At 40.8% G+C, this 116,107-nt stretch overlaps 5 protein-coding genes across 6 annotated transcripts; 2 read left to right on the top strand and 3 right to left on the bottom strand.

The window, feature by feature from the left end:
* The first annotated feature begins 4,577 nt into the window (after window positions 1-4,577).
* Window positions 4,578-6,829, top strand: rcvrna (recoverin a). The gene is made up of 3 exons (XM_084925139.1): window positions 4,578-5,866; window positions 6,138-6,249; window positions 6,345-6,829. The coding sequence occupies exons 1-3, from the start codon at window positions 5,486-5,488 to the stop codon at window positions 6,461-6,463; spliced, it is 612 nt and encodes a 203-aa protein (XP_084781265.1). The 5' UTR covers window positions 4,578-5,485; the 3' UTR covers window positions 6,464-6,829.
* A 6,876-nt stretch (window positions 6,830-13,705) lies between these two features.
* gas7a (growth arrest-specific 7a) lies at window positions 13,706-46,564 on the bottom strand. 2 transcript variants are annotated; one of them, XM_084925138.1, is made up of 11 exons: window positions 46,339-46,564; window positions 45,237-45,299; window positions 36,972-37,061; window positions 34,223-34,338; window positions 31,519-31,593; window positions 27,873-27,951; window positions 25,478-25,609; window positions 23,186-23,309; window positions 19,820-19,899; window positions 18,979-19,077; window positions 13,706-15,352 (listed from the first exon to the last, which is right to left on the bottom strand). In XM_084925138.1, exons 1-11 carry the CDS (start codon window positions 46,354-46,356, stop codon window positions 15,239-15,241), a joined length of 990 nt encoding a protein of 329 aa, XP_084781264.1. In that variant the 5' UTR covers window positions 46,357-46,564; the 3' UTR covers window positions 13,706-15,238. The 2 variants fall into 2 exon arrangements, with proteins under 2 accessions (XP_084781264.1, XP_084781263.1); XM_084925137.1 differs by lacking the exon at window positions 46,339-46,564 and having other exon boundaries at window positions 45,237-45,956.
* An 11,718-nt stretch (window positions 46,565-58,282) lies between these two features.
* On the bottom strand, window positions 58,283-62,931 carry LOC146388045 (uncharacterized). Its single transcript, XM_084925136.1, has 3 exons — window positions 59,952-62,931; window positions 59,418-59,700; window positions 58,283-59,182 (listed from the first exon to the last, which is right to left on the bottom strand). The coding sequence occupies exons 1-3, from the start codon at window positions 60,440-60,442 to the stop codon at window positions 58,730-58,732; spliced, it is 1,227 nt and encodes a 408-aa protein (XP_084781262.1). The 5' UTR covers window positions 60,443-62,931; the 3' UTR covers window positions 58,283-58,729.
* Window positions 62,932-77,639: 14,708 nt separating this feature from the next.
* Window positions 77,640-91,753, top strand: LOC146388044 (myosin-4-like). The gene is made up of 39 exons (XM_084925133.1): window positions 77,640-77,843; window positions 78,230-78,373; window positions 79,532-79,688; window positions 79,777-79,804; window positions 79,900-80,008; window positions 80,090-80,182; window positions 80,270-80,333; window positions 80,418-80,516; window positions 80,595-80,698; window positions 80,793-80,931; window positions 81,017-81,135; window positions 81,794-81,943; window positions 82,030-82,200; window positions 82,295-82,601; window positions 82,688-82,764; window positions 83,147-83,234; window positions 83,316-83,433; window positions 83,505-83,628; window positions 83,713-83,849; window positions 84,011-84,266; window positions 84,346-84,588; window positions 84,665-84,841; window positions 84,916-85,061; window positions 85,667-85,757; window positions 86,677-87,066; window positions 87,155-87,281; window positions 87,364-87,482; window positions 87,560-87,756; window positions 87,838-88,021; window positions 88,443-88,608; window positions 88,693-88,817; window positions 88,888-89,196; window positions 89,279-89,482; window positions 90,100-90,225; window positions 90,298-90,468; window positions 90,567-90,671; window positions 90,762-90,857; window positions 90,944-91,075; window positions 91,156-91,753. Exons 1-39 carry the CDS (start codon window positions 77,640-77,642, stop codon window positions 91,174-91,176), a joined length of 5,817 nt encoding a protein of 1,938 aa, XP_084781259.1. The 3' UTR covers window positions 91,177-91,753.
* Window positions 91,754-91,768: 15 nt separating this feature from the next.
* On the bottom strand, window positions 91,769-111,980 carry LOC146388043 (myosin heavy chain, fast skeletal muscle-like). The gene is made up of 38 exons (XM_084925135.1): window positions 111,775-111,980; window positions 109,542-109,685; window positions 109,313-109,469; window positions 109,142-109,169; window positions 108,921-109,032; window positions 108,739-108,831; window positions 108,533-108,596; window positions 108,128-108,226; window positions 107,946-108,049; window positions 107,727-107,865; window positions 107,530-107,648; window positions 105,367-105,516; window positions 105,127-105,297; window positions 104,735-105,044; window positions 104,535-104,626; window positions 103,904-103,991; window positions 103,698-103,815; window positions 103,484-103,607; window positions 103,269-103,405; window positions 102,935-103,190; window positions 102,609-102,851; window positions 101,526-101,702; window positions 101,304-101,449; window positions 101,138-101,228; window positions 100,652-101,041; window positions 99,297-99,423; window positions 99,098-99,216; window positions 98,817-99,013; window positions 97,384-97,567; window positions 97,138-97,303; window positions 96,923-97,047; window positions 96,528-96,836; window positions 95,469-95,672; window positions 95,261-95,386; window positions 95,002-95,172; window positions 93,578-93,682; window positions 93,380-93,475; window positions 91,769-93,293 (listed from the first exon to the last, which is right to left on the bottom strand). The coding sequence occupies exons 1-38, from the start codon at window positions 111,976-111,978 to the stop codon at window positions 93,141-93,143; spliced, it is 5,838 nt and encodes a 1,945-aa protein (XP_084781261.1). The 5' UTR covers window positions 111,979-111,980; the 3' UTR covers window positions 91,769-93,140.
* Between the last annotated feature and the right edge of the window lie 4,127 nt (window positions 111,981-116,107).

Genomic DNA, 116,107 nt, shown 5'->3' with positions numbered 1-116,107 from the left:
GTCCCGGATGAGCTTCGGAGAACCGAACGATCCAAGATCACGCGAAATCGTCAACAATCAAATCCAGCTAACTTACTTTGCGAGGTACGAAGAACGGACCCCAGGTTACCTGTATCTTAGTTGCTAACCTTATCCTTGCAAGTTTGCTAGATTACTGTAGATTACTTTGATAACTAAAGTAATTCCAACTTACTTAACTGATTTAGCCATCAACAAATCATGTAAAGGCATGAAACAAACATATATTGTCACGGTTTGGCAGGGCAAACCGTGGGGATGTAGGGGAGGAGGACCCAGGCGCGGAGCTCTGTGTGTAAACAGTGCGTTTATTTAAGATAAGATAAGATAACCTTTATTAGTCCCACACGTGGGAAATTTGTTTTGTCACAGCAGGAAGTGGACAGTCCAAAAGTTATGAGGCAAAAATTAGGATACAATAAGAATAAATACAGTACACAACTGTACAGAATAGAATAAAAATAAAATACTATATACAGTAGAATAAAATAAAAATAAATATACAATAAGATAAAAATAGAATACAAATACAAATGCTATATACAACTGAGTAAAAATACAACGATGACAGAAAAGATTATTGCACTTAGTGTTATTGCACATGTGTGGATGTGTGTGTTTGATCAGTTAAAGTCTTTATTGTGGAGTCTGACAGCAGTGGGGAGGAAAGACCTGCGAAATCTCTCCGTCCCACACCGTGGGTGCCGCAGTCTCCCACTGAAGGAGCTGCTCAGTGCTGTCACAGTCTGCTGCATGGTGTATGGAAAAAACAACAATAAATCCCCGTGCTCTCCCCTGACTCCCGGGTCGTGTCTCTCCGTGAAAAGTCCGTGTCTTAGTGCTCTCCGCTGTCTGGCGCTCCACACTTCTCCTGGGGACACAATAGAAGCAGCCGTCAGGACACATACAACCGCGGGCATACACACACTAACTAAGCTCAACTGGCTGACTAACGTGGAGTCTCACGCAATGATCCCACGCCGGTGGGAGCTCCAAGACTCTCCTAAGTAGCTCCCCCGACGAGCCCTGATCAGCACCAGGTGTGTGGCAGGAGCTTCGGGTGTGGCCAGTCCCCTAGCAGGGCCACACCTACCAGGCCTGCAGGTGCTTGACATCCATCCTACAGCCAAACACATATATACACACACCCACACATACCTGCCTATACAGAAATGTGGACACAGAACAGCAGCACAGTATCACCTATACATATAACAATATAATTCATAACTGCTCAGGGAGCGACCCAGGACCCTGACATATATAACTAACAGCGTGGGGCAGTTAGCCAGTTAGCTGTAACCTAACTATGCAGCATGTATTTGACATTTTGCCCAAGTCGTTATAAGTACTGAAACTCAGGTATACAGTATATGCACTGGTCTCTCAGTTTTTGTTTACACTGCACTGTGTACAGTAGTGTGAGCACTGGCAGCTGTACAGATCATTTAACTGCCCTGGATTTGTAAACTCCTTTAAAGTATCCGAGATGTCGAATTTTCCCTCTCATCATCCTCATCATGTTTTTGGAGTCAAATCGAGTCAAATCCAGAACACACACAAACGATTCATATAAACTAAAACACAAAAGCTTAAAAAGAAACTGTACTCCGGGATTAGTGTGATGAAAATCCACAGTAATGACCACGATAAACTCATGTAGGGACAATTTGACTTAACCGTGTTACACAATGTCCACTACAGTCATAAGATTTAAAAGACAAGGCCATATTAAAATGGGTTTCATCTGGAGTAGACACTGATAGAAAATAAACAATAACAAATAATATAAGGGGGATTTTTGACCGTCTGTATGTTTGCCTCATTGCTGGCATTTATATGGTAAGTAGGCATAGACTTTTAGTGATTCCTCTGAATGCACATAGATTATACTGAACATTAGCTTCCATGTAATAAATTACAACCACAGGATACTTAAGTCCAGCGTTACACTTGATGAAGTGGTAAGCCGGTTGGTACAATGAACAGTTCCCAGGCTCATTGCTTTTTACATAATAATACCTGCCAGTTTACGAATGACAGATGTGAGGTTTGAGCGAATGCCTTTTCCCCTGATGTACAGATGCTCAACATTTTGTGCAATTTTGAACTAAACCTAAACGATTATGTAAAAGTATGTGATGGTATTTTAAATGTGAAATGAATGACCTGGACTTTACCTAATCTGATTTTGCAAAGGTAGATGCAGATTTACACAGAGACTCTCCCGGATTATGTTTATGCATAAAGGAAAATTTAGGATTGCTTTGTCCAACTTTAACTTCAATTAAAATACAGAAAAATCCAAATAAATGTGCACTGGCTTTCACTTCATTCACCAAAGCTGGTACACCTTGCACAGGATGAAACAGGATTATAATCAGCTGTTATGTGTGTCAGCAGTGACCTCTTGGTCCCTGACGCGTGAGAGCTGCTGATAGATTATTGTAGATTAATTCTGATGCTGATCACAGTATAGCACAAATACTCTCCCTATGTACATATCAACAGTTGTGGTTAGAAGTTTACATACACTCATCATGGGCATGAATGTTGTCATTTTGGGCTTTTCTTTCTTTTCTTTGAATTGTTCTTTTTCAGTGTGTAATCATCGTACAACATAAATCTTTAATCACTTTTAAAAAACATGAATCGGATACACCAGTTTTCATTTATTTTTGATTTTCTCGAATCCACACAGATTAAAAAGTATACGTTCAGGATCAAGTATATACATAGACCCTCTTGAAACTTTTAATAAGTGGTACTGAAGGTTTAACAATGTCTTTAATCTTGATAAAACCCTCAATTGGATTGACCAGTGCTGAGGACAATGGGAAACTCAGGGACCTAAGAAGGAAACATGGCGATATACACAAGTTGGAAGGTCTCTGTAGATTTGAAAATTACCAGATAACTGTATTGAAGTACAAATTATTCAATGTGTGTGCCAATGTCTGGAAGGAGACCGAAACTGTCTTTATTTGTCAAATTGTTTGACATCACAGATTGATTGTTATTGTATTGTTTCTTAATGGTTTCTTTAATGGTTAATACACCAGTACACATAAGCTTTCAATATGATGTCTTTAATGCTAAAACATAACTGTTGTTATCTATGATTTTTCAAATTTACTGTTTTACAAATACTGTTATATTAATACTACTTTAAATATTAGTACCTTATAACATACAGTTGATTAATTGTTTTCCTAAAATTCAAAATGCAATAATTTGCTTTTTAAGTCTTCCGATTTCTCTTAAAATCAGAGACATTTTTTTATTTTGCTCCTGGTCAGTTTCATTAATTTTATTCTTTTTGATTATTTTTTAAAAATGGGGCTTTTCTTCCTCATTGGGCTGCAAAGTTATGTTCGCACTTAATTCGGAAAAGGCGTATCATCGGGCGTAAGCATGTTTGCGGCTGTTTGTCCCCAGATAAGATTATCTGTGTCTCCACTATAATAGTCTTGGACTAGATTACAGCACAATCTGCTGCAGTGGTGGGAAACCTGCTGTGACTGAAGGTAATTACAAATGGACAGTTTCTGGTGTTTAAGCCTCTGCAGCTCTCTTTAGGGCAACCAAGCTCAAACACTTGGCGACAAATGGCCCAAACCACCCAGTAACATATGATTAATTAACCTCATGTGGTGGCTGGATCATCTCTGACACCCCCTTCATTGCACTTTTAGCTGTTTCTTTGTCTTTTTCCTGTCACATCACTTTCAGGCATTTGACCTAACTGACCCACATCGTGAAAACAATTTAATATTCAACCTAAGACACTGCTGTTCTTGATGCGCGCTCAATCATGCAGGTAAGTAAATCCCAAAAAATTGATTCTGTTCATCTGGACGTAGCGTTTTCAGTGGGCGAAACATTTCGTCACTCATCCAAGTGACTTCTTCAGTCTCAGCTGACTGCATGTTTATCCAAACTTATAAACAGTACCTTTTCACAGTGACTGAACTTAGCACACTGAACAACCAATGGGCTGTGAGATCAGTTCCTTGATCATAAATATGGAAAATATCATGACCACTGATCAACAACCACTGATCAAAAACCACTGATCAAAGACCACGAGTACCATTCACGGAGAGCTGGGGAATGGCTGCAATCACAGCATTGTAAGATGGTTAAAGATTTACCCTTAGGCCCCCTCCTCGATTCAGAGATGGTCTTTTTCTTCTCAGGTAAATGGTCATCCTCATCATTGAAAGAGTGTCCACTGGCTTGTAGGTGTAAATAGACTGTGGAGTCCTGGCCTCCGCTTAGCCAGAGGTTTTTGGTTTCCTCGATGTCTGCCACTTTTCATATCCTCCCCGTTGAATTAGATGTTTTGGTCCCCCCCGAGTTAATGTGATCCATGAATTGTGGTCCTGAGATGTATCATCAATGAACTGACCTCACAGCCCGTTATTCGCTCACTGGGTTAATTTCAGTCATTGTGCAAAGGTACTGTTTATAAGGTTGGCAGTCAGCTGAGACTGAACAAATCACTTGGATGAATAACTAAACATTTCTCCTACTGAAAAAGTTTCAGATGAACAGAATCAACTTTTTGGGCTAACATTGCAGAAACAGTGATTAGCACGGTTACCAGCAAGAAGATCCTGTAGTCCAGGGTTTTCTGTGTGGCGTTTGCATGTTCTACCCATGTTTGCATGGCTTCTCTCCAGGTACTCCGGTTTCCTCCCATGGTCCAAAGACATGCAGTTAGTGTGGTTAGGTTACCAGAGGATTCTAAGTTGCCCATAAGTGTGAATGGTTGTCCATCTCTTTGTTAGCCCTGCGACAGACTGGCAACCTGTCCAGGGTGCACTCTGCCTATCGCCCTAAGACAGCTGGGATAGGCTCCAGCCTCCCCTTGACCCTCAGTTGGATAAGCAGAAGAGAATGGATGGATGTATTAACATAAAGATGATTTTGGAAATGACCAAAACTGTTAATTTAGGACAGCTGTAGAATAAACCTTACATTCGGTGGTGGTCTAATACATTTGTTTAACACTGTCTGGTTTAGTGTAAGCAAATTCCTCCCTAGTGGCAATGATAAAAGATGGCACCAGTCTAAGCTCGTCTTTCTTTGGCCCCAAAGTCAGTATTATTATACTTCAACCCTGTAACTAAATATTAGAGTGTATTTACACAAATTCTGCTTAAAAAGGCAAATATCCTCCCAGATGTTGAGCTTCTAAGTAACGGCCACCTGCTGCCTTTAATCCGCTGCGCTTGCCTCCTGTATTTAACTCTGTCTTCAATAAAAAGGTGTCATAGCAGTGTGACGCAGTTATCCCCCTTAATCTTCAAGACAGCTGTCTGGATTTAGGCAGTGATGATCATAATCCCATTTGGCACCTTGAGGGGCTCGACAGAGCGAACACAAGACAGAGCGCACAAACTCCACAGAAGTTTAACGGCCAATCGCAGGAGATACAAGAATTTAACCTTTCTTGATCAGGATGGGGAATACTAAGAGCAGCGCTTTGTCGAAGGAGCTCCTGGAAGAGCTGAAGTCCAACACCAAATACACAGAGGCTGAACTGTGCACCTGGTATCAGTCCTTCCTCAAGGAGTGTCCCAGCGGGAGGATCAGCAAGCAGCAGTTCGAGGGCATCTATGCCAGCTTCTTCCCAGACGCGGACCCCACGGCGTATGCGCGGCACGTTTTCAGGAGTTTCGACACTAATGCAGACGGAACTTTGGACTTTAAGGAGTACATCGTCGCTCTGCACCTCACCTCCGGGGGAAAGACTCTGCAGAAGCTGGAGTGGGCCTTTGGCCTCTATGATGTGGATGGAAATGGAACCATCAGCAAAAATGAAATCCAAGAGATTGTTAGGGTACCTATACTTCATAGTAATTTTATCTGTTCTGAATACACTAAAATTACATGACTAAACTGAATTCGCGTTACATTCATCTATTGAATAATCACGATCACTTCTGTGAATGTGTAAATGGACCTTTGATGATTTCAATTTTAAGCCACAGCCTCTTCCAAATTATTCCACTTACAATTACTCAAAGAAAATGTAATATTCCGACGAATATTTGATAAAATTCATCATGAATCATTGGTTACACCTATAAAATGTGTTTACTCTCCTGCAGTCAATATTCAACATGATTCCTGCTGACGCACAGAAGAAGCTCCCTGAGGATGAAAACACGCCGGAGAAAAGGGCTGAAAAGATCTGGACATTTTTCGGAAAGAAGGAGAACGGTAAACCACACTTTACTAACTCTCATCTCGTTATCTACTGCACCTTCACAAGGCACAAGCATTTTGTTGACGCTTCTTTTTTTGGTTCTTTGCAGATAAAATCTCAGAGGGAGAGTTCATTCAGGGCGTGATGGACAACAAGGATATCCTACGCTTGATACAATATGATGAACCTCAGAAAATCAAAGACAAGCTGAAAGAGAAGAAGCAGTAGAGTACAGGCTAAAAACAGAGCAGAAAAAAACCTCACGTGGTTTTAAGACTGATTTTTGTGGCTATATTTTAACCACTTAAACCACATTTCTCGTTTTTTATTGTAATTAATCATGTTCATGTTCTTTCTGGTAAACTAGTTAAACAGTGTTTAATTTTTTGTCATTGCAAGTAATAAGTAAATAGGGAGATTAGGCACATTTGATAAAATAAAATAAAATAGAAGCTGAACAACTGTGCAATGGATCAATTTTAAACAGTGTAACCGCTCAGGCTAGAACAGGGATGTTCAGTGGTCACGTTTAATTAACCAGAATCAATTTCTTCACATTTTTACTTGTGTTGCAATAAATTTTATTAATAACTCCTTTGTGGATCCATATTCCCACTTTACAAAGTCATCCATAGGCTGGACTGGACGTTTTTGGCGCGTCCGTTTTGTTTAGCCTCCTTGGTTTAGATGTTGTACTTTGTGTAAACGAGCTGATTTCATGCAGTTAAATCTTTAAATCACACAATTTACAATGGACAGCGCACAAGTTTGTTCGTTATTTTAGTTTGTTAAATTTTGTTCAAATATGTTTTGTACGTTTTTTGTGTAGTTGTGGCAGTGAACACGTTAACTCATTATTTGTTTAAATGTTCTCTTTTGTGTACGTGAACATGAAAACCTGTCTGTAAAGGTGTATGTGTGTTATGTGTTGTGCTTTTTAAGTGTCGTTGTATAACATGGTAACATCCACCAAGGACACTTCAGCCATGTCCTCGACTCTTTTAAAAAGCAGTGTGTCTGAAACATGCATTTTGAACACACTTCCTTTACACTTGGAATTTGTTTTAACTGATATATTTGTAGTGTTTGCACTGTTTCACAGAGTGACTCATCCTAACTGTAGTTTGTATGCAACTTTATTTTGGATTATCTTTACACATATATTTACTCTGGTTTGGTTTCCAATGAAACTTAGTTTAGTTTCTGTATTTTAATCCTTAAATGTTTATATTTTAATTACATTTATATTATCTGGATTGTTTATAGGACTATTTATTAAACAGGAGACCACGAGGACAATAAGAAAGTCGACTATTTGATCAAAAATAAATCCAGATTATAACACTGGCATAAAATAGAATCATATTTTAATAGGGGTCTCTTCCACCCCTTGCCCCCAGCCACTAGACACACCACTGATTTTTATATTAAACAGGTGGAAAATACAAATGAGGACAGAATTATTTGCCCCCTTGTGAAAATTCCTATTTTTAAGGGTAATTTGGAGAGGCAAGGAATTTGCAAAAGCTTTCCCAAACATCCTACTGTTATTTTGGATGCTTACATTTCTTTACTTTGTATACAGAAACAATATTATTTCACATTATGACGATAACAGTCACTGTGTATCGTTTTTCCTTTTCTGCAGTCTGTTGTTTTAGTCGGTTGATCTGATGGTCTTCTGTAATGGACTTTGGACTTCAGTTCACCCCACAGATTTTCAGTGGGATTCAAGTCAGGGCTTTGTGACATAATCAGCGTCACTCTGAGAACGGGGTATAGTTTCATTCAATCTTTCTCCAGGTTGTCCTCAGCATGCCTCAGTCTGGCTTGAATGTGCCTCTTCTGCAGAGTTTTTCTTGGTCCACAGCCGCAGAGTGCATTTCTGTGCAGGCTTCTAGTGATTGTCTTTTCTGTGAATACACATCCCTACTTGGCTAACTCCTTCACTATCGTCTTGGCAGTTGTCCTGGGGTCAGTAGACACATCTCTCACTAGTTTTGTTCACTTCTTACCTCCGCCAGGCTTGTTCTGTACTGTATGGCTCTCTTTAAATATCTTAATACTTCTCACTCCAGTTCTTGAAATGCTGTGATAACTTTAGATCTCCTGCTTCGTCTAAACTGATTTCTTTTGTTTTTAGAATGATACTTTCTCAAGTGACAGCTCAAACCCTTGCGGAAGTTTTTATACTATGTAAATTGGAAGATAACACCTAGTTTTAGCTTGTTTTACAAGCACAGCAATAAAAAGGTCAGTTTGTCTGGGCGCTAATATTATTGACCTTTAAGGTTTTTTATTTTTTCTGGAATAATTCAATTGTTGTTTCCAAATAGAAGTCATTTATTCGTTCCAAGGAAAACAAGTATGATTAAAAATGGAGAAATCCCTTGCTCTGTTAACAAGCACTTGGGGAAAAGAGATGACAGGAATATCCAGCCTGGTGATAAGTCACCTCCTCTAACATGTATACCTAAAGACTCAGTTTCCTGACTCTGCAGTGTTATGAGCCGTCCTGACACTCAGTGGTTGCATGCCAGCCTTTTATTGACAGCCAATTTACTCTCTAATACATCTGGCAGCTCTCCAGCATGTTTTTTTCACACTTGGATTCATTCATTAGATTGAAAGCAAGAAAATCGGGATGAGAGCTCCTTATGAAGGGAATTAGGCTCAGGTTAACAATCCTTCTGTATCAGCCAATCCTATTAGGAGCTGAAGGTCAGTTGAGACACACAGCCAACTCACAGTTAGGATAATGTGGGCTTGGCACAGAGAACGATACACTGCTCCTACATGCTCCTCCGCATAGATCATTTGCTTCCCGCAGTCCAACTTGAATCCATTAGTATATTTTACTTTTAGTTTAACTTTTCTTTGTTAAGCTTAGGCTACGTCCACACTAGCCCGGATAGATTTGAAAACAGCGTTTTAGACTGAAAACGCTCCGCGTCCACACTAGCGTTTTTCAGTCGTTTTCAAAGAGTCCACACTAAGGCTACGTCCACACGTACCCGGGTATTTTTGAAAACGCAGATTTTTCTATGCGTTTGCACCTTTCGTCCACACGTAAACGGCGTTTTTGGTCACTGAAAACTGAGATTTTTAAAAACTCCGGCCAGGGTGGAGATTTTTGAAAACTCAGTTTTTGCATTTACGTGTGGACGAGAAAAACGCAGAAAACGCAGCGTCAAAGGTGTGCGCCTTTTTTGACGTCACACTGTGCGCCACGTTATTGTTTCGGTGAAATGAATTTCTACAATACTGTTACTTGTAGTCTCTGCAGTGTTTACATATACACACACAGTTACTGTCCCTCCTCACATACGACTCGGTTCTGTATGGAAGCCCGTTTCCGCCACTAAAAAAAAAAAAAAAAGATCCATAACTCAAAATTTCGAGTTATTTTCTCGAAATTCCGTGTTATTTTCTCAAAATTCCGAGTTATTTTCTCGAAATTTCGAGTTACTTTCTCGAAATTTCGAGTTATGGATACTAGCTTTTTTGTTTTTATTTAGTGGCGGAAACGGGCTTCCATAGTTCTGCTTCTATGCCCCAGCTTTGTTTACTTTTTCCCACCGAGTCTTCTAGACTTCTGATTGGCCAACATTTCTACACGGTTAGGAATATATCGCCACCTGTTGCTTTGGCATGTTCCTAGCAGCGTTTTCCTTAATTTCTGCGTTTACGTGTGGACGGGATTATTTTTTAAAATGAAAATGGAAAATCTCAGTTTTCAAAAGTGTGGATGTAGCCTAAAACGACCGAAAACGCTGACGTTGCAGTTCTGTGCATGCGTGAAACGTAAGACGACTCGACCTGCATCATTTCCCTCTGCCGTTTATTTACATTCCGGCTCTTTGAAACGTGGTGGCGAAATGGCAAGACAAAGCAACGAATTTTTCAAGTGGACCGATAATGAGGTGGAGTTGTTGCTCCGAGTCACCAACGAGTACAAGGTTTCCAAAGCAAACAAGAACATCGACTGAGAGACGGACCAGAACAAATACGCAAAATATTGGACCGCCTCAAAGAACAGTATCACATGACTAAGTGGTCACATGACTGCATCATATGACCAACATGCGTCATCGTTTTAGAAAGTCTGCGTTTTCAAGTGTCCACACTGCGACGGGACAGCTCCGTTTTGAAATGTATGCGTTTTCGAGAGCGTTTTCAAAACGCCGTCTCAGTGTGGACGGGAGGCCAAAACGGAGAGAAAATGATGCGTTTAAAAACGAAAACGCTTTAGTGTGGATGTGAAAGTATCAGTGATAAACAAGAAGACAGTTTGTGTTTAAAGTGACACACAATCCCTTTTTTATGCTAATTAAGAAAGATTCAGGTACCTTTTAGGCATATATTTCAATTTGTGATTAATGCTTAAACCTCCCTTGTTGTTGGCTGCCATCTATCTTTTATGGTACTCTGTCACAAAGATACCCAGTGATCTCTAAACACAACACACAGAGCTCTGAAACTCCCAAACTAAATTTAAAGGAAAGTATAGTTAGTTCTAGGGCTGCCACGATTAGTCGACTAGTCACGATTACGTCGACTATCAAAATCGTCGACGATTGATTTAATAGCCGACGCGTCGTTTGAAGTTTTGTAAGATAACAAAAGACGCAGGAATAAGTAGTAGGATTTAAGAGTGTAATAACGGACTGAAACAGAAGATGGCAGCACTGCATGTACAAGGATGCCAGCTGCCGTTAAACCCCGAAGAAGAAGAAGAAGCTGTGTCCCAGAATTCATAGCTCAGCGCACCTCAGTTTCCAACAATGGCGGCAGCTAGTTAGTTTTAATATTACTGTTATTATTCTTTCTGGGTCACAAAATAAACGTTTAACATATTTTTAGGCGAGAATGTAGCTGTGTAAACCTCAAATATCTGCTCAGTTTATCAAGACACCACATATTTTCAAAAGCGCTCCGACGTTTTCGGTGACGTCTGTTACCCACTAGCTCGATAGCTAGCCGGGGGCACGGCTCACCAGAGCCCGTGAGAACACCGGACACCCGGCAAATAGTTTTCAAACCCACCGCTGTCTTTCTCAGGTTAAATATATATAAGCCACTTAGTTAGTCAAAATGTTATTGTTTGGCTTTTTTTTAGTATTTTATTTGTTCCTGAGTAAATCGGTTTGGCTGAGATTAAAGTTATAGTTTTTACACAGCTGAATAAACGTCAAGCAGACAACTGATTATCAGAAGTGTGAGATGCTCGAGAATATACTCCAGTGTCCCGTTATATTTTAGATAGCAAGGAGTTTATTAAACTTCACCGAAACAATCTGCAAATTTCATTAAAATTTAATAAACTATCATCTTGTCTTTATTTTTAGTTAGCACATACCGTAAACACTTAAAGCTGTAAGCTAATGATAGTTATATAAGAGCAGATGCTGCTGGTGCAATAAGCTGTACGCTGTACGTCCAATGGATGCATGATCTGATTAGTCGACTAATCGCAAAAATAATCGTTTGTGGCAGCCCTAGTTAGTTCTCCCTGTTTTCTCTGTATTATTGTATAATAATATAGAATCTAGCTGTTATTTCCTAAAGTGGGATGAGCTATGACTATATAGACAGCGTTTACCTTTCAGTCTGCCTTTGGTAGCTTTTGGGCCAGGATCTAAGGTTGGGACAGCGGGCACAGGAATGTGATCAGCTCTCCTGCTCTGAGGAACACTGGCTGGTCTTGTCCATGCCACAAAGCTGACACACCAAGTCTTTGTGTGTCATGGGGTGCACCTGCTTGGCACTGCTCATCTCACGGTGCAAAATGAAGGCATTTGTTGTTGCAGTGTCCAGGAAGTGCAGCAAGATGATCGTCTACCAGGGAGCAGTGTTTCTGTGGGTGGAGTAGTGCAGAATGAGCTGATCTGACAGGTCTGCTCCACCCATATCTTTGTTGTAGGCCATGATTGGTGGCCTCACTTGCAGTTTTAATCTTGCTAGTGTTTATCTTGAAGCTAATAGTGTAGCCACTGCTTGATTCAGCCAATAAAAAATGTCATCCGTGATTTAGTTGGCTTGGCCTTCATATATTGTGTCAAACCAGTTTTTGCCTCTTTTTTTCTTTTTTTACCCCCATCCTTTTATCCGTCCTCAGGTCTTCTACCTTGCCTTTTATGCAAACTTCATAGTGTCAGTGGAATAGCTGAGTACTCACCTGTAAGCTTGTTTAACTTAACTATTTAATGTTTAAATCCAATCTGTATGTTGTACCAGTCTGATCAGGTCTCATATTTGCCATCATTTGGCAATTATTGGCATTATTTGAGGAAACTTGCAAAATGCGAGTATCTGGGGGCTTGTTAATTTAGCCTAAGTCGAATAAAATCACTGGTTCGTGTGTCCATGGGTTCTAGACGTTGGTACTTCAGCCTAACAGCGGCCTCCTTCACTTGTGTGACCATCTGGGCCTTATATTCATTCTTCCAGTGAACAAGTACTGAATGCAAGTTCAACACCTGGAATCAACTCCAGATCGTGTATCAGTTTAATTCAGAATAATGAGGGAACAGATCTCATATGCTCGTCAAACTTGTCAGCTGTTCAGTTTAGTTAGAGCAGAGGTGTGAAACATAAGGTCGGAGGGCCTCCAGTTTGGAAACTTTTGGGGCTTATAAAGTATTTTTTAATAAGTATTCCAGCGTTTTCTTAATGATAAAGACATTCATTTTCATTTTTCATAGTCATTCATGTTACAAAACACAGATAAGCAATTAAATGACAGAAAATTTCCTGTTTTGTCACTACTATAATTTTTTTTTCTTTTTTTTTTTTTACAATGGGTCCACAGTACTTAAAAAAGGACAATTTCTGTAAATTAACAAACAAAAATCATTTTTTGTAGTTACAGGACAGCCTCGGCAATGAGCTACCAGAACATTCTCTGTAATTTTACACATTTAATTGTTGTAATTTATGACCAAAGACTTGTGGCAGCATTTCTTGGTTATGCAGAAAAAACGAAATGTACTGCTGAAAATACACTTTCTAATATACGTCAGGGTTAAGAGTGTAGTTTACATATTTACATTGATATAAAGGGGAGTTTCCCTGATCCGGTCCACAGACGGCTATATAACTTTCACATTGCTGCTTTTTATAAAAAGCATCTATAATTCCCAAACAGTTCACGCTAGATGTCTGGAAAACCTCGTGAATTAAAGCTGATATTGATTGTGCATTGTTCAAAAATGTAATTCAGGTGTAAAATGTATAAAAAAACAAAACATAATAATCATATTTGGATTCATTATATGAAAATCTGTAAGAAACACTTGAGCAGTGTTATGAGCTGCAGGTTTAACATAAAACATGTTCACCAGGTTTATGAGTTTAAATTTTTTTTATTCACATCAATCAGATCTTAAATGAAACATCTTGCAGATGTAACTGCCCATTTCTAAACCCCCAGCCCCCCCTGGCAGAGTTACATAACGACACGCTGTGGCATTTAATTTTCAAAGAGGAGATTTATTTTGGACACTGCATTCCTCACTACACCGTCGGGACAGAGGTCACCTGTGATCCAACATTCTTAAAAACATTGGGAAAATCGGATTAAACTCACGTTAATGAAAACAGTCACCACAGAAGGGCAGTTAACTCAACCGTTATGTCATTGTGGATTCAGGTCAAGAACATTTAGTTGGAACATAATAACTCGTCACACTTAGTGCACAACATTGAGACGCACTGATAAAAACCTCTACAACAAATACACTATTTCAAACCTACACATAAAGCCGTTTGGGGGGGGGGGGCAAAGCAAAGTCTGAATGTGCTGCAGGGGACGAACGGTCAGTGTTTTTCATAAGGCAGCTAAGCATTTCTTTACTTTTTCACAACTTTTTTTGAGTGCCTGGCAGCTGGATTAAAATCTTTATTATTTAACTTTGTCCTTCTGGGAACATAGAAAAGATTATTATTCCAAAACAAACAACAAAATGTAAAGACAGCGACAGACAAACACATATATGTAAACACGGACACGTAGTCTACATGCAGTCTCTGATATCTCTATCACCTCGCACTTCCCGCTGCATGTCGACCCTTAAAGATCTTCTCTTTAAGGGTCGACAAAAAGTGAAACAGACGACGTTGAACAGTGCAAACATCGAACCAGTATGTACAAATGTACACCGATGCAGAGAAGAATAAATCAAGGACATTCCAGGTATATAACCGTTAGGCACTAAAAGGTGTTTCAGTGTAATTTGGACCACCTTTTCCTCCTTCGCGCTGATTCAAAATAGACCCTGGCCTAAATCTTGGGACTCCATCTTGGGACTTGTGCTGAGTGTAATCAAATCCCGATTGCAAAATGCTTGGAAAAGTTGAGGTTTCTGGATATTTATGCTGTACACTTTCCTTTTTTTAAGTGGGACAAAGCTCCAAAATTATGGACAAGATAGAGAAAACTTTGTTTAACTTCCATAAACTACACCGAAACAGCCATCATGGTTCCACAGAGTGTGCAGCTCTCCACGTACAGTGAAAACAATATATTCAAAACATGCATTTCCACCAAAATGGACCAGCAAATTATGAAAATATATCATTCCAAGATCTCATTATGCTTCAGTATCCAAAATAATATCAATAATCAGACTTTTTTTTTGTTTGGTTTACTCAGACTGGAAAAGTGTTGGTTGACGCTAAACTGAACAATTCAAAATACGTACATTTTTTTAATAATCTCAACTTTACAACAGGTAAACAGCAGAATATGTTAAATGGCATTCAGTAAGCTAATGTGGATTATGATGGGGTTTAAATTTAGAAGGAACATGCTGGTACTTGGGTCCGTTACTGTTAGCTGGACTGTTTTCCTCCTCACTGTTCCACTCAGAGAGAGGATGAGCAGACCTCAGGGGTCTGAACATGCACCGTCCCCGAATCAGTGTCATCAAGTGTTCCTGGATTCTGTGGATGTGTTTTAATACTGAAGACAGGACAGCTGATCCCAGGTCAGGCCGGGACGAGCTATATGTCCATATCCACGGGCCGAACATCGCCGGTTTTGTTCTCCTTCACCCACAGCTCTCTGTCTTTGGCGGGATCCACATTCTGCAGCAGCTGGTCGACGGGCTCAACCATCTGAAAAGATATTAACAGTAATGTGACCCCATAAAACTTCAGTCTTCATTCAGAGTTAAACACCTAAAGGTCAGGTGCACAGGAGGTGCTGGGCGGTCAGTTGATTGGGTAATCTGCCCAAAAAGCCCAAAAGAGTTTGGTAACAAACTAAACCACAAACTTTAGTGACAATTTTTATATAACAACATGTTTCATTACGTGCAAAATCAATCACTTTGACCCAAATGACTTCTTCACAATCAGCTGATTTTTTTCAGGCCCCCAAACTGCACCGGAGGTCAGGACTGAAAATCAGGAAGCTCATCACCCAGTGTCACAAATATTAACACATTTTTGGATGTCATAACGCAGGTAAAAAGGAGACCTTATTTTGAGCAGCTACCTGTCCCACCTGGTGACATGAGGCTTTTAACTTTACCCAACATGCACCTTTTTAGGTTTTCTCTTGCAAATGATCAGAAAACAATTTAAACATTCAGGAGAACAGTGCTTCTTTTCCTGTTTCTCTAATTCTCTTTATAAGGAGCTCTTATTCTCAGAGACGTTAACCAGTGCAGTTTATTCAAACTGTGATCCCAAAAATGATTCTAGAAGCAAATCATGCTGTACATAGATGAGATTGTGGACATTTGGAGCAACTCAAAAATGCAAGAACAAGTCCAAGAGGGGAATCCACCTTTTTCCAGATGGGATTCATGTCCTCGGACTTCACACTCGGCTGCACAAAGCAAAGAATGTAAGCCTCAATCAAGCCAATGGAAATGCAACATGAGGCCGAGACCATTGTCGGGAGTTTTGTTCATATGTGTGATTAAAGGATGTCTGAATGAGAGGGAGGCAGGTGGGAAGGTGAACATCCAAGGAGCAGAGGTAGTAAAAGCAATATATTAACTAACTTGGATCAACCATCCAAAGCAACAGAGGTGAAGAGGAGAGTGCAGGCAGGGTGAAGCAGGTGGAGATGAGTGTTAGGGGTGAGTTATGACAGAAGGATAGCAGCAAGAGTGAAAACGAAAGTGGAACGGCTATGGTGTATGGATTAGAGATGATGGCACTGGCAAAAAGACAGGAGGTGGAGCTGAAGATATTAAGATCTAAACTGGGAGTGACCAGGACAAAGGATGATGAATATGGAGGATAAGAAAAAGAAGAAGAACTAATGATGTGAACCAGAGATTTTAACTCAGAATACTGTGAGTCTTCCATAAAGTCTGTGTGCTAACAGAGGCTAAACCAGATCATGAGATTACCGTGGCGTACGGCTGCAACTCCCATCTGTATTCATTAGTCGGGTTCATTGAGCTTCAGTGTTGCTGCACATTTAAAATCTTCCTCTATACAGACGAAAACAAAAAGTGAGCAATCCAAACGTAAAAGCTGTGTGACTTGAACTGTCCTATATTTCGCTTGCAGATGATTGTATTGGTTTCATCTCTGGTGCGTCTGTCACCTCTGCGGTATTCATGTTGTCAGCTTTCACGCAGAGAGGCGCCCTCGTTCTGGAAGCTTCCTACAGCGCTGACAGAAAACGTCTCATCACAGTCAAAGGCCTTTGGCCCTAAATGAGCAGAACGTCTGGGCGGGTTTCTCTGAGGATCTGAGAGATCTCAGCCGGCGCGCTGCATCAAAGGCTGACGCGGGATCGCCCAGGGCTCGCTCTGTCACAGCACCTACGCTCGCCAGCTCAAGAAGCACGAAGCACGAAGTCGCATCACAGCAGTGAAACCACTGCTGATGGTTTACTCGGACCCTTAATGCACCGATTAGCTGATTATTCAGTCTGTTGTTCAGTAAAGGTGAGAATCACCAGACGGTCCACGATATGATGTTATCACAAAACTTCTTATTGCGATTTTTATAATATTCTGCGATATGCTCAGTATTGCAATTACAATTATCGTGACTTAAAACCTTTTTTAAACGAAAAAATCTCAAAGTTAAACTTTGTTAAAATCTGTTTTAGCCAATAAAAAGGTGTCACTTCAGTTACTTATTTTCTGCAAAATGAAATTGTCAAGCATACCAAAGCTGTCACTGTCTGACATCAGACTGCCACTGAATGGGGTCAAGTCGGCAATTACATGTAATCTGTTACTAATAACACAGCAATTAACTGTGATGTTGACATAGGCAGAAATCCACATTTAACTACTAAATGCGAGCTCAGCAAACTTCCTGGTCTATAGGAATGTAACCAGAATAAAACCAGCTCACTGGCAAAGACTGATTCACTGATAGTAACATGTTGGTTATCTGTCTGCATTTATACACTAAACTCAATTATTTGCAAAGCTACAACAATCTCTGAGTGTGACTGCAGTCAGTCCAAGTCAGACTGAGACTGTTTGCAGAACGGTTGCCTTGCATCAGGAGACCTGTGCCTGGTGATCTAAAGATGTTGTGAGCTCCGGGAAACCATTAAACTAGGACGTAGCATTGTCATGGTGTTCAGTGTTGGTTTCTCGTTGAGCTGATTTAAGTTTGCTTTGCTAACGTTATTCCAGGACGGCGGTGCATGAGATGAGCCCTCTGGTTTATACTGTTCCCATATCACCACACACATCGCGATGCTATGCTGTGTCGATTTTTTCCCACACCTCAATCATTTGGTTCAGAAAATGTACGTTGCCAGGCGGCCTCTTCACATTTTATAATTTATCATACATGACAAAAAAAAAGGAACACGTCCCTTTGGATTTTTCCCCTACTTTTGTCACAGAAATTATTTATATATCATATTAGTACTACTTTTGATACTTACACCCTCGTTAAGGCACTGGCTTGGTGTAGGTGAGAGGTGTGGCATGGGTTACCCCAAATACTTCCATCAGACTAAGCCCGAATGTGGCCCAAAGAAAACTGCAATGTGTGACCTGTTTTAGGTGGATTAACTAGCCAATAGTTTAACTCTGGCTCTAAATACAAAAAAAGTTATGATATACAGTGATGTGAGTCTATAAGAAGCAAATCAACTCCATTCAGTATTAAAACCAACTGTTTTAAGGATAATGCGGAACTACAAATTAATAGAATGTAGCTAAAAAGCAGGGATTTAAAAGATGTTTTTCCAAAGTCTGACACTGAAGCCTCTCGCCGACAGTCTCTGCTTGGATCTGGAAAAAAGGGAACTGCAGTGTTACTGTGGAATCAATTAGGGACGCTAGCTTCTGGCTCCGAAGTGTGTGGGTACATCCATCATTACAAGCCATCTACAATCTTAAGGGTGAGATTTCTGTTTTCATCTGTGAATATGAAATGAGTACACACCATCAGTGGCTTTGGAGACGGATTTAGAGTTCTTGTGATCAAAAAACAGCAGGAAACACAGAATTACAGCTACCAGGAAAACTGAGCGAGAAACTGAAGTGATTAAGTAAAAAATAAGGTGAGAAAAAGGCTCTGCAGATTACACAAAGATAGAAACCTGCAAAGACAGAAGCAGAAACTACTACTAAGACAAAACCATTACAAAAAAAGAACAAAAACAGGACACAAAATGACAACAGAAGCCAAAATAATACCACAAAAAAGTGCTAAAACTGCCACAAACACACAAAACAATCCGAGAGCTCTCAGCTGGGGAGCCCATTTTTCAACACAGCAAAGTACAGGAGACACAAACTCACACTCTGGTTGAACATGTCTGTTTCATGCCGTAGGGTCGTATACTGTCGTAAATGCTGCTGAATCCACTCGATCCGCTCCACCTCCAGTTTCTCCAGCTCCTACACGGAAAAGGGAAGACAAATGTCCTACTTAGTAAGACAGACAGCCGATAACCGCTATACTACTGACATCACGCAGATTATCAGTCCGTCATTAATGAGCGGAGATCCCACCACTGAATATGTTGAAATAAAAATCCAGCTTTTGCTCTTTTCTCTGACCTCATATATAAAACTGCCGAGGTTCTTTCAACACAAGCTTAACTTTTACATTTGAATATAATATTAACAGTATTTAGGAAATATTATATCTTTCAGAGGTTATAAATATGATTTAAAACCAGATAAATAATATTTTCTAGACAAATACCTGCACACTATGCTATCCTAATAAAGGAAACTTTGTGATAGCACACATTAAAAACCATAACACCTTTAGTTCATTGGTGTAAATGTTTAATACTCAGTAATGTGTGGTTATAAAGGTGAAACTGATGTTTATAATATTTCTCACTGGGCTGGAGGGGAGTCTTTAGTTTATTTCGTTTTGCTGTAATCAATAACAAGATAATAAAAATATCCCTGAAGAGATAAGGACATAAAACCTACGATGAACTTACAGGATAGTGTTGTTGTTTTTTAATTAAAGTCTAATTACAGAACCTAATTGTACTTATTTGTGATTTTCCTGTACGGTATACATTACACAGTATAAAGTGTCACAGCTCAGACCTAGAAGAGAAGACATGCATCATATTTTGTTTCGGTCATTTTGGCTCATGAATCACACACAGCTGTTTACCATGCTGGTTGTCACCATTTCTTCAAACCACTTGGACTGGGTTTGGTTGTAGAGGTCCACACAGCGCATCAGGTCATCACCTGGAAAAAACACAGAGCAACACGATGAGAAGAACAGCTGATGGTATTTTATTTTGTTTCAGCTCTGAGTGCAAGATCGTAGATCTGCTGGTTAACACGTGCTGCAAGGCCTGTAACGATCAGCAGAGGGCGCTCAGGAATCAGCATTCAGCGAGCGCAGCGCCATCACAGATGAATCCCAGCTTCTCGTCGACCTGTACTATAAATGTTTAGCACCTTTCAAGACGATAGAAGCGTTTAATGAACGCACTGCACACTGCACTTCAGCTATAAGCAGATGTAAGGACTTTTCACGTGTTGAGAGGCAGCTTTGTTTTACTGTGAGTGGAACGTCTAATTGTGGGTGTCCACAGAAGAAATCCTAAATTTCAGCAGATATTTTGTTATTGTATCTGTATATTCAGGCTGTGGACAGCTTTTTGCCTTTATGGTACTTGTTAAAGTTTTTTCCTTGAGTAAATAATACGATAGTGAAGCAACTTGTTCAGATTTTTGTTTATTCGCTGTCTCATTTATGTAGACCACAATGACCGTGACTAAGTTTTATGGGGCATACAACAATATTAATCAGCATGCTTCATCCCTGCAGTAATGCGTTATATAAACAGTTACTTTAATAATAAAAATCTTCTTACAAATCATGACCGAAGGGTACTGAATGACCAAAGTAAGATATATTTTTTTCCCCTTTTAAATTTGTGTTTAATAAATAATCAAACTGTAAATAACAGTATAGTATTAAATTATAATTACATGGACATTCAACATAATCTAATAAAAGATGAATTGACCCAGAAGGAATCACGGCTAAATGATGAGCCTGGATGTCAAACAGTACGTAAAAGCAACTCCTTTTATATGGTACAATTCGAGCAGCCACCTCTCCATCATGTGATACGATCCCTTTACAGTTTAACCAAAATGTAGTTTTCTGCTGTGACGTATCAGGAAGAGATATTCAGGTATTCAGATATTCATGGCTGTTTCTGTTCCTCTACGCAGCCGACATTAAACTGATGGTTGTGTTTTTTTAACAGAGCTTAAATGTGTTTTTCATCCCTGAAAACAAAATGTGAATATCTTCTGTAGATATGTGCTGGAACAAAGGGCCATACTTCAACCTGCCCTCGAGTACCTTGAGGTCCTGTAACTGTGAAATATTCACAGGATGAAGGTAAAGTTTTACATGACTTTTTCATTTCCTCCCCTCAGATGATTCAAGTGAAGAATTGAAAGAAACTGAACATTTTATTTGTTTTATATTATAGAAATACTGTATTTTTATAGTAAATTGATAAAACTGCTTTGATGTAGCTATGTTTGTGATTTGTTTGTGTTATATTGTATTTCATCAGCACTGTGGTTTTTATTAGTTCAAGCTCAGTTCTTAGACAGTTACCTTTATATGAGGCTGTAAACAGGATTTCCAATACAGGCTAAACGTCAACAGTTAAAACAGATGCACGTAGCTTCTGGCTCTGAAAAATGAAGAAGACACACAAGTGCCTCTAACCTGTATTCTATTTAATAGCCACTAGGGGGCAAAGCCTGTGAACACAAAAGGATTTCTGGTCCTCTTGAAGTGTACAGGACCTCTCTAAACACTTTCCCGATGATATTATGGGCTCAGTCACTCGTTTCATTGGGTAAAGACTTGTGACTGAAAAGTCATTAGCCATTGAGCATGCAGTCTGTCCCTCGCTCATCACATTGAGTTTGAAAGATGTTGAAAATGCTCTTCTAAGGCTTCAAAACCAGACGACATCACTGTAGCTACTGTCTATGATCCTAAACATCCTTTTGATGTAGTCTCTCCTTCCAGTTTCTTTACTCCTGACCAAAGACGGCAGGAAGTTTCAGCTCTTTGCATCCTTACACTGAGCTTGGAAAAGAGGAAAACCATAGATGCTTATTAAAATTCCTTCAGTGCAGGTAAAATGGGTAAAACACCTCCCTGTGTTTAGCAGCGAGTAGTATTTGGCCCAACTTTAAGGTAGCAGCAGCACAAAGCCGACATCAATCACCTGAGCCTCGTGAAAGTTATTGATTAGTGTTGTGAACCGTGACTAATCTACTGAGGGGCGGACAGAAAGATTAGTTCCTGCAGAGCGTTTCCTCTCCAGAGGAGAAATATGGAGGGAAACTATTACAACAGGATCTTTTCTCATTGGGATGCCAAACACAGAGTTTCTTCTCTTTGGCGAGAAAACCCCCACATCATAATAACAATGCATCCACACAGTCTGCAGAATATTGAACATATGGCTGATATTTTAGTTTAAGCCTTCCATGCTGCAGATAGATATGGAGGATGAAAAATGCATAAAAATATCACAAATCAATATTTATTTATTAATGTACTTTACAGTAACAGTTCTGCACATATTTAACTTTTAATTTGAATTTCTACATTTAATTCTGTACTTCTTTATGTATTTATTAATGTAAAGTAACCAATTAATTTTTTAAGTAATGTATTTGTTTTACTTAAGCGATAGAACCCTAACTGTAAAGTTGACCAACTAGAAGCTTAGAAAGTTATTATGCAAACAATAACATGACAATGACGTCTAAAAAGGATATAAAGGCACACACTGTTGTGATGTTAGAGGACCAAATATTCGACTTCCTGTCCACACGCAAGTGCAGAACTTAAGTTTTTGAAAACTTTAGTCTTCAGTGACATAAACAGATGTTTACATGTGTGAGCGAAATGTCAAAAGGCATAAAAAAAGGTAAGTTTTCTAAAATACTCAAGTAGGTTTGGGCAGGATCATCCTGATGTGCTCAGCAAGCAGCTGCTAAGTACAGCTGATAATGATAATAACAGCAAGTGGTTCTCCAGTAATACTGACACTACATGTTGTAAAGTAATCAGTTTTATGCAACAGTAGCTACACAAACGTGTGAGTGTGCAAACTTTAGACTGCTACTGTAAGTTTGACTTCCCTGTGCAGTACAAAGCTACAGCCAGGTGAGCTTAGCTTAGCTTAGCATAAACGGTAGAAAAAGTGGTACGGTAACAATAAGGCTGGTTTCCATCTTCTCCTTTCTTTAAACAAAAACAGGTTTACTGTCCAAAATGTCAAACTACTCCTTTACCCCAGGAACAAGGGGAACTAAAACCACTTACAAACCTCTTTTATCGTTTCCAGCTGCTCACAGATGTGCTTGAAAACTTCATTATCCTGTTCTTTTGTCCAGCTGTTTCAGATTCCTGTAAAATTCCCTGAATTTTCCATTTATTATTTGACGACTGTACTTTTGTGAAACTTTGACCTCTGACCTGCTTGTGTGGATTTCCGCCGGGCCTTCTTTATGTCCTCCTCCGTCTTATTGCTGAGTTTAATTTCCAGCTGCTGGGTCTTCACCTCCAGATCCTTCTGCCTGTCTGCCAGGGCTTTACGTGCCTGCGGCGCACACAGAAACAATGAGTCATTCGTGGTAATCCTCAGATTTCCTGCACCTACATCTATTACTACAGTCATTACAGCCTTTTCATGCTGGCTTCTGACATCCGTGCTGCGATCCTGGTCTCATCCTTTAATCTTCTTCTAATCCATACCATTGAGTCTTTCCTCTTATTCTGTACATAGGCAACTCTCCAAGGTTGTGCTGTGATTGTGTTTGAAATGTAAACACAGAATAATATAATAAAGGCGATGTGAGCCAAAACAGCCCATTTTAAACCTGAGACATTGAGCAGCAGATATTTCTTTTCAGTTTTATCAGAGTTAAGACAGAAAAACCAAAAATGCAGATATTAAAAAGTGGTATAGTATAGTACACAGTAAATCTGAAGACTGTTTAAGAGCTTAAGGTAAAAATCTAAAGGAAACTGAAAACAGAAACGTATGTAAAAAGTTGAATATAATTCATTAAAGTGTCTACAGGACAAGAACTTAATAAGTCCATCCATGAATCCATCCATCGCAGTCCAGATCACAAGGATGGCTGTCTAAGTAGTAATGCCCAGACCTCCATCTCCACGGATCCTCTAGCTCTTCTGGGGGATACCAAAGTGTTCCCAGGCCAACCAAGAAATCTCTGGGTCTGCCCCAGGGCCTCCTCCTGATAGGACAAGTCTGGAACATCCCACCCAGGAGGCGCCCAGAAGGCATCCTAATAATCGCTCATTTCAATGTGGAGGAAGAGTAGCGGCTCTACTCTGAGGCTGTCCTGAATGACTGCACTTTCACGCTCTCTCTTCACCACGATGGACCAGTGCAACGTCTGCATCACTGCAAATACAGCGGGTAATGAAAATGACCCTTTTCATAACGAAAACCACGGCCTCAGACTGAGATGCAATTCTCTTTCCAGCTGCTTCACACTGGTCTGCAAACAGCCCAATGTGAGCAGGAGGTCAACGCTCGACGATCTGCAAAAGCAGCGACGAGATCCCGAGGCCATCAACCCGCCACCCTCCATCCATCTGCTGCTACAAATCCTGCCCACAAAAATTCTGAACAGCATCAGGACAGCCATGGTCGCAGAGTCCAACACCCAATGAGATGAATCTGACTTACAGCTGGCAATAAAAGGGCCAAGCAATTATAGTGGTTGCACAGGAGGACTTCAATACCCTATACTTCTAAAATCCAGATGCTCTGAGTACACAACACACATGTAGACTGGTTAGGCAAACTCCCACACATCCTCGCATAGCATTGAGAGTATAAAGAGCTGGTCCAGTGTTTCAGGACGACTGGCACATCGTTCTTCTTGAATCCAAAGTGTGACTAATGGGTCCTCTCCAGCACCCTGGCATAAGCCTTCATGACTTCCACACAGTATTGCTGAGGTGTCGACCACAACAGCCCCACATCATCCAGAGCTTTCAGAAACTCAGGGCATCAGAGTGAACTTCATCCACCCTGCCACTGCCACCAGACTCTGCCTCCACCATAGAAGGAGTGTCACAGGGACTAAAGAGAAGCATTCTTTCCAAGGCCTGACTATGTCCTAAGCTAAGGTCAGCTGAACGCCTTCCCCAATGTACACAGTGTGGACAGGAAGCTGCTTAACCCTCCTGAGTCGCCTCCTGGACCAACCGACACAGCGTTATCTTATTTTGCTGAATAACTACGATGCAGCAAAATAAAAACAGAATAAAAATGGCTTTCTACAAGTAGGAAATGATTTCCACCTATGTTATGTGTGGCACTAATGAGACTAACAATCTTAATGGAAACAGCAAAAGGCTCCCTAGATCTCTAGTAGAAATGACGGTGCATGAACAACTGCCAACAAAGCGAGGTTGTTGGCTCTGCTTCTAGCTCTTCTGGCAGTGAAAACACAGTGTTCACATATTGCTGCCACCCACCACAACATGCCACAAAAATAAAAGTGAAAAGCAGAAAAAAAATGATCTGTGCAAGACAGAATCCGCATCCATTCATGAGCTGATGCAGCAGGTGGGAAGCAGCAACAAAACACCGACTGCCATGAAGGGCCGAGCGTAGGAGGTACCGGAGCTGCTATCATTATGTCATCACTCTGATCCAAACAAACACTCGTCTGCGTGAAGCTTTACTGCATGTTTTGTGTGCATGTCAGCGACGGCATCACCACGCACCTTCTCCACGCTGGCGTAGCGGCTGGCCAGCTGCTTCCTGAGGTCGGCGATGTGATGGTCGTACTTCTTCAGATCCTTCTTGAAGTTGTCGCCCCTGAAGGTCAGCAAGGGCTTCTCTACCTCCGTGTGGAGCTGTGAAAACAAAGCAGTCAGATATCAGTAATGTGCAGCGTGCTTTAAGAGCTTTCTGGTGTTCCTAATGCTTTGCTCTCTCATTTTCAGTATAATGCAGTCAAATACAAAACCACCCACCCATGCACAAAATCAGAAATAAATCTAAAGAATGACTTTAAGCTTTACTCAGCTATTCAGCAATTATGGCAGAGCTGCTTTAGGTGCCCCTCCCTGAGCCCGGTTCTGCTTCAGGTTTCTTCCTGTTAAAAGAGAGTTTCTCCTTCCCTCTGTCACCAAGTGCTTGCTCAAAGAGGGTCATTTGATTGCTGGGTTTTCTTTCTTTACCTTACAGTCCTTGAGGAACTGCTGAATTTAACTGAATTAAATTGAAGTTAAATTAAAGCTTGAGTCCACGTTTAAACTGAGCTTAAAGTAGAAAAAAGTGGATATACAAGAACTAGAATCTTCAATCTACCAACAGCACTCATAGGTGTGGTTAATTTTACCTGTGATGTAAATCTGAATACAATGAATTATTCCAAAGAGTGGTCCTTGGCTTTACTTCATCTATATGAGTAAGATCCACTCCTGATCCTCACAGGTTGGCAGATGGTGTCAGTAATGTAGGTGTTCTGCATGACACCCCTAACCTATGGGCACGAGTTGTAAGTGACCGAAATAATAAAACCGTGGATACAAACAGCAGAAACTAGTTTCCATTGGGTGGCTAGGCTCTGTGTTGAAAAGAGCTAGCTGAGGTCCTCTGGGCATCTGATCACGATGCCTCCTTCGTGTCTTTCTTTGGAGGTTTTTGGTCAAAGCGAGCTGAAAGGAGAATCTCTGGTTCAGCCACAACTAGCTGGAGAGACTATATATATCATCTGGAGCACATCGTGCAAAAGCATCTGGAATACACTGCTTAGCCTGCTGCCACTATAACCTAACTTTGGACAAGTGGAAGAAAATAGATGGATTTTATCAGTCTAGAAGAAAGTATTTAGTCTCCAAGAGCGGCTCTAGAGGTGTAAAGCTAACCCGATGTTTACAATTGTTACCATGTCTTTTATACTGTGTTTTTTTCTGAAGAACACCTGCCCTTTTACTGCATCAGCCACTGGTATTCTGTAGCTTTAGGTAATTTTCAAAGTTTACTGGTAGCGGCTAACTCCCTGGTGCCCGGCAGCAGAGTTATGGGGTTGTATCAGAGACCTCACGCACCATTCAAATGTTTCTGGGATTTGCATGTTTGTGGATTTTGATTGTATTTTGCTTAATTTTGACAGGGGGATGTAGCATGGAGCGTTTCAGCCCACAGTTTGGTTAGTAATGTCACTTCACAGCCTACCTGGATCAAAACTTACTCCCATTTATGTTTATTGGATCCATATCTTAAAGTGTGAACAGCACAATTTACAGTTTTTAGGCACCTTAAAATCAATACATACATTGGCAGTGCATTTAACTTGGATCTTTATTAAACTGTGGAAAAGTGCAGCTAAATGGGTGTCAACATTAGTAAAGCCTGCTTCCTGTTCTGACCCATAAAGAGAAACAGTTACCGTCAGAGTGTCTGTTTCTCTGTCTCTCAGCAAAAGTTTGTCCAATATTACGATTTGGTTTTTTTAAATGACATTTCAATGGACTGCGAGGTGCCTTTCAGCACTGATGGCTCTGCATGCTGAATACTAATCTGGTGCAAATGGCAAAGCTTGAAGCTACTGATGAACTGTAGCTTATTTAAAACTCGAAGAGCAAAACAAGTTGCGGCTTCTGCAGGCTTGATAAGACTCCTCATTCCTCCGCCTTCTTATACTTTACCTCCACCCACGATAACAAAGCATGGAGCCCTGCTGGAGCTGGGAAAGGCCTGCATAGCCTTCGGCGTGGGGCTTGTCAGAATACGTAGCTAATTAATTAGACAACAGAGAGCTACGAAAAGCTCAGAGGCTGCCTTTGCTTTATTTAAGGCTGCCTCTGAAGCCACTATGCTGTTTCTGCATCGCCGGTAATCGGACTCACAGACGGGTCATTTTCTGTGGTCAACACAGGCGAGGCTGAAGTAAACAAAACCCGTCACCTCAGGATGTGGTCGGATCAAGTATCCGTTTCCACAGCTGACTGAAAACATTCAACACTTGACCTGAAGGTGCACAAAACTGAAGATTCAAGGCAGAAGAAAAAACCTTCATGATTCTGTCTGCAGGATAGAATAATAATGCTAAAGTAGAGCTGATCAACTAATTGAATCCTGGTGTTTAATCTGTATATGAGTAGATTTTACCTTGTTGGAGAACTTGAGGTGAACTTCAGCCTCATCATGGAGACTCTTCTTAAGCTGAGTCCACGCTTCTCCGAGAGTCCTGAGAGAACATCGACGTGAAAGAAGTTAAACTCCCAGATCAAAAGCATTGAACGGTTGGGTCAAAGTGTACAAACGAAGCAGATACAAGATGCATAATTATTACCTTAACAGCATAAAAAGCAAAAGCAGATTCTGTGCAGCAAAACAAATAATCCATACGTACAGAACCCGAGCAAAGTTTCAAATAATGGTCTCAGCTTATATATAACAAAACAAAGAAAGTCCTCAAAGGACTCTGTGCAGACCTCAACAAAAAAACAAAAAATAAATTTGCTCGTTTAAGTTTAGGTTTTATTCTTTTCATTAGTAGTTTCTTCTTTTCAGTGTTAGCGACAGCTGTAAAAGGCTGATGGAGTATTGTCGTCACCCGCTGGGCAGAGTGGAAACCCAAGTTTGAGAACAAAGTCGCTTAGGATGTCAAATTGATACCACAGGTGGACTGGCAGCTGCCAGTACTTTTTATAAATGATACCAAAGGATCATATTTGTCAAGGCCATGGATCAAAATGTCATGTATTGTGCTGTGAGCGGCAGGAGGAAGGAGCCCAATTGCAGGACTCATAAAGGGCAAAAATGAAACTTAAAGCAGCAGCTTTATTTGCTGGGAAAACTCAAACATGAATATAAGGAAACTAAAACCAGAAACGCGAAACACGAAGCACTAACTAGAAATCTGGGGAAACTAGAAAACAGAACTGAACAGCTAACTAGAAAGCTACCACAAACACAGAGGAGAAAACACAGCGTGGAGAGGATACGATGTGACGCCTGACAAAGAGAAACACAGGACTTAAACACACCAGCAGGACAACGAGAGGATGGGGAACAGGTGGTAACACAGCTGGGACAAATCAGACCTAATGAGACAAAGGAAGCAAAGCAGAATACATGGACAAAGGACACAGACTGTCAAAGTAAAACAGGAAGTACAACACAGATGCGGATTTGACACTGAGACTGAGAAACGACTGACTGGGAAGGAGGAGGAATATGCAGACGAGCGACACAAGACGAGGAACATGAGAAAGACAAAATAACAGAAACCAAAATCCTAGGACTAAAAATATAACACAAGCAGAACCAAAACCCATGAATTACAATAATCAAAGAATATAACTAAAACCCACACAAAGACACTGCGTCACAGACCCAGTACTGTGACACAAAAAGCTCAGAACATCAATACAAACATGTGACTGACAGTTTGCAAAAATCCAAAGCTTCTTCAGCCTGGTTGTGTTGGAAAATTTCACCAAACTGACAAAAGGTAGAACACACTTTTCTTTTTTTGAGTTACTTTCATAAGAATGCAGGATTGTTTCTGGTTCTGAACTCTCCTTTTAGTGGCAGCAGTTTGATCCCTGGCTCCTCCAGCTTGTACGTCGAAGTACCCTTGGGCGGGATACTGAACCCTGAGTTGATCCTGAGGCATCTTTTGGACTGTGTGTTAGATTAAAAGTGCTTAGGCATAAAAAAAGCGAATGCGTGTGTTTGAATGGGTGAATGTAGCAAGAAAGCACTGAGAAAGCTCAAATTGAGCAGAAAAACATTTTAAAAGTACCAGCCCGTTCCTTTTTTTAGTCTTAGCTTTATACTGTCACTGAGAACAGATGTCAGAAGAAATTTGGTTTAAATATAGAGCGGCCACAAAAGTAGAGGAGGTCAAATGAATTATTTTGTTCAAGTAGCTACACCAAGCCCCAGTTTAAGATAAACATGGATTATTTTAAACTATGAGTCATGCAAAGCTACTCTAGTCCCAGAATGAAAACATGAAGCTGGAAATGAGCAGAATTTGTTACCATGTCTTTTAAGATGATCTCGAGATTGTACAAACAAAAATAATTATTTATATTCTATGTATATGTTTGACCTGATGCTTTATGTTTGAATGTGGGGGAAATAAATAACGATCTGAGTGTGTTTGAAGAATTGGTTTGACCTCCTGCTGCCCTGTGAACATCCTACGACCAAACTGATCAATACAAGCAAAGGTCAGTCCAGAGCAAAGCGGTACATACTGATCAATCATGACATCAAAGCAGAGAAGCAGTGTGGGGAATGTTTATGGACTTACCTGATAATGCGACATAGTCTGCATATAGGTTTTAATGAATACTAGTAGTAGAATACTTATTGAATGAGTACTTCAGTCTGTTAGCACTAATTAGCAGGTATCAGTTTCTGTGTTATGGTACCTTTAGCATTAGCTTGTAACTTAGCACTCTGTCTGAATAGTGTCACTTCTGGCTACAAAACCCCAACATGAAGGTCAAAATGTTAAAGTTGATGCTTCACGATAACACAAACCAGTGGGTGACAACTGGTTTCATATAGAGCACTTGTAGCTCAGTCACATCCGAATAAAAAATGGACAGCAACCTCCACGCCACTGTCATCTCAACAAGAATAAATTAAGTTGTTGAATTTCATACAGATCCTACATGATTTAATTACGCTCACCACAGAAACATGAAATTATTTTGTTCACATTACAAGTTTGAATTTTGTAAATGTAATAACCACCCAATTTAATTTTTTTGAGCGTACCTAACGTGCCTGGCTGTCGTCATAGCAACGCGTCTGGTTGTCGTCATAGCAACGTCATTAATATGCAACACGAACGCTTTAAAAAAAAGGTGGACGTCGACGCAAGAATATACCCGCTACTCGGTCTGTGGCTTGAGAGATGCTCTCATGACTCATCAAGTGATGCTACTGACCAGCCAATCGGTGGAATGCAGTCTGATGATGTCACATTTTAGTCAAGCTGAGTAGGTACTAATGGAAAAGGGCCTCATGTGCATCTTCTACATACAGTGTGTGGTTTAGCTGCATACACCCCACAAAGAAAAGAGAAACACAAACCATTGGTAATGTAAATTTCTTAGGCCAACACCAAATGCAGCAAATGCAAAGGCTATAAAATCAGTTTGTTTGCACACTTGATTTAAATATTCTCTTTATAGTTCACGTCTTGAGAAAGGAAATACACATGTAACAGGATCAGTCACACAAATCTCAGAGTTCCCACCTCTCACATCTAATCTTGTCTCTAGTTAGTAAATATGGCCCCATGTCATTAATGCTGTGTTTTTCAATCATTTCAAATAATATTATAAATATTAAATATTATAATTATAATATTATAAATATCATAATATTTATGGTCACCTAAACTTTTTTACTGGACATTTTTTTTATATATCTCATTGAATTCTTTGATATTTGATCTTCAGGTTGCATCTAATTTAATGTAATACAGTTTTTATGAGTGTTGGGAAAGCAGTTAAGTCCACCGTTCCCCTTGCCAAGCCTTTCCCTTTCTACCAACTGCTTCTGGGATTGACTCATAGGCCGTCGTGTTATTTTGCCGACAGACAAACACGATGACAGGAGTCATCTCTGAAAGCAGCATCAAACACAAACAGGATGAATCTATTTTAAAATCGTCCTATCTTTAGAAGCGGTTCTGGTGATTATTGAAACTGTCTCCTGTTTCAAGAGGAAGCTTTTTGAGCTGCACTCACTGATTCATCTCACAGCTTCTGTTTACTGCACTCACCCTTCCTCCTGCGCTGCCAGGGGGCTGAGAGACAGCTTGGAGAGGTTCTTGGCATATTCCTCCTCAATCTTTATCCTGAAACACAAACAACAAGATGAGGAACTGTCAGCTGCCTGGCTCAAGGGAGGACAGACAGAAACAGCTTCAGTGGTTGGAAGAAAATACTTTAACACAAATACTTTTCTGACTGGAATCTTAAAAAATCCAACACCGGGCATAGCTCTGTCCCTCGTACATCGGCAGCCCAGCCGAGCCCCTGCTTTGCTTTACAGCAGTTCATTTTCAGAGCAGCTCTTCACGCCTTCATTGTGAGATTTACTAATTTTCGCCCCGGGCTGCGTTCAGCCCCGGTAGCCGTGTTTGTGCCCTCTGTGACATTCACTACCTCACATTTACCGGCCACACCTGAGTAAATCTGTCACCCAAAGAAGGTCACCAGGCCCGTTCCTTTACTTAATGCCTTGACTTAATTCTCACAGGCACCGAGCAACCCAGAGAAATGGGAAAAGGTCAGCTCCGAGTGGAAATCTTCCCAAAGGAACTGGGAATCTTGAGTCAATTCTAAGTATATTCACAGGAGATTCCTCATTCACTTCCCACGACGTGAATGGAGCTTTTGTTGGATAAGGTGGAGCTAATTCTATAGGGAGGCGTGAGATCGGATGTAAAAGTTATTTGTGGTGTTTGTGACGTCCTGGTTCTGATTCAGTAGGAGGATTTTTCCCGCATACGAGAAGATTTGGCACACCCTCGCGTACTCAACCAAGGCATTTTGTTTGTCAAATACCCAGAAATAACAGGAAAAAGCTCAGACTTCTCTTAAGGAAGTTAACACTGACTCTTTGTCTTAATGAAGATGTGGATCAGTCGTGCTAATGTGTAACGGTGACCTCCCAAAGGCTCATTTTGAGCCCAGAAATATCCTGCTGAGATCTACAGCTCTCTAATAACAGAGTGAAACCACACAGGGGAATGTCTGGGATCATTTAACCTGCAACTTTACTGTATGTGGATTTAATGTGCTGCACATAATAAAATCATTTTAGGTATGCTTTCGTCGAAAAGCTTTCATACACATCAACCAGGCTAAGAGGCTTTCCATTTCTTACAGAGAGCGAAAAAAATGAATGCTTTATTACAGAGTTTTACTTCAGTTTCAGTTTTTAAGGTTTACTTTACTTTAGTTTCACTTCATTTTTTGTTCAGTTTCACTTTTAAGGAGGTTTAGTTTCAGTTTATTTTACTTGAGTTTCACTTTTTAAGAGGCGTAGTTTAGTTTGGTTTAATTTCAGTTTATTTTTTGTTCAGTTTCAGTTTTTAAAAGGTTTAGTTTCGTTTTACTTCTAGCTTTTAAAAAATATTAAGTAGCTGATACGCTCATGCGATACCTCTTTGAACAGAGACTCATTATAGTGTCAAACTTGGTTTAGTTAACTCTTAGTTACTTTATTAACTTGACTTACTTAGCTACTTAGCTGAACACAACAACATTACACGACAGGTGTGTTGAAATATGAAATGATTGACTGAATAGGAGTGTGAATCCGCTTGTTCCCCAGTGTTTGTTCTTGGTTTAAACCTGGACCGAGGGACCTGTAACAGCAGTGCGTAATAACCCTGAGCCACACTACGTGAAGATTTTAAAGTAATTAATAAAATCCTACATTTGTTTCTGTAGCGAGTGTGAAGCTGAAGTGTAAATTCTGATGTGTTGCCTACATCCAGCATTTGTCAGGAGTCTTTCTGCCACGTTTTATACTAACTCTAGATGTTATAACGCTGCATCATTCAGACAAGTGCAAAACTCTTATTGGGAGGAAACGAGGGTGTGTATAAAGTGTCCAGTTACATTACTGGAAAGCACTGTTCTGTCCTCGGGTGTATTTCTAATCTGTACACAGCAAAACTGAAGAAGACTCCATGCTTTGAAACTGAAATGTTGATCAGACACAAAGAACTCAGTGTTAGAGATCTGAACTTTCTCCAGCCTCAGTGATGCTGATTTTTACCGCCTAATAACCTGTAATCAGCACCTACAGCATGCATTCACAGGGTGGAACGACCCCTGCTTACTCAGTTTATTTCAATGTAATTTAATTTATTGAGCACAAAATCACAACAGCAGTCGCCTTAGAGCGTTTTATATGGTAAGATAAAGACAGCAACGATCCAGAAAAAAACACAAAATCAGACAACCCTCTTTGAAAAAGCTCTTGGCGATAGTGGGAAGGACAAACTCCCTTTTAACAGGAAGAAACTGGTAGAAACAGGGTAAGGGAGGGGTGAGGGCAGGAAGACGCACTGTGGAGCAGAGGAAAAACACACAGTGAGTGTTTATTAGGGTGATAAGGACCTACTGGTAGGAAAAAGAGACCAATGAGTGTGGAATTAATAAAAACAAACGCAATGACTCAGTGGGTGGATAAGAGTGGGGTCAGATGATCAGACTTTAGATGGATAAAAAATACTAATAAAGTCAGTGCAGACTACAAGACAATCGAGACTATGACCAGACTTTTCCATTAATAGCCTTGGTAATCCTTCCATTCATGAGCTTGGTTCATGACACACAATGTGGTTTTCCAGCTCCAGCTCTGGGATTATTTCTGACTCCAGACCAGCTGTGTGTCTCAAACTCTTGTTAGTTAATTAATTTAATCTGCTGACACCAAACTGCTTATTTGCAGCGGAGCCGAGTCGTTACCTCTCGTGGATAAACTCGGCCATCTCCTTCTGCAGCTGTTTGCCCTTCAGCTGCTTCTGCAGGAGAACCTCGAAGCCCGTCACCAACGTGGTGCCCTGGGGGTCTTTCCTGTCGGTCTGAGGAAGAGGAGCGCATCATTCAGTCACAGCAACAATGAGTTCACGGACAGACCGTCCACTAACACCTCCTAGTTGTTTACATCTGAGAGCGTGTGGAGGACCGAGCGGTGTTGTGAGGATGAGCTCCCGGTGTTGAGTCACAAGCCGTGCTCATGAAAGCGTGACTCACACTTGCATGTCAAGGAGGGCATGCGTTGGTGTGCGTGCGTCAGTCACCGGTGGGTGGGTGTGTGTTACATGTGTGTGTTCTTTTTTTTTTCTGAGCACATGAATGTCACACGAACGGTCGGGCCGGGATGTGTGGCGCTCGGCATCATTTGTGACGGCAAAAGAGGAACAGAAGTGTCAGATTCATGTCGCACAGCAGGTCCGAGCAGCAGGTCAGCTGACAAACAAGACAAAACGTCGCAACACGACATGACAGGCCGCAAACGAGGAGCCAAACAGCAGCAGAAGAGGCGGCAGGGGGACGAGGATTGGATTTCAGTCACTTAGACAGGCTGAAGGGTTTTTGTGTACAAATCTAATTAAGGATGGTAATGTTTGGAAAATTGCAGGAGCCACGAGAGAGACGTCATTTGCGTTTGCATGAAAACCGATAACAGGCTTTGTTAAATGAGAAGGAGAGTGCTGGATCGACATATTGACCGTTTTCTGTCAGCGCACATAATTTAATGTGAGCGTTTTGCTTTTATCTGCTTTTAGCGGCAAAGATTTGCTCAAATGGTCAACAAAAGGTGCTGACTGGAATAAAACAAATCCTTTGTGTAATGCTTGAAAAGGCTAGTTTATGTGCTGGGTAAGAAAAATGGAAGATCCAACGTCACATTTGCAAAGAAAACATGAAGAGCTGCATGGCTTCTCATGTCTGTATTTTCACCACAAAATAGGACTTTTAGGACTTCCTGTCTTTTATTAAGCTTATCCACGTTTTCAGATTTAATGATGATTAGATACCAAAATATTCTAGTTCTGGATTCAGAACATTGAACATTGATCGGTCAAGAAAAGATTCATGTTCTGTGGCTGGTTTTTCTTCATTAGTGAAAGGTTCTTTTATTTGCTGGTTCAGTCTACACTTAGGTAAAGTCAGCACCCAATGGGCAAAGAAAAACACTGTCACATGGCAGGAAGAAGACACCAAAGATGGGTCAGAGAACATCTAAGGCTACGTTCACACTGCAGGTCTTAATGCTCAATTCCGATTTTTTTATCAAATCCGATTTTTTTGTCTGCTTGTTCACACTACAAATAAAATGGGACAGCAAACGCGCTCTAGTGTGAACGCTCAAAGCGGCCGCATGCGCAAAAGAAGACTTCACACACAACGCGCTCTGTTTAGACCCAGACCAAACAGTATTGTTTGACTGATGGCCCTTAATATAAAGACTTCGGACTTTACGTTTCCCAATTTTTGCTTTAAGTTATTTTGTTATTTACATAATAATGTAAATAACCTAATAATGATCCTTGTTGCTGTTTAAGAGAGGAGCGGTTCTTCAAAGGATAGTTGCAGATTTCTGTCAGAATCTGCAGATTATGCAGTACAAATAAAATGTTCACGTTTCTCCAACGTTGTCTTTCCAACGGTTTCACTGACATCTACACTGGATGGCCAGGAAACGTTCGCGATGTCTTCTCGGGCGCTTCTCCGGAGCTGATAATTGGCGTCTGTCTTGTGTCGGTGACGTAAAAGACGGATTTAATGCAACATGACCGTTCACACAGCAGTCGCTTTCTAAAACATCGGATATGTATCGGATTCAGTACCACATACAAAAGTGACCCAGATCGGATTTGAAAATATCGGATTTGTGCCGTTCACACTGTCATACCATGATCGGATATGGGTCGCATAGGGTCAAAAAAAATCGGATTTGATGCGCTTTCGCCTGCAGTGTGAACGTAGCCTTAGATGATCCATCCACAACACGAGATTAGTCATTAATATCTCACTGTTTATAGCACCTGGTGTATGAGCGTCTACCAGAAGTCTTTAATTTAGGCACCAGAAATCTTTCTAGTCCGCCTACAGGACAAGATCATGTGTTATGTGAGTGTTTCACCATCACCCTGTTGGTGTTTTTCAAATGAGACGTAATGAGTGAAGTGTGGATCTGACAGTGAAACCTCAAGTGATGACTTGTAAGTGAATATCTCAGATAATCCTACTCTCTGACGCTCACGATGACCATAATTTATAGAATGAGCTTCACTTGTTGTTCAGTATGACATGCAACTCATCGGGAAAGTGTTTACTGAGGTCGCAGAGAATCGAAATCGAGGGCTGTTTTCCTGAAGACTTTTGTGCAACCAGAAGAAGAGGAGCTGCCCCCATGCTGTTTTAAGGCACTTCTACCTTGGCTTCATTCTTGGTACCTTTCTTGTATATAACTAGATACATTTACGCTTAAACATTTGTTAAAATGGATTTCTAAAATTAAACGTTGTTTACATTTTAATCTATGAAGCCAAAGCTAAAGAGAGTAATCTACAAAGCTAAAAACAGCTGCTGCACTTCACAAAGGTTTCTGCCTCTAAGACTGCTGATGCTGTCACAGGAGATGCAAAAATAAAGCCCGGGAGCGAGTCAGGACTCTGCTGCGTCTCTGTGCTTTTGAGGAACTCACCCAGAAGTAATCGCAGTAGCTCCATTCGTCGGGCTTGAGGAGCTGCTGCTCCGGACCTTCTCCAGGCAGAGGAAAAGTCACACAGTTTATCTGAAGTAAGAAACGAGAGGAGACAGAAAGGTGACGAGTTATGACCCAACTGAAACAGAGCTGCTGAAGTGCTGCGGGAAGGAAACTAAATGTGGAAGCAAGCAAGGTTAGAGTTTTATCTGGATCATGCGCATGGCAGGAAAAAGGTCAGGCGTGAGTAAACGTATGTGGCGATGAGGAAGGTGACCCATGGAGGCTTCAGGGAGGAGAGAGAGACAGACTATCACCGAAAACAAAGAGAAAGCATTTCTTCTGTATAGCTCAAATCGAACAAATTAACTTTGTAAACTTGACAATATGTAGTGTGAGAGATAAACACACCCAGCACTCAGCCTGAATACAGACTCCATGGTCCACAGCGTCTTCAATTACTCTCTGAGTTGCAATTATGTAATGTTCACCATCTGCGAGTCCTCCCTCCTGGCACTGCAAGATACCCTCTGTGCCATGTCAACCGCTGCTGCAAACTGCATGGGCATCCAGGCAGGCTGCTTCATCCACAAACGCACAAAAACACACACTGACTCACACTGTTTACAGCATGAGTTCGCCACTGTACTGCTGTCACACAGGCTGGAGAGAAACAACATCTACCAGCTGCTTCTTTCTTTTCACTCCAGCATGTGAAATAAAGAGCAGGACAGGGCTCGTTTTAAGCAACACAATATCAGTCATGTGCATCCAGGTTTACCTCTCCAGCTTGTCAGCGATGCTTCAGGATTAAAGTTTGGGGTAGATTCAAAGCCAGGGAAGATTTATTCACAGCATACTCTGTGTGGTACCCATCAAACTAAATATAAAGCATCGAGCAGCATGCTCAAAAACAAAGCGGTACTTTTGCTATTATTGTGTGGGTGGAGCTCCTGCTTTGCTATCAGATCTGCAGAAGCCGGTAAACATGGATCTCACACGCTGCTGTTCGGGAATTGATTTATCTTTCACAGTGTTTTTCATATATTCAATGCTTCTCTAGTGCCAGTGTTTTAATGAAGCCATTCTCAGGGTCTGGAGTGCTGCGGCTCACTTAAATAAGAGAAAATACCATGAGGCCAACATCACCTTAAGCCTTCACTCTACTCAAAATGCAAGAGAAAGTGATGTATGTCCTTGAAATTGTTATTCAAAAAACATAAGCAACACAGGTAGTTGGTTATAAACTGCTAATGCTACACAACCATAAGACACAAGAAAGAGTAATGAGTAATATTACAACCAACCAAAATCTTTAATTTACTTATTAAAGTAAATTTGGAGGAGTTCAAGTATCTCGGGGTCTTGTTCGCGAGTGATGGGAGAAGGGAGCCGAAGATCGACAGACGGATTGGGGCTGCATCTGCAGTAATGCGGACGCTGCACCGGTCCGTCGTGGTGAAGAGAGAGCTGAGTGTAAAAGCGAAGCTCTCAATTTACCGGTCGAGCTACGTCCCTACCCTCACCTATGGCCACGAGCTGTGGGTAGTGACCGAAAGAACGAGATCGCGGATACAAGCGGCGGAAATGAGCTTCCTTCGAAGGGTGGCTGGCCTCTCCCTTAGAGATAGGGTGAGAAGTTCGGCCATCCGGGAGGGGCTCAGAGTAGAGCCGCTGCTGCTCCACATCGAAAGGAGCCAGCTGAGGTGGTTTGGGCATCTGACAAGGATGCCTCCTGGGTGCCTCTTGGGTGAGGTGTTCCAGGCATGTCCCACCGGGAGGAGGCCCCGGGGCAGACCCAGGACACGCTGGAGAGATTATATCGCTCGGCTGGCCTGGGAACGCCTTGGTGTTCCCCCGGATAAGCTGGAGGAGGTGGCTGGGGAGAGGGAGGTCTGGGCCTCTCTGCTTAGGCTGCTGCCCCCACGACCCGGCCTCGGATAAAGCGGATGAAGATGGATGGATGGATGGAAGTAAATTTATTTAATAAATTCTTTTAAAGTAAACTACGGCCCACCTGCAGGACCTTCATGGCCGAAGAGGGTCCCAGCCCACACTTTGGGAATCCCTGTTTTAATGGGTTGACATGTAAGTTAAAAGATGGTTGGATCTAAGAGCATCCACAGTATAATAGATGGCCAGTTTAGCATACCTTGGATAATAAGAAAGAGTAACCTTTGTCCTTTAGATGCAGATGGACAGCTGAGTCTTGTCCCGTGGAGGTGGCTCTTCTATGTTGTGCCATGCACTTGTGAAGTGGCTGTTTGGTCTCTCCAATGTAGAGGTCTGAGCGATGTAAAGGTCACTCTTTCGAGGATTCCAATGTTCTCATTTTGGACAGAGAGGACAGATGGTTTGAAAGAGGAGTGAAAGAAGCCATCTATGTCCACTGTGAGCGACCATCTTTGAACAGAGGCGGTGGTTTACGGCACCAACTGTCTGCCATCTATAATCCAGTTTTGAGATCCCTTCCCAGACGCCTTAACGCCCACTCACACCCTGGGCCATCTGACCTCAGGAAATCACATGATAGGGTGGGGCCAGGTTTCACAATGAGCTCACCCAAAACCCTGGCTGATTGTGACCCACACCCGTTTTCACACCTTGCCTCATGTGATTAGGTAGAGGATCATCAGGGGGTCCTTTTGTCCCTCTTTTGGGGGGAAACTCCCACTGGGTTTAAATCTGGGACTCTCCACCATTTGACCCTCGAACTGAAGAAGCTTCTCGGATGAGAGGTGAAACGTCTTCAAGCAACTTAAAGAAGTCCAGATGCTTTTCTTTCCAAGCTCCTTAGACTACGATGACCTGGATGACTGAGAACCTTCACAGACAATTGGAACAGTACTTGGTCTGCGACACACAAGTACGCATATTGAGAAAGGGCCACAGTCTCCAACCAAATAAAAACTTACTTGCTAGCAGAGAAGCGAGCTAAGAGAAGCGAGCTAAGATTAGCCAGCTAACCGTTACAGTAAACAGTCATTCATTTCAGTTGGCTGTTCAGGTAACATTAACCACATTATTGGGTATTCAGTTTATGTATCTTGTCTCAAACTCAGTTTTGACACCTAAAACCAAGAAGTATTTCTAGCCAATGTTAGCAAACACCAGGCTACTGGCATGACCAAATTGCTAAGATGGCTAAGAAATTTCTTTTTAATACAGTCACAGAATCATTGAAAAGGATTTAAAGTTTTTAAGTGTAAATGCTCTATATTGCTATATAAATATAGTCTATATTTATTTATACCAGGGATTATAAAGTGTAATATGTACCCATTTTTAAAGCAGCTTTGTTTCTGGCCCCTACCATTTCTATCTTTCATTTGAAAATGGTTGCTCTTTAGCAACAATAATATATATATATATATATATATATATATATATATATATATATTCCCCACTCGCCCCTGTGGGTGGTCAATCCTTCAAGCTCAGGTCCTCTACCAGAGGCCTGGGAGCTTGAGGGTCCTGCGCAGTATCTTAGCTGTTCCTAGGACTGCGCTCTTCTGGACAGAGATCTCCGCTGTTGTTCCCGGGATCTGCTGGAGCCACTCGCCTAGCTTGGGAGTCACCGCACCTAGTGCTCCGATTACCACGGGGACCACCGTCACCTTCACCCTCCACATCTTCTCGAGCTCTTCTCTGAGCCCTTGGTATTTCTCGAGCTTCTCGTGTTCCTTCTTCCTGATGTTGCCGTCATTCAGAACCGCTACATCGATCACTACGGCCGTCTTCTTCTGTTTGTCTGCCACCACTGTGTCCGGTTGGTTAGCCACCACCATTTTGTCCGTCTGTATCTGGAAGTCCCACAGGATCTTAGCTCGGTCATTCTCCATCACCCTTGGGGGCGTCTCCCATTTTGACCTCGGAACTTCCAGGTTATACTCGGCACAGATGTTCCTGTACACTATGCCGGCCACTTGGTTATGGCGTTCCATGTATGCCTTGCCTGCTAGCATCTTACACCCTGCTGTTATGTGCTAGATTGTCTCTGGAGCATCTTTACACAGCCTGCACCTGGGGTCTTGCCTGGTGTGATAGACCCCAGCCTCAATGGATCTTGTGATCAGAGCTTGTTCTTGTGCTGCCATGATTAGTGTTTCCGTGCTGTCTTTCAGTCCAGCTTTGTCCAGCCACTGGTAGGATTTCTGGATATCAGCCACCTCCTCTATCTGCCGGTGGTACATACCGTGCAGGGGCCTGTCCTTCCATGATGGTTCCTCGCCTTCCTCCACTTTCTGCTGCCTGAGGTATTCACTGAGCACGCTGTCAGTTGGGGCCATCTTCGTGATGTATTCGTGGATGTTCCTTGTCATATATATATATATATATATATACTGTCTTTAACGATTGCCTCTTGCTGTTTTCTGCACTGTAGCTGTGGCCAAACACAATACCATAAGAGCAAACCACAACAGTAAAGCCTTGGAGGCTGGAAAAATACACAATGAAATAAAATTCACAATGAAGCTACGCTAAGCTGATAATTATCTATTTTAGAGGCAGATGACGCCTGATTTTTAATGGTAAAATATAAGTGCCATACTTGTGTATATTACAAGCTCTCCTGTACAAGCCATGCAGTAGATTTATGACGCAAACATCTTTATGTTGGAGGGCTCAACAGAGAAGGCAAGAAAGAAGTACAGAACAGTTAATTTTTTTAGATTTTCAGTATTTGTGACAGAGGAGTGTGAATATTTCCATATACAGGTGTATTTCCACATAAAACCTTGATTATTTTGCACTTAAAACTTCACCAACCCCAGCATTAATATGTAGTGGGCTTCCTCACTCTCCTCTCTTTGCCACCACAAACAAAGCATCATAACAACTTCCAAAAAACAGAACGTAAAATAGATGAGTAATGCTCTTCTTCTCTTTGTTATATAATCGCTAAAATCCAGAGGACACGTTAATATGGCAAACTGCCAGTGAAACTCACGGACATGGTAGCAAGCTAATAAACAACATTAACTCACAGTAGCACATTGTAATGTAAAGGAGCAGCGGTGTGATTTACTCTGTGTGCAGACCAGTCACTTTGTTCATTTTCTGCCTCAGAGACCATACTGATTGTCATGGGCACCAGATTTTCCATTACACTGGCTCCACATTTATCATGACTGTTGTTTATCTGCCTCTCACATCCAGCAAAAAATGAGACCATTCATCTAAGGGAAGCCTGTCTGGCTAACTTACTTCTCCCTGATGGCTGCTTAGTGAGGTACTCTGGGGCTGAGAATAAAATATTAATATAGATTACCTTTATGCCCCAGCGTGTGATAAATCAGACCGAGGCCAGTCTTGGGGGGGTGTTTGAAGTCCAGCCATTGGACTTGACTGTTTGAATTTAGCACAAAACAAAGCTGCAAGCTGTATATGAGTGTAGATTTGCTGAGTGAACTGGCACATTTAGTCCTCAGTCAGCATTCATAAGCATTCGCCCTCATGAGAGTTTAGTATCCAAGCTACAGGCAATGCTTATTTCATTACATATTTTTGTGTTTATTTATTTTGCTGACGAGAGTCGGGGGGGGGAATCAAGTCAAAGAACAAATGGTCCGTGAGAGACGTAAACCTGGCAGATGAACAAACAACTGAAACGCTCTCTTGCGAATGTTCGTTTTCGAGCAGCATATAGCACATTTCCTGCAAGACTCCACCTTCACAGCCGTACACAGGTTCACCTTACTATAAACCCCCACTCAGTTTTCTTCTTTATTGTCTGTTAATATTGTTTCCAAGCCTGGGAGCACCAGGAATGTTCTTAGTTTATTAGCTGATAAAACAGGAGACAAAACGAGGTTAATCATTGTTAATACAAATACTAAATGTAAGATACATTTAAAGCCATTAATCACATATACAGGTTTAATATTTAAAACATGTTTTAGATTGAAGGTAGCTGAAATATATGGTGCCATTTACACCATTTGCACACACAGATGTTAGGCAGCATTGACACCGATTAATTTCAGGCTTCAATGCTCTTGCTTCTCATTCACATGCATTGGATGATGTCACATGTTGCTGAACTGAATTATGGCTCCGACGCTTCACTTTGCTCATGAGAATGATGCGGTGGCGTGCACAGGCATCAAAAAATAGGAGCTAATACTAACTTTTAATTGTAGCTTGGCTAGCTTGCTTTTGATAAAGGCTGGTTGCTAGCATAATGCTGCAGTCACAGCCTGAATGCAAATCACAGACTTGTCTATGAACACTATCCCGCTCTTGGCCATACAGTAGTGATACTGAGCAAAGAGCAACACAAACCAGAAATGGAGAAGGTTTATTTTACTTTCAAGGTGAAAATTTCCATTTTGTTACATTTTTCAAGTTTTACTAGCAGTTAGCGCGTTTGTGTACTGCTAGTGACCAAAGCAATCGATTTCATCCAGTAACCTCCAAGAACGAATGATGCAGAACAGAAGCGTTTCCCTAGCAACCAGTACTTAAGTCACATCCATTTTGGCTCTTGATCAATGTTCACACGATGCCACATGAAATATGAGCGTAATGATACCTAGCCACTTTATGAGAGATCATATGTTAATTAGCTGAACTTTTCTGGCATTTACTTTTTCACCAGCAGCCCAGATATGTTTTTTTATTTTACTTTTCAGAAATACTTAACATCTTCTGATAGTGAGCTAGCTTGGTAGCTAACTCTAATGAACCCTGTGAATCCTTTTCACGGTAACATGGCAAAAAATCTGGACCGTGTTTTAACTATTCTTTCCATTTGTTCGGACCCAGATTGCCGTTTCTTCACTGAAACCTCCTCTGCAAAGATGCCAGCTGACGTGGTACCGAGCAAGTGCAGCCCAGCAACAAGTCAAACCACAGGTGCATGAATGTTTCATTAAAAACTTCAAGTCTCAAAAATTATTAAATCTGATCCGATCGGTCAGATGTGGTGAAGGTGAAAACAAGGTTGCAAGGCGGCTGCTTCTCGTGTGTGACGCCTCGGCGCCCCGCGAGGGTCCATTTTGCCAACAGTCATGGATGTGAGCGTCTCCATGACAACTGTGGAGGGGTTGTGTAACGTGAGGTGCACCACGACGAACAAAAAGACACCTCTGAGGGCCGACGTCACTGATTTAGTTGTTATCACCTGTATTTTTTTTCCAGCTGCTGCAGAGACATTTAGCATGCATGATTGTTTTTTTTTCTTCCCAAGCATCAAGACCTCCCAGAAATTCCTCTTTTTTTTAGTGGAGAAGGAAAAAAATCTCTCCATGAGAACTCTTTGGATGAAGCCAAAGAACAACAATAGATCTACGAGCTGTGAAAGGCTTTGGAAAAGCAAACAAAGGGGAGGAAGAAATAATCTTCAAAACAGTATGTCTTCAGTGAATATCTGAATGGTTCCCCCCTCCCTCTCAAACCACCACCACCACCACCACTTTCTCCTATGGCGGTGTTTTCCATTTCAACACCCATTAATCAGTGCTATTGCCTTTGTCACCATGGAAACTGGACTTGCTGCATCTCTCTCAGGTCTGGTGGTGTTTTTCACAATAGCCAGACTGACGGCTCCCGTGGCTGCAGCAGGTCAGTGAGCCCACCGAGTGCAAAATCAGCCCCTCGCGAGACACAAAACCCACCTCTGTCTGCTTCTCCATCAACGCACGACCGCCTAACTGCTGCCCCCCACCACCCCCTCACCACAGCCGTCATTATGGACTGAGAGATTACATAACTGCAACTACTGTCTGGGTATCTTCACACAAAGCTACTGTGTACATTATAGAAAAAAATCCCTGCACCGTGGTGAAGACCTCAGTTTCTACTCCGAGTGTGACCTGCAGAGGGTGATAACAACTGGAGGAGACAAACACACACTTAATCTGACATATCATAAAAATACCAACAGGATTCTGCAGGCTCCTCACTTATCAGTCATTAAAAACACATCAGAGAGTCTCCAAAGTGTGAATTAATCTTTGACAGACATAAAATCAATATTATAGACTGAGGCCGCTCAAGTCAATGAGACCGATATGAGTGCGAGACTCCCGCACAGCTTCTTCATTCAGATGATTGAGGTATCCAGTATTGCAGGGAACCCCCTCACATTACTCCACAAGGACATGTAATGCATTATGATTTGAGTTTAACGTCAACAGATGGTAAAAGAGAAAAAACAAGTGATTTGAACTTAATTGACGTGCATGAGGAGCTTCAGCAGAGGATGCACAGATAGAGGCACAAAGAAGGAGAAGAGGAAGGATTAAGTTTCTCAGTACTCACAGTGATCTTGGTCTCCTTGACCTCCTTGATCTGCCTCTTGGCCGGCGAAACAGAGCCGGGGGGCTGCGGGGCGAGACAGGAGGGATCGTCAAAACTCTCCTCAGTGTCAAAGCTGGCTTCCATCATCATCCCTCTCACCTCCTCCTGCTTCTCTATTCTGGGAAAGCCTCACTCTCTCCTCTCTCCTTTCTCTTTCCCTCCACGCACCAAGGCTGCCAACGGTCTCACAAGCCGCGGAGTGAGCGGAGAGGAGTTGCGTTGCAGGAGGGGGAGGGAGGGAGGTGTGTGTAACTGCGGTGAGAAGGTAGCATGAGGGAGGAGGAGGAGGGAGGCAGTAAGGGGAATTGGTGGCGGCTGTGGGAGCGTGACAAAGTCTTGCCTCCGGTTAATCTGCTGTCACATGAGTTTTAAGGTTGTAGCCCAATCACCACCTCACCTCCACACCTGCCTTCCCCTTTCATCTCACCCAACAATGTCCATGCAGGAGGAGAGATAAAAGATGAAGAAACATTACTGAGCTAGTTCAGGGATGGAGGCACTGGAGGATGGGAAGAGGGGAAATTTGCGAGGAAAGAAGAAAAAAGAGAGAGGACAAGGAGGCAGATGAGGAGGAGGGGGGGTATTTACATGATCCTTGCCCCACCTCCCTCCCCAGAGACCCATATAGTGAGGGAGGAGGGAGGAGGGAGCAGCGAGGCGTAGGTGTTGGTGATGGGGGTTAGCTTGATGGAAATGGCTGAATGATGATATTTAAGAGACAAATTACAACTGGGAGGAAGGGGGAGAGAGAGAGCAGGAGGGAAAACAAGCAGCCAATGAGAAGCAGCGTCTCTGATTGTGTGTGTGTGTTTGGGAATGAGACGCATGCACATTTCAGGGTTAAGCAAGTGTTCAGATTCAGCTGTGTGTAAACAGTGTGTTTACACCGGCAGCTACATCGCTATCGTCTTCCTCACGTGATGCCGCTTCACCCGAGGCATTGAACGTAAAAGCTGCGCACGGAGCAGCTTCCTCGCCACACCTTCGTACAACACCCACCTGGTCCAACAACAACACCATCAAACGAGAACGACACCGAGGAGCGCGACAAACATGTTCTCACCTTGGTCGTGCAAAACATGGCGGCTGGCAGCTCTGACCGCAACAACCACAGTCCAGGTTTGGCGGGATCCGTGGGCCCGGCGCTCCCAGAGCTCCCAGTGTGAGCTTTGATTATTTGTTATTATTTTTTGGCTGGCCTCCTTCTTCACAAACTCTAACATTTGTCCAAATCTCAGACGCCCATATGGCCCAACTGTCCGTCCACCTATACTCTCCTGTGTGATCATGACACTGTATGCCCTCATCTGACTCGTAATTAGTCACGTGGGTTGGCATGTAATCGAAGTTGGCCCGGGTCCATCGGAGCTGCGGGAGCGGCCCTGCTTTCAGTGGAAAGAGAGCGCCAGCTTCCTTTGAAGTGGAATCTTTTACAGGAAAACTGTGGCTGTGGTGATATGGGTGATTGTGACCACAGAACAGCCTGACCAAACTAAAGAGCGTGCTGTGAGTGCTGCTCGCTTTTTACAGAATGGAGGACGCGAAAAGACACGATGCACAAACAAAAACATGCGACTTTTTGGCAGTTCAGAGTTTTAGCAGCAAATCTGGGCGATGTCTCACTGAGCTGAAGTGTCTAGTATCCAATCCTGACAATCATTGCTAAAGAGTAAGACAGCCAACAGGGCATCATACAGTAATTCTTTGGGGAACAGGCAGTGATTCAAGACTGCATGGAGGTTCTAGAAAAAGCATAAAAGCTTCTAAATACTGAACTCTGAAGGTGAGCTTTTCCATTTTTATTTAAACAGATGTTTTAGCTATTTCTTGCCAAATGTGCACCAAATGAGCGAGCTATCAGCTATTCTTAGTAAATATATCTTCAGAGAAATGAATTCCAAGTGCTCAGATACCAAGGTTACATTCTCAGACTGTGTTGTTATTATCGTAAAGCAATTTCAAACAGTTTTAACCTGAGAACAGCTGCAGTTTGTCATTTCTGAGAAACCTTCAAACCTAAACTTTGCCAAAATGACTGTGATCACCTCATGTTTCAGTTTAAAGTAATAAAGAGAGGGAATTTTAGGTTAATTTCTTCCTGGTTTTGGAGTCCGTTTCCTGCTCTGTACCTTTCCAAACTATGCTATAAAAGAAGATGAGACTGGAATAATTACATTTATCAGCATTAATGAGGGTGAAAACCTTTGTTACTGTAACAGCAAATTATTTTTGACAGCTAAGGAAAATCTACATGTAAGTGATCTTAAATAGACACGTGGTGCACTCAGTAAGAAAACTGTCAGAGTGGAGGATGCTTTTAGTAAATAGAAAGCAGTCTTAGCACTTCTGATTTAATCTATTCATAGCTTATGAGTTGCTATTAATTTAGAAACCTTACATAAAGGTGATTTGTATGAAATCAAACTTAATTTTGGTTAATGATTGTCCAGTTTTATCAACCAATCATCAGTGACGGGGTATCAGATGCTCAAATTTGAGATACTTGTTGGTTAAAAGACAAATGCATTGACCCTGTGAGACTGTGATGGTGATGGTAGGTAACTCTGATGTTAGGTTTGGCGAAAAAACGGATGTAAGCCAACTCCTAAGAAATGGATGTTTTGATTGGACGAGAAAGTGGAAAGTGGAGAGGAGACTTGCTTTGATAAAAATGTGATCACACCATAAAGGTAATCATCATCATCTGCTGTTACTTCAGACTCAACATCATTGCGCGCCTCTTTCGGCTTACCTGCTTGTGCATCGCAGGCTTCCTCAGAGAAACATTAGCGACCTCTGCAGGCTGACCTTTCTTTGTGCTGCTGTGGCATCCATTGGCTGAAGAAAAGCAGATAATTACTCACGTTAGAGTTTAAAGTATTTTTCAGCACTGAGTTGACAAAAGCGAGCAGATGGTAAGTGAACGAGTTACATCCTGATATGCAGAATTTCAGAACAAGAAAGAACTAGCGCTGTCAGCGTTAATCTCGTTAAACTGACGTTAACGCGACAAATCGCCGTTAACGAGTTACTGCGGATCGCCCACGTGCGTGAGGCTGGATGGCGTCAACGTGTTAACGAGCTAACGGCATTGACGCCGTCCAGCCCCACGCACGGGTGTGTTAACAATAAGGTGTTAACATCACCTTATTGTGTCAGAGAAATTAAGCTGCAGCTGTGTTTCAATCCTTCAACATTAGCAGGGATTCATATTGTGATCCAGAGGACAGGGAACACCTGGGAAAGATGCATCAGTTAGGGATTCTCTTTTCACCATAGTGCCCCCTTGTGGAATAAGTAAAACAAAGCAATATTGTTTATGGCATCATTTGATTTAATTTAGTTGGATTTGGTCGCCATCCATCCAAACATTTTTAGCCAGTCACAATAAAACCATAGATGATATCTCAAATTAAACACAAAAGCAGTGAACGGGGTCATCCAGTCATGGTGACGGGAAAAGTGTCATAATGTAAATGGGCGGGGCTTCTACCGTTCAGCTGCTAAATCTGTAGAAGTGTAGAATTCATAAAATATGAATCTACATATTTTACAGTGTTTATCTACTAATTTTACCCTTGTTGGTTTATACATGAGAGAAATAGTAAAAACTGGCTAACTGATGTTTAGCCACAAATACCTTTTATAAGTAGTGACACTAGAAAAACTACAGCTACGTTTTTAAATTAAAAAGTAAACTTCTATAATAAAGGCACACATCCTTGAAACATTTTCTTTACAGGCTACGTCCAACTAAAATAACTTGTTTCAACTCTAGAAACAACCCAAAATATCATGTTAACTAGCTGCTGATTCAGTAATTCATTGAATAATTCAGCAATCAGTGTTTAGCTGTTAGACCCTTTGGAGGACACCGAGTATTTTTTACTACTACAGTGTTCTAATTTCACATTGGTACAGTGTGGTTCTGTCCTCAGACTCACACAGAAAAGCATATTGAGATATTCATAATCTGGGCCCTCGGGGTTCACAGCTCTGTAGAGTGTCCCTGGTTTCATCCTGGCCCATGATGGTTCCTCATTTCTTTGTGATTCATGAGCTGTCGGCTCGTTGTATATCAAACCAACCCATCTCCAGCTCAAGGTAAACACGTGATCCCGGCAGAGTGTGACCCCCGAGGCCACGCGTCACAGCCGGGGACGCTGATCGGATCAGGGCCCCTCCAGGACACTGAGGCCTCTCCAGAAATAGGGATGAACGTCACTTTACTCAGAAGGGCTCTAAAGAATCCACAACCCTCAGTGACCTTTGTCAGTGACCATAAAACTGAGTATTGGCAGGTTTCTGATCCATGTGGTTTGGACACAAAAGAGAGCAGAAAGGACCCTGTGAGGCCTTCTGTTAAGACGACAGCTTCAGGGTGAAAATGGGACTCTTGAGGATTTAAACAGAGACAGGAAATGTGAAACAGCTAGCCTGGCTCTTTCTGAAAATACAACAGATCGACTAGTTACTTAAGCTCATTAATAAACTAATTTTCTCGACTTTCAATGTCGAGAAAATTAGTTTATGTTGACTATTTCTCACCGACTGACCTCACAAGAACAGCATGAAGAGATCAGAGATTAAAAATAAGCAACAATTAAATGCAGAGAGGTGAGAGAAAAAGGCAAATGAAAAACACTCAATGCATCATGGGAATCCCCAGCAGCCTAGACCTATTGGAGTGTATCTAAGGGAGGATTCAGAGTCCCCTGATCCAGCCCTAACTATATGCTTTATAGAAAAAAAATAAAGTTTTAAGCCTAATCTTAAAAGCAGAAAGGGTGTCTGTCTCCAAAGTCCAAGCTGGGAGCAGGTTCCACAGAAGAGGGACCTGAGAGCTGAAGACTCTGCCTCCTATTCTAGTTTTAAACACTCTAGGAACAACAAGTAAACCTGCAGTGTGAGAGCGAAGTGCTCTAATGGGGTGATATGGTACTACGAGGTCTTTAAGATAGGATAAGGAGCTTTTATGACAACACACCTGGTACAAAAATCTGATTTTTTAAAGTCACAGTGAAGAGAAACAGAATATGTGAGCAGGAGTGATGTTAAAATGCAATAAGCATAATGCAGCATGACTGCCTAATGTAGCTAATAGTCCAGTATGGTTTAATATGATATGCTACATTTAGGTAACCACACATCGGCCAACTACCTTGCAGAGATGACAGTCCACAAACATGGGCTCTTAGACTGTTTTCTCATTTGATCTAAAGCAAAATAAGGAGTTCAGAACATGAAAGGGTTCCAACTGAGAACCATAAAACATCAGGACCTGAAGCAAGAACAAGTTATCAGACATATTTTTTCACAGATACGGCCCCAGTACCAATTTCTGTTTCCATGTAGCTCTTTCATAAAAAGTCACGCAAAATTCCTGCCACCAAAGTTGGAAGCAGGAACATCAGCATCTACGGAAAGGTGATGGTTTTCAGTGACTGCCTCGTGCAGCTGTGGGAGAAACAGCATCTGCACACCTGCTTACCAGGAAACATCTCTGATTCTAGCTGATCAGCACAGTCTCTTTATTAACTAAGGAGACAGACTCAGAAGGTGCATGTTTATGTATCCGTTGTCCTTAAACGCGTGTTAGGCAACTCCGTCTTATCTTCTTCCCGTTGGATGCCGTGCCGTTATTTCTCCCTGCCTCCTCGGACCAGCTGCTCAGATCCCCGGTTTCCTGTCCAGAGGTCAAAGTCAACATTTGTGCGGTTCAGATCTGAACCGGGCCTTCACTAAACGTCTTTCTCTCCGAGGAGGGATCGCGCTTGCCTGGTTAAACGCTGACAAACTCCCCTGCAGCTGACTGCCTCCCCGGTTGTTCTTCCTCTAAGTGTGTTTGGGCCACATGCCAGCACAAAGAAGCAAACCATCTGCTATGTGCAAAGATGTCGTTAGCGAGGATGCTGGCAGCGATGGAACATAATAAGCCACTCATTAAGAAAGTGCAGGATTTCCTCTCGTAGTGTTGGATGAGCTTCACGATAATGTAGCAGAGAAATGTATTACGAGAGATTTGTCAAAGGTTCCTTAAGAGCCTTTTGGAAAAACGTTACAGAGTCTCTGGAAAAATGATTAGTATTGTGTCACATTTAGCTGAAGGAACATGGTCTTAGCATAATAAGCAGATTAGCACTGATGATGAATGATTGCCAAAAGGCTTAATATGTCTGACTGGATAAATGTTGAAAAATTAAGTTATAACCTGTAGCTCCAAATGCAAATAACCCCAGTGATGGAAGGAGTTTACGCACCGAGATGACACTCATCAGCTTGTTTTTGTCTCTCTTGGTCATTCCTAACCACACAAACCTCCTTTCTCATTCCTTCAGCGCCTATTTTCTGCTCTAGGTGCTCTTATTTTGTTTTCCGTGTGATTGTGCCTTTTGCAATGCTGTCTAAAAATGGATGACTAGGATGATGAAGGCCAAGTTTTACCATATGGTGAGGAGTTCTGTCGTGCCAGCGGTCTCTGTGGGGCTTCAGCTGACGAGGACGGACGTCGCCATGTTGTTTCTGGAACGATATAAACAACAGGAAGGAGGACAGCGTGGAACGAAGTCAAAACAAAGACAAAAACAGAGCTTGCTTTAACGTGAATGTGCGGGGCAGCTTCTCAGTCACTGTTTTGCACTTGTTCAAGATTAAGGACGGAAACAGCTTTATAGAGACTTCAGGTGTATAAATATGAAGCACAATAGAGCACAGAAAGTCGATAACCCAAACCTCCTTATGCCTTAATTTGTTGGTTTCAAATTCACTAACGGTAACTCTGGAAAATCTAGACAGTCAGAAGATGCCTTGTGAGACAGTGGGAAGGAAAAACTCTTTTTTTAACAGGAGGAGACCTCCAACAGGCTCAGAGAGAGGAAGCCATCTACTGAGAGCAGCTGGAAGAAGAAGGGAAGAGAGAAAAGAGCAGCACAGAAAGCCAAGGACAACACAAACTGTGGGAGAGAGTAGAAAGTGAAAAGAAGTCCTGCAGCATGACTGAGGGATAGTTCAGGGTCACATGATCCAATCCTAACTATCAGCTTTACCAAAAAAGGAAGTTTGTAGCCTCATAATAAAAGTAGACAGGGTGTCTGCCTCCCACTTTTAGAAACTCCATGAACCACAAGCCTGCAGTCTGAGAGCGAGGTGCTCTGTTACAATAATATGATTCTGTGAGAGATGATGGAGGCTGATCAGGATGTTGTACGAGGAAAGCAGGGTTTTATTAAATTTAAATTCTGCATTTAAGAGGCAGCCAATGAAGAATCATCCACCGATGTGCTAGCACAAAAGATTTTTCTAATGTCATGGTGACTTTGTCAGCAGAAGTTGAATTAATCCACAGTTTCTTCTGTTGCAGGAGTGCATGAAGACTCCACCAAGCAGCAGGTTATATGATTGGCTTTTCTGTTTGTTAGCAGGATTAGTAGAAACGCTGTGGAGTTACGGCTTACAAGTAATTAACTCTCAAAACATTTTTTCATTCTTTTCTACAGCGACAGAGGACAAAATTAGATGTTCATGCAGCATCTTCACAAATATAAAACTGAAACAGGGCGACATTGTTATGAATTTCTCCAAAGAATTTCGCAAACTAATTCAGATCTTTCTGCATCCAGAACTTGATTCATGCAGAGGGAAGTTTCTCTCTTGGCTGAGTCGCTGACTGATTTTGTTTTTGCTCTTGTGGCAGCAAAACAGTAGGAGTCAGACTGCTGGTCTGTGTGACCAAAGCAGCCCAACGGCCAATAAAAATGTATGTACAGAGGGTATGTTTGTGTACATGTTGGTGTAGAAATAATTTGGTAAAATTTAAATATTAAAATTTTATTTGAAAATGTGGATTCCTGTTTATTTGATTGTTTTTGTGACATTTTATCTGGATTTTTCCCTTTTTGATTTTCAGACCTCATCTCAGCACAGAAAAGCTGTTTAGTACTCTAAATGTTTTTTTTTTCAGACATTGGAGAAGTGACTGCAGATAAGGGCAAGAGGATAAAGGAGAAGTTTTCATATCCTGAAAAATGCTATAAAAAAATTAGACTGTACTCATCCATGTATGCAATCCTTTTAGGTGCAAAATGCCATTCTGGATAAATTTCAACTGGCTTCCTGTAGTTTAGCCGTTTAGCATCAATCATTCCACTTAGCAGAGCAGGAAGTCCTTTACGCTGCAGTAACTGTGGGTGAATTAGTGTCGGTCCTTATGTGCAATCAAACAGCTTCTAAGAGAAACACTAAAGTGTGGATTAGGAGTGATATTCAGCAGCAATGTTACTGTTGTGGCAAGAAAGCTACACACAAATGTCCAAATAGGCATGAAAAGCATAAAGTCAAGAACTTCTAAGATCTGTTATTGCAATGAGGACACTTTAACTTATAAGTCACTGGATATCACATTGCATACTTTATTAATTAATTAATACTTAAATTAGACCTACTAATTTAGGTAGACACTGAAGAGCAATATTTTGGTTTTGTCCGTGTTTTGATGGTGATTTGTTAGAGCAATGCTCCTGCTATTTCTAATCTGAGTGACTGAATTACTGAGGCCCAAGAGTGAAATTATGGGGAACTCCACAAGTGTAGTGAATGTTTTTTTTTTTTACACCAGTGGTTATTAAATAATTATGTGTGATCAAAGGTCTTAGTAAATGCAATTTTGTGTCTTCCTGCAAAGTTCTTGATATGTAGGTGAAGGGTGGCAGTGATATAGGCTGTAGTTTTAAGCTGGTTAAGTTTAAATACTATGTGAGGTTTGGGCACTAAGAAGTAGATGGTTAGGTTTAGGTTCTGAAAGCTCCTTGGTTAGTTTTAGGCAATAAAACCTTCTCAGTTACACAGAACAAGAGACTGGTCAACAACCTCCTTCCGGTTGCCTCTTGAAATCGTATCCCCCAAACGGTTGGTGAGTGGTTGTTTGAGTTTGCTGGGTGAAATCAGCCGCAAAGAGGGTGCTGCATCAAAAACCTCACTGTGATTGTTTGGTTGCTAGCAGATTGCCGCAGTTGCTCGTAGTTTGCGTAGAAGACACCAACTTGTCTACAAACACTTGCAGGTGTGTTTGCAAAGTTGGCTGCAGCAGTACCCTCTCTGTGCTAGCACAAGTTTACCTTGTACTAGCAACTTCCAGCAACCACTCACCAACTGGTGAATACGCATTTTCCCAAGTGACCCTTGGTTTCCAGTTGGTTGCTGACCTAGCAATCCATTTCACAACTGCCACCAACCTTCAGCAACTGTTTACCAACTGGTGGGAGAATGCTCAGCTTTCCCTCTGAACAACACAAATCGTAACATTTGTGTTTCTTTGAACATTCAAGTTTCATTCCAAAGGTCGTTTGTCACTGGTGCAGCCAACATGTTTCAAAAGGCTTTTACTTTGAAGGCAACCATTCTTTGTTTACAATTAGTTGGCAAATGTTTGCTGACAGGTTGGAATCTTTCATGTAAATTATGGGTGAGTGCAACTGGATGGTCGCCAACCAATCTCTAGGCCAGAGTGACTGAAGCCTAAGGTTTATGCATTAAACACTTCTCGGTTAGGTTTAGGAATAAAAAGCATTTTGGTGAGGTTAACACACTATAAACTAATTGGTTAAATTTAAGCACTGAAAAACATCTGGATTTAGGAATATGTTGTTTGGGTAAAACACATCCCTTCAAATCTGTAACTTTAAGAAATGCCGTATTCCAGCAATCCAAACTCAGCCATCAAACAACACCTTTGGTGTAACTGAGCCTTGTCTTTCCAACAAAATGGTAAAATTGATGCCTTGGCCTCGTGCTGTTTATTAATATCAGCCCATGAAGACATGCACCTGCCACTCTGAGCTCTCTGTTAACATGTTAATCTTACCTGGTATTTCCCTCTCTCCCACATAAACATGGCAAGAGGTAATTTACATAAATGCTTTTATTGTAAGAAGCTGGAAACACAAAACAATTCTCCTGTATCATTAAATATCTTTAACTGTTAGCACTGGAAGTCCCAAGCTTTTCTAACCCTCTGTCAGCCAAGTGGAAGCTAAATTGGCTAGTCTTTTAGCATCAATTCATATGTAAATTAGATCGTTACCTGAGAAGTGGGGGAGTGGGGGTGTGTGAATGATTGCTGATTTCTAACTGCCAACTCTTTGTTTGTGTGTGGGGGTGGGGAGCTGCTAAAGCTGTGAACCTCAACCTTTTGTGTTGAGGTGGATGCAATTGTCATCTTGCGGGGGGTTACTAGGGTTCCATCACTACATGACTGCTGGTCAGCAAACCTGGGAAACCCACAGATCATTGGAACTATGCCGCGAAACCGCTTCCAAGACATCATGCAACACCTACGCTTTGATGACAGGTCCCCCCGCAGTGATCGAGCAAAGACTGATAAGTTCGCTGCAATTTCCAGTGTGTGGGGATCATTTGTCACCAACTGCATCACGTGCTACAACCCTGGTCTACATATCACCGTTGATGAACAGCTTTTCCCATCAAAGACTCGGTGCTGTTTCCTGCAGTATATTGCAAGTAAACCTGACAAGTTTGGGATCAAGTTTTGGGTGGCTTGCGACCTAAAATCCAAGTACATTTGCAATGTCTTCCCATATCTTGGCAAGGACCCCAATCGTCCCAGTGGGGAGAGACTGTCTGAAAATGTAGTGATGAGGCTGATGGAACCATTCCTAGACAAGGGCAGAAATGTTACAACGGACAATTTCTTCACATCGCTTTCACTTGCGCAAAAACTTCTTAGACGGAAAACCACCATCCTTGGCACAGTCAACAAGAGTCGCCGGGAAATGCGATGTGTTCACTGCTACAGATACACGTGGTAAATGCAGACTACAGATACCATGGCAGTGCCAGGATTGTGAGTGATTGCTGAAAATGTTGAAATGTACTCACTCACTTTTTATTATTATTTGTAAATATGTGTACAAATAGTTGGGTTTTTTTGTACTGTTTTTATCAATAAATCTCAGCAACAAAGGAAATACACCCATGTGTGTTGATTTCTCCCTAAGATGGCAAACTGAAACACAAGTTTCCTTGTGGCTCAGGAAACTAACCACTCCAAGTTGGTGACTTTTGGAGATTTATTTTCCTGGATGATTGAGAATGCATCAAGACGAACACAAAAGGAAGTTCACAGCTTTTAACAGCTCCCCCGACAAACAAAGAGGCAGTTGGCAGTTAGAATTCTCAGGTAACAACCTAATTTTTACATATAAATTGATGACTAGCCAATTTAGCTTCCACTTGGCTGAAGCTAAAGCCTAGCTAAAAGCCTACCAGCCATTTGGCTGGAAGGCGGGTTTTAAAAGGTAGAAAAGCCAAATGGCTGCTCTCTGGGACTCTCAGTGTTCATTGGCAGGAGGCACATTGCTTCATCAGCTGACTGTATACTGTTAGTCAGTTCTTCAGCACCAAAGGTTTTCATGCACAATAACAAAGCCTCAGCTCCTGCCTGTGAATCTTTTTCATCATTCCAAATCCCACTCTCATATTTGCAGCTCCAAAGGGACTAATTCTGTTGTTTGTTTTAAACTTCCATTGTTTTCATTCAAATTCTGTTTTTTTCATTCAAATTCCATTGTTTTCATTCAAATTCTGTTCTTGTCATTCTATTTTCATTGTTTTGATTCAAATTCTGTTCTGTTCATTCTAATTCTGTTGTTTTCATTCAAATTCTATTCATTTCATTCTAATTCCATTCTTTTCATTGAAATTCCGTTGTTTTAATTCAAATGCAGTTGTTTTCATTCTAATTCTACTCTTTTTATTCAAATTCAATTGTTTGTTTTAGAATTCTGTTGCTTTCATTCAAACTCCGTTCTATACATCCTAGTTCCGTTGTTTTCATTCAAATTCCATTTTTTGTTCTCAAATTCTGTTGTTTTCATTTTAATTCCGTCGTTTTCATTCTAATTCTGTTGTTTGTTTTAAACTTCCATTGTTTTCATTCAAATTCCGTTGTTTTTGATCAAATTCTGTTGTTTTCATTCAAAATCTGTTGTTTTCATTCAAATTCCATTGTTTTCATTCAAATTCCATTGTTTGTTCTCAAACTCTGTTGTTTTAATTCAAATTCCGTCGTTTTCATTTTAATTCCGTTGTTTTCATTCAAATTCTGTTCTGTTCATTCTAATTCGGTTGTTTTCATTCAAATTCTATTCATTTCTTTCTAATTCCGTTGTTTTCATTCAAATTCCGTTGTTTTCATTCAAATTCCGTTGTTTTCATTCAAATTCCGTCGTTTTCATTCAAATTCTGTCGTTTTCATTCAAATTCTGTTGTTTTCATTCAAATTCCGTTGTTTTCATTCAAATTCCATTGTTTTCATTCAAATTCCATTGTTTGTTTTAGAATTCTGTTGCTTTCATTCAAACTCTGTTCTATACATTCTAATTCCGTTGTTTTCGTTCAAATGCTGTTGTTTTCATGCAAATTCTTTGGTTTTTGATCAAATTCTGTTCGTTTACAGTTTTTCTCGATTGGTTTGGCTCATTTCTTGAAACCGAGATGACATTCTCAAAACCATAAGGTCATTTGGCCAAACAGTCTTACAGTCCTGCCCAACATTATAGCTCACTAGCAAAATCAAATATCTTTCCCCAAACTCTTCGTCCATGCTTCAAAAGCAGATTCCTTTCCCATATAAAAGGTCAGTACAGTCAAAATAGCACAGATCCTTCTCAATTGCCTTTGCACATGTGCATTCATTTAGTGCTTTTGTCAAAATAACCTGGATGGTTTAGCACAACACCATGGATCCCCTGCAAAAGCTCATATCTCTCCCAAAAGAGTTTATCCATGTGTCAAAACTAAATATCCTTCTCATATAAATAGTCAATGCCCCCAAAATGCATTATACCTTCGGCATTGTTTAAGCACTGCAAGTCAAAATGCTTAGACGTTTTGTCACTGAGGCACAGGTCTAGCAACAGAATACCACTATGAATAAAACTAAAAGATTTTACAGTAAAATCAGCCTCCAATAAACCACTCATACTCAAGGAAACTGTAAACATTTTTATTCGTACAAAGAAATGTTAACATTAGAGAACATACTGTGAAAAGAAAACATATACAGGATTCTGTAAATGTGAACAGTTATAAACACAAACAAAAAACAAAAAAAACAAAAAAAACTCTAGCCTACCATACTGTAAATAAAGTTTCAGAACTATAGTACAGTAATATTTTCAGTGGTCGCCATTGTCACCCTCTCTTTCCTGGCCACCATCCTCATCCCCCTGGCCATCGACGCGCTGCTCTCTGTCGGGCCATAAATTCTCATCCACATCGCAACGGATATTTTCTCTTGCGATGCAGCGAGGGAAGAAACGGCGTGAATGTCTCAACCATCTCCTACATTGATCCCCTGTGATGTCCTCACATGCAGCATCCATTGCATGCAGCAGGGCCCTCTGGTCTTGAGCCTGATGCTCATACACCCTCCACCTTCAAGCTGAAAAAAACTCCTCAATTGGATTTAGGAAAGGAGAGTAAGGTGGAAGAAACTCCATTAGCATCCGGGGATGGGTGGTCAACCAGGTTCTGATGCGTGGGCCGCGGTGGAAGTTCACATTATCCCACACAATGACATAATGTGGTAGCTGAGGTCCTTCTTCACCTCTCTCATTTTCTGGGATCAGATCAGTATAAAGGTGGTCCAAAAAATTGAGGAGCTTTTGTGTATTGTAGGGCCCTAAACTGGGAATGTGTGTGGCCACACCTCTTTCTGATATAGCGGCACACATTGTTATATTTGCTCCTCGCTGGCCTGGGACATCCACAGTGGCTCGGTGGCCAATGATGTTACGGCCACGCCTTCGACCTTTGGCCAGGTTGAAGCCAGCTTCATCAACGAACACTAGGATGTGAGGGGTTTCGTTGCCTTCTAATGCCATTATTCTCTACAATAGAATAGAAATATATCTAATCAGTCAAGTAGAGACAGATACTGCAGGGAGGATCTAAAGTACTGTAAAAACAGGGAGTGGAAAACTGAAGACAATTTCTAGGCAAAATGCTCTAGTCACACAAAGCTGGATTCTGAAGGTAAAAAGGATAACGCAAAACAAAAAAACAGTGGTAACCATGTCTTACTGTAATAGTGTTACAATGATAGACAACCAGTAGTTGACTTACATGCACATACTGGTACCGCAGCCCTTTCACTCTGTCAGAGTTTCTCTCAAATGGTACCCTGTAAATCTGTTTCATGGTCATCTGATGTTTCTTCAATACCCGGTCTATTGTGGAGATGCTGATAGAGTTTATATTTTGGAACATTACATTGTCTAGCAGGATTGCATTACGAATCTGTCTCAGTGTGATGGCATTATTTGCAATGACCATGTTGCATATTTCTCGTTCTTGTTGTTCATTTAGAAGTTTTCTTCTGCCACCCACTTGAGGCTGTCGTCCAATCCTAGACATACAAGTCAAAGGTCAACACTGTAAATTTGTTACAAAATGAGTTACCAATGTAATTGTACTGCTGTTTTATGGTACTAAAAGTGTGATGCACTGCACAGTGACTGGAATACTATTCACAGTATTTTCTCCATTTTTTTTTCTTTGTCATTTTTATAGTATCATATAACATCACATAAAGATATTACAGTACTCTAGGCCTACACACACACCAACACTGAATAGTTCAATAGCATAGTTCTGTACCTGTTTTCCCTGCGAAAGGTTTGGATGATGGAGGAGACTGTAGACCGAGGCACATTAGGCTGCACTCGGCGACCTGCCTCTGCCATTGTGAGGCGATGGTTTATAACGTGGTCAATAAGGGTGGCCCGGATTTCATCTGGGACATCATGGTGCCTCCGTGCTCCTCGGCCTCTTCCCCCTATTCCTCCACGCATTCTCACTCCTCCTCTTCCTCTTCTTCTTCCTCCTCTTCCTCGAGCAGGAAGTTGCTGTTGTACTTGGCGAGGTGCTTCCATGTTCACACTGCAAATGAAACTGGCCCCGGGCCAAGCTCTGTCTATATACTTTTGGCAGCAGTCATAATCATAGACAACACCTGTCAGGTATCTAAACAACCTGTTTGATTGGTCATCTGAGATGTGGGAAACTGCTCCTTCGTTAGTTCTAATTTCACCTGATTGATTGTCAAGTACTGTCATAACTTTATCAAATGTTCCAAGATATTCTTTCATGGTATTATATCTTTGACTAATTTTGACAGTTGAACAGACAATTGTGCATATGATGACTTACACAATGAAACCATGCTGATATGTTTTGGAGTGAGTAACCATTTCACTGAAAAATCAACTAATCAGTTTAGATCGCCAAGATCTATTTATTTGGAAAATGTGCTAAATGTGGGCTCATTGTGCTAACTGTAGCTACTTGTACATAATCATTTGAAAAGAAGCACAGAGTCACTTGAGACATGTACTAAAGCATTTGCAATTTGATAAAACCAATGAAAAATGACATTCTGTTGTGAACAATTGCAAGGTGGTTTGGAGATTTGTCCATGTTATTTTGAGAATGTCATCTCGGTTTCAAGAAATGAGCCAAACCAATCGAGAAAAACTGTAATTCAAATTCTGTTGTTTTCATTCAAATTCCGTTGTTTTCATTCAAATTCCGTTGTTTTCAATCAAATTCTATTCATTTCTTTCTAATTCCGTTGTTTTCATTCAAATTCCGTTGTTTTCATTCAAATTCCGTTGTTTTCATTCAAATTCCGTTGTTTTCATTCAAATTCTGTTGTTTTCATTCAAATTCCGTTGTTTTCATTCAAATTCCGTTGTTTTCATTCAAATTCCATTGTTTGTTTTAGAATTCTGTTGCTTTCATTCAAATTCCGTTGTTTTCATTCAAATTCTGTTGTTTTCATTCAAATTCCGTTGTTTTCATTTTAATTCCGTTGTTTTCATTCTAATTCTGTTGTTTGTTTTAAACTTCCATTGTTTTCATTCAAATTCCGTTGTTTTCATTCAAATTCTGTTCTTTTCATTCTAATTCCGTCGTTTTCATTCAAATTCCATTGTTTTCATTCAAATTCCATTGTTTGTTTTAGAATTCTGTTGCTTTCATTCAAACTCTGTTCTATACATTCTAATTCCATTGTTTTCGTTCAAATGCTGTTGTTTTCATGCAAATTCTTTTGTTTTTGATCAAATTCTGTTCTTTTCATTCAAATTCCGTCATTTTCATTCAAATTCCATTGTTTTCATTCAAATTCCATTGTTTGTTCTCAAATTCCGTTGTTTGTTTTCAAATTCCGTTGTTTTCATTCTAATTCCGTTGTTTTTGTTCAAATTCTGTTGTTTTCATGCAAATTCTTTGGGTTTTGATCAAATTCTGTTCTTTTAATTCAAATTCTGTTTTTTTCATTCTAATTCTGTTGTTTGTTTTAAACTTCCATTGTTTTCATTGAACTTCCGTTGTTTTCATTGAAATTCCGTTTTCATTCAAATGCTGTTGTTTTCATTCTAATTCTACTCTTTTTATTCATATTCTATTATCTGTTTTAGAATTCTGTTGCTTTCATTCAAACTCCATTCTATATATTCTAATTCCGTTGTTTTCATTCAAATTCCGTCGTTTTCATTCAAATTCCATTGTTTGTTTTAGAATTCTGTTGCTTTCATTCAAACTCTGTTCTATACATTCTAATTCCGTTGTTTTCGTTCAAATGCTGTTGTTTTCATGCAAATTCTTTTGTTTTTGATCAAATTCTGTTCTTTTCATTCAAATTCCGTCATTTTCATTCAAATTCCATTGTTTTCATTCAAATTCCATTGTTTGTTCTCAAATTCCATTGTTTGTTTTCAAATTCCGTTGTTTTCATTCTAATTCCGTTGTTTTCGTTCAAATTCTGTTGTTTTCATGCAAATTCTTTGGGTTTTGATCAAATTCTGTTCTTTTAATTCAAATTCTGTTTTTTTCATTCTAATTCTGTTGTTTGTTTTAAATTTCCATTGTTTTCATTGAACTTCCGTTGTTTTCATTGAAATTCCGTTTTCATTCAAATGCTGTTGTTTTCATTCTAATTCTACTCTTTTTATTCATATTCTATTATCTGTTTTAGAATTCTGTTGCTTTCATTCAAACTCCATTCTATATATTCTAATTCCGTTGTTTTCATTCAAATTCCGTCGTTTTCATTCAAATTCCATTGTTTGTTTTAGAATTCTGTTGCTTTCATTCAAACTCTGTTCTATACATTCTAATTCCGTTGTTTTCGTTCAAATGCTGTTGTTTTCATGCAAATTCTTTTGTTTTTGATCAAATTCTGTTCTTTTCATTCAAATTCCGTCATTTTCATTCAAATTCCATTGTTTTCATTCAAATTCCATTGTTTGTTCTCAAATTCCGTTGTTTGTTTTCAAATTCCGTTGTTTTCATTCTAATTCCGTTGTTTTTGTTCAAATTCTGTTGTTTTCATGCAAATTCTTTGGGTTTTGATCAAATTCTGTTCTTTTAATTCAAATTCTGTTTTTTTCATTCTAATTCTGTTGTTTGTTTTAAACTTCCATTGTTTTCATTGAAATTCCGTTGTTTTCATTGAAATTCCGTTTTCATTCAAATGCTGTTGTTTTCATTCTAATTCTACTCTTTTTATTCATATTCTATTATCTGTTTTAGAATTCTGTTGCTTTCATTCAAACTCCATTCTATATATTTTAATTCCGTTGTTTTCATTCAAATTCCGTCGTTTTCATTCAAATTCCATTGTTTTCATTCAAATTCCATTGTTTGTTCTCAAATTCCGTTGTTTGTTTTCAAATTCCGTTGTTTTCATTCTAATTCCGTTGTTTTCGTTCAAATTCTGTTGTTTTCATGCAAATTCTTTGGGTTTTGATCAAATTCTGTTCTTTTAATTCAAATTCTGTTTTTTTCATTCTAATTCTGTTGTTTGTTTTAAACTTCCATTGTTTTCATTGAACTTCCGTTGTTTTCATTGAAATTCCGTTTTCATTCAAATGCTGTTGTTTTCATTCTAATTCTACTCTTTTTATTCATATTCTATTATCTGTTTTAGAATTCTGTTGCTTTCATTCAAACTCCATTCTATATATTCTAATTCCGTTGTTTTCATTCAAATTCCGTCGTTTTCATTCAAATTCCATTGTTTGTTTTAGAATTCTGTTGCTTTCATTCAAACTCTGTTCTATACATTCTAATTCCGTTGTTTTCGTTCAAATGCTGTTGTTTTCATGCAAATTCTTTTGTTTTTGATCAAATTCTGTTCTTTTCATTCAAATTCCGTCATTTTCATTCAAATTCCATTGTTTTCATTCAAATTCCATTGTTTGTTCTCAAATTCCGTTGTTTGTTTTCAAATTCCGTTGTTTTCATTCTAATTCCGTTGTTTTCATTCTAATTCCGTTGTTTTTGTTCAAATTCTGTTGTTTTCATGCAAATTCTTTGGGTTTTGATCAAATTCTGTTCTTTTAATTCAAATTCTGTTTTTTTCATTCTAATTCTGTTGTTTGTTTTAAACTTCCATTGTTTTCATTGAAATTCCGTTGTTTTCATTGAAATTCCGTTTTCATTCAAATGCTGTTGTTTTCATTCTAATTCTACTCTTTTTATTCATATTCTATTATCTGTTTTAGAATTCTGTTGCTTTCATTCAAACTCCATTCTATATATTTTAATTCCGTTGTTTTCATTCAAATTCCGTCGTTTTCATTCAAATTCCATTGTTTGTTTTAGAATTCTGTTGCTTTCATTCAAACTCTGTTCTATACATTCTAATTCCGTTGTTTTCGTTCAAATGCTGTTGTTTTCATTCAAATTCCATCATTTTCATTTTAATTCCATTGTTTTCATTCTAATTCTGTTGTTTGTTTTAAACTTCCATTGTTTTCATTCAAATTCCGTTGTTTTCATTTTAATTCCGTTGTTTTCATTCTAATTCTGTTGTTTGTTCTCAAATTCTGTTGTTTTCATTCAAATTCTGTCATTTTCATTTTAATTCTGTTGTTTTCATTCTAAATGGAAAGATTTCAGCTGATCCTCCTTCGTGCACCTCCTCTATTACAGTAAATGACACCGGCTGAAAACAACAAGCATCTTCCTAATAAACACAACGATGTACGCTGGCATCCTGGTGGCAGCTGTTTTGAAGCTTCATATTCAGACGTGAAACAACAGCAAACTAACAAATGAAAAGAGACTGCTGCCGCACATGGCTTCTGAATGTAAAAATAGCTTTTGGGTTATTTTTTTCTGCTCTGTGTGTCTGTTTGTGTGTTTGTGCTTGAGCCAAAGAGCAATCGTTGCCAGAGTTGCTGTGGGAGCAGCCTCAGTTTGTCCCGTGGGAGCCCATCCTATCCCCCTGGATTCCTTTCCAAATGAAGTGTAAAACACACACACACACCGGAGCAGATGTTTGTGAAAGGTCACCTGCCTTCGAGCTTCTGTATTAGTACGACTCCTCAGCGGTGGGAGCAGAAGACAAACAGCAGAGAAAAGACACTTCTGAATCCACAGTCTCACTGCTCGGTATCGAGTGCCACACGTTTAAGATAATCAGATTAAAGTGGATCGAATCGGCAGGCCTTTCTCCACATGAACAGGCTGCTGAGATACAATGATGGGGAGGAATGATAATGAGGCCTCTCACCGTTCACAGTGTTAAAGAACTGAGAGCTGAATGCTGAGATATATAAATTAAACCAGATCTGCTGGAATTAGCACATTGGAGGTGTAGATTTACTGTAATGCCCAAAGGCAACAAACAGTACAGTTTGATTGTTTAAGCTGATTTTCAGCAGATTCAGATGGAACGTTTTGTTCCTGGGTATCAATTCCTTTGCACAAATATATGACGGTGTTTGACAAAAAAAAGGAAAAATCATCATGGATATGCAGGACAATTAATTCAGTCAGAAAACACTTTTGTGTAGACGTCTCTGTGACGATGAGGGGCCAAAAATGCAAAAACAAAAGGAAATAAATGTCATAATAAAAACCAAAAAACATCATGAAATGCAAGTAAATGTTTCTCATATGGTTTTAATTTGCAGTTGTTAAATATAATAATAATAATAATAATGGACCTGATGTTGTGTTTATCATTAATTATGTTCAGTTTGCTTAATCTTTAGTTTTTCACCCTCGTGTGTTTCCTGTCAGTTTATCCTCAGTTACAGGTGCTGTTTGTTTTGACCTCTCGGTTTAGTCTTTGTGTTTTCTAGTTAGTTTCCCTCAGGTCCCCCTTTCTGCAGGTCTTCCTGTATGTTGCTTTATGTTGTTTTATTTTGGTAGCCTTTGTCCACGGTCTCGTTTCCCTGATTGTTTGCACCTGTGTTTTCTCTACAGCTGTGTTCACCTTCCCTCAGTGTGTCTGTGTGTGTTTGTGCTCTCGGCTTGTTTCTGCTCGACACACTGTTTGCTGTGGTTTCTGTTATCTCCTGTGGTTCCTGAATTCCTGTTATTTTCCCCAGTGTTTCTTCTGCTTAACCAGAAGTTACCTTTTGCACTCCTGTTACACCTACAATAACGAGTCATCTTTATTTTGCTCTTTGCCTGCTCACAAACCTGCTTTGGTGTCCTCATTCCTTCTTTAACCATAAAAAGCTTTGCAATAAAAACCAAGCTAATGTTTGGATTCCAAAAACTGGAGTTCCTAATGGTCAGTTTAGTCTGGATACACAAGTCAGTCAGTCCCCACAGACTGTCATAATGACTCTACAGAGGGTCAATTCTTTATATTGATTACCAAGCTGGTTTTGTTAAGGCTTAAAGGTAGGGGTGTGGCAGCTTTGACCTACATGTGCTCCAACACAGGAAGCTGTAGATTATCAATTAGGCTTCAGTTAACTGGAGACCAGTTGGCAACCATCTTACAACAACTGGTCACAAGAGAAAAATATGTTTTCTGTGACTGGTTGGCTGTGCAGCACAAAAGCATTTAGTTACCTACTAGCAACTAAAGCAATTGCAAGGAGGTTTTTGACTTTTTATAATTGATTTCAGCCGCAACTTCCAGAAATCACTTGTCAACTGGTTGGGAAAACACATTTTTCTCAACCTCTGTTTGATAGGTCATGGACTGGTTTCTAAACCTGTGACTGAAGCCCGATGCTCTACCTCGACAAGCTAGTGTGACTGAATTGGACATCTGTCATGTTTACGTTGTTGGTTTCTTATGAAGCATTTTTTATGGAATTATCTGAAAAATAAGAAGCAAATGGGTTGATGCAATTATGGTTACATCCAACATATTTAGTGTGTGATTACAACCGTTTTCCACATGTTAGAGAGACAGAGGAACCATCAATTAACTGTTGTATCTAATCTCAAGCTGGTGTTTTATTCAGTGCTCTATCTGTACCTTTACTGGAGCTGTTGACATAATACCGCAGTCCCTCAGGTGTAATGTAGCTGCTCCATCCCGGGGGAAGAGGCCGGCTGTCAGTCTCCTCAGTGGGTGCGGCAGAGCTCTCGGGGGCTGGCTTCTGTCACAGAACAAATTCCCAGTTTATTACCACATAAACCCAGCATGTGTCCAGGTGTTTCTGCCTGAAAATATTGCAATACTTTATTTTAATATGGATGTACAGCCTGCAGGAGACAACATACTGCTATGTTTGACCTTAACTCCAGTTGGTTAGCTCCACAATATTTTTAATTAGGCAGTTTGTCTCCTAATTTCCTATCAAGTTGCACAGTGCACATTTGGTTGATTAATCCCAGACACACGGAGCTGAAAGCTAGTTTGGTTTAATAACGTGGCCATTAACTGCTGGGGATCCTGAAGGCTGTGCAAATAGATAGCTGAGTTTTCCCAGAGTGAGGGAAGATTGAGTAAACGCGTTTGTAATGTGATGCTGCTGCGTCATTAAAGTTTATATCACGTTACCGCCTCTACACGAGCTTGCATACACAGTAACTGTAAGGAGTCATGACAACCTCTGGGATAAGTAATGTTATTATCATCGTATTCCCATTCGGCTTTTCAGCGCTTCGCACTTGCTAAATAATGGTGTTATTCATGTGGTGAAATATGATCCACTGAATGGATAAATAATGATAAATGCTCGCTCCACCTTATCAGCAATCCTCAGGAGCCTCCGTCATGCTGAAGCCATTTTATTTGGGCTGCACTCGGAGCGCGCAGGGCCAGAAATTACTGCGGCGTGCTTTACAAGGGAAAAGTCGTTTTTAATCTGCAGGGATCGCCGCCGCCCGGCTGTTCATTTTCAAACGCAGGCTAGCGTGGCCCGTACAGATCTGTCCGCTGAGTCTGACAGAAGCTCTGCTGAACTCCAGGACGGTGCACTCCAATCAGACATCTGAGGGGAGGTGGGCGGATGCGACGGGACAGATATATAAATGGGAAGATTACAAGCGGAGTGATAAAGGAGCTATATCGTGTTTCTTTGCTCGGATGGGTAACAGGGCAGAGTGGGTGGATAAAGTCGATTGATGTGCAACATTAAATGGCTCTCATTGGCTCTTTTCTATCCTCGCTTCTGATGTCGGTGTGCTGTGAGAGCAGCAGATAACTTCAGCTGTGGATCTCTGCAGTGTGTTAAATGCTGAACTCACAGCTAGGGGATGTTTACTGCACGGACAAGATAAGTGACATCCTCTCCTGACAGTGAACCATCACCTATGCCATGTGGAGGCAGCAAGTCCTTTTTGCACCAAGCATTAAATTATACCTGTTAAAATGCAACAATTACTGGGGCATTAATTATGAGAGAGAATGTCAGATGGTGTCATTATAGAGCGTGCATATGGTTTCACCTTCCTTTATGAGGAACCCAGATGTTCTGTGCACATCTGCAGTGCTGTAGCATATAGAGCATGTTCATTAGTGTCCTATTTGAGACTGACTGAGCCAGCTGCCTTCCTGCTGCTGCTATAAGCAAAGCTTTGTGTGTTGTCTCTCATTAAAAAAGTACAAAACTAAGAGAATAAATAATATTTTAAAAAAGCAGCAGTGGCATGTTTTAATGTGGATTGTTTTCCTATTGAAGGGGAGTCAACACAAAGAGTGATGATGGAAAGCTGTAGAAGTAAACACTGGCTGGTACTGAGTTACACTTTTACCAGCTTTAAGGTGAAGCAATCGAAGCGTCTACCAATGCAAACAAAGAACAACACTGAGTTTATCAAGCGTTTGCCACAAGAAGACAGTGCACATCACTTTGGTTCCTACAACAAGTTTTAAGTTGCCACCACAGGAAGAAACATAAAGGTCACGAAAAATGCAAAATCAGTTCATTATTTAAAAGAAAACGATACCGTGCTCAGTGTCCAGAGTTCCTGAGTCAGACCCGGTCCCCATCAGTACAGATTCAACTCTGTTAGCACATGTAACCCTCCATTTGCTTGAATGGAGGGTTACATGGAACTTGTAATTTATTCGTTATTAAATATTTCTGTACAAATCAGCGTGCCATAATTGCTGCACTGCCCAAAAACTGGAGTTGTGAGGAGCTCAGGGTTGATGGGCGGGTCAAAAAAGAAAAGATACGAAAAGGAAAAAGACTTCTACATGGGAAACTTTTGATATTGTCTTTGATTTGATTATTAGTTTAATTACAGTGAGAAAGGGCCGCAGTATTAAAAAATCTAACTAACCTAACATTCAACTCTTTGGACTGTGGGAGGAAGCCGGAGAACGCTGTATAGAACGATCCTGGAGGGCTGGTGGAATTGGGCCCAGAACTTTCTTGCTGTGAAGCAACTGGACCTGATCGACCACTGTTTTCCAAATTTCTGTGCCCAAGGCAGGCCAAAAAGCAGGTCAAGCCTTCAAAGCACACCTGTATTATTATTTTACAGAACCCTTCATGGCAACTGGAGGGATTTCAATGTTAACTTTTGATTGTTTTCTCAGATGAAGGCACTTTTGAGCACGACACCTGCAGTTGTTTTGCACGTAAATTGTACTTATCCCAGACATTTTCATGTAGTTGCATGCCCTTACTGTCCGAAGTGAAGATCCTGGGCTCTTACATCAGGTAACCTCTCTCTCAGGAGGGATGTTTGGTTTCTGCGTGGCTCTTTAGTTTCCTGGCTGTTATTAGTAAACCTCATCAAAAACAAATGACACACACACACCACACTAATACAGTCTTTTTAGATTTCATTCATCATTTAAGTGCACTCATAATAATAATAATAATAATGTTTGTGGTCTCCAGGCATACTTGAACGTAACTCAGTGCACACTGTGGTTTGTATCTATACAGAGCAAAACATCCACCGGCAAATAATATACCAACTTCAATTCAGATGGTGGCTGTTTTGTAAAAAAAACGATGTAATAACACAACTGTCACCCTCTCAAGACTAATCTCCCTAATTTTAACGTGTCTTTAGATAGCGGTGGAAACAAAGTGGAGGGAAAGTTCCCTATTTTTGATTGAAGCACAGCTCCAGGGAACTGGAGTGTTTATCTTGTTCATCACAGAAGTGCTGGCAGGGCTGTGGCCTCCCGTTAAATGACAGGAAAGAAGACGTCTTTTTGCTTAAAGAAAGAAAGAACAAATCAGCCTTTCAGCGGACTGAGTAGGGCATCTGTGAGATAATTTCCGGGCCCTCCTCTTTTTTCTTCTTTTCGTTTTCTAAACCAGTGTCCTGTGTGGAGTGGTAGCACACCCTCCCCGAGGCTTCCTCTTGCTTTTAAAATTGCTTCTGTTTGAAAGTCTGAGCAGCTGCCCCGGGGCACAGAAACAAACCGTGTGAGAAATTGTACTTTTAGATGTTGTCGGAGCGGTCTAAAATTATACACTGGTGCTTTTCTCTTCTTGATATTTTAAGATTGCTTTAAAACCACATTCAGATTAAGAGCCTCAAATAGATTTGAGATTACTTTGACTTCTCAGTGAAGCGATGTCCCAATTTGAAGTTCTTTCCACCCATATTTTCTGTGGAAGTCCTTAATTTACTGCTGCTCACAGTCTGTTTTTTTTTGTACTGCGTGCAGTCTAAAATGAATCCCTTTGTTTGGTGTTAAGTGTTTTAAATGTTATTATGGAGCGTATAATAAAGTTAAGGCCCCCTAATCTGGTTTCCTTTGTAGTGGGAGATCTCAATGCTTCCTTTCTCTCCCCGTCAGCCCTCATCAACCAGGAGAAGCTCATGGAAAGCAGCGAGAGGTCTACACAGCCTGTCTTGTTAGTTTCTGCCTTTTCAGAGAAAACCGCCCTAATGCAAGTGGAGGGTAACATTAAGAGCAGAACCCCAGAGGATTGTGGGATTGGGCTGAGATATCTTACAGATCTGTGTGGGTTTTTTAAAGCTCAGATATCACTGGGCTGCACTATTCACTGCCAGCCAGAGGACGTGTGAAATCAATGCAATAAGCAAATCAGCAGCTGATAAGAATCTAATGATAAGGGTTTATCTTCACACCTCAGGGCCAAAACAAGTTAGGCATCCTTCAGTTCTGGTTACCTGTATGATTAAAAAATTTAGAGATTTCTAATGTTTTGAGCCACAGTCCTACCATGAAAGGTCCCAAACCTGCAGTTGGTGTTCCTACAGGTAAGATAACCAATCTTTGTGGCTGATATTTTTTAACCCTAAAAATCAGCGGACTCACACAATAACAAGAAAGGACTGGATGCTGTACATGTGTTGCCAGGCGACATAAAAATATAAAATGCAAAGATATTTGTCCCTCAAGTTTTTCCATTTCTTTCCCTCACACCTGTTCTGATAATTTCAGCGATCTCCCTCCGGTAATTTGCCGACATTTGCGAATCTTTATATTGATGCAGCGATTATTATTCCTTCAACTGTGGCGATAATTGTTATTCTCTCACTGATAAATCCAAAACTGTGAAGCAGAAGTAGCCGGGAATGCACAGGAGGAATCGACGGTGCAGAACAGGCCAGTCACAATAATTGCAGACTTCTCAGGAGGTGTACATCAGGTTATGTGTCACATTAGGACGTAGATTTCCTGGCGAAGCTTAAAGTGGGCATGAGGACGAATGCAGCAACCTCCAACAACCGCTCACCCACCCTAACCGACCTGTGTGACTGCAGCCGAGCTCACACAAAGAACTTTTCATGCCTAAACCTAACAGCAGCTTTACATGCTAATAACATGAAGTATTTTTTAACCCTTTCATGCATGAATTATGACAACTTCAATCAGGATTTTTTTCTTAAGTATTTTTATTCATCTTTAGGCATGAAAAAAGATTTTTGAACTTCATTTTTTTAAACATGTACTTTTCAAAGAGTTTTTACATGTGCACTTAGGTGGACAACATCACCTCTGAAGTGGGTGGCAGGGTATGGAGTGACACGTCAGTGTCCAATGTACTGGGTTATGTGCAAGTATACCATCAACAGCGACACAAATACAAGAAAACAGCCTTTGAATAGCTGTCCACTGTAGTGACCACTAAAGGGTTAAAAAATGAGTGACGAAATAATTGACTCCACAGGCCTCCAGTCCAAATTTTTGAGGTTTATTTCCTCTAAAAGTGGAAAATATTAATTTTGTGTACATGGATGTTGGTCAGTATCCCACATACGAGACCTCTTAGTATAAAAATGTTTCCAAGAACATGAAAAATTTGAAGATTCATGTTCAGAAAAATAGAAAAAGATTAAAAGCTATGTATATTTTATAAACTGTCAAGAGACTGTGTTGACCTCCTTAATATGCTCTAAAACCAAAGTATCCATAGCAACAAAATGTGTTTCCTTAGAAAATTAAGCTTTTACACCCTTTGTTTGTACTTTTTTACAGGAACTTTGAATATTAACCCCAACTTAAATCAATTTTCTTATAATCATAAAAATTTGCTACATGTGTCCATTTCTGCTTCATTTAGATGTAAAAAAGCTAAACTAAATACAAGGTTTCACACAGTTGCAGTATCTCCTTTTAATAATTAGAGTCCATTTGATGCTACTCCTTTTTTTAAATCACATAAGGCAATTAAAATAAAGTTCCTACCATGCTGTTAAGCTGAGGAGCAGTCAGTCATCCAGCCAGTGGAAACGAATGAAGAGACTGAAAGGATTATTAGAGCTCATTACTGTCCAAAATGATCCAACGTCTCTCCAGGGTCACAGCTCAAGACACAGAGGGAGCAGAGACACTGAATATCTTTTTCATTAAGAGGCTTTTTTCCCTGCTTGTACCAAATGAAAGCCCTGGCAGAGAGGCATGCTTTGGTTGTGATCAATGTGGGGCATTTTCTATGAAGCTTTGTCGAGCACAGAAGGCCAGTGGTTTTCAGTCTGTTTTTGGGAAACACAAAAGCGGACACTGTCAGACGGAGCTGTGATGTGCGGGAGGGGGACAACAAGAACTTTTCTGTCTCGCCGGTTGTTCTCTTCTGTTAAACTGAATTAGCTCTGCATGTATTGAGTGTCAGACTGCTCATGCTCAGACAGACGAGGTCTGTCTCTCTCTCTCAGAGAATAAAGATGCTTGTGGCTGCGGCACCTCCGGCCCTGCAGGATTTCACAGATATGAATTTACACTGTGCAGATGTGCATGAACATGCACGAGAGCAGATTTTAGGGCAAAAATTAAAGCCGGTGAAGAATTTAAATACAGTAAGCTGTATTAATATATGTATGTATATGTATACTGTATCAAAAAGAAAAAGTAGTTATGAACAAATATGACATACAGAATGATACAATTTTTTTTTTAGTTTAGGTTTAAAAATGCTTTGTTTTCTTTCATTTTAATTTATTTTATTAAGTTTAAAACAGTCATGTAGACATCCCAGTGCCTCCTTTAAAGCTCTGCGTTTGCAAATTTGACCAGTTAGACATAGTCATGAAATATTGCTTCAGTTATTTCTTCATTTTTACCCCCCAAAGGTGAGTTTTTTCTTATTTGAGTCAACTAAAATATTTTTTACATCTACAGTTAGTTCACTATAAAAGCCTTGCTGACATACTGACTATCAAAACAAACAACAGCTGAATTTTTTTTTTACATTTAAACTCAGTGTTCGCAACTTGAAAACACAATAACGACACATTAATGTCATGGCTGCGAAGCCGGTCTGTTTATGATGCGGACACGGAATAGACAGAGCTGAACTTTAACAAGAGGCGAGTCGTTTACTTGGCCAAAAAAACCCAACAAATACAAAATAAAGCAAAAGTGAAAAGGGTCGAAAACTAAACTAAAACCTAAACTCAGAAAACTAGACTGTGATAACTATGACAGAAGGACATGAAGATGAGTCTGGGCAGGAGCACGCGAGAAGCTATGAGAAAAAACATGAAACGTGACCTGAACAGAATCATGAAGGACCTGAAAGCTTGACGTGACTTGGGGAGAGGAAAACAGACGCACTGACAACGAACTTTCTTCTTCTTCTTCTTTCTTACATTTGTATTGGCGGTTGGCAAACAATTGAAAGGTGCATTACCACCACCAACTGGTATGGAGTATGGTCTGGAACGACGCTCAAAAAATAAATAAATAAATAAATAAATAAATAAAAAAATTTCCTCAAATCCTTCCAAACAGGTTCCCCTCTTTTAAAAACTGAAATAAGGCCTGATAACATTTACTTCCCGATTCCTTTCGCAACAAATCAACAAGATCCAGTTCGATTTTTAGGTTACTGAGATTTTGAATCAATTGTCTCCTCTCAACCTGATACCTCTGACACTGCAACATGACATGTTCTATAGTTTCCTCTACCCCACAGTAATCACATTTTCCGGTACTACTGACAACGAACTGAAGGAGACAGTGGCTTAAATACACAGAAGGGTAACGAGGGAAGAGGAAACACCTGGGAAACACAGCTGACACAAAAGAACCTGAACACCACAGGGGAGGAAAAACTAAAAACACTGAACATGGGCACACAAGACTTTCAAAATAAAACAGGACATAGCCATGGTAACACAAGCTTGACACGAGAGACAGAGAGGGAGTGAGAGACGAGAGACACAAGGGGAACCTACATAGAAAGATGGCATAGAAGAAACATAAACCAGACTAAAGGTTCAACCAAGACAAACTAATAATAATAATAATAATAAAAGAACGTAACATTATCTCATAAGTAATCCCAAATACAAAACAACTCACCTACCCCCTTAACTTAAGAATAACACATGAATTTAACATTATATCAACATAAGAAATCAACAGTACAAAATAATTCAAAACACTGGGCCACCAACCCAGCCCTGACACATTACTGTGAAGTCAAATTCAGTGTTAATGTGTTTTCATATTCCATGTTTTCTCTGAATTTCATCCATCAGTGACAAAACAATAAAACATTGCTTTGTAATTCACAGTATTCAAAGAGAAAGAAAAACTCGCTGTGTGTTAAGTTTGGAGTTTAGTGTGGATACAGAAAGAATAAGTGACATAAATATAAACACTGCATTTATTGATCCATAAACTGACATTTTTATTTTATGTTTCTAGGCAAACTGAGTTTATTAAATTAATCGAAATATAATTTCCATGTTTGTCTAATGTTCTGCGTCTTCTCCTCATTCTGTCACTGGAGTACACAGCTGCTTGGTCTAAAAGTTCAAAATAAAGAGAAAAAAACAGAAAACTAGGTCATTTTTGTTAGGTTGTCATTTTTCTTAGTGTAGATCAAAAGAACTTGGCTGTCTCGTTGGAAAGGAAAAGATCCAAAGAGATCTAATATTAATGTCTTTTACATCATCAAGACACTAACGAGCTGTTTTGAGACGAGTCGAGGGGAACAATCTCGTACACGCCTGACAATAAACTGTAAAAACACATTTTCCTTGTTAGTGCTGGTTGTTTAAGGTTGTATCATGTCTGAAAAATCAAAAGCAAGAACCTTAAAATGTGTGGATGTGACGCATGACAGTGACATACTTCTTTAAACTCGATGGAAAGATCAGTGTCATGTTGGTTTAACCTCCTAAGACCCGAACACTTCCACGGCATGCATTTTTAATTTCTCTTTGATATTTGGGCTGATTGGGACCTGATGAATGTAAAAACAAAGAATTAGCAGATTTTTTTTTACCTAATTTTTGTTTCTAACAAAAATGAGAGCCGCATATGAGGATTTTCGTTTTAAATTTCGATAGAACAGTAGCAGTATAATGTCCTTGTAAGTGGATATCAGGCCCTTGTAGAGCATAATTGAGTATTTTGGTCTAAATAACCCAAAATGTGATGTCCACATATGTGGACGCCAGGTCCTAGGAGGTTAATATTCCAGAATCATGGTTATTGGCTGGTAATGGTTACTGCTTTCCACCATCTTTGGTCCAGGATCTGGGGTTCCCAGCAGGAATCTTTATAAAGGAGCTGAAGTTTCTTTAACAGAGTGGAGACTCAAATGTCAAAATGTCCACCACATCTGAAGGTTTCACAATCATGGACAAGCGATTCGTCTCCTTCTCGGTACCTTTCAAGCTGTTGCTGAATAAAAAAAACATCCTTCAGATTTAATGGATTTTTTATGTGCTCAACAAAACCTCTAATGCTTTAAAAGGTCTATTTATCTGCTGGTGTTGTGTGATTTTGTAACCATTTTGGAACGTCACAGAGAGACAGTTCAAAGAGAACTGCAATCAAAGTGAAACCAGACGCGAGGTTAAAATCCCGTCCCTTACTTCACCTTGCTTTTGATTTTATAACCTTTAGCAAAAGCTTCTCCTGAAACTTTAGCCACAAACAACTGGCAGCAGCTCTCGTCCACACTGAAGATCACCGAGCGTCCTCTCACATGAGCAACAATGCACTTCTCGCACCGGACTGTTTATTTTGGAGCGCTGCCACGGCTCATTGTTAAAACAACAGTATCCTACTCAGGCTTTGATGGCCTTTATTTCCTCACCAGCTGCCTGCAATAATCCTCTAAAAGGAATATAATCAATCCTCTTCAAATCCACTTTTAAGGTTGTCTGCCTGCTCGTGTCCAGATATTAATCATCGCTTTCTGCTTTATCCACCAAAATAGAAGTTTAAAACCCCTAAAACATGCTGGCTAATCAGGGGACACATTGAGCTTATTTCCCATGGAGATAGTATAAATAACCTGCAGCATGTCACCTCTGTAATGTAGGGGTTGAGCTTTTTTTATTATGCAGGATTTGGATGAAAATTTGTGTTTATGATTGTTTATTTGGAAGCATTAAACAGAAGAAGGCTTGACCAAAAGAACCACAGTTTACTTTGGATTGCAGTGCAGTAAATGTCTGAGAACACGAGTAAGTATATAACCGTTACAGTGTCCCAAAACAACGATTACAACATGGCATAAATACTGGCCAATGATGACATGACTTCAAATGGCTTTTCTGTCAGATTTTATCTAAAATCAAGGGTCTTTTCTCAGTGTTTACAAGTTCATTGAATACCTTTGTACTGGTTTTATGTATGCTTTTTTCATTTTATGGTTTTACTGTATTGTAATTAGGGCACTCAAGAGAGTACTCCTATGGCCTTCCCAGTTTAAATAATACTAATACTTTTAAATGGTGACTTTACAAATAATTTTTCTTGTAAACAAAATGAGGATAAAAAGGTCAAGGTTGACTGAATTACTTGTTTTTGGACCTGGTATGTTCAGTCATACCTCCATATTACTATTTTAGGAATTTTCTACAGTAGCTTTGCATGATTTACATTTTCATAGTTCAAAATAATCCTTCTTTGTCTTATTCATTCTTTTTTTATTATTATTTTTTTTAGCTGATTTATCTTCTCTTCCTTTCAGACAATTTTCCTCTGACTGGTTGTCTCATGATAACAAAGTGGGTGGGTGGGCGGAGCTTCAGTCCCTAAGAGCTCTCTCTTTGATCTGATATAAAACCAGAGCTACAATTTGTGTAAATACATGCCCAATTTTACATTTGTGTTTTATTTCTCTTCCATCATGTTATTTTTTATTCAACTGTTTAATTGGTTAGTCCACTTTTCTTTTACTTTGCCAGCTTCACATGTGCCAAACTTACATTAAATATTCTATTTGTCCCAGTGCACTATTCTCCATTTGGGACATTTTAAGGTGTCTGGATCTAAATATAACTGTAGCTTGCACCTTGTGTTTAATCCATGATCCATCCTCATCCGCGATGGGCAGCAGGTTTGTGTAACTCTATCGGTGCATGCCCATGTAAAGGAGGAAGGCTTCACACCAAGGACAATGGTGTGATATAAGAAGGGACAGTGCCACTGGTAAAACCGCAGGCTAACGATCCCATTTAACAGCTTCTGCGCTGGAGTTTTGGAAAAGCTGAGACACTTTGTGTTTGGACCTGATCACAAACAAACTGTTCAGTGTTTCTGTCCATGTACTTGTGAAGCAAAGTGGGTGAGTATGATAATGTTCAGGATGCATTTTTTAAGTGTTATGTTGACATAATTTTTAATTCAAGAGATGATTGGTGTGTTTTTTTAAATCTTTGATTTAGGAGAAAATGAGCACCGATGGGGAAATGACAATTTTTGGGGTGGCTGCCCAGTACCTGCGCAAGTCCGAGAAGGAGAGGACGGAGGCTCAGACACGGCCGTTTGACAGCAAGACGGCGTGCTTTGTGAGCGATGAGAAAGAGATGTATGTCAAGGCTGAGATCCAGGAAAGGGCAGATGGCAAAGTCAGTGTGAAGACGGCGGATGACAGAGTGGGTGGACTGAAGTGTTGCTCTAATAAACTGCTTTGGTGACAACTGAACACAGCCTGGGAAAAAAAGAGCTTTCTGTATATGAGATGTCTCACGAGGACATTATTCTTTCTAATATTTTAGAAGGATTTTATACAGCTGTCATAAAATCTGCAATAAAGAACCTCCTGAACTTTATTATTCTGGCTTTCAACTGAGACATTTAATCTTGCCTGAAGCCCTAAATGCTGCTTCAGTTTCCACAAAAGTAATAATTTGAATGAAAATGTGATTCCACATTATTAAAATGTGTAAAAGCAGTAATTATCCTGCAGGCATTTGGCCTTTGAAAGACCTTTTTTCCCCTTAACTTTGGGCATCATGTTCCAATATTCATCTTTTTTCAGACTTTAGCTGTCAGAGAGGACCAAGTGTTTCCCATGAACCCCCCAAAGTTTGATAAGATTGAGGACATGGTGATGATGACACACCTCCATGAGCCTGCTGTGCTGTACAACCTCAAGGAGAGATATGCAGCTTGGATGATCTACGTAAGTCAAACATAAAATATTAAGCTGCGCGCAGAGTTAATTAAAACAGCGAGGCGTTAAAAATTGGAAACCAGATTTTCAGATTATTCAGAAGCTGCAGTGTGATTGTTTAGAAACAGATGACTTCACTCTGGGCTTCATAATTTATATAAGTAAAAATGGAAACTTAAACTAGGAGTTACTGTCATTTTTTATGAATTATTTTTGTAAAAAATACTGAAAGTTTTAATTTTATAACTAGGAATATACTTTACTTTATTAGAGTGGATCCATAATGTAAAAATTTTGCTAAAATCCAATTTGAGATGTTTTTTTTTACATTAAAAAAAATACATTATACTTTATCTGTAGTATAAAAACCAAAAGTGTGAAATTGTCCATTTTCATACAGTATAACTAATTTGATAGTTGTGCTACAATTTTCATATTTATACAGTAATTTAGCCCCTTAGACATGTGCACAATGAGAAATAAGTTTCACAGTCTATTTCTGAATAGATTCACCTCACACACACAGATACCTGTGAACTGGTGTTCAGCAACATAGTATGAATTTTCTGTAAATGAAGCACAAACTTGCTAGGCCTTTTAAAAACTCACAGCAAGACACATTCTCCAAAAGGTCCCATTCATTCACTCATTAGGAGGCCTAATCGATAGCAAATGGCTACAGGTACCTGTGTCGGCACACCTGTCAATCAAAGCAGCTGCAGGCCTAACTTTAAGCTTTATCAACATCTAAATGGATGAGATATGAAAACAAATAAAACAAAAAATAAATAAATAAAAAATACCCCTCAATAAAACTCTTTGAAAGCGGGAAACATATTTGAAACAAACTTTAAATCTTGTGAAGTTTGGCATGTTAACATGACAGTCTGTGGGGACTTGAGTCTGCCTTGTGTGGAGATTAGAGGAACTGCAGTTTTGGGCACTTCTACATTAGCTCAATGTTCAGCCCCAGAAGAAAGGACAGAAATACCCAAAACCAAATTAATGAAATAGTCTGTTTTAATGAAGCAGACTAATGTTCCACATGTGGTCAATATAACTTTTGCTGTGATGGAGATTTGAAGGCTGAATTACTTATGCAGCTGCAATGAGCCACCTGATGTTGCAATCGAAAATCTGAAAGGCTCTTCCGTGTTTCCCACGCAGACCTACTCTGGACTCTTCTGTGTGACTGTGAACCCTTACAAATGGCTGCCAGTCTACAACCCAGAGGTGGTCCAGGCCTACAGGGGAAAGAAAAGGATGGAAGTCCCCCCTCACATCTTCGCCCTGTCTGACAACGCCTATCAGTTCATGCTCACAGGTGCCAAAGCAGAAACGTCTCTGCAACAGGAATCTTTATTATATTTTTCTTACATTTTTTGTCTAACTTCCATTTCTTCTGTCCTCAGACCGTGAAAATCAGTCTATACTAATCACGTAAGTTTAACACAGACTGTTTCTGTTCACGAGGACTTTGCATCGAATGACTCATAGGGTGAAATGTTGGCTTTTTCATTTGTTTTGTTCCTCAGTGGAGAATCTGGTGCAGGAAAGACTGTCAACACCAAGCGTGTCATTCAGTACTTTGCAACAATTGCAGTGTCTTCAGACAAGAAAAAAGAGGCAATTAACAAAATGAAGGTAAGTTCATCAGCGGTCAGTCAGTCAGTGTTTCAGAGTGCAGTGGGCATCAGATTTACGTGAAGGTCCGCTCTTCATCAGGGGACTCTGGAGGATCAAATCATCCAGGCCAACCCTCTGCTGGAAGCTTTTGGGAATGCTAAGACTGTGAGGAATGACAACTCATCTCGCTTTGTGAGTGAGCCTCAGGGACTTTACACTTTGATTTAATTTCCCAGATGGTTGTGAGAAATGAGATGCCCCTTTTTTTGTGTTGAACAGGGTAAATTCATCCGAATCCACTTTGGTGCGACTGGTAAACTGGCATCTGCAGATATTGAGACGTGTAGGTTTATACTCACTAAGTTTGGATAAAGAATGAGGTAAATTATCTTTTCACAAAGAGTAAAATGTTTTTTCTTTCTGAAAGATCTGCTGGAGAAGTCGAGGGTGACATTTCAGCTGCAGGCTGAGAGAAGCTACCACATCTTTTATCAGCTTACTTGTAACAAGAAGCCTGAACTGATAGGTGAGCTGATGAATTGTTTTTGAACTACTTTGATGCTCTCAATGCTCATTTGCATAAACCTCATTTCCTTCCCTTCAGATCTACTTCTCATCACCACCAACCCCTACGACTTTGCCTTCATCAGTCAGGGAGAAATCAGTGTGAAAAGCATCAATGACGCTGAAGAGCTAATGGCTACAGACGTGAGTGGACAACCAGAGCTCGCTGAGCTGAGTTACAGCTCATTCAAATCTGACTTGGCCTCTTTTCTTCTTCTTCTTCTTCTTTTAAATACAGGAAGCATTTGATGTTCTGGGCTTCTCCTCTGAAGAGAAAGCATCCATCTATAAGCTCACTGGTGCTGTGATGCATTATGGGAACATGAAGTTCAAGCAGAAACAGCGGGAGGAGCAGGCTGAGCCAGAGGGCACTGAAGGTGAGGGCGATACAAACAAATAAACAAACAAAAGAAAGAGCTATGAATGAGGTCACATATCTATATTCTTCTGTTTTCCCTGCAGTGGCTGATAAAGCAGCATATCTGATGGGCCTGAACTCGGCAGATCTGCTGAAAAGCCTCTGCTATCCCAGAGTGAAGGTTGGAAATGAGTACGTCACCAAAGGGCAAAATGTTCAGCAGGTAAGCTCAGAATCTAAAAGCGTTTCATCCTGATAACAGCTCAGTCACACCAGAGTAAAAACAAGATGGAAACCTCTTTGCAACTATGTAAAAAAATCAGCAGTTGCTACGGTGATTGATTTCCTTTTTTCTGAATTTGCCAAACATTTGTTTGGCCAACATCCTCAGTCTCTTGGCATCCAGAGGTTGCAATTGCACAAGTCGCCTGTAGGGAAGCAACCTGTCTCCAAACAACAGCAATCTAACTCAGACTGACTGAATGACATTTAACAGATTGGCGAATGCTTAGAAATGCTGTCTGAATTGTAAACGCAGCTAGATTGGCAGCACTGTGTGATCAATATGTGCTGATGAGCATTTCATGCCCCCCTCCATTGTTTTCCCTGGAGTGACTGTAGCATAAGCAGCCTACACACTCCGAGATTCTGAAGTGTGACGCTGAACGAACTAACTTGGATAGGACATCAAACATGATGCATGCAGTCTGTACAACAATAATGCTAAAATGAGGCCAAGATGCGAGGCTATCTATCTATCCCGTTATGCTGCATCCTCCTCAGCTTAGTCTTTAAAATGACACACAAGGTCACATCATACAAAGAACTACATAGATGTCTTTTGTGCAGCAATGTATGAAGATAATTCACCATCTTTCCAGGTGTACAACTCTATTGGCGCCCTTGCAAAATCAGTCTACGAGAAGATGTTTTTTTGGATGGTCGCAAAAATCAACCAGCAGCTCGATACGAAGCAATCCAGACAACATTTCATTGGAGTTCTCGATATTGCCGGCTTCGAGATCTTTGATGTGGGTGTTTAAAATATATCTGTACATTCCTCACAATCTCACAGAAATGTGTTTATTTACTTGAATAACATATTTTATGTGTTTAGCACAACAGCATGGAGCAGCTCTGCATTAACTTCACCAACGAGAAGCTGCAACAGTTTTTCAACCATCACATGTTTGTGCTGGAACAAGAAGAATACAAAAAAGAAGGGATTGACTGGGAGTTCATTGACTTTGGTATGGACCTGGCAGCCTGCATTGAGCTCATTGAAAAGGTATTTATATGCAGTATGATTTAAAAAATAAGAAACATGAAACTTAATGTTTCAAATGCGAGAATGTTATTAACAAGAATTTTGGGTTTCCAAGCCAATGGGCATCTTCTCCATCCTTGAGGAAGAGTGCATGTTCCCAAAATCAACAGACACGTCTTTCAAGAACAAACTCTATGACCAACATCTTGGCAAGAACAACTGCTTCTTGAAGCCCAAACCAGTCAAAGGGAAGCCCGAAGCCCACTTCACGTTGATGCACTACGCCGGCACCGTGGACTACAACATCACCGGGTGGCTCGAGAAGAACAAAGACCCGCTCAATGAGTCGGTGGTGCAACTTTACCAGAAGTCATCAGTCAAAATACTGGCCATGCTGTACGCGCACTACTCTGGATCAGATGGTAAGTATGCCTTTTTTCCACTAGCGCTCGATTGTTTATTAACATGATACGGTCGTGTTATGTTTTAAACTGTGTCATTGATGCAGAGACAGCTGCAGGAGGAGCCAAAAAGGGATCCAAGAAGAAGGGGGCATCGTTCCAGACTGTGTCGGCTTTGTTCAGGGTAACATAAAATTTACCAGTGGTTTCTAGGGTCCGCATCAATTAGAAATCATCCTGGAAATCAGTTTAAATAAGTAAAGATTGTATTTTTTAATAGTATATTAAAAAAATAAATGGTAACACCAAAACCTGTCGTTTTCTTCACAAATTGTTTGGGGGGGAATTAAGCTTGTGGAGTAGTTTCCTTCGTCTGTATTTTTAATGGTTGCCCCAGATTTGTTCAAAGTTAACAAATTAGTGCCTCCTAGAAAACCTTTTTTATGGGTAATCTTAAATATTGCTAAGCAACTGCTAGTCATGAGCATAACAAACAAGTATTCCTGAGTTTAAAAAGAAGTCAAAACTATTAGAACAAAACTTCTACACGTGTGGATTTTCTGCAGGAGAATCTTGGGAAGCTTATGACCAATCTGAGAACCACTCACCCTCACTTTGTGCGCTGCTTGATACCAAACGAGACCAAAACACCAGGTAGTTTTTAATAATCCACTTATTTTGACATTTATATAACCACAGTAATGCAACTAAAATAATTACTGCCTTCAATAACAGGCATAATGGAGAACGGCCTCGTTATCCACCAGTTACGATGCAACGGCGTGCTGGAAGGCATCCGGATCTGCAGGAAAGGCTTTCCCAGCAGAATCCTCTATGGTGACTTCAAGCAGAGGTAAACACTCAAAGCTTTTGAATATTTCATAATTTTTGGTCTTATACTCAGATTTATCATTTCTCCGACAGGTACAGGATTCTTAACGCGAGCGCAGTCCCAGAGGGACAATTCATGGATAACAAAAAAGCTGCAGAGAAGCTCCTCGGCTCAATCGACGTGGATCACACGCAGTACAAGTTTGGACACACTAAGGTTTTTAGTTGTTAACATATAACAAGGGTTAAATGGTAAAGAAGAGCAATGAGAAGGGAGAGTGGTAATGACCTTTCATTTCAGGTGTTTTTTAAAGCCGGCCTGCTCGGCGCCTTGGAGGAGATGAGAGATGAGCGACTGGCACAGGTCGTGATGTCCACTCAGGCTCTGTGTCGCGGATACCTCGTCCGGCTAGAGTATCAGAAGATGATGGCCAGAAAGTAAAGATGCATACTGCATTCATGTGTGGTGGACTAAAAACAAAGAAAGAGGAAATCATACATTAACTCTTATAGACTGTGCCAACAGGCCCTGCATGCTTTATAGATCCAGCACAGCTAAAACCTGCATCTTAAATGAAATGAAATTTCTACTTTGACAGGGACGCAATCTACACCATCCAGTATAACTTCCGTTCCTTCATGAATGTAAAGCACTGGCCGTGGATGAAGCTGTACTTTAAGCTGAAACCTCTTCTGAAGAGTGCTGAGGCTGAGAAGGAAATGGCCCAAATGAAGGTGGACTTTGGAAAACTCAAGGAAGACCTGTCCAAATCAGAAACCCGTCGGAGGGAGCTGGAAGAGAAAATGGTCTCCATCGTACAAGAGAAGAACGATCTCTTGCTTCAAGTCCAGGCCGTAAGTTAAGAACCACTTATTGTCCACGTGGGTGCTGCGACTTTTGAGAAATAATGTTAGCCCACAATCTTGATATCAGGAGGCTGACAACCTGCTGGATGCAGAGGAGAGGTGCGAAGGACTCATGAAAAGCAAGATCCAGCTGGAAGCGAAACTCAAGGAGGTGACCGAGAGACTTGAAGATGAGGAGGAGATCAACGCTGAGCTGACCACCAAGAAGAGGAAGCTCGAAGACGAGTGCTCTGAACTGAAGAAGGACATTGACGACTTGGAGTTGACCTTAGCTAAAGTGGAGAAGGAAAAACATGCAGTAGAAAACAAGGTGAGTCTCCAATCAACTGCTGTATCATCTCAGTAGAGGAGAATTGTTATATCTTCCTTCTTAATCATCGCTGTAGGTAAAAAACCTAGTAGAAGAAATCATGAGCCAAGATGAAAACATCACCAAACTGTCCAAAGAGAAGAAAGCCCTGCAGGAGGCTCATCAGCAAACACTGGACGACCTGCAGTCTGAGGAAGACAAAGTAAACGCGCTTACCAAAGCCAAGACCAAACTGGAGCAGCAGGCGGATGATGTGAGTTACCCTGCATGCAGAAGTACTGAAGTGTACAGCTGCTGTTAAGATGTGTAAGATGGCTTTATCTTTAGCTGGAAGGTTCACTGGAGCAAGAGAAGAAGGTCCGTATGGATCTGGAAAGAGCCAAGAGGAAGCTGGAGGGTGACCTGAAACTTGCTCAGGAGTCAATCATGGATCTGGAGAACGACAAGCAACAGCTGGAAGAAAAGCTGAAAAAGTAAGGACTCAATGTTTTGGTGGTGAAAAGAGTGTTTAAAAATGTTATTTTCTTTATACATATAGGAAACTGAGTTTGTAAGATACAGTTAACAGTTTGTGGGCAAACAAAGTGTTGAAGCCAGGAAAGGTGTTAGCTGTGAATGGAGGGGCTGTGAGTCACAAACCCACAAAGAATTATCGCTAGAATCTGTTTCCCTTTGTGCAAAGTTTTATCATCTCCCAGCTCACTGTTTTGGTTTCTGTTTGACATTCATGCTCCAAACACAAGAGACCAAAAGGACCAGAGCTGGTGGAGATGATAAAGTTTGTACACAGGCAGCTTTATGCAAACATATTCTTCAAACCAGCTCTTTAATCTCACTGCTTACAGCTTATTGCACTATTTAATGTGTGTTATATATTCATTTATGTGGCACTGTGCACTCACTGGTTACTTTATTAGGTTGCTTGCTAGTACTGGGTTGGAGCCCTTTTTATCCTTGAACGTGGTCAACTTGAAATAATGACAGATCCCTCAGAGTAACATATTTCTTTTTAACCCTTCAGGCTTCAAAAATGACAATTTTCAAGCATTCAGCGAGTTTTCCTTTTTTTTTTTTACAGGAAAGACTTTGAGTTGTCACAACTGCAGTCAAAGATAGAAGACGAACAAGCACTCAGTGGTCAGCTGCAGAAGAAAATCAAAGAGCTCCATGTGAGAATTGTTTTGAATTACCTGAGCTGGTGTCCACTTCAGGATTTACATTATTGGCAGATAATATAATGATACAGATGAGAAAGGTTCATCGACTGTATATCTACTTATTCTGCTTTGAGTAGAAACACAACATAAGAGATACAGTACATTTTATCTCCAGGTTGCACATCACTGCAACGTCACTAATATGAAGCTGATTCTGTGCTAATCTGTAGCGGTTTTCAACAATAGCACTCAACTGATTTCCGATGATGTCCAAAACATTATGGCCAATAGCCTGTACACAAAAGATGGACACTGGCTGTAGCATCACTGGACATTGCATCCTGATAGTGACACTAACTGGGACCATAGTTTACAAAATAAACGTCTTGTGTTCAATAAGACCTAAAACTAGTGATTGAAACTTTAAAATAATCAGGAAAGTGTTTACTGAGGTCATAGATTGTAAATAAAAAAGGCAGGAAGGCAGAAGATGAAAATTAGTCAGGTTTAAACCTCTGCAAGCGAATAAATAAAGAAGGCTCCACAAGACTGACGTCAGTGGCTACAGGAGGGGCCGTATCCCAAAAAATCTGACAAAGACATGACTTCAATTTCTTCTGCGTAATGTTTCATTATCAAAACTGGCAAAATGTGAGCTGGTTTTAACAAAAGCAACAAGAAGAACTGGCTTCACATGAGCTTTGGGAAAAGAACCAAGCTGACGAAAAAGAAGGTACAAGTTGCTCTGACCCACTTTTCTAAACTTTTGGTCTTAAGAAAAGTGGGTCAACTAAAATGTTAGCCACATGAACTGGATGTCTCACGTGTCCCAGGTTAATAAATACCACACATGCACTAAAAGCTTTCAATTTAAATGGTGCAAACATTTTTAAATAACAAATAAAATTCCTGAATCACATTTGCAACGCAGGCCCGAATTGAGGAGCTGGAGGAGGAAATCGAGGCCGAGCGTTCGGCTCGAGCCAAAGTGGAGAAGCAGAGGTCTGATCTGTCCAGGGAACTCGAGGAGATCAGCGAGAGGCTGGAGGAGGCCGGAGGAGCCTCCGCCGCTCAGGTGGAGATGAACAAGAAGCGTGAAGCTGAGTTCCTCAAACTTCGCAGGGAGCTGGAGGAGTGCATGCTGCAGCATGACGCTACCTCTGCTGCTCTGCGCAAGAAACACGCAGACAGTGTGGCCGAAATGGGAGAACAGCTGGATAACATGCAGAGAGTCCGGCAGAAGCTGGAGAAGGAGAAGAGTGAGTTAAGGCTGGAGTTGGATGACGTGTCAAGCAATATGGAATCCGTGGCCAAAACAAAGGTTGGTCATTAAACTTGTCTTTGTCTTTACGCTCACTTCAATGTAAAAACATTACAAGGTTTATGTTTTTGCTTTCCTAAATTTGAAGATCAATTTAGAGAAAATGTGCCGATCACTTGAAGATCAACTGAACGAGGTGAAAACCAAAGAGGAGCAGCATCTGAGGCTCATCAACGACCTTTCGAGCCAGAAAGCTCGGCTTCAGACAGAAAACGGTAAGGAGTAAAGTAAACAAGCTGGAAGTCAAATAAAGTCACAGATACACCTGCTTTAATTCTCTTTACACCTCCCATCCAGCTGAGATGTCTCGGCAGCTGGAAGAAAAGGAGTCCCTGATGTCACAGTTAACCCGCGGTAAGCAAGCCTTCATTCAGCAGATCGAGGAGCTGAAACGGCTTCACGAGGAGGAGGTGAAGGTAAGCTGTGCCGAAACACAGTAGCCTGAATGTTTGGCAGTTTAGTGTGTTCATGGTGTCGCTTTCATTCTGCTCAGGCTAAAAACGCCTTAGCTCACAGTTTGCAGTCATCACGTCATGACTGCGAGCTGCTAAGGGAGCAGTACGAGGAGGAGCAGGAGGCCAAAGCCGAGCTGCACCGCTGTCTGTCCAAGGCGAACAGCGAGGTGGCTCAATGGAGAACCAAATACGAGACAGACGCCATCCAACGAACCGAAGAGCTCGAGGAGGCAAAGTAAGAACAATCTTCATTTCACTTCAAAACCCGGAGAGTATTTAAATGTTGTGCTAATGATGACCCGAATTTCTCCTACAGGAAGAAGTTAGCCCTCCGTCTGCAGGATGCAGAAGAAGCTGTAGAGGCCGTTAACTCCAAGTGTTCCTCTCTCGAGAAGACAAAGCAGCGGCTGCAGGGAGAGGCGGAGGACCTAATGATGGATGTGGAGAGGTCTAATGCTGCTGCTGCCACTTTGGACAAGAAGCAGAGAAACTTTGACAAGGTTTGGTTTTCATGAGATATCCTAAAATTGCTGATGTGACTGATGCATTCGTTAAGAGGTTCAGTAAGAAGAATATCCTGCAGGAGAAAGGTAGAGTGGAACAGGTGAGAATTACTTTAATAGTGGTCAACACTCCCAAACCTCTCATTACGCAGCTGTTAATGAGACAAAACTCATAGGATAATTAAAGTACTGACTTCAGTTCAAGCCATAACTATTTGTCAGCAATCTGCTAACACTGCTCAGTTGTTTAGCAGCATTATAGAGGATATCTGGTGTCAAAGACCCAAAGGAAGGATAAAGATTGTATGATACCTGATGTCTTGTTGAGTGTCCAAATGCAAGCAGCATCATGTTTTGACAATAAAGTGATATATTTATCTGAAACCATTTACTGATACATGAGCCTTTTATTGTAAAGGTTGTTGCTGAGTGGAAGCAGAAATACGAGGAGGGTCAAGCAGAGCTGGAGTCAGCTCTAAAAGATGTTCGCTCTTTGGGTACGGAGAACTTCAAGATGAAGAATGCCTTTGAGGAATGCCTGGAACAAGTGGAGACACTCAAACGGGAAAATAAAAATCTGCAGCGTATGTCAAGGTCCCCCTTTTTATAAAAATCTCTAATAATGCAGCAAAATGTCGATCGTTATCATGATTTCCTTCTCACTGCAGAGGAAATCATGGATCTCACGGAGCAGCTGGGAGAGATGGGGAAAACCATCCATGAGCTCGAGAAATCAAAGAAACAGGCTGAGCAGGAGAAATTAGAGGCTCAGACGGCTCTGGAGGAGGCAGAAGTGAGTAGAAGAACAATATTTAAACAAACTCTGCTGTCTCTGGGTATTATTGCTGCATGTCCTTGTTCAGGGCTCACTGGAGCACGAGGAATCCAAGATCCTTCGAGTCCAGCTGGAGCTAAACCAGGTGAAGTCTGAGGTGGACAAGAAGCTAGCCGAGAGGGACGAGGAGATCGAACAGCTGAAGAGGAACAGCCAAAGAATCATCGACACAATGCAAAGCAATCTGGATGCCGAGGTCCGGAGCAGGAACGACGCCCTCAGAGTGAAGAAGAAGATGGAGGGAGACCTGAACGAGATGGAGGTCCAGCTGAGCCACGCTAACAGGCAGGCGGCCGAGGCCCAGAAACAGCTGAGGAACATTCAAGTTCAGCTCAAGGTGGGCCACGTGTAGACAGCGAGAAGAGTTTGTTATTACCTCAGCTTAAGAACATGCTTCTATTTATAACATTTCTGTTTAGGAGGTCCAGATTCAACTCGATGACGCCCTGAGAAACACCGATGACATGAAAGAGCAGGTGGCCATGTCGGAGCGCAGGAGCAACCTCGTGCAGGCTGAAATGGAGGAGATCCGAGCAGCTCTGGAACAGGCCGAGAGGAGCCGCAAGCTAGCGGAGCAGGAGCTGCTGGATGCCAGCGAGAGAGTGCAGCTGCTACACTCACAGGTTCAGATCCACCAGTTTTACATGTGCACACATTTTTTTATTAGCAATAGATGGCACGACCACAACGGACAGCTATTGACCATGAGTTGGTGGTAGGGTTGAGAAATGTTGGGGGTCAGGCCAGAACTGGGGTTATATTTATGAAGAATGTGCAATCAGATGAAAGGCATCCTGCAGACTAAATGATTCAGTAAATGATATTAAATGATCAGGCTGCTCCCCCTGAGGTGAGATCAGTGAAACCTGCAGATAATTTATCTAATTTAGCGAATCGATGTCAGGTCATAAATTTGTTGACGAAAATCTGTGTCAGTGTCTGTCAGTAATGGGTACAAACCTCAAAAGTATTCCAGTTCTTTGTTTTTTCTTACTTATAAGTTTCAATAGATTTAGTAGAACAAATAAAAATATATTTGGCAAACTTTTCAAACCAGATTTTTATTTTTCTCAGAATTTTCTCAGATCGCAGGAGTCGTAGCTCTACAGTTAGAATCCACTTTTTCTCTGAAACAACATCTATTTAAATATTTTCAATGTCCTGTGAAGGTATCACGACTCATTTGGAAACCATCATCATTATTTGTCCCAGTTATGTTAATTCAAATCCTCGCCTGCAGAACACCAGCCTGCTCAACAGTCGGAAGAAGCTGGAGGCGGATCTGTCTCAGATTCAGAGTGAGATGGATGATAGTGTCCAAGCAGCCAGGAACGCTGAGGAGAAAGCCAAGAAAGCCATCACTGATGTAAGTCGATTTTTCTCAGTGTAAGCCTAAAAGATGCAGCAGTATGCTAGCCATTTTATTCCTTTTTTTCAGGCGGCCATGATGGCGGAGGAGTTGAAGAAAGAGCAGGACACCAGCGCTCATCTGGAGAGGATGAAGAAGAACCTGGAGGCGACTGTCAAAGACCTGCAGCAGCGCCTCGATGAGGCCGAGAACCTGGCCATGAAAGGCGGAAAGAAGCAACTCCAAAAACTGGAAGCCAGGGTAATCTGACCAAATAACATCTTTCTTCAGCTTTAGGAACAGGAGGGTGTTGCTCAAAAACACACGAGACTGACGACCAAACATTTTCGCCCTTCCAGGTGCGAGAACTCGAGAACGAGCTTGAAGTGGAGCAGAGACATGGCTCAGAGTCTGCGAAAGGTGTGCGCAAACTTGAGCGCAGGATTAAGGAGCTCACCTATCAGGTAGAAAAACCCTGTTCACTTTCACAATGCAAAGTTTTTACAAATGTTACAAAAAATGGAGATTGTTTCTTTTCTGTCACCAAAAACTAGTCTGAGGAGGACAAGAAGAACATGATGAGACTGCAGGAGCTGGTAGACAAACTCCAGCTGAAGGTGAAAGCGTACAAGAGGCAGGCTGAGGAAGCTGTGAGTGTTTTTTTTTTAAACATGTTGTAGTTAGATGTTTGGAGAATTTGGAGGATTTCATTTAGTTTTTTTTTGGTTGTTAACAGGAAGAGCAAGCCAGCACTTACCTGACTAAGTTGAGGAAGGTGCAGCATGAGCTGGAGGAGGCCGAAGAGCGAGCCGACATCGCTGAGTCCCAGATCAACAAGATGAAAGTGAAGAATCGAGACACGAGCAAGGTGATCGAATCAGCCAAAGCTAATGCACCTTAAACTCACTGTAATAAGCGCTAATGACTTCTTGTTCTTCTCATTTTCAGGTAAAAGATAGCGGGGAGTAGCGGCGATTAAACGGCATTAAGAAGATATCGAAAGCTGAGTCTCTGAAACTCATTTGAGCTCATTTACAACATATTCTTAATCAAACTTGTGTTTTTCTTCCATTTAAAGCCACTGTGGGTATAATTTATGTAACTTAATTCTCAGATAAAGACCTAAAATTGGTGGAGAACAAAATCAGAGATAAAAAGATGAAGCGGTGCTCAGTTACAGAGCAGTACCGCCACGATAACGTTGATCTGGACGCTGTAAAACGAGCAGCAGCATCCTGCCAGCGGCTGATATTTTAATAACTGGAAAATAAAAATTCTGTCTTTGGCTTCCTCCCACAGTCCAAAGACATATTTAGTAAGGTTAGGTTAACAAATCTTCACGTCATACACACAGTGGCTTTAAACCTTAGGCGAGGCAGTTATCTTCTGCATTTGCTTAAATGTATTTGTGTTGTGTTATTGAATGTGTGTTGCCTCAATTATAATAAAATCCTTAATCTTAAAAAAAGTGTCCATTAATACAAATGGCTATTGATGCATATGGAATAAAAACTGAGACCTTGTGATTGAATGAGTCGGAGCAAACATGAGACAAAGTAGGTTTGATTTTAAAATTGTTTAATGCTGCTCTAAAACTGAAGACAGACAAAAGGTAAGACCAGAGAAGAAGAAGGAAAAGAGGCTGTCACTGGGACAAAAAGGAAAGACTAGACATGCTGGAAGTTCTGGATACTAAACATTTAGATGTTCTGCTAAAACGAGCTGCTTGGTGCAGATTAGCATCATGCTGCTGAAATTCTACAGGATGCTATTTGTGTCAAAATAACAAAAAGTCAAATTTAGTTCAATATTTCTATTTCTGTTCAGAATTTTACAGAAACATTTATTGCATGTTATAATTTGCCATCCTGAGAAGTTATAAAATAACTTATATATAAATTAAATCATTGCACTGTGGTTCACTTTTCTCACCAAAAATTATGAAACTGAAAAGCAAAATCTTGATCACTGATAGAAAGGTGGGAAAATTGTAACCAAATGCTTCATAAATGCATCTTCCAGCCTCCATTCTGCACACTTTCAATATTAATAGTTACTTACAGGCATTTCAAAGACAAGAGCAAATGTGCGCACATCCAAGCAAACTCTATTTATGTGCTGGACCAAAGAAACGATATGTTCCTACAAAACCGGGAAACATCTGCGGACTAGTTTTTAATTCTTGTTTCTGATCTGCAGCTACTGGCAGAGAAAAAACGCTTTTGTGTAAATGTTTTAAGAATGAAATTGGTACATGGAGCAAAACAGCATCAACACCTTTCCCCCTTTTTTATTTTGACACAAATTTATTATCCTAAATGTCTCTAAGTGGCATCTTATAAGCTTCAAATGTGTAAAGTTAGAAGTGTATAAGTGTTAGTGTTGATTTATAATTACTGAAAGCATCTGCTGACCTTTAGAAAACAGGAGACCAGCGTCTTATATTTTCATGCCAGCAATTAAATGAAGTGATGTTGATGTTATATAATCAATCCCACAGGTGTCCCCTTCAATTAAAGTCATTAACCTTGGAGCTGTGGTTGTGTGAGAAGTTATAAGTGTTAAATAAGCCGCTTAATTACTCTGAGACATAAATACTTTAAGCTAAAGCATCTAGAGTATTTATGCCACTTGTTAAGCCGTGTTTATTTTAATAAGTGTTAACATGCTATGATATTAATGTGAGAATCGATGAACTTTTATATATCTGCACTGGTGAAGTGCACTCTGTTACTCGCCCTGTCCCTCCTGGGCCTGGAAAACAAGCAAATTGACGCAAAAACAATAAATTTTTTAACCATTTATAAGAAAACACAAAGCTGTTACTTTCCAGAGTGCTTGCTTCTATCATATTTCTGCCCTAAACCTAACATGGTGGGGAGTGTATGCCTGTTATTCTTTCAGAGGACCAGCTACACACTCGTAGCTACAGTCTACATCGAATGCAGTACCTTCGAGCCTATTTCACGGCTCTTGGCTCTCATCTTGTTGGCCAGAGATTCGGCCATGTCAGCTCTCTCCTCGGCCTCCTCCAGCTCATGCTGAACCTTCCTGAATCTGGCCATGTGCACATTGGCCTGCTCCTCCTGGGGAACAATTGTTTTCAGTGCGATGGCGCTCTGACACTTCACTGTATCTCTGAATATATTTGTGCCGACAGTGATTCACTCACAGCTTCTTCAGCTTGTCGCTTGTAGGCTTTCATCTTGCTCTGGAGTTTGTCCACCAAATCCTGCAGCCGAATGTTGTTTTTCTTGTCTTCCTCGGACTGAAAACACAAGATGAACATCTCTTACAAACAGGAGAGACAAGAAAAGACAAATATCCATTCTCATTTTTCTTAACTGCTAAAAACACCAGCTAACTTTACCTGATAGGTTAACTCTTTGATTTTCCTCTCATATTTTCGGACTCCTTTAATGGCCTCAGTGGAACGTTTTTGCTCGGCTTCAAGCTCGTTCTCCAGCTCGCGGACCTGGAGACGTGAGGAAGTAGATTTTAATAACTCTTCTTTAAAATGTTGCTTCAGTTCATTGAATTTTACAGCACTGGTTCATGCACCGCTGTCTGAAGGTCCCATCACAGCAACTAGGTCAGGTTTAGGTCTGAACTGGGTCATTGCACCATTTTGATTCTTCAGCTGTTCTGTTGCAGATTTGCTGCTGCTGTGCTTGGACCATTGCCCTGTTTCATTAGGACAATGAACTCCTCTTTGTGCCAATGTGTTGACTCTAGAACACTTTGGTATAAAGAGGAGTTCATGATCACCTCAATGACTGCAAGGTGCCCAAATCAACAGCCTTCCACTCCCGTGCTAAAAGCTGCTATGGAGTGTTTGGTTTTGTGCACTATGGTCAAACGTCTCCATTTTAGTCTCACCTGTCCAAAGGACATTGTTCCAGAAGTCTTCTAGTTTGTTCAGCTGCACGTTTGCAAACCTAAACCACGCTGCCCTGCTCTTTTTAGACAGATGAGGGTTTCTCGTGGGAACCCTTCCAGACAAATACAGTCACGAACATTTAGCATGCTAACTGATGCCCATAGAGTCTGCAATGAAGCTCGTGGATTGAAAAGTCTGACTTTGGGGTAAATTTGTTGGGAAGGCTGGCAGCTCTGTCTTAAATGTTTTCCACTGGTGAATAATATTTTTCTTTGTAAAATTGTTTAGAAATGGCTTTATGACTCTTTTCAGACTCATGGGCACCAACGATTACTTCTCTAAAATCATTACTGATGTCTTTCCTCCTTGGAGCCTTGTTAACACATCTGAATCCTACAGACCAGCAAAATGCCAAAACGTCAGCTTTCACAGAGGTGCTTATTTTTTACTGATGATCAATGAATGAAGTACATTTGATTACCTGCACCTGGCTGCTACTTTCCCCCTTAATTCCCATGGAAACAGTAAGGGCATATTTAGTTCTTCACATACTGCTTCTGCATTTTGGATTATTTAATTAATTTGAAATAAATACAGACACAGTGCATTACATAATCTGTTGTTATTCATCTGTGGTTGCATTTGTCTCATTTTAAGACCTGCTAAGGACTTAGCGAAGATTATCTTACACACTCTTTAGAATGAAAAAAGGGTTGTTAGACCACCTACTGTACCACAAACCTGTTTCAGTTTCATTTTTAAATGTGTTCTAAAAATACAAGTGGTTTGACATTTAGTGGCTTACATATTTTATGCAGATTCTTATAAATTAACTTCTAATTAATTCTAAGAATAAAGCATATTAATGGAATTTTGTTCCCACTGTTAAAATGTAATTTCATAGCCATACACACCCTGGCCTCCAATTTCTGAAGCTGCTTCTTTCCACCCTTCATGGCCAAGTTTTCAGCCTCATCCAATCGGTGCTGAAGGTCTTTCACCGTCACCTCCAGGTTCTTCTTCATCCTCTCCAGGTGAGCGCTGGTGTCCTGCTCTTTTTTCAGCTCTTCCGCCATCATGGCAGCCTAGAGACACCGAACCATGAGCACATCACATCTTTATTACAATCAAACGTGTGATAACTCAAATAAAAGCCCCGTAAGAGTGTCATACATCAGTAATGGCTTTCTTAGCCTTCTCCTCGGCATTCCTGGCCTCTTGAACGGCTTCTTCTATTTCACAGTGAAGCTGAGTTACATCCGCCTCAAGCTTCTTCTTGGTGTTTAGAAGGCTTGTGTTCTGGAAAAGATAATTAAAAAAAAGACTGTGACCTGTAAATCCTGCAGGTCAGAATGGGTTGTTGAACAGGTGAGCAGCCTACCTGAGAATGCAGAAGTCCCGCGCGCTCGCTGGCATCGATCAGTTCCTGTTCAGCCACTTTTCGACTGCGCTCCGTCTGCTCCACAGCAGCTCGAAGCTCTTCAATCTCGGCCTGCATCAAGGCCGTTCTGCGCTCCATCATGGCTACTTGTTCCTTCATATCCTCCTGTCCTCTCACAGATTCATCCAGGTGGATTTGGGCATCCTGCAAATGCATTCAGGTGAGCGTCCAGTTAATTTGTCTTTGCCCACCTGAGAGATCTCACTGACCAACACTTGTCTAACTTGAGCATCAGGTCATAATTTACAGTGTATGGAACAGCTTGGTCATCAGCTTGGTTATAACTTAAGCTAATTTAGCTTCCTATTCGTATGAGGCAGGTTCCTATGTGAACTAAACTGATATTCAGGTTCGGTAACATAAACATTTAGTGGCAGCAGTCTTCCAGCTGGGTGTCTTTAAATCAAAAAAGCGATAAACAAAGGAGCTCGAGTGAAACAGTAGGAAACAAACAAGATGGAGAGACATTTCATGTTGACATTTGTATTTCATGTTAATCCGAGAAAGAATTATTTTGGGCTTTTGTCACTTTTATTAGGTTTTGTTTGTATTAAAAGGTGACAGAGAGAGAGGGTCTCGAATCAAATCTGGGTTTCTTCATTTGGCCTGATTCACTTTTTGAGCTAAAATTGTGCCCTGGTCTAATTTTTGGCTCTTCAAGCTTCAGCCACACAGGCCTAGAGACACATCGGCAACCTTCTGGAAACCTCTGGTTGCTAGGGAGAAATGTTCATTCTCAGACTGGTGAGTGGCTGCTTGAGGTGAAACTGGTTGCTAAGAGGATGCTGCAGCAAAAATGTCCTTCTGATTGCTGCGGCTGCCTGTAGTTTGCATGGAACTTATATGCAAAGACTCTTGTTACTCCACTCTTATCTTCCAAACCTGTCTCTATTTTGCTTATACAAACACGCTTTCAGTATTTCAGCCAGTTCTTAAAGTTTTGCATGAAAAAAAAAACCCTTTCGTGAATGTTATAAAGGTATTAATGTGTGGTTGTACCTTGAGTTGCCCCTGAATGTTCCTCAGGTGTTTCTGAGCCTCGGCCGCCTGCCTGTTAGCATGGTTCAGCTGGATCTCCATCTCGTTCAAGTCTCCCTCCATCTTCTTCTTCACCCTCAGAGCGTCATTCCTGCTGCGGACCTCGGCGTCCAGAGTGGCCTGCATGGACTCCAACACTCTCTGATGGTTCCTCTTCATCTGGTCGATCTCCTCGTCTTTCTCCGCTGATTTCCGGTCGACTTCAGCCTTCATCTGGTTCAGCTCCATCTGTACATGCAGGATCTTCGACTCCTCCTGCTCCAGGGAAGCCTTAAAAACATTTCAGTTGCGTTTCACCCTGTAATGGTAAGAATGCAGTATTTTTCTGATTTTCCTCACTTCCTTTTGAGTTATACCTCAGCTTCTTCCAGCGCAGCCTGCATGTCATATTTCTCCGTTTCCACCTGCTTCTTGAATTTGTCGAGCTCGTGAATCGTCTTTCCGCTCTCCCCAAGTTGTTCTGTTAAGTCTGAGATCTCCTCTATGTGTTGGAAAATCAGAATTGCAAGAAATTTTCAAAAAATCTTTTTTAAAGTTGTTGATCCACACAAAACATTCTGATCTGACTCACGCTGCAGGTTTTTATTCTCCCTCTTCACCGTCTCCAGATGATCCAAAGCTTCCTCATATGAGTTCTTCAGTTTGAAGAGCTCGGTGCTCAGAGATCGACTCTCTTTCTGAGTTCCCTCGAGCTCAGCCTGAGACTCCTCGTACTTCTGCTTCCACTCAGTCAGAATCTGAGCTCAGGGAGACATTCGCTGGTCAGAATTAATGCTGTAATATGTGTGTGATAATTAATATAATAAATACATAATACCTTGTCAAAGTTTCTCTGCTTCTTGTCTAGTGTAGCAGCTAAGCTGTTGGATCGTTCCACATCCACCATCAGGTCCTCCATTTCATTCTGAAGCCGTTGTTTAGTTTTCTCCAGAGAGGCGCACTTTGAGTTCACCGCCTCGATTTGTTCTTCAGCCTCTTGCAGACGCTGGGCAAGCTTTTTCCTGTCAGAAGTAAAACCGCTTGTTTCAAATCAAAAAGTCTTAGTGTTTCTTTTGTGTGTTGTTCTTGGTGTTTTAGGACACATTTTTTCAGCCTTTATTTAACAAGGAAGCAAACTACTGGAGATTATGAATGTCATCTGTGAGAGGGCCCTAGATATCACAAGGTTAGGCAGCATTAACTAAGAAACCAAAGCTCCCAGAGAAACTCCGGGTTCAAATCCAGGACCCTCCTCTGTGAAGATAAAGATGGGGAGAGGCCATCCAGCCATGAGCACGGTATAATTCTTCCTCAGCACTTTTAACACCTCCATACTATTGTCTCATGTAGACTAGACTCACTAACTTTACTGCAACCAATCAAATATTAGCAGCTGTTCCAAAATGCTGCAGCCCAGACTTTACCTTAAAGCTCCAGTTTTAGTCTCACTCCCTTCTCACCTTTGTATTAAAATAGGTTTTCTTCTTTTTCTTTTTTTAACTATTTTTTAATCTTCCTAATCCTTTACCTCAAGTGAAGGAGCGAAGTCAAATATTAATCCTAGCCTCATATTTCTACAGGAATTGGCCCATCGGCTCGGTGAGGATAATGGAAAGTTTTATGGGGTCATGTATGATTTTTTAACATTTTGATTTTATTGTAATTTTCCATTTCTAATTGTAATAATTTACAGTGAAACACATCTAACAGGTCTTTCAGCCTTTTCCCTGAAAAATGATTGAAAACCACAATTAATCACATGAGAACATTTTAGAAAACCTGTCATGGATGGAGGAAACGTTACAGACCCTCCCCAATAACATTACAGGTTTCTAAATTAGTTCAAATCTTTCTGTCTTTTTAAATAACTGGTCTTTCCAGATAAGGTCCCGTGAGCTCAGAAGTGCCAGCGAGGACCTGAATCCAGGTTAACGCAGGATTCATGTTTTTCTTTGGGTTGACAACCCGGAGCTTTGGAAGCTTGAGTCCCCCACACCATCCTCTTGCAGCAGTCTAACAGTCCTATTTTTGTAGATTTAGTTATGCTGATTGTAGCTGACTGTAGATGCACTTAATTTTCCACATCATCATTAACAAGAAAGGAAAAAACTGGTTTGATTTAGTGTTGTGCTTTGTTGGAAGCAAAAATAAATTATGAATACCGTAGTAATGTGTATTTACTTGTTTACTCATTATTATATCAAAGTGCTTAAAACTGAGCGATATTTAGTCAAAGCCTGATGCACTGATCCGTTCTCGTTGTTTAATTACTTTGCCTCCTCGAGCTCTTCGGTGCGTTGGATGGCATCAGTCTCATATTTGTTCCTCCAGAGGGCCACCTCCGAGTTTGCCTTAGACAAACAGCGCTGCAGCTCGGCTTTGGCCTCCTGCTCCTCCTCATACTGCTCGCGAAGGAGGTCGCAGTCGTGACGAGCTGACTGCAGACTGTGAGCCAGGGCGTTTTTTGCCTGCAGAGGAACACATCAATATGAAACACCATGCGTGAAAAGAGTAAAGTAAACCAGCTGTTTGCAGGTGTGGCCGCTGATTACCTTCGTTTCCTCCTCTATCAGTCGTTTCAACTCATCAATCTGTGTTGTGAATCCCTGTTTGCCTCTTGTCAGTTGGGAGATGAGACTTTCTCTCTCTTCCATTTGTCGGGATAATTCGGCTACAGCAGCCAAAGGAGAGAAGAACACATTTTAATTAAGGCTCTGTCATTTTATCGACTCCAATAAAAGGAGGAATTACCGTTCTCAGTCTGAAAGCGGGCTCTCTGATTGCTAAGGTCAGAGATTTGCCGCATGTTTTCATCGTTTTTAGTTTTCAACTCCATGAGTTGATCTTCGAGTGAGCGACACATCTTCTCCAAGTTGACCTGTGAGAATATAAATGAACACAAGTGAGATATTCAAGCTGTTAAAACTGTTCCTCTTGTCACACTAAAACTAATTAAGATGGACTTATAGTGTGCTTTATTATTTTCTTCATATATATTCTTAAAAGCACAGTTTTAACTCAAGGTCAGGCTTCAGGGTGCCCTAAATGTTCTGTTTCAGGGAGGTTTTTTCTACTTTTCTTCTCTATCCGGTCGTTAAGTCTGACGTCACTAGCCGTGTCTGGGCCTAAACTCCGCTGCAGGTCCATATATCAAACGATCACTATGGCATTACTGAGAGTTGAAAAACTGTCTAAAGTCTTTCATCTTTAATAAAATGATCAGCGTTCTGCTCTACCAGGTGTAACAATTGAGTTTAACATCCAGGCATCCATGAAAACGGAATTTATGACATTTAACGGAGTTAGAAGTTAGCAGGAAGTTAGATCGCTAGCTTCTATCTAAATACAATATAGCATGTCCTGACTGCGGGGTTTTGGAAACAAATTAAAACGTACAGCGCTGTTATCACTTCCAACATAAATGAAGACAGAAAACTAAACAGCAGTGACGTTTGTAGGGTTACTGAAGTTTGGCTAGCTGGTATATAATGATGTGCTACGTGACCGCTAGCGACACAGCTATGTTAGCATAATATAAACAAGCTAACTTTCCACTCGATAAAAGTTAATGTGAGTGTTCTCGGTGGTCAGGAACAAATGTAATCGCATGGCAGGATGCTGTAAAAGGACCAAACTTCAGCCAGGAGAACAACTGAGATAATCCATCCACAATACGAGGTTAGTCATTCATATACTGCTGCATGGGCTGGGCTGTAGTTACATCCTAAGGTTTTAAAAACTAGCTTAAATAAATGATTAGCGGTAATAAAAGCCGAGGGAGGTCAACAGTGATCACTGACTGTTTTAGGAGCTTTTTGAGATTAAATAGAAGAAAATACATAACATTAAACATGTTATCAACACAAAAGCCATATTAAACGCAGACTACTTAAGGCCCGGAAGTAGGATTCGTCACTTCATCACTTAACGACTTGTATATGATGTTGACAAGACTGAATATACCTAACATGATATTTTCAGAAGCTCCACCCGCCTGCCATGATTGAAGCATAAGAATAACATGAATAAGCAAAATATCCTCAAAACTGTGGCTGAACTACTTGAGCAAAGCCTAAGGATGAAAAAGTGGAGTTCAGCAACATCACCTTTGCTTTTGCAACAGTTTCCATATTGCTGGCCAGATCATCAATCTCCATCTTCAGTTCACTCTTCTCCTTCTCCAGCTTCTGCTTGATTCGTTGGAGGTTGTCGATCTGCTCACCCAGCTCGGCCATGCTGTCCGCCTGCTTCTTGCGTAAAGCCGCCGTCGTGGCCTCATGGTGCAGCGTGGACTCCTCCAGGTCGCGCCGCAGTTTGAGGAACTCAGCCTCGTGCTTCTTGTTCATCTCGATCTGGGCGGCAGTGGCTCCTCCGGCCTCCTCCAGCCTCTCGCTGATCTCATCGAGCTCCCTGGCGAGGTCAGACCTCTGCTTCTCGATCTTGGCTCGGACCGCCCGCTCGGCCTCAACTTCTTCCTCCAATTCTTCAATGCGAGCCTGAAAGCAGAAAAACACAACACACGGTATCACCAAGACTTAAATAGGTCATTTCTAACAGGTTATTAATTTATGGTCTAACTCTGAACTTCATACATGGAGCTCCTTGATTTTCTTCTGGAGCTGGTTGTTTATAGCTTGCTCGTCCGAAATTTTGCTGAGCAGCTGGCTGTTTTCAAATTCCTTTCTGTGAAGATAAGAAGATATGAAGTATTTAATCAGCTCATTTCCACTTGAACACAAAACCACTGCAAAAGCTTACTTCTTAATTTTCTCCTCAGCTTGTTGTTTGTCATTTTCCAGGTCCATGAGGGATTCCTGCGTCAGCTTCAGATCCCCCTCGAGCTTCCGTTTAGCTCTTTCCAGGTCCATGCGGATCTTCTTTTCTTGCTCCAGTGAACCTTCAAGCTTTACAAGCAAATTGCACAAAATTAATTGAGATATTTAGCGACAACAGGGTCTGAAAGTAGTCACACCAGCTCACGTCATCCACTTGCTGCTCCAGCTTAGACTTGGCTTTGGTCAGAGTGTTGACTTTGTCCTCCTCTGCTTGAAGGTCATCCAGTGTTTGCTGATGAGCCTCTTGGAGAGCTTTCTTCTCCTTGCTGAGTTTGGTCATGTTTTCATCCTGACCAGCCAGCTCCTCCATCAGGTTTTTAACCTGCAATAGGTCATAGGTCACCGCTATGAACATCAGAGTACAAACAGAAAATAATCCTAAAGCACACAATGAGTGAGTCCTCCTAGACTGAAACAGTAGATGGATTTTTGTCACATGACTTTGTTAATGTAACACTAATAGAGGGTGAAGGACGGGCATTGACTTCTTGGTCTAAAAAGTGAAGCCGTCACAGGTGCCTTAAACCTGCATTCTTTTAAATGGCCACCAGGGGGGGGCGATATCTGTGAAACTACACTTCAGCTCTGTACTTTCCTGACGACTTCCTGTGTTCAGTCTTGCACTTTGAGTTATATTGAATAAAATTTGGGTCATTGTATGCAAACTTTTTAAAACCAATTTTATCAGAACATGTTTTTTTCTTATTGTTGCAGCGGTCCTTTGATGAATAAAGCTAAATATGTCTCACTAAACTAAAGTTATGTCTCTGTTCCCATTTTGCCGCTTTGGACTGAATCCGGGCTTCGGATTAGATCTAAGATGTTCACGAGGTTGTGAGACTTGCTGGTAGAAGATCTTGGGACCTAAAAAGCAGCTGCAAACATGCGAACATTATCATTTAGCTCTTAGCAATCATGGTGTCTAAGTGCATAGAGCTGCGACAAGGCAGCCCCTTGTTGTTTTTGGTAATCTTGATCTATATAAAAGCAGAAAAGGCAAGGTAAAAAGCATTTTACTGATACCCCTCATGTATTTGTACAGATTGTGCAAAATAAATCCACCAACTTGACGGTGTTTCTACATGAACTGCCATTAAGTTTGTTCAGGTTTTCATATTTCATGTGAAAGTGTTCAACATCAAAAATGACAACGCTTCATGTAGAACAATTCACAGAAGATTTTTCCTCCCTATCACCAAAACTAAAATGTCCATTAAAAATCACAAACCTTGTTTTCGGTAGCATGTTTCTCCTTCTCAACTTTAGCCAGCGTGAGCTCCAGGTCATCGATGTCTTTTTTAAGCTCAGAAGATTCGTCTTCGAGCTTCCGCTTCTTGGCGGTCAACTCTGCGTTCATCTCCTCTTCGTCCTCCAGCCTCTCCGACACCTCTTTGAGTTTGGCCTCCAGCTGAATTTTGCTTTTGATCAAACCTTCGCATCTCTCCTCTGCATCACAAAGATTTTCAGAGTCCTGAGAAAATGAAATGATATACCAGCATTAATAACGAGTGCGTGAACTCTGATTTGACTGACTGAATGTTATTTGACACTTACAGCTTGTACTTGCAGGAGGAGGTTATTTTTCTCCTGCAACAGAGAAACCATTTTCTCTTCGAGCTCCTTTCTCTTGGCCTCTGACTTTGCCAGATCGTCTTTACACTTGATGAAGTCTTCTTTCATTGTTGCCATCTCCTTTTCAGTTGCTGCGCTTTTTAGAAGTGGCTTTATTTTAAAGAACAGCTTCATCCATGGCCAGTGTTTGACATTCATGAACGAGCGCAGGTTATACTGGAGAATCCAGATGCAGTCTCTGAAAAACATACAGTTTTTATTCCCTGCAGTGGTTGTTTTTTAGGATTACTGAGGAGTATTTGTAATGATTGGCCACCTTTGTGCGATTAAATTGGAGAATTCTTTTCTCATCAGATAGCCACGACACAGAGCTTGAGTCTGGGTCACAAGAGAAGCCAGCTTTTCATCTCGCAGCTCCTCTAGAGTGCCGAGTAAGCCAGCTTTAAAGAATACCTGCAAACAATATGGCGTATGAACAGATCAGTTTGTACCTAAAAGCTTTTAGAACTTCACAGCACTCTGGACAAATACCTTTGTGGTACCAAACCGGTACTGTGTGTGGTCAATGTCAATCGAACCAAGAAGCTTCTCAGAAGCCTTCTTTCCATCGATGAACTGTCCCTCTGGGATGGCACTGGCATTCAGGATTCTGTATCTGTTGTGGATAAATGGGAGCAATCATAAACGCTAAGGATTTAGTTAAATGCTCATTATTAGCTGTTTTTGAATTGTAATCAGTGCCAACCGCTGCTTAAAATCGGCATAAAGGATCCTGCTGGGGAATCCTTTCCTGCAGATCCTGATGCCCTCCAGCACACCGTTACAGCGCAGCTGGTGAATGACCAAGTGGTTGTCCATGACACCTGCAGTGAAGTTGACACAACAGATTATAATAATCAGGTAATAATTTGTATTTTTTTGTCTTAAATAAGTGTTTTCTTTCATGTGTACCTGGTTTTTTAATCTCATTTGGAATCAAGCATCTGACAAAGTGAGGATGTGTGCTCCTCAAGTTGGTCATTAGCTTTCCGAGATTTTCCTGCAGAAGAACAATTACCAGATCTCTGAGGTTATCACACATTTAGAATAAAGGTGCAAATAATCCAAAATCAGTTCAGTTCAGCATTCACACCGGGCACACATAACTTGGAAAATTAGACTATCAAAAGGAATCGTGGACTCGTCCTCTTGGGAAATTAGGTCAAATTTAAAGGTCCTTGACATCCAAAAAGAGACTCTAAGAAACTTGTCAAAAAGCCAACATTTGTCAAGTGGAGTGATGTCAGCAACCTGACCTGAACATGAATGTGCAACATCTTTTTGAGCAGATTTGATCAATGAGCAGTTTTTAGTTTTGGTTTTACTGAAAACAAAAGTTAGGGATATCCCATCCATTAGACCAACAACTTCAAAAACAACAACCGAAGTAAACACGAGGAGGCTTTGCCACGATTATGGACACAAATTTCTCCAAGACCAACCCAACAAGTCATTAGTATTCAATTTGTGTTGCTTACTGGAGGATCACCACCCCTAAAAATCAAAACAGTGAAAGTTAACTTTCCACAGATCACTTCTGTACCCTGAAAACAGCAGACACTGTCTGAAATGAGCCTCCCTTCTTCTTTCCTCCCTTCTTTCCACCTTTGCCTCCTCCAGCATCACCACCTGATTCTGCAAAGAAGGAACCGAAATATTAGTTTGCATGTCTAAGGTTTGGAGTTCCCACTGATTTTCAGATTCAGGAAGTTTATTTCTGTGTGTGAAGCAGATATAATGCACCTGCTTCTGCACTGGAAAAAGAGGCATACAAGTACGACAACAGTTTCATTGATGACTTCTGGTACAGCTGCACCACCGACTCATTCAGTGGGTCTTTGTTCTTCTCCAACCAGCCGCTAATGTTGTAATCCACGCTGCCGGCATAGTGCACCAAGGAAAAGTGTGCCTCAGGTTTGCCTTTGACAACCTTTGGTTTCTGGAAAGCACTTGTTTTGCCAAGATGCTGGTCATAGAGTTTGTTCTTAAAAGAAGCATCTGAGGCCTTGGGGAACATGCACTCCTCTTCAAGGATAGAGAAGATGCCCATTGGCTGTTGAATACATAATGGAAACACATGAGATACGGTGTCCAAAATGAGATCTGATGCATTTATATCAGAATGTTTATCCCACCTTTTCAATGAGCTCAATGCAGGCTGCCAGGTCCATACCAAAGTCAATAAACTCCCAGTCGATTCCCTCCTTTTTGTATTCTTCTTGTTCCAGCACGAACATGTGATGGTTGAAATACTGTTGCAGCTTCTCGTTGGTGAAGTTAATGCAGAGCTGCTCCATGCTGTTGAACTACAACAAGAACTCAGAATTCAACAAATAGGAAAGAGAGTATATTTGACTGCGAGAGTCGAAACTTACATCAAATATCTCAAATCCAGCGATGTCCAACACGCCGATGAAGAACTGCCTCGGCTGCTTTGTGTCCAACATCTCATTGATCCGAATGACCATCCATAAGAACATCTTCTCATAGACAGATTTGGCCAGAGCACTGACTGCATTGGCGACCTTTTTAATGATACAAAGTAGGTAAGAAAATACTGTGTGGGAAAAACAAAAAATACAATTACAGATAGCTAAAGGCTGTAAAGGAAAGTATACCAAGGTAATCTGGGCTTCTTGCACTTTATCCAGTCTATAATAATGTTCAGGCTAGTGAGCCAGTTCATTAAGGGGACACTGACATCAGTGCAGGGTGATTTTGTACACTAAAAAAATGAAACATCACTATTGTTGGTTTTAAGGAATCCTCTTGTACTCCTAACTCATAATAAACCCACTAGATTAGTGTTAGTATTAATTTGACCTGACTCAATGAAAATCAGTTGAGTTAACCTGCAAAAATACAATATTTCACTGAAATAACACAAATGACTTAAGTAAACCCAAACTGTTTCTTTGGAGTTCCTTAACACATTTGTGTGGAACCACTTTTTAAAGTAAATCCCCCCCAAATTTTTTTGAGTGTAGTTTTTGCCAGATGATACATTTTTATTTGTCTGCCAATTACACAAGGACATAGTCTAAGAGCTGTTAGCTCAGTCACACTAGAGGAAACCAAATAGGTGGGCAACCTCCTGTTGACTAGGAAAAATCAGTAGTTGCCCAGTGACTGTATTGGTGAAGGTTTGTGTGCACCAATGAGTGCAACTCATCTTCAATGTGTCTCTTAAAAGCAATATTGGACCAACTGACTGTATTATGGTTATATATGGTTATGCATCTGTCCTGCAGCAACTGTGTCACTGTGTATGGAAGAGTTTCTGTTTCAGAACTACGGTGTTCTGGCTTGACTATAAATAATAGTTTATGTGTATGTAGACAACAACAGATTTGATATTTTTGCACATTTATCATAGTTAATTATCAAATTACCACAAACAGCTTGCATAGAAATTACAAGCTGATATTCAATCACACACTGATTTGTCTTACTGCCATTTTAAATTCATTATACAAGGTTGCAATAATTTTGTGCAGCAGTCTCCAGCCACCGTTTAGCATAACTGTATGACTGGGGAGAACATTACACTAACATCACTTTATGACATTTTAATACATGGCAATGACATCATTGTGGCTGGACTTTAAAGGAATTGTTTATATGGTCTGAAAGAAGCTTATTTTGAGTTCCTTTATAAGGACTCAGTCTTTGACAGGTGCTGATTGACTTAAATGTCAGACTCGGAAAGCAGTTCTGCTGGAGCAAAGACCAATTAATGTTGTTTTTGATGGGGCTTTGAGACTTTTTACTTTAGTAAATTGGCATCCAACTACAGTCCATCTCACCTGCGCTGCTCTTCTTTTCTTGCTATTTTGCATGTATATAGAAAGGTGCCCAAGCAAACAAATGCAGGAAGATTATGCCTACAAAAACTGTATTTTGTCTAAGCCCTTGAATCCACATTATGTATTTCTTACACAGAGAAATGTGAGTCCTTGACAGTCTAGTTAGTACAACTGTTGCAATCATTAGTTGCTATTTATCTTAGACTGGAAAATGTTATCAGTATTTTTAATTCCACCTGGGGGCCTAACAAGTGAGGCAGACAACTCTATCTGCCAAAACAAATGTAAAATCCAAAGAGATTTTATTAAGCTCTGAAGCTTATCCCTGATTCAGCAAAGTAGTGGAAATGAACTTCACAGGGATGATCAAACACCAAATCTCCCTGATTAGGTGGAATAATGGGAACCAGTGAACATGTTACCAGCACCTAACAGGATTCATCACATTAAAGTCCATTAGAAATCTTTGTACTGTGAGTTTTACATACTTTTAATTTTCTATTTAATTTTTGTCATTGGGTTTTATCTTGGAGTCCTTGGAGATGACAGTTCTTATGAAACATTCATGCCCTTCACACAGATCTGACTCTGATCACAGGATTTGTTTTCCAGCTGATGTGAGGAGGATAGTGACAACACTTCTCTTTGCATCATTCCCTCCCCTCTGGTGCAATAATTTAAACTATCAGTCCAAGCTATTGCGCTTTAAGAGTCTTTATGCTGTTACTGTACCTGAGGGACTGTCTGGCCTTTGGTGACATATTCATTCCCCACCTTCACTCTGGGGTAGCAGAGTCCTTTCAGCAGGTCAGCAGAGTTCAGCCCCATGAGGAAGGCGACTTTGTCTGCCACTGAGAGACAAAAGGACTTCTTTGACATAAAGACATTCATGGTGTGTTTATTGATAATGAAAAGGCAGAAGGACTCACCCTCAGTGCCATCGGGCTCGGCCTGCTCCTCACGCTGCTTCTGCTTGAACTTCATGTTCCCATAATGCATCACAGCGCCAGTCAGTTTGTAGATGGAGACTTTTTCTTCACTGCTGAAGCCCAGGATGTCGATGGCAGTCTGTGAAACATGACAAATAATGAGCTAAAGTTTAAATGTGTATGTCACTGCAAATGATTAGAACTGCAGAGCTGACTCACGTCCGTGGCCACCAGCTCTTCTATGTCACTGATGCTGGCCACAGAAATCTGCCCCTGACTGATCATGGGGAAGTCATACGGGTTTGTTGTTATGAGGAGCATTTCTGAGGAGAAACAGAACATTTCTTATAAAAATGTCTTAAAGTTAAATCATGCTTTAAGAGCTAATATGCTCACATTACCTATAAGCTCTGGCTTGTGCCCGGTCAGTATCTGATAGAAGATGTGGTAGCTCCTCTCTTCAGACAACTGGAAAGTCACTCTGGACTTTTCCAGCAGATCTACATGGATTTACAGGAAATAATTAACAATCCTGACCATCTAATACATGTTGTTTAGATAGCATGTACATATGTTTGCAACTCATTTAAATGTTCCTCAAATTAAATCTTTTTTTTTTTTTGTTTTTGCTTTGTTTTATTATATTTTGACTTCTTTAAACGACCTTAAGTCATTGTAAACCTATGATGGTTTTCATGTTTTTGTCTATTGTGTTACGTACATTGAGATTGCATGTAGTTAAATGTGCTATATAAATAAAATTGCCATTATATGAGGATGAATCAATTACGTAAAACCAAACTTACAAGTTTCTATATCAGCAGAAGACAGTTTTCCTGTAGTTCCGAAGTGAATTCGGATAAATTTGCCCTGTAAAAATATAAAGTGTGTGAAAACCCTCAAAGAAAACATAATACAAATGTCATCCATTGGATTTATACCCACCAAAACCCACCAAACAATTAAATTACACATCTTTCACTATTCGGTTTTCGCTGATTTAAAAACGTACAAATCTTGAGGAGTTATCGTTCCTCACAGTCTTGGCATTCCCAAAGGCTTCCAGCAGGGGATTCGCTGAAATGATTTGATCTTCCAGCGTCCCCTGAAAAACAAGACCAGCACCATGTTTGGGATTTGGTATTAAATCCAGGCTTCGGATCATGAGCTGGATTCTTGTCTCACTATCACTACCTGGATTTTTCCAGCAGAGTGATCCTTCTTGTCACCACCGGACACTGCGATTGTCGCAAAGTACTGGATGACACGCTTGGTGTTGACGGTCTTTCCTGCACCAGATTCTCCACTGTGAAGACAGAATATAATACAATACTTGAAGTCGGTCAATAAAAGCACTTCATTTTGTAATGTTTTGGAATATGAGGCTCGTTTTTAGCTTCCATGCTCAGACTCACGTAATCAGGACAGACTGGTTCTCACGATCTGTTGGGGAGAACATAAATATAGTACAAAATAAATAAATATAGTTGTACTTCAGTACAAATTTGTACAAAACAGTCATGTGAACTGCTGGTTTGTCTTTAATAATCTTCTAAAAGCTCACAGAAAGTCTTTCTCTTTCTCACCTGTAAGCATATTTTGATATGCATTATCAGAGACAGAGAAAATGTGTGGTGGGGCCTCCATGCGCTTTTTCCCCCTGTAGGCTGCCACCACCTGTGGGTCATAAACTGGCAGCCACTTGTAAGGGTTCACAGTGACACAGAAGAGCCCAGAGTAGGTCTGCAGAGGAGAATATAAGTGGGACAAATCAGCGAGTCATATAGAGAGACGAGAATGTCGTTTATTACTTACATAAATCATCCACGCCGCATAACGATCTTTGAGGTTAAACAGCACAGAGGGCTCATTGAGGTGCGTCATCATGGCCATGTCCTCGATCTTGTCGTACTTTGGAGGATTCATGGGAAGACAATCTTCGTCCTTAACTGTTACAATCTGTAAGAGTGGATGGAGAAGAGAAAAGGAAAGAGGAGTGATGAGATTCAGCACAATATAAAACTCAAAGAATCAGAAAAGCAAAATATTTTATTTTATTTTATTAGCTGCTACTGAGCTGGGCTTCGTTTGCTTCTGTTGTAGTTGTGTTTTGATTGTATGTGATTATATCTGAAAAATAGCCAAAGTTATTCTTGTGCTATTAGTCTGTAAGGTTCATTATGTTCTAATTTTTAACAAATGATATCTCTCAGTGGGCACACAAGGCATAAACTACCTCTGCCTGGTGTGTTTATGCGCTGACACAGTGGAAAAACCACCCAAAGGAGACGGCTAAATCATTTGCTGAATGTGATTAAAATTTGGTATCATGTGAGAAAAAACTTCAAAGAAAAAGATTCTCTTATAACCTGGAAGAGCAGAAGAGCATTTCTGCTTTAGGTTTATCATCTAAATGCGCATGTTTGCCTTTTCACTCTGAACAGGAGATTATTTCTTTAAATATCTGCAGCTGAGAAGTTTTGTAGAAGCACAAAATGAACTCGGAAGACCTCGTTTTGTGTTTGCAAAGACAACAAAGGACAGTTCAAACTAAAATGTCAGCAGAGGATTGGAAATCAGACGGCGATGGTTGCAGAAAGATGAAAACATTTTTAAAGAAAATCTAACAAAACTGAAACTTCTTTCTATCTGCTTTGTATCCAGAAGGACGCAGCATAAAAATCAACAAACATTAATGAACATTTACTGTGTTTTAAGTGCCAAAAAGATTATGACACTATTTTGGGGGAAATGCTCATAGACAAAATGTTACACACTGGATAAGACAAATAATTTCAAACTCTCCTCTAAAAACTGACATTTTTTTTTAGCTTTACGTATATGTATGTTTATGTAGTAGAAGTATACATATTGCCACATTTGGATTTACGTGTTGCTGGTTTGTTCATCTTTGACCTTAACCTTTTTCAGAATTGGACTAAGTGGTACTGACCTTTGGGAACCTCCTCACTCCAACCCTTTCGCTACCCTTACCGCTCCATCTTTGTTCTATCTCAAGAAGTTTTGACCTTTCTTTACTATTGTCTCCCTCCTTCCCCTGCAGGAGTGATGGAGGGAGATGAGGATGCGTGATACACTGAATGCATTACCAAACTCTATCTGCACAACCTTTTCTCTCTTCTGTTATTTCTTTTCCTTCTTCTTTCTTTCTCTTTCCTCTAACTGCTTTGGTGGAGCAACACATGGTGCAGAGGGCTTGAAAAGTGTCATGCACGCTGGCCGTGCATTGACTTTGTCTTTGTGCTCCAAAACAAATTGTCTGACGGACTGTTGGGAGGGTCATTGAAATAACTTCAGTGACCCTTCCTGAGACAGGAAGAGACTGAACAGGCTGATGTGGAGGGCCAGCTCTGTTCTAGGATGCCCTCTGGACCCAGTGGAGGTGGTGAGTGACAGGAGAATGGTGGCTACGCTGTCATCCCCATTGGACAACATCTCCCACCCCATGCAGGAGACTCTGACAGCACTGAGCAGCTCCTTTAGTGGCAGCTGCAGCACCCATGATGTGGGACGGAGAGATTTTGGAGGTCTTTCCTTCTAACTTCTGTCAGACGCCATATTAAAGACTTTGCAGATGACCACACATGCGCAGACAGACACACACACACACATCCAATACACCATGGTAGTCTCACTGATGTGCAATATTACCAAGTGCAATTTTTCTGATACAACATAGTATTTTATTCTGTTTTGTACAGTATGTTATTCTATTTTATCTCATTCTATTCTATAGATTCTTAATTTTTGCTGCTCTTAACTTTGTACTCTCCACTTTCTGCCGTGACCAAAAAATTTCCCACGAGTGGGACTAATAAAGGTTTATCTTATCTTAAAACCCTAGCCCTGGCCCTGGACAACCAGACTATGTAATTTCTCTACTCAGTTGTTTTCCAAAGTCTTGGCAATCAAGAAACAAGGAAAACAGTATTTATAGCTGACACACAAAGACTAATTTTGGCCTTTTCCTTCATGGATTAAGGTTAGAGTTGCTACCTACGATGACGCCGCGTGCACAAATATTCACCTCATCAGCTTCGGTCTTCACGGTGACTTGGCCACCTTCTCTGCTCTGGACGACGCCTTTGATGTACAGCTCCTTGGGTTCGGGCACGAAGCAGGCTGTTCTGGCATCAAACGGACGGTTCTGAGCCTCAATTCGCTCTTTCTCAGGTTTCCGGAGATAGATGGCTGCCGGCCCATACTGGGCCATTTCAGCATCGGTGCTCATGATGATATCTGAATTTTTAAAAGAAAAAAGGAACGTCAGGAAATTAAAAATAGTTTGCGAGAGAATGACTGTATTTTCTCACCCACCAGGTATCTAGACCCAGTTCAGTTAAAAATGACAGGGCAACAAGTGATTAAAAAAACAAATGCAGTCCTGAGTCAGCACTGTTGACAGGGACCAGAAGAGTAGATGGATGGTGTTCCAGCAGGAGGTTGAAACCCCTTTTATCAAGATGCTGCTGAAGCAAACCGGATGCTCCAAACTTGGCAATGTCACTCTGTCCAAATGTCAATCTCTCTGCATTATCGATCTCTGCTTAATCTCTGCGACACTTAAATATGGCACAGGATCTCACTGTGGTAATAAGAACATGTCACCAGCAGCAGGTGATGATCCTCAAGAACTATTTTTACATGCCTTCCATACTGTCGAGACCTGTCTCGGCTCCATCTGCAGGACGCGCGTCACATTTAACGCATGATGAATCTCTTAATCGGGTAATTCAGCGTGACAGCTTTGATTTGGAGTGGGAGAATTTGTCATTGTATTTATTAATGGGCATAAACCGGACATAAACATTGTCTGCATGATGTATTGTGACTTTCACGTTCATACTGGACTCAAGGACCAGCTGCTCATTCACCTCCAAAGCACCTTGTTTGGATTAACTGGCTTAAAGTCAGGAGAGATTAAAGAACACTGTTATTTCTGCTTTTACCATATTTCATCACATTCCATTCTTTTAAAGTACAGTCCATGCATGTGCATCAAAGAAGTGTAATCTATGATCTCAGTAGCATTGACCATCACATCACTATATCTTCAGTGTAAGACTAGCAAATACTGATATATTCTAGCAAAAGGTCAAAAATATGGCTTTCTAAATGGTATATTATCTGTTTTTGCACTCTATCAAATTTACATGTGCCATTAATACATATAAAATTCTTTTCAAAGGTTATCATGTCATTCTTGTCATGCCTGTTCAATGTTGTCACTTTGCATTCCAAAAACATTTTATTTATACCAGTGTACTTTTGCATACTAGAGAACTGGAGAGCAAGGCGGGTTAATGCTTGTTATTTTATATGCACTAAATAAAAGTTTATCGAGCATCACCTGATAGAAAAAACAGCTTATAATGAAAGAAAAAGTTAAACAAAAATGTAAAAATTAATATTCATTAATAATTAATAATAATTCTACATTTAAATCATTTTTGTATATACCTTAATACAAACATATTGGCAGGCATTGGTTTCTGGGTCTAACTCAGTGGCACTGTGCTTTATGCTTAAATTATTCACATTTAGATGCTTCTTGGCCTAGATGACTCCTAAAGTTGGTGACAGTCAGCCACCTTGGGGGAACGTGTCTGCTTTGATTACAAGTTAACGCATAACAGAGTTCAGCGAACGCCTCACTGAAGGCCGTGTGAACATCACAGGCGTATGGAAATACACGGTGACCGCTTTGTGCCACATTTAGACTAAGCATGGGAGAGTCTCTGTAATTTAATATGTCATCATATTAGAGGGAGAAGTGCACGGGAGCAGGTGTGAACGGCAGCTTGTCAGCTTGAAAATATATCACATCTACTCTTACGGTCAAGCAGTATGGAAGAATGTATGTTTACAGGCTTTGTAATAATAACAATAATAGCAAATTAAATTAACTGAAGTGTCAAATATGAACGCATAAATCTGATAAACAGCTTTGTCTTATATAATTTAAATGAGACATTTTTCTTGATTCATATTTATGGGGAGATGTTGCATTTTACTCTCCAGAAAGAGCCCATTTTTATTTTTAATGCATAATAGGACCTAACAGTGGGTCCAAGGATCTCATCCCGATACCTGATGGCAGTGAGGGTGCTGTTGGAAGGCCTGCAGAGTCCCTCCATGGATTTACTTCCCCGACCGACATTGATCCACCACCAAACCAGTCATGCCAAACAATGTTCTCCAGACCCAGCAGAGGCACCAGTTGTGGACCTGCCAATTCTGGTATTCTATGGCAAATGCCAATCAGACTCCAAGTGCCAGGCAGTTAACACAAACCCAATACAGGATGTCAGACCCCCAGGCCACCCTCATGAAATCTGCCTCTGATTGTCTGGTCAGAGACTTTCCCACTGTGGCCTGCTGGAGGGTTAAGGGCCTTCTATGACCTGTCCGGCTAAAGTAGCTGCCAGTTTCCTGGAATCTCCTCCGTGCTCTCAGGACTGCGCTGGAAGACACAGCAAACCTTCTGGCAATGACATCTGTGCAACCTTCGTAAGGTCTAGATATTGCCTCGTGCTACCAGTAGTGGCATTGACAGGAAACCACTGAAAATACAATCAGAAAAGATCATGAGGGAATAAATGTCAGTGGCCTCCACCTGTAACACCATTCCTGTTTTAGGGCTTGTCTCTTTCCCTTTAGAGCACATGTTGCTAATTTCATTAACACCAAAGCAGCTGAAACTAATTAACACCCCCCTCAGCTACGTAACTGACCCGATGCCACACAAAATGGCTTTCTTTCATTTTTTTAAGCAGTATATATTTTGGTCAAATTTCTCATCTCTGTGAATTTTAATGAAAAGTATCCCACTGTTTCTCAGACCCTGAAAGAAAAATCACTGTTATTAAATGTTGATTATCACTGTCTTAAAAATGTGGATTTCGAAAACTCGCTCTCTATATAATGTTTATTATGACAGTCATAAGGCCTCTCAACGCTTAAACTGAACACGTTTTTAATGATTAGTTTTTGTGTCTTTGTCATTGTTTTTTGTCTCTTTATGTTCTTGTTTTAAATATCTGTATAAACCTCTGATTGAGTATCCAGCATCAGTTTTAAGCTGCTGCTCCTGTGCTCGAGGTGAATGAACAATCCCACAGTGTGACTAAAATATTGATGAGCTGGTGGACACTCTTTGCCCCGTATGTCCACTTAGCATCCTGTTTCTGTCAGTGCAAACAAGTTGTCAGCTCTTCACGTTCTCCTCCTCCTCCTCTCTTGGAGGTTACCTTCAGCACTTGTATGTAACCCTCCTGTGCTCAAAGTCACACATGTGCAGCGGTAATTCAAGCCCTGCTTCACACGGATTTCTACAAATGTCATGACCATAGCAGCTGCTGCTGGTTACTGCGGTGCTGACAGGAGGGGAAAAAGGTGGATTTTCATGCAGCCAAATTAGCTGCTTTTCTGCAATGACTGATTTTCAGGCCTGTGGCGTTCAGGGCTTTTATCTCAGCCCTCTGCTTTTCTGCTGTAGCTGTGAGCCGATAATAATGTTACAGTTGAACTGGTGAGTGTCTGCAGTGCTAATGAGCAGCTTTTCAATACTGGCTGTGTGCATCGTTTTTTTTGTTGTTGAAATCCTTAGCGTGGTAGCAGCAGCTGAGTGGGAACAGGCTGTTTTACTCCATTCATTTTGTCCAATCACTCTGTATGTTTTACTGTGAGCTGTTTGCATATTTTCTTCTATTTTGTTGTAACGTGTAAGTCTTGTTTTTAAGTTTAGTTTTGAACCCAGTAATGTTTTCCTGATTGTTGTCAGTAAGAAAAACAGAAATAAACAATGCGTTACTTTTATCATTTATTATTATTTAAACGGACTAAGCAACAGTTCATTAATACTTTAACTGTTTTATAATTTTACAAGGGAATATTTTATTTTCATTTCTTTGCGCATAGCCGGGGCAAAGCCAAGAGAGAGGCACAACCCAAAACCTGGCCACTCCTCTGGTCACTGCAGAAGTTTATCTGTACCAGTTTTATTCCCACATATTGTTAATAAGTTCCATTTTAAAACTTTCCATTTTTAAAATTGTGGACTGTCGTGTTCATTTCCGGGAGAAGATGAGCAAAGTCGAAACATACGTTTTCAAAATATTTTAAACGGTTGAAGGTTAAAATCTCACAGCACCATGGACGTCCCTCTGCACTGTCACAGGCTGGATGGACAAAAGCGTGCCAAGGAGGAGGAGCCGCAGTTTAGACTTGGCTCTCCCTTTGGTGTTCAGTCTGGTGTCTTGCAAATGTTTCATCTCTGCTCCAATCAGATGTCTTCTTCCTGCAAAAGGAAACTCCCTGTTGCTATGCAGTTTAGTCATTTTCCACAACAGCCTCACCCT

The sequence above is a fragment of the Perissodus microlepis genome, chromosome 4 (assembly GCF_051167445.1).
Source record: "Perissodus microlepis isolate ML-2025 ecotype Zambia chromosome 4, ASM5116744v1, whole genome shotgun sequence".
In the NCBI taxonomy this organism is placed as follows: Eukaryota; Metazoa; Chordata; class Actinopteri; order Cichliformes; family Cichlidae; genus Perissodus; species Perissodus microlepis.
The sequence above is the reverse complement of the archived record's forward strand: the minus strand, read 5'-3'. Positions and strand labels throughout refer to the sequence as shown.

Bases quoted from the DNA above. Each gene is read 5' to 3' on its own strand.
- gas7a (XM_084925137.1), bottom strand. From the start codon at position 45,365: ATGATGATGGAAGCCAGCTTTGACACTGAGGAGAGTTTTGACGATCCC. The intron at 31,594-34,222 runs GTAACGACTCGG...TTTGTGTTTCAG, and splicing joins GCCGAGTTTATCCACGAGAG to GATAAAGATTGAGGAGGAAT. The intron at 19,900-23,185 runs GTCAGAGGTCAA...TGTTTTTTCCAG, and splicing joins GCGGAAATCCACACAAGCAG to GTGATGACCTGATGCGCTGT.
- LOC146388044 (XM_084925133.1), top strand. From the start codon at position 77,640: ATGAGCACCGATGGGGAAATGACAATTTTTGGGGTGGCTGCCCAGTAC. The intron at 79,805-79,899 runs GTAAGTTTAACA...TTTGTTCCTCAG, and splicing joins AATCAGTCTATACTAATCAC to TGGAGAATCTGGTGCAGGAA. The intron at 82,765-83,146 runs GTAACATAAAAT...GATTTTCTGCAG, and splicing joins CTGTGTCGGCTTTGTTCAGG to GAGAATCTTGGGAAGCTTAT.
- LOC146388043 (XM_084925135.1), bottom strand. From the start codon at position 111,978: ATGAGCACCGATGCTGAAATGGCCCAGTATGGGCCGGCAGCCATCTAT. The intron at 103,608-103,697 runs GTTGGCACTGAT...TATCCACAACAG, and splicing joins TATGCCGATTTTAAGCAGCG to ATACAGAATCCTGAATGCCA. The intron at 99,014-99,097 runs GTAATCAGCGGC...GTTCCTCTGCAG, and splicing joins TGATAGAGGAGGAAACGAAG to GCAAAAAACGCCCTGGCTCA.
- rcvrna (XM_084925139.1), top strand. From the start codon at position 5,486: ATGGGGAATACTAAGAGCAGCGCTTTGTCGAAGGAGCTCCTGGAAGAG. The intron at 5,867-6,137 runs GTACCTATACTT...ACTCTCCTGCAG, and splicing joins AAATCCAAGAGATTGTTAGG to TCAATATTCAACATGATTCC. The intron at 6,250-6,344 runs GTAAACCACACT...GGTTCTTTGCAG, and splicing joins TTTCGGAAAGAAGGAGAACG to ATAAAATCTCAGAGGGAGAG.
- LOC146388045 (XM_084925136.1), bottom strand. From the start codon at position 60,442: ATGAAAGAATATCTTGGAACATTTGATAAAGTTATGACAGTACTTGAC. The intron at 59,701-59,951 runs GTACAGAACTAT...TTGTATGTCTAG, and splicing joins ACCTTTCGCAGGGAAAACAG to GATTGGACGACAGCCTCAAG. The intron at 59,183-59,417 runs GTAAGTCAACTA...ATTCTATTGTAG, and splicing joins TGCGGTACCAGTATGTGCAT to AGAATAATGGCATTAGAAGG.